The sequence below is a fragment of the Silene latifolia genome, unplaced genomic scaffold (genome assembly GCF_048544455.1).
Source record: "Silene latifolia isolate original U9 population unplaced genomic scaffold, ASM4854445v1 scaffold_20.1, whole genome shotgun sequence".
Classification (NCBI taxonomy): Eukaryota; Viridiplantae; Streptophyta; class Magnoliopsida; order Caryophyllales; family Caryophyllaceae; genus Silene; species Silene latifolia.
Window position 1 is genome coordinate 785606 of NW_027413163.1, and position 122502 is coordinate 908107.

The 122502-nt window shown below is 39.3% G+C and overlaps 5 protein-coding genes, 2 long non-coding RNA genes and 1 pseudogene across 8 annotated transcripts; 5 read left to right on the plus strand and 3 right to left on the minus strand.

Moving 5' to 3' along the window:
* The first annotated feature begins 34915 nt into the window (after window positions 1-34915).
* On the plus strand, window positions 34916-41535 carry LOC141638444 (uncharacterized). Of its 2 annotated transcripts, none has more exons than XM_074447860.1 (9): window positions 34916-35131; window positions 37231-37447; window positions 37577-38423; window positions 38747-38808; window positions 38916-38974; window positions 39822-39928; window positions 40634-40706; window positions 40801-40981; window positions 41072-41535. In XM_074447860.1, the coding sequence occupies exons 2-9, from the start codon at window positions 37258-37260 to the stop codon at window positions 41155-41157; spliced, it is 1605 nt and encodes a 534-aa protein (XP_074303961.1). In that variant the 5' UTR covers window positions 34916-35131; window positions 37231-37257; the 3' UTR covers window positions 41158-41535. The 2 variants fall into 2 exon arrangements, with proteins under 2 accessions (XP_074303961.1, XP_074303962.1); XM_074447861.1 differs by lacking the exon at window positions 34916-35131 and adding an exon at window positions 35604-35702.
* Window positions 41536-65338: 23803 nt separating this feature from the next.
* Window positions 65339-89364, plus strand: LOC141638457 (uncharacterized). The gene is made up of 2 exons (XM_074447871.1): window positions 65339-65787; window positions 88548-89364. Exons 1-2 carry the CDS (start codon window positions 65339-65341, stop codon window positions 89362-89364), a joined length of 1266 nt encoding a protein of 421 aa, XP_074303972.1.
* Window positions 86214-86314, plus strand: LOC141638603 (small nucleolar RNA R71; annotated as a pseudogene).
* A 2343-nt stretch (window positions 89365-91707) lies between the features above and the next one.
* On the minus strand, window positions 91708-93274 carry LOC141638384 (nicotinamide/nicotinic acid mononucleotide adenylyltransferase-like). The gene is made up of 4 exons (XM_074447796.1): window positions 93192-93274; window positions 92992-93076; window positions 92810-92886; window positions 91708-92677 (listed from the first exon to the last, which is right to left on the minus strand). Exons 1-4 carry the CDS (start codon window positions 93243-93245, stop codon window positions 92393-92395), a joined length of 501 nt encoding a protein of 166 aa, XP_074303897.1. The 5' UTR covers window positions 93246-93274; the 3' UTR covers window positions 91708-92392.
* An 841-nt stretch (window positions 93275-94115) lies between these two features.
* On the minus strand, window positions 94116-96004 carry LOC141638343 (uncharacterized). The gene is made up of 4 exons (XR_012542065.1): window positions 95976-96004; window positions 95694-95874; window positions 95485-95513; window positions 94116-95366 (listed from the first exon to the last, which is right to left on the minus strand). It is a non-coding gene; the product is annotated as an uncharacterized LOC141638343 (long non-coding RNA).
* A 101-nt stretch (window positions 96005-96105) lies between these two features.
* LOC141638373 (uncharacterized) lies at window positions 96106-98130 on the minus strand. The gene is made up of 5 exons (XR_012542073.1): window positions 98016-98130; window positions 97676-97709; window positions 97463-97490; window positions 96450-96492; window positions 96106-96349 (listed from the first exon to the last, which is right to left on the minus strand). It is a non-coding gene; the product is annotated as an uncharacterized LOC141638373 (long non-coding RNA).
* A 120-nt stretch (window positions 98131-98250) lies between these two features.
* On the plus strand, window positions 98251-102159 carry LOC141638505 (pentatricopeptide repeat-containing protein At1g32415, mitochondrial-like). Its single transcript, XM_074447915.1, has 2 exons — window positions 98251-98340; window positions 99458-102159. Exon 2 carries the CDS (start codon window positions 99554-99556, stop codon window positions 101780-101782), a length of 2229 nt encoding a protein of 742 aa, XP_074304016.1. The 5' UTR covers window positions 98251-98340; window positions 99458-99553; the 3' UTR covers window positions 101783-102159.
* A 662-nt stretch (window positions 102160-102821) lies between these two features.
* Window positions 102822-105200, plus strand: LOC141638255 (pentatricopeptide repeat-containing protein At4g18840-like). Its single transcript, XM_074447662.1, has 2 exons — window positions 102822-104807; window positions 104911-105200. Exon 1 carries the CDS (start codon window positions 102839-102841, stop codon window positions 104720-104722), a length of 1884 nt encoding a protein of 627 aa, XP_074303763.1. The 5' UTR covers window positions 102822-102838; the 3' UTR covers window positions 104723-104807; window positions 104911-105200.
* The last annotated feature ends 17302 nt before the right edge of the window (window positions 105201-122502 follow it).

Genomic DNA, 122502 nt, shown 5'->3' on the forward strand with positions numbered 1-122502 from the left:
CAGGAGTTTGCCAGATGTTACTCCGAATGTGCATTTCTGAGGATTGAGCCTCATGTTGTACTTTCGTAGCCTTGTGAAAAATTTGCGAAGGTTCGCAATATGCCCTTCTCTATCCTTGGATTTGACAATCATGTCGTCTACGTATACCTCAACTTCTTTGTGCATCATGTCATGTAAGAGTGTAGTTGCGGTGCGTTGATATGTAGCTCCGGCGTTGATCAATCCAAATGGCATGACCGTATAGCAATAGGTTCCCCATTGAGTGACAAAGGCGGTCTTATGCATGTCTTCTATGGCCATCTTAATTTGATTATAACCCGCGTACCCATCCATGATGGATAGTAATGCGTGGTCTGCAGTATTGTCCACTAATATATCGATGTGTGGTAGAGGGAAGTCATCTTTAGGACTTGGTTTGTTTAAGTCCCTAAAATCAACACAAACACGGATTCTCCCATCCTTTTTGGGTACGAGTACTATGTTGGCTACCCAGTCAGAATACTCGAAAACTTTGATAAACCCGGCTTTGAATTGTTTATCAACTTCTTCCTTAATCTTGAGAGCCCATTCCGTTCTCATGCGATTTAAGCTTCGCTTTTTTCTGTGTTTGAAACCTGGCTTAATCGGAATTCTATGTTCGGCGATATCCCTGTCGATCCCCGGCATGTCTTTGTAGGACCAAGCGAAAAAATCTTTGAACTCGTTTAGGAGGTCTATGAAATCGGCCCTTTCGGTAGAGCTCAAGGTAGTCCCTATCCTAAGTTCTTGGGGTTCTAGTTCGGTTCCTACGTTGATGGGTTCAGTGTCCTCTATTACTGGTCCCCCTTACCCTTCCTGTAGTATTTCTTTGGCTACGTAGGGAGGTATTTCGATCGAGTCTGGGTCTTGGTCATCCTCAGTATCATCGTAAACAGAATTGCACTCAAGATAACACAAAGAGTAAGCAGAACCTGATTTGTTCATATTAAAATTTGAGTAGAGTTGAAACAAAGAAGCCAACTGATCCATGGTCAGTGGCGGCAAAGGGACAGTGGTTGGGGCATTTCCGAACTCGTGACTACTCGAGGCTAAGCTAGGAGAAACAAAGGGAGTGGGGATGACGACAGGAGGAGATTCTCTAAAGACTTCTCTAGACTCCGACTCCGACTCGAACTCATCGTCTTCTGGTTCTCCTTTGAACATCTCTCCTTCTCTAGTGGTGAGCTTGAAGAGTCTTCCTTGATTGTTGGTCCACTTGATTGATTTTCTCCATCCTTTCTGCTGACTTGCGTTAGTTTTTGTTGTCTCCAGCGTGGCAATGATCTCATCTATGATGCTTTCGGCGCTTTTGATTAAGGGAAGATCTTGAAGATAGACATCTTCCTCGCTATCTGGCCATATCCCGTTGATTACCTCTTCTTTTGGGGAGAAAAGATGTGAGCAATCTAAGGTAGATTCGTCACTTGTAATCACTAGAACTCCAAGAGGATTCTGAGTGTTGTTGGGTTTACCTCCCGGCGGTATTGGCAATAGACCATCTTCAATCATGTCTTGAAGCACATTTTTCAATTTGTAGCATTTTTCTGTGTCGTGCCCCTTGCCCCTATGGTATTCACTGTACGAGTTCTCGTCCCAGAATTTGGATTTCCTTTCGGGCTCGGGAGTAGGTCCAATGGGTTGGAGTTTGTCTTGCTTCATTAACCTTTTTAGAGCGTTGGAGTAAGTGTCCCCAAGATTTATGAATTTCCTTGGTGGGGTAGTTTTCTTGGATGGCTCAAGAAGGTTAACTTCATCTGTCTTGCTAGTGGAGCCGTATGAACGACTTGTTGAGCCTTGATATCCTCGACCTACCGTTTTGGACAAGAGTCCTTTACGGATGTCATCTTCAATCCTTGTCCCTAGTACGGTTAAGTCCTTGAAAGTTTTGATATTTTGGTATCTCAAATGATTGGCATAGATGGGTTTGAGATTGTCCACAAACTTCTCCACAAGGGTAGCCTCATCCGGGCGTTCAACTAGTTGGGTACTAGTCTTCCTCCACCTACTTAGGAAGTCGGTGAATCCTTCTTTGTCATTTTGGGTAAGAACCTCTAGAGTGCGCATGTTAACTTGGATCTCGGCATTATCCGCATATTGTTTAGAAAACTCGATTGCGGCATCTTCCCAAGTAGCGACCTTCTTGTGTTCTAAGGAGTAGAACCATTGCTTCGGGATGGTGTCAAGAGATGAAGGAAAGATCCTTAAGAACATCTCGGGTTTGATGCCTTTGATAGACATGTAATCCTTGAAGGCACGGATGTGGTTCAAAGGGTTCTCGTGCCCTTTGAATTTAGGGATATCCGTAATATTAAAGTTGGTTGGCAATTTGGAATTGACGGCCTCATACTTGCGATTATTCTCCTTATAAATGCCATCCCCTTTAAGGTACGTCAATTGCTCCTCTAAGTATTGGAGTCTTTTCTCGACTACAGTTAGTCCCATGGGAGGATTTTCATCCCTGGATTCATCCGCGGAGTCACCTATTACTTCACTTTCATGGGGAGGCAACCTTCCCTCTACGGCATAGATACGTCCCTCGATGGTCTCAAGGCGATCATGGACTTGGTCTTGGGTAATTTGGATTTGGGCTAGCGCGGCTAGGATTCGATCATTACCATCTTGAAGTTGGTGGAGGTTTGTTTCGCTGGATCCAGGCATCTTGAAAACTGGATAAGAGATCGATGACGAATCAAAACACGATCGACCATTCTAACACACTTGCTAAAAGAAGAAATGTTTTGACTCGTGAAGTGGGTGTGTGCCACTTGTGTTGAGTGAGCTTTGAAGAAAAGACAAGGTTTTTGAAAATGTGTATCCTAGTCAACTATAGTGTAGTTGTAGGAGTGGACTCGAAGTGAGGGTTTGAAATGGGCTTGTGACCCGGATTTTGACTCAATAAACGGACAGAGTTTTGACTGGGTTTTGCGCTAATCAAAGGCCTTTTCTCGAAATTTTGATTAAAAGAGGGTTTTGACTTTTGAAAATCGTCATGGTTTTCTTTAGAAATGGTGATCACGTAAGGTACAAACATTCATACAAGCATTATAACGGGATGCTGAGTGCATTTAAAAGGGTTTTGGTTTAAAGGGTGGGTTGCCATACCGAACCATCAAATCCGAAGTCTGTGGAGAGGCTCGTACCAAACAAGAGTAAGGCCGATTCCTAGTCCATTTCCTCAAGTAGTGAAGGCCCTTGATACAAACAAGAGTAAGCACCATGGTATGGATGACGTCAATCGCTATCCATCCTTAGGCCCAAATAAGAATTAGGATCGTTTAGACGGGACGATTGGTCGAATGGGTTGGGTTGGGCCTAGAAAGGCCGAATAAAACGGTCTAGGAAGACCGAGTTATGAAAACCGACAATTGTCTTGTACAAATTATTCCCTAACCTTGTTCAAGTTTCACCCTTGGCTACACGTAAGTGTATTATCCCCAGCGGAGTCGCCAAACTGTGGACAGCGGGGTGCCCACGGGGGCGCTTGGGAGGAAGAGAACAAGCGTTTGCATTTTTGTTGGGGTCGCCACCAATTTTTATGGGAAATTGGAACCGTTCGAATACCTCGTGTCATGTCAAGACACAAAGTAGAGACATGAACACTAAGCAATCGTTACCCTTAGCATTCTGTGTCTAGAATGACTCTCGTGGATGCCAATGAACACGGATGTTCACAGAGATCTGGAGTAAGGGGTGAGGGTACGTATTAAGAAGCTCTTTTGATCGAACACCTAATCCCGCCCGCCTCGATAGCGGCCTCGACTAATGATTAGGAAAATTATTCGTACTCGATATATCGTCGGTTATATGCATGCAATGCAACATCCAAGTTTTAATCCTAACATGTGAGAATTAGGCTAAGTCGGTGAACAAGTAATTAGCATACAATTGGGTCGAAGTAGGATTTAATGTTCAATTACATGTGAAAACATACAAATGATACAAGGAATAGTGATAAATACAATAGGAAAATTAGAATAATGAAAATTACATTGGGATAGGCGATTTATGTCGAAAATACCTTTAAAACGGATAATTTGAGAAAACGAATAAAAGAAAGAATTAACGAACAAGTCAGAAGGTGATAATATGAATAATAGTCAATTATACGTAAGCTAATTAAACTAGGTCAAGCAACAACGGAGTTTGAGGCGTAAATCAACCGAATAAAAGCAGCAGAGCCGCGCCCTTTGGAATAGGGCGCAGCGATTCTTGCGTCTGTTTCTCGACCGAATTCTGGCTGTGAAGCCGGAATTGCGTGTTGTTAATACTCATTGGTAAATTTAATGATTGATTAAATTATTTACTCGGATGAAAGTGATTAATAGGTTATTTTACATGTGATTGAGGGGTCATAAAACAATAAAACATAGATGAAACGGATTTAAACGGATTATTTACATGAATGAACGATTGATTAGTGACATGGGTGAACGAAATAAACTAAACATGATGGATTAACGACAAATTAATGACGAATATGACAATAGACAGATGAAAATTTATCAAAGATCGAATTCCAGAAACTCAATATGAACAAATCGAATTTCTACAACCCGGATTGATTTTAATGATGAAAACCCGCAAATATTGGATTATAAGGGATTTAAATCGGGTTTAATGACGAATTATACGTGTTAATGATGATGAATAATATACATGTTAGATGATTATGTGATTGTAACAAAGAATTAACGAAAGCAAACGAAAACAAATAAAAGACGAACGAATTTACAGAGGACGAAGGAAGAAGAAAGGAAGCAGGAACTGCGGCAGCCTCACGAAGAGGCGCAGCAGAATCGCGCTCCTTCAAGAGGCGCAGCGATTCTGCGTCCTTTCTCGACGGTTTGTCTTCTGGAAATCCGTAAAAAGGGGTTTTAAAGCACGGTTTTAGAAATCGGTTTTAATTGGTATTTTCGACATAAACCTTACAATAATGATACAAAAAGTAAATAACAATAAATAATGAGAGATTATACACCCTCAGACTTACATGTTTGACGAAACGAGATGAACTAAGTTATCGATTAGTGATGCTCGACGCGAATGTAAAGAAAGTGCCCTCGTAAGAGGAAAACGATTAAGATTAATTAAGTTGATTGATTGTGGAGTTGGTCAAATTGGTCGGTCATGCAAACGAGGCTGGTACTCAGAAGGATCCGAGCTTACGTGGTCGAATGTTCAAGCACGTAGACGCCAAAAAGTAAGAACAAAGGTCTAGAATGCAAAGGGAGAAGAGAAGGGCGGACACTCGCGTGAGAAATATGAGGAGCGAAGGCTCCTATTTATTCTAATCACGTGAAGGAATTAGGGTTTCGGAGAGTCTTTGGAAGTGAATCTCGGAAAGATATAAAAAAGATACGAAAATTACGCAGGAAAGGACCTGGGAAGAGGCGCAGCAGCCACTGCGTCTCTTGGAAGAGGCACAAGACCTGCCGCGTCCTGTTCCCAGTGGTTTCCTCCGCGGAAGAAAGATTTCCGTGTTTAAGTTATGGTAGGACGGAATAATTTGGTTTTCCTTAATATTTTATGTGAATATTACGGGAAATTGTTTACCAAAGGATAAAGATTATGAAATATTTATAAAATATGGAATAGAAATATCCCGGAACATTCCAACATTCGACTCGGGATTTAACGGTTATCAGAAAATGAAGACGGTTTTAGGCCCGGACTCCAAATGTACTCTAATTACTGTCAAAACGACCGTATCGGCACGTAAATGACAACTAAGAGGTAGACATTAGTGTTTGAGCAATCACTTGACGATAAACTTACGAACTGTCACAAATCGTTCCGCGTAGCAAACATGCGGCCCAATCATCACCGGGTGGTTTGTGAGAGGTGCAGAAATGAGGTATCTACACCGAGACATGAGGATATTGAAGACCGCATGGTATGATCTTTCCAATCTCCTTTTTCCTCTTTATGTTAATGACTATGTGGCTTTATTTTGATTGATGCGGTATAACAATGTGAATTTAGGACTTGCATTTAGATTATATGGCATATTAGTTGGTAGAATCATTTGCATTAGGATGTTTATATGTTAGTTGCATCATGGCATGTAGTTTGCATGTTAGAAAAATTTTGCGAAACCGTCTACTTGGGAAGCTTGACAAGTGTATATAGGCCCTAGTAGATGCTTTTTCTTCTTAAGACTTTGCTTGTTAGAATACTTTTAAAACACCCTAGGATGTGTCATGCTAGTATCCTTTGACCCATGGATTAAGGCCTAGTCAAGAGTACCTTGTGGTGTGATAACTCATTGGCTACCGTTTATTCCAAGGTGACCCTTGAAACCATGCATGCATCCATCATCCATGTTCTACCACATTTTTGTCATCAAAGGGAATGGGCACAAAAAGAAATTGATTTGAGTTCAATGAAATGAAAAGTGAAAGAAAGTTTGCAAAATGCATCAAATGAAAAGAGGAGCAAAAATAGACTCCTAATGCTTCAAATATAAGGCACCCTCACTACATATGGGGTGACTTTGAAAATGTTCAAAAAGAAATGCAAAAAGTTGTCAAGTATTGAAAAGCCAAAAATCAAAAGAAATGGCAAAAGAAAGTGTTCTCAAATGTCAAATGCCACAAGAAATTGGGGGGAAAACAAAAACAAAAGCAAACTCCCAAAATGAAACTCAAATATCTATCAATCCCTTTATCCATCGTATCCATTTTTGTGCATGGTAGAGAGGGAACGACCCTTCTTCTTGTCTAGGCAAGAGGGGGAATTCCGCGATCCTCCAGTGTTTCTAACACCATAGGGAGTCTACTCTTGACAAAAGCATTTAACGATTGAGGACAAAGGTACCCTAGCTTGACACAATTTGGAGGTGATTTATTGGTATCCTTCTAGGCTTAGTAGTTTGAAGAAATTGCATCTATGAAGAAGTGTGTACCCTTGAATTGCTTCCCTTGTAGATAATTTCCGCCACTTAGATGAGGAAAGTGGCTATTCTTTTTGTAGATGCATCCATTACTTGATTTTGTGTGCTTTAATGTTTGGATGTGTCGCCATTTTGGCAAGACCCACCTTGCCTTGCAAGAAGGCATCCTACCTCATGGTTGTCTTGTTGTGAGTTGAAGGGGCGGAGTGAGACCCGCTAATTGTTTCATATCGGCTATGTTATTAGGTTAGTTTAAATAACGGTCCTAGTCTTTGTCACCTCTTTACTCGGGACGAGCAAAGGTTCGGTTTGGGGATATTTGATGTGACCATAATTAGAGCTTATTTAGTCCCCGAATTAGCCTTGTTCCCATACTTTTTAGTGCATATTTGGGTCATTTATTGTCTTTAGTCTTTTGTTTTGCATATTCTTTGAGGTTTTGTTTCCTTGGTAGGAAAGGAGTGCAAACCTTGCATTTTCATGGCAAAATGAAGCTAAATTGATTGAATTCAATGACCAAGCATCAAAGAGAAGACAAGACTATAAGGCCTTTGTACATACTATAGTAGATGGGCAATGATGAGAAAAGATCCATACATCCCCGAGGAAATTCTCAAGGATTTTATGAATAAAAAGGAAGAAAAGAAGAAGAAAGTAGCTGTAAGACAATCCGAGCGGATTGTCCACAAGACGCCCGTCCAAGAGGGGCAATCCGAGCGTCTTCCCCCAGTGGACGCCCGTCCAAAACACCCCCAATCCGCCCGTCTTCCCCAGCTGGACGCCCTTCCAGAATCATCACAATCCGCCCGTCCCGTGCCCTGGACGCTCGGATTGTATGTCAGCCATTTCGTCTTCTACAAGTTTCAAGGAAGGATGCGCATATTTTTCTAAGACCGGCAAAAAGGAGACCGGAGTCTCCCTTGAGACCGGCGATTCCTCAAGGACTTAATCGTCATTTAAGCCCTTAGTAAACCCTAATTTATGTAACTAATCCCCACTATAAATACCCCATTAGGCTAATTAGAAGAGCATGTTCTTCTTAGCAATCTTTAGGGTAGTTAATATCAATCAAATCTCTCTTTAATCTTGTAATCAACATTTAATCAAGTTTTAATACAAGTTTCATTTCCTTAATCTCTCTCTTGTTCATCCTTTGTTTTGGGTAATTGAAGATTATTTGGGTTATTATTGGGAGATTGACAACCTTCCAATCAATCATCAAGTACTTCTATTATTCTTTGCTTTATTATTGGAATCATTAGTAGGTATAATTCTCTTAATCCCTTTTTAATTATTGTTAATTATCTTCATTTATTCATCATGTTTCACTTTGTTGGTATGATTGACAACCTTGCTAGCATGTTCAACATGATAATGAGTGAGAAGTTTCCTTAGCTAGGGTTAATGGGTAATTAGGGGAAACCAACATGGGGGATGATTCATGCTTAAATTAATATGTTTTAATAGTTTATTTTCTTGCTTGTTGTGATCTCAACTTATGCACATGTTATGTTTGATGAAATGCGAGCCTATGAATCCTTGCATTTTTTTACCCATCACCTATCTTTTCAATGAGACTTGTAAGACATAAACAAACTCGAGTCTCATTAGACCATGCATATAGTTGAGTAGGGAAGATTAAGTCGACTTGTAGGTGTTGTACAATCTAATCGATTCGGCTCCGGGACCCAAACTTTCCTAGGATTGTAAGATATAAACCAACTCGATCCATCACAACAATAATTGCTTGCTTATAATTTGAGAATATGTTTGTATGATCAATTCCCATGAATCCCCTATGACCCCATGACACCGTAGTGCCTTTTATCAATTGTTTACATCCCTTTTTAATCATCTTGCTTGTTTACTTTTTCTTGCTATTTAGTTTAGTGATCTTCTACTTCAAACCCCAAATTTTGACACCCTTAGACACCACTAGTTGCAATTGAAAATCTCATCTCAATTCCCGTCCCTTGGGATCCGACCTTTACTTGCCTCTTTACTAATTGTAGAGTTGTTTGTGAAGTTATAAATTGTGTTTTGGTCTAGGTGCTCCTAACGACAAGTACCGAAAACTAAACCTCCAAGTGAGTCCGACCAGCTAGATATTTGTTTAGTAGTTTACCTTAAATTTGATTATTAATACTCATATATTACACTAATAATATTAGTAATCTCATTGAACAAATTAGATCATCATTTCTCAAGTTTTTAGAGAAAAATGAATTATGGAAGAGAGATGTGTATGAATGATAAGATGAGATAATGAAATGAATACTACACTAGTAAACATAGAGCACACCCACTCCATATGTAAAGGAGGGTCACGGTTTTGGGTGTGTGGGAGGACCAATATATGGTCTTTCACTTTTCCCTTTTGTTCTTATCAAAACCTTAGGCATGTAAGGCTAGGTAAGTAGTGTCATGATGATGTTATTTTAGCTTATTAAAATAAATCACCACCATCCACTAAACCCTCTACATTTCGGTCCACTTATATAAAATGGACTACCATTTTATTTTGTCAATTGTCACACAATATGTCACATGTAGTATGTTATATTTTATTAATTAATATAATGCATATTTATCACATAAATATCATTTTATAAATTAATTAAATTACATACAACAAATTGACTAGTGATACTTGATCACATAAATAAAATGGGTCATATAATTATAATTCACGACATCTTGTAATTATAATTAACCATTCATTCTCATCTCTATTATTTCACAAACAATAAACAATTTTAGTAATAAAGTATTTCAATTACTAAAATAAATCTTATTTAATCCCATTACAATAAGATATCAATATTCTCTCTCACAAGTGAATTGTTCAATTTTAAGGAATTGATTAACTTGTATCATCATACAATTAATCAACTTTACAGATAAGGGTATCATCCTTTAGGTGTGACTTTAAGGGATCAACTTACCACCACCGTCCCACGACAGTAACGTCAAACTCTAGCAAGCCAATCGTTACCGATTAATGTTGATTAGTTGACTACATAATTGAATCATCTCTTACGTATTCTTTATATGAGATTTAATTATGATATTAAATCATGTGATCGCACTATTGTTGAGGACACATTTTCCAACAAAACGATCCCAACACTATCAATTTCACAGATAATAGAATTAGTTTCATAATTCTTACGACTCCATTAATAAGACCCCCTAAGCTATAGAAACCTTCCAAGCCCCTCTCCCAAAACCCGATCCCCTCACTCGAATCCCGACTCCGGCGTCGGAAGCCAATATCATCTCCCCCATCAACAACTTCAATCCTAGTCAATCCACTTCTGGCGGCCATAACCATAACCTCACGATAGAGCTGAGGGGTCTTAGACAAATCCGCAGTGACTAAGTTTCCCCCATTTGTTGATCTATCCCTAACCATTGGCGATCTTACCCTATTAATTATCAATCATCATAGTTGATTAATAAACTAAGAATCTTTATCTTTTTTTTTTTGTTCTAATTGTAACTAGATAATAGGTATTTGTCAAATTAGAGTTTGATGCTTGAAATTAATCCAAATTTGTTGTACTTAGTTGAATTGAATCAATGGGTTTTTTTAGGTACTGATTTGTTTTGTATAGATTGAATTTTTAGTTTTAAATTTGTGGGTATTTGTCAAATTAAGGTTTGATGCTTGAAATTGATCCCAATTTTTTGTAATTAGCTGAATCGAATTGATGAGATTTATGAGTATTGAACTATTGTTTTGCTCTCTGTAAGGACTGAAGGAGACTTGTGATGATGGAGAAAGGGTGTTGAAGGAAATGAAGTTAAACGGTGTAACGATCTTCAGGGATTAATTCGGAAAGAAAGCTCCACGAGGCAGATCCATCACTAGAACTCAAACTAGAGAAAGAGTTCGGATGAAGATCGAATGATTTGTATTAGCTTGAGAATGATTACAATTGCAAGATTACAACGTAACAGAATTCTACAGCTAAATGATTACAACGAATCTAGAGAGATTTAGTGAGAGAAGTTGTTATGAAAATTAATGAATTTGTAGAAATGAATGTTGACTTCTATTTATAATTGTCAATACCCTTATTAACAAACTAACTGATTATTGTAACAAACTTTCTACAGCTTGTGGACTTCATTTGCTTATTTGGATAGTTTGACTAAATCAGGTTCATTACAGTCCATTCCCCTTAACAAAAACTTGTCCTCAAGCGCCATTTAAGCTGAAATCAGGAAACCTTTTCTCCATATCTTCATAGGATTCCCATGTGGCATCAGCTACTAATCCATTGGACCAGTGTATGAGTACATATACTACTGCCTTGTTCCCTTTCTTAACCATCTTCCTTTCTAACACAACAATAGGTTCTGCTTGTATTTGCATGTTCCCATCAATTGTCGGCACTGAAACTGTAACAGGAGGAGGCACTACAAAATAAACGCGGAAAGCTGACGGTAGATGTGATGGAATTTGAAGTTCGTCAGATATTTAAACATATTGACGGATTTATGACGTAAAATCCGTCAGCAGTCTCCTACTGACGGAATATCCGTCACACTGCGTCAGAAAATACTGGCGCGTTAAAAATCCAAAGGCGCCATTATTTTTTGACGGAAAAGCCGTCAGTAGTTATACAACTTATGACGGATAATCCGTCGGATGTCTTCAAAAATAAGAGGAACTGACGGATATTCCGTCAGATGTGTCCCTCAATTATTTGCCCAACCAGCAATAATTTGAAGTGACCATGTGACGGATATACCGTCAGGAGTTCTAAATACTAACAGAATTTCCGTCGGGAATGTCAAACAGTGTTCGATATTCCTGACGGAAATTCCGTCAGTATTTCCAAAAACACGGAATCCTGACGGAATTTCCGTCAGGACTTAAATAAATACCGCAGCACCTTGTTCATATCGTCATTTGTTTTTTCTCCCCCAAATCAATTTTTTTCCTATTTTCTCCCCAAATCCGACACCACCACACCACCACCACCACCCTCTCCTTCCGCCGACCACCACCACCACTCAAGGTTTGTCATTTATCTCTTCCTTTTCCTTTTTCCTTTTCCTTTTTCCTTTTCTTGTCTTTATTTTTGTTGTTTGTATAGGTTGTTGCCACCACCACCGCCGCCGTCGACCGCCACCACTGCCGCCGTCGACCCCTGCCGCCGTCGACCCCTGCCACCGTCGTCAAACAGTCCGACACCTTCTTTCTCATCCTTCCTTTTTACTTATTAGTAAAATTAATTAGGTATTTTTAATCTCTTTTTAATTAATTTTTTTGTTTAACTAGTCTAATTAGTAGTAGTTAGTGTTGATGCACGTTGAATTAGGATAGAAGCCATTTTTTTTAAGTGTTAATATTTGTGTAATAGTTAGTAGTACTTAGTAGGTTAATTAGTAGTAGTTAGTGTTGATGCATGTTGAATTAGGATAGAAGATATTTTTTTTAAGTGTTAAAATTCGTGTTAAAATTAATGTTAATTAGATTAGATATTTAAAATGAAAAATTAGTAAGGTTACTTAGTTTTGTTTTAAATATTATTGAAACTAATGTTCACATTGACTTAGTACCCGTTCAAAAATTACTCATTAGGAGTAATTTTTGAATAGTCCCCGTTTTGGGACTGTCTTTGTACGTTTCAAGTCACTTAGGTAGTAAACATGTATTTGTGATTTGTTAATGAGGAAAGAGCTCGTTGACAATTCCTTTAATGTTCTCTGAATGCATATGTGGAGTAATTATTTATTCTACATTATGTATTTGGAGAACTAAGGGGAATTGCTGCCGAATTTTTTCCTCATTAATAAATCACAAGTGTATGTTTGCTAGTGACTTGAAACGTACATTGATGGGTTTAGGTTGAAGTGATAAGGACCCAATTTAAAAAAAAAAAAAAAAAAAAAAAAAAAAAAAAGACTTCTTGTTGACAATAGTTATTTGTTGGTGATAATGTTTATTGAGTATTATTTTTGGTTGTTATTGTGTTTTTATGACATATATACAAACAAATTGAATTGTAGATATATATAAACATGAAAAGATTAGAACGACAATGGATGTATGAAAGATTAGACGAAAAAAAGAAACTGAAGCGTGAATTTGCAAAGGGGGTGAAAGAGTTTATTAATTTCGTGGAACAAAGTAGTATGTATAAGAATTTTGGTGAAATAAGATGTCCGTGTAAGAAATGCAATAACAGAGCTTTTAAAGGGAAAAAAGTAGTTGAAGATCATCTTTGGTCGAATGGTTTTGCCGATAATTACTATGTATGGACGTATCACGGTGAGGAAATGCCTACCGAAGGAAGTTCAAGTAGTATCGTAGTTAGTGAAAATCCTTACCGTGAGCTCGTGGAAAATGCATTACGTGATAATGTTGAACAAATATTGGAGGAGCAACTGAATCCCGACGACCTTAGCGATGAAGAAGTGCGTTATGAAACCCCAAACCCTCAAGTTTCTTCCTTCTATAAAATGCTAGAAAAAGCCAAACAACCAGTGTATGAGGGAAGTAATATGAGTTTGTTGCAAGCGGCAGCTAGGTTGGTAACACTCAGATGTGAGAATAACATATCTCTTAGAAGCGCGAATGGGTTTGTGTCGTTCGTAGGTGACATTATTCCAAAGAATAATGACATGGCACGCAATTTTAATGAGATTAAGAATGTGCTTAAGGGACTCCAACTACCCCACCAGAAGATTGATGCATGTCCTACTGGTTGCATGCTTTTCTGGGAGGAAAATGCTAATCTTGAGGAATGTTCAAAGTGTCATGCATCTCGGTATAAAAGTACAAAAAATTCAAGTGGGAGGCGAATTCCTTGTACACCGTTAACTTATTTTCCGATTGTGCCAAGGTTACAACGATTATATGCAACCAAGCAGATAGCAGGTGAGATGAGTTGGCATCATAGAAACTCTCGATTAAGAGAAAGGGGGACAATGGCACACCCAAGTGATGGAGAAGCGTGGAAACATTTTGATAGAGAGCATCCAGAATTTGCAAGTGAGCCTCGTAATGTTCGGCTTGGTTTGTGTACAGATGGATTTAATCCTTATGGGCAATTTGGGAGGAATTACTCATGTTTGCATGTGATTGTCACTCCATACAACTTACCTCCTTGGTTATGTATGAAGCGACAATTTATGTTCTTATCTCTGCTCGTTCCAGGTCCTAAGAACCCTAAGACAAATTTGGATGTGTACCTGCAACCGTTGATTAAAGAGTTGAAAGAACTTTGGGAAACCGGCGTGTATACTTACGATGTTTCTAAGAAACAAAATTTCCAATTAAAGGCTGCATTAATGTGGACGATCAATGATTTCCCGGCATATGGCATGCTTTCCGGTTGGTCCACAAGTGGGTACCGTGCTTGTCCTTATTGTCAAGAAAAAGAACATAGATCTTTTTGGCTTAAAAATAGCAAAAAGGTTTGTTGGTTCGATTGTCACCGTGAGTTCTTAAGACCTGATCATCCTTTCCGCAACAATTGTAAGCATTTTCTAAAGAACAGAAAAACTGAGAATCGCATAGCCGCGTCGAAATTAACAGGTGATGAAGTGTGGGATTCCGTTAAGGATTTGCCAAAAATAGTTGATGCTTCTGATCAAGAATTGAAAAGATTGAAAGACAAGAATGAAGGTTGGTGGAAACAAAGCATACTTTGGGAACTTCCTTACTGGAAAACGTTGTTAATTCGACACAACCTAGACGTTATGCACATTGAGAAAAACTTTTTCGAACAACTTATCAACACGATGATGGATGTACCAGGTAAAACTAAATTTAGCCCTAAGGAAAAACTAGACTTTAATTAACTTTGTTATAAACGGCAAATATCATCTAGGTTTGTTTTAGAAACTGCGGAGAAAAAGGCTCTATGTGAATGAGTTGCTAAATTGAAATTCCCGGATGGTTATGCTTCAGATTTGAGTCGGTGTGTTGACCATAAAAATAAGGTGTTGCATTCCATGAAAAGTCATGACTGTCATGTCTTTATGGAACGGCTACTCCTTGTTGCCTTGAGAGAGTTGCTCCCAACTAATTCTTGGAATGCAATAACTGAGATCAGCCAATTTTTTAGAGACCTGTGTACTTCTACGATTAGAGTTGATTCTATGGAACGTCTAGAGAATAACATTGCGGAGATAATATGCAAGTTAGAGATGATATTTCCCCCATCTTTCTTCAATTCCATGGAGCATTTGCCAATTCACTTACCTTATGAAGCGAAGGTTGGAGGACCTGTTCAATATCGATGGATGTATCCATTTGAGAGATTTTTTAATCATATAAAAAGAAAGATTGGCAACAAAGCTCGGGTGGAGAGTTCCATATGCAATTCTTTTTTGTTAGAGGAAATTGCAAATTTCTGTTCCTTATATTTTGAAAGTCACATTGACACAACAGCGAAAGATTTAGATGTTGGTGTGAATTCCGATGACGACATAGATTCAATGAAATTACCCGAGTTATTTAATGCTGACATGGGAACTACAACTGGGAAATGTATTCAGAGGCACTTGAGTCAGAAAGAGTATGAAGATTCTCATTTTTATGTGCTAAGGAATTGTGGGAAATTGTTAGAGCCTTATGAAAATAAGTTATTATTTCGTCATTACTCAATACATTTTTAATTATCAAATAAGATCAAAATTATAGGTAATACATAATTAAAACATTTTCTTGCTATATATAGGGAATTTGAGACACATATCAAACTCACATTTCCTGATGTCATGTCCTCTGATGATGTTTGGAGCAAACATGACAAAATTTATCCGAAATGGTTCCGAAATGAAGTAAGTAACACGTTTGACTCATACTATCATATACCAATCCATTTATTTTGTTTGTCCATATCATTAGTTATGGACATTTAATCCGGAAACGGATAATATACAGATAATTCTATCACAAAACAAACCAGATGGTAAATGGTAAGTGTTCTAAAATTTATTTTTAGCTTTATGAAATATATATCATTCAAATCATTTTATTTAAATTTTAAATATATGTTTGTTTTAATTTTCAGGTGGAGTGACAAGTGCATAAAAAAATATGTCAGTTGGTCGTTCACAAATAACATTTCAGATGAAGAGTACTTCACCAAATGGAGTGAGGCGAGCCAAGCGCAGCGTTTGAAGATGTGGAATTGGTTTAGGGTAATTTAAAAGTTACCTATTATTTACTTTACGTTAATAAATTTTATTTTATTTTTATTAATTAAAGTCATCTTCTATTACTAATTAAATACTTGTTTTTGAAATAGAAACATGTGAAGTCCGTCGATAAAGAGTATAACCTAAGCGCGATTGGCAAAAGGAGGTCACGAGGCGGATTACGAAGCTTATTAATGGACTCAAGTATCTAAAGAACAAACCCGATTGGGTACCGCTCTCTTGGTGGGTGAATCTGAAGGAAAGAGAAGAAAAAGACCCTGAATTTGCCAAAAGTTCTAAGACAAATAAGGCAAATAGAATGTCGGGTGCTAAGGACGGGAAAGCACTAGGCACTCATACTCTAGGCCGTAAGAGTTGCTCCGATGCTTTCAAGGAATTGGTAAGTATTATACTCCCTCCAAATTTATTATTTTTCACAAATTGGTTACAAGTATTGATTGCCGAATATAATCAATTTACGTTTTTATGCTACTTTCAGGGTGAGTCGGCCACACCATACAGGTTGTTTACAAAGACCAAGAAAAACAAGAAGGGGGAGTGGGTTAATCCTCGAGCCGCTAAGACCGACGTAAGTTAATATTTATTGTATTTCTCTAATTCATAATGTTAATATTTATTATATTTTCCTCATTTTTAAATATAACATCATTTTTTCCTTATTTGTTTTTCTTTTAGGCCATTTATCAAGAAGAGATGAGTCGACCAACGCCCCCCCGGAGAGGCTCCAGATGAGTACCGTTCGTTCTACAAAGCGGTCGATGGTTTTGACAATCGTGGAAGATTTTTCGGGAATGGTGATGTAGCGGCCGAACAATGGTATGAACGTCCGTGTAACAAAGGTACTCGTCGATCATTCTCTTACACTCCTACCCAGTATACTCAATTTGCCACCCAAATAAACAATGAGCGAGCCGTGCGACAAAGTCTTGAGGAAGAAATGCGCGCCACTCAAGAAACAGTCCGTCTCCAAGCTCAACAAATGGCAGAAATGAAACAAGCAATGGTTGAGATGCGCCCATCTCAACCCCCTCCCTCGTGCTCCGGTTTCGCCCGCCCTTTCCGTAGAGAAGACAATGAGGATGGCGGGCATGGCTTTGGTAGTGACTTTATTGAGCCTCTAGGTAATTATTAGTACCGTCGTCTATGTTCTTATGTTGGTAGTTTAGTTAAGGCTACCTTAGGACACTTATGATTATGGATTTTAGTAGTTTAGTTGGTATGTAAAAGACATTATTTTATGAGACATGTAAAAATTTGACCTTTAGCTTTTATGTAATAACTTCGGTCTTCCAATCATGTTTGGTTTTCTTTCGATGCTTTCGTTGTCTACTCTTGATTCCCGCTCATGCGGTCGACATGATAATGGATTCCCGCTTGGCGGTCGACGGTTGTATTTGGTTTTTGCAGGTTTGGTGCGTAAAAACAATGCAAAATCCGCATTGTGGCTAGGCAGCAAGCTGCTGTTTCCAACTACTGCCCAGATATGTCTTGACGGAAAAACCGTCAGTAGCGAGCAATATCTGACGGAAAAACCGTCACAGAAGTCAACAATTTGTTAACTTTTATGACAGAAATTCCGTCAAATAAGTCAACAATTTGTTGACTTATCTGACGGAAATTCCGTCAGGATTGGCCACATCTGACGGTTTTTCCGTCACTTTGGTCAACAAAATGTTGACTTGCTACGTCACCCCTAAATGTTCTGTTTTGATGGAATAACCGTCAGGAGTGCACTCTGTGACGGAAATGCCGTCAGAATTCTGTTTTCTGTGACCATTTGTAGTGACGCTTGAATCCTGACGGAAAAACCGTCAGGAATGGCTATTCCTGACGGAAAAGAGGCTGCACTGACGGTTTTTTTCCGTCAGCTTTCCGCGTTTATTTTGTAGTGAGGGCCATGGTGTCTTTTTAATTGGGATACATGAAACACTGGATGTATTTTAGCATGAGTAGGCAGTTGCAGCACATATGCCACATTTCCTTTCTTAGCTTTCACATGAAATGGGCCAAAATACTTAGGAGCCAGTTTGTGATAAGGTCTATAAACTAAGGATTGTTGCCTATAGGGTTGCAACTTCACAAGAACCCAATCACCATTGATAAATTCTTTATCAGTTCTATGTTTATCACTTTGATGTTTCATTCTGTCTTAAGCTCTCTTCATATGAAATTTCAACATTGATATACACTCTTCCCTTGCAGCTAGGCTTCTGTCCACAGTAGCTACTGGACTGTCTCCGCTGAAATAAGGAATGTGCAGGTGAGGGGGTTGGCCATATACCACCTCATATGGAGTGGTTTCAATGGCAGAGTGAAAATTGTTATTATACCACCATTCTGCTAGAGGAATCCAGGCTGCCCAATCTTTAGATCTCTCCCCAGTCATACATCTCAAGTAGTGTTGGGGTTAGTGTCCTTAACAGTTAGTGCAAGGACTTATAAACCTCTAAAAGGATCAAAGGGTATACTTTGTATCATAATCAGTTGATCCACGTTTATCAATAACGGTTGGCTTGCTAGATAAGTTTGACGTTATTGTCATACAGATGGCGGTGATCAACTGGTCCCTAAAAGTCACACCTATAGGATACGTCTTGAGTGATGTGACGGTATGAAAATACAGTCATATAGATGCCAAATTTGACTAACCAGTTAGTCTGAGTTATTTGACTAATAATTAGTCTAAATGTGATGTTGAGATATTATATTTAATACGGATTAAATATCATGAGCTAAAGGCGAATTAACCAGTTAATTCGTAAAATTAAATATAAGCGTTTTATATTTAATTAAATGTATATTGAATATAATTATACAATACTGTTGTGTCGGACACGTATTAAGAATTCAACTAACCCGTATTATTAGTTGATGCCTTAAATTCCGATAACCGATAATGATTTATAATGAAACCGCGTCGTATACACTTAGCAAGTTTTGGACCGGACCATGAGTTTAACTTAAGGAGAAAATGGAAGCCCATTTCCCCCTAAGTCCATTCGGCCAAACCGAATTAGAGGAACAAAAGGAGAGCTCTCTCCTCCCTTCTAACCTAATTCATTTTGCAAAATAATTAGGGTTTTTGGGAATTGTGCCTCCTAAATTCCGGATCTCTCATCCAACACAAATTCACAAAAACTAATCCCCTCGATATTGCAAGCCAATTAGGGGATTGTCTCTAGCACAAGGGCATTACTCGGACATCTTGGGTGCATCGTTTAGGAGGAGATTTGCTTTAATCTCTCATTGCCTCATTGCACTAGGACCGAAGGTTATTTCTACATCTTTATCGTCTTCATCATGTTTTTGTTTTATGACTATAAACTACATATAAATTTTACGTTATAATCCTATAAAGAAAGGGTTTTATACGGATCTAACCCTACAAGTGGTATCAGAGCGAGGCCACGCAAATTTTTCTATGTGATTTTCATTAAACGATTTTTGAAATCGATGGATTTTGTCTAAAATTTGGTGCGGCTGAAATTTTTTTTTCCCCACGGCACAAATTTTTTTTTGTCTCGGCAATTTTGTGTTGCTGCGTTTTTTTTGTGTTGGGATCCGTGTCTAGTTTACACGGTGATGATTGTTTTGTTTTAATTTTGATTGCATATTGTTTTGAAATCGATATTCATTTCAATATGTTTAAGATGCATCAAAATGATTGCATAAAATTTCGTGTGGCACAAATTTTTGTCTCGAAAATTTCTGAAAACCGTGCCTCATGTATCACGGCCTGTTTTTTTTGTTTTTGCATTGATTTGCGTGCCACACATTTTGTTAGATCGTTCGATCTCTTGTTTTCGTGTTGTTCTTAGCGATTTGTTGTTTTAATCGATAATTACAACAAAATATGTAAAGAACATGTCAATTGTATTTTTTTAATCCGGATTAGAGTAAATTGCAATTGTGTTTTAATCAAACCGTTTTGTTTTGATCTTTAGTTGCTCACGATTTGAGCCGTGTAAAAATTTGTTTTTGGCCTTAAAGGCTCTCGGCATTTCTGCTAATAAAAAAAAAAAATTTTGGCCCCTGGTACTGTTCACGTCAACAGTACAGAAGAAAAAAAAAAAATTTCTGTTTTTTTTTTCCGGCCTTTTTAATGCATAAAATGTTTTTTATGCTCTCGCTTGATTAGTGAAACGGTTCACCCACGTAAAATAAAGTTACATTAACATGATTTATTGTAACGGATTATCTCGGATTAAAATTAACTTGACTGAAGCGGTTTTGTCATGTAATTTTAACTATCTTTGGTGGTTTGGATAAAAATTAAACATAATTACGGAATTATGTCACGAATAATGTTTTTTTAGTTGATGCATTTTTTTTATCGTTCTTGTTTATATTTTGAATGTTTTGAATGCCTTTTAATTACGCATTTAATTATTTTGCAAACGGTTGTAACTTAGTGTGGCCTTAGTAGAACGTGTTACCGTAATGATGGAACACGGTCTTGGTTGTATTTTGAGATCTCGTATCTCCATTTTATTTCTTTTAATTACAGTTTTTATTTAGAATGTAAATAGGTTTATATTTGTAAATTTTAAATTGTAATTTTTGAGAAGACTAAAGATGGAGACCGGAGCTCACTCCCGCTACATGGACAAAGATGGAACACCAAGACAAGCTTTCGGGTCCAACGGTGGATTCCAAAGTTGTATTTTGTTCTTTTTACTAGGATAGGCCACACTAGGAATTTTTATTTACGTATCGCATTCATTTTATTTATTTTATTGTAACGATAGTATGCATCATATTCCGCCTAAAAACCAAACCACCTAATTATTGCATGAAAACTGACACATATAGAGGTCACGAGTTAGTTTTCATTGACATTCTCATGTCACACGATTTGAAGCCATCACCTAAATTGATTCATTCACGCAGACGCTAGTTATTCGTTCACTTAAAATGAATTATAATTAAGATGATGGGATCTTCCTCGTATAAACAAAAATTGAGAACGGTCTTTATAGGTCAAACTCCAATGAGTCCCTTCTTCGTCGGTAGGCATACTATGACCCCTTCTACGTCGGGTAAGTTGGAACTGATTGACCTATTTTATCTCAACACTATGGTCACGTGCACGATCCCGTGACTATGGTGGACTATAGATAGGATTTACGGAAATCTATCGACCAAGAGTTCTTCCGGAAGAATTAGCTAAACAGTTGGCTTATCAATTTACAGAAATTGAGTCTTGGGATCACTTGTATCATTCTTGAGGGAGATCAATTATGCAAGTGCTTTGAGTCTACATGTTAAAATGAATTTTAAATAGACTTAAATCACCTCGATGAGTTGCTTATTTCGTTTCGTTTTTCTTTCTTTTTCAGTGTAGATCACGATTTTAAACTGCTAAACAACAAATGGCTGGTTCAAGTGATAACCCAATGCCAAGTGCCACATTGGACCGTGAGTCCTGGCTTCGGATCTTCATGAGTCAGATGAATCAGTCTACTCGACTGAAGAATGATGGATCCAACTTCGCGGGATCGGGAGGCAAAGATTACGGAATGCTGCCGCTGCTGACGGGAAGCTCAAATATCTGCTTGAGCCCATGCCGTTAAACCCAGGCCCCACGGCTGGAATTAACGAAATCAACAAGTATAACGATTTCGCTTTAGAAGCGGGTGCGGTAAAGAACGTACTTATTTTTGCAATGGAACCCAATTTGCAGAAACGCTTCATAGCCCAAGGTGCAAACAAGATTTTCACCACGCTCACTAAGGAATTCTCAAAAGCACCGAGAATCGTGACCTATGAGCATACCACTCGCTTCTTTGATGCGAGACTCCAGAAGGGCCAACCGGTTAGCCCACACATTCTCAGCATGATTGAGAATGTCGAGAAGCTGGAGACCTTTAACTGTAACATCAGCGAGAACATTGTTATCGATCGCATGCTTCATTCACTCCACGATGGTTTTTCGCAATTCAGAGCGAATTACTATATGAATGATTTGAAGAAAACTCCCCATGAACTGCACTCCCTTCTCGTACAGACCGAGAAGGACATGAAGTTCAGTGGGAGCTCGAAACAGGATGTTCTCGTTGTGTCAAACAAAGGGAAAGGTAAGGGCAAAGCTCCGGCAAACCTAACAGTAGGTAAGGCGAAGTTCAAGAAGTCGGGCTCAGGTAAGAGTGGTCCTGGTGAGTCGAGTAACTCATCAGGCGCGACAAAGAGCAAGAAAGATAACATGGAATGCCATCACTGCCACATGACTGGGCATTGGAGACGCACATGTCCTGTTTATCATGAGGACTTAAAAGCAGGTCGTGTTAAACCTGTTGGTATGTCTTCTTCTTCTACTTTTATTCATATGATTGAGATTAACCATGCAAGTTACGGAACTTGGGTACTAGATACTGGTTGTGGTTCTCATCTGTGTAATCATGTGCAGGGGCTCCGAAACATCGAACCCCTCGTAAAGGGTGAGGTGGACCTGCGTGTTGGGAATGGAGCAAGAGTGGCTGCCATCTCAAAGGGGACATATGTGATCCAGCTTCCTAGCGGATTTGAGTTATCATTATATGATTGCTATTATGTTCCTAGTCTTTCAAAAAAACATTATTTCAGTTTCTGCACTTGACAAACTTGGTTTTTCATTTGTAATAGAAAATAATGCTTGCATTTTCTCTTTACACGATATGATTTATGGCAAGGCAGTCTCCATGAACGGAATTTATGTTTTAGATCAGACCACGGAAGTATTACACGTAATGAATAAAAAGTTAAAGGTTGGTGACAAAGATCAAACGTATCTATGGCACTGCCGTATGGGACACATTAATGAGAAACGCGTAAAACAGCTCATCAAACATGGAGCTATCTCGGCCTTTGATTTTCAATCATTTGGCACGTGTGAATCATGTCTCATCGGTAAAATGACTCGTATTTCTTTCAAAGGTGTTGGAATGCGCGCTGCTGACCTATTAGGACTCATACACACGGATGTATGTGGACCTATGTCAATCACCGCACGAGAAGGCTATAGGTATTTCATCACTTTCACGGACGATTTAAGTAGATATGGCTATGTCTACTTAATGAAGCATAAAAGTGAATCCTTTGAGAAATTCAAAGAATACCAGAATAGGGTGCAGAACCTATTGGGTAGAAAGATTAAAACACTACGTTCAGATCGTGGTGGCGAGTATCTTTCTCACGAGTTTGATCATCACCTCAAAGACTGTGGGATTGCCCTACAGTTAACTCCACCTGGAACACCTCAATTGAATGGTGTGTCCGAACGGAGAAATCGAACACTACTTGATATGGTTCGATCCATGATGAGTCACACGGTTTTACCTGATTCATTATGGGGTTATGCTCTTATGTCAGCCGCTCTAATACTTAACCGAAGTCCGTCTAAAGCTGTTGACAAGACTCCATATGAACTATGGAAGGGAACGGTCCCCAACTTGTCCTTTATACGGGTTTGGGGCTGCGAGGCTTATGTCAAGTGGAGACACGAAGATAAGCTCGGCCCGCGATCGGTCAAGACATACTTTATAGGTTATCCTAAAGGATCACGTGGTCATTACTTCTATTCGCCAACCGAACAACGTGTTTTTGTTGCGGCTAGTGCGACATTCTTAGAGAAGGAATTTCTCGAGAATGCAAAGAGTGATAGAACCTTCGACCTGTCGGAGATTCCAGAACCAAATACCGAGCAACTATTGGAGGAACCTATTCCTTCAATCCCGGCTGCGGTTAACATTCCTGAGGAACCTAGGAGGTCGGGAAGAGTCTCTATTCCTCCAGACAGATACATTGGTATGGTCGAGGAACATGACATAGATGACGTTCTACTCTTAACGAGTAGTGAACCCGCAACCTATAAAGGTGCCATGACCAGTTCTGACTCAAAGCTATGGCTTGAGGCCATGCAATCCGAGATGGACTCCATGTATGAGAACAACGTGTGGGATCTTGTTGACTTACCTGCTAAGGTTCGTCCCCTTCAATGCAAATGGCTTTACAAGATAAAGCATTCTGTGGAAGGTCAACAAGATATCTACAAAGCACGACTAGTTGCTAAAGGTTTCACCCAAGTGCCAGGTTTGCACTACGATGAGATTTTTGCACCCGTAGTCATGCTGCGTTCCATTCGGATTATCTTAGCGATTGCCGCTTTTCATGACTATGAAATTTGGCAAATGGACGTGAAAACCGCCTTCTTAAACGGCTTTTTGGAGGAAGAGTTGTACATGGTACAACCCGAAGGTTTCATCGATCCAGTACATCCTAAGAAAGTGTGCAAGCTCAAGCGTTCCATTTATGGACTTAAGCAAGCATCAAGGAGTTGGAATCATCGCTTCGACCAAGTGATAAAAGAAAATGGATTCACTCGATCAGTCGAGGAACCATGTTTATATATCAAGTCGAGTGGGAGCAAGATTGTCTTCCTAATATTGTATGTTGACGACATACTCCTGATTGGGAATGACATACCTCTCTTAACTTCGGTGAAAGTATGGTTGAAAAACCATTTCCGGATGAAAGATCCGGGAGAGGCACGAGAGAATTCTAGGCATCGGTATCTATCGAGATAGATCACGACGGATGTTATCTCTCGTCAGAGTCTTACATAGACAAAGTCCTAGAGAGATTCAAGTATGACTAACTCCAAGAAGGGTTCCTTCCCATGTCTCCAGGGGTGCATTTGAGCAAGTCTCAGGCACCAGAGACACCGGAAGAGAAAGAGCGCATGGCACGGATACCTTATGCCTCGGCAATAGGATCTATCATGTATGCCATGATATGCACACGTCCGGACGTGGCATATGCATTGAGTATGACAAGTCGATTCCAACAAAGAACCAGGTGAATCACATTGGTTGTTGTCAAGAACATTCTTAAGTACCTACGGAGGACTAAAGATTGGGCTTTGACTTATGGAGGCGAACAAAGGCTACGCGAACCGACACGCAGATGCTAGCTTCCAAACGGATCGTGATGACTCGAAATCTCGGTCGGGATTCGTTTTTACTCTTAATGCTGCTATGATCAGTGGAAGAGTTCAAACAAACTGTTAAAGAGATTCTACGACCGAGTCCGAGTACTATGCCGCGTCGAAGCAACAAAGGAAGCGATATGGATGCGTCAATTCTTACATGGGCTCTCTGTAGTGCCTAGTTCGAATGACCCGATCACCATCTATTGCGACAATAGTGGTGCCATCTTCCAAGCTAAGGAGCCAAAGTCTAGCAACAAGTCTAGACATGTACAACGGAAAGCTCATCTAATCCGGGATTACGTGGAGCAAAAAGAGATGAGTGATAGAAAAGATTGCTACGAGATGACAACATAGCAGATCCTCTCACTAAAGCATTACGACAAGATAAGCATGAAGGGCACGTTAATTCCATGGGAATTAAACGTGTTCCTAAGTTGTAGTACTCTTTTATGGATTAGATTCATTCGCTTTTGTACTCTATACAACATCATCGTTTTGATATTTTATATATATTTTGTTTTTCATGTGGATTTGTACGACAAATTTTGAACACCACAAAGTGAACTGCAAGAACATTATATTTTTAGTCCTTAATTGCCCACATGAGCTGATAACTCTGGCAATTATTTTGTGACGTTGGTTGATGGTGGGTTCAACTAGCCATAAGTCAACAAAGTTGGTGACCAATCACGGAGGCGTTTTATACGGATATTTCGTAGGACACAATTGTGACATCGACGTGGAGTCCTAAATGTTTTATAACATTCGATGCCCGGTCGTGGATAGGACCTCCATGGTGATCCTAAGAGTCGATTCTTTTGACTATCGACTGTCTCTTGAGACTAAGGCAGATTTTGGGTGACTTTGGTTTCTTTCTCACGGTCATCCGTAACAGGGGGCCAAGTAGATTGTTTCTGGGTCATTTCATGCTGTGCTTAGATCGGAAGGAGTTCGAGTTGAAGGAAATATTCAGCCTTTATCAGGTACTCGATATTTCTCAGGGCCACTCGAGGAGCTGTAACTGAAATGCATGGCCATGCTCGGATACGGATTCGCTTTTATCAGTTAAGTTACTCTCTAGTCGGGGAAACCACTCTAGATACAGATCGATTGTAAAATACGACCTTTGTGGATCCAGATCTGCAAATTGTTTTACATTGAGTGGGAGAAATTTTAAATGAATATGAGAATCGGTTATCGCACATACACTTGTACGGACAAGTGGGAGTTTGTTGGAGCTTGTGTCCTCCAGTTAGTGCGGATAACGTCATTGCACATACACTTGTACGGACAAGTGGGAGCTTGTTGGGGTTAGTGTCCTTAACAGATTAGTGCAGGACTTATAAACCTCTAAAAGGATCAAAGGGTATACTTTGTATCATAATCAGTTGATCCACGTTTATCAATAACGGTTGGCTTGCTAGATAAGTTTGACGTTATTGTCATACAGATGGCGGTGATCAACTGGTCCCTAAAAGTCACACCTATAGGATACGTCTTGAGTGATGTGACGGTATGAAAATACAGTCATATAGATGCCAAATTTGACTAACCAGTTAGTCTGAGTTATTTGACTAATAATTAGTCTAAATGTGATGTTGAGATATTATATTTAATACGGATTAAATATCATGAGCTAAAGGCGAATTAACGATTAATTCGTAGAAATTAAATATAAGCGTTTTATATTTAATTAAATGTATATTGAATATAATTATACAATCTTTTGTTGTGTCGGACACGTATTAAGAATTCAACTAACCCGTATTATTAGTTGATGCCTTAAATTCCGATAACCGATAACAGTTTATAATGAAACCGCGTCGTATACACTTAGCAAGTTTTGGACCGGACCATGAGTTTAACTTAAGGAGAAAATGGAAGCCCATTTCCCCCTAAGTCCATTCGGCCAAACCGAATTAGAGGAACAAAAGGAGAGCTCTCTCCTCCCTTCTAACCTAATTCATTTTGCAAAATAATTAGGGTTTTTGGGAATTGTGCCTCCTAAATTCCGGATCTCTCATCCAACACAAATTCACAAAAACTAATCCCCTCGATATTGCAAGCCAATTAGGGGATTGTCTCTAGCACAAGGGCATTACTCGGACATCTTGGGTGCATCGTTTAGGAGGAGATTTGCTTTAATCTCTCATTGCCTCATTGCACTAGGACCGAAGGTTATTTCTACATCTTTATCGTCTTCATCATGTTTTTGTTTTATGACTATAAACTACATATAAATTTTACGTTATAATCCTATAAAGAAAGGGTTTTATACGGATCTAACCCTACAAGTAGGTCTCCAAACATTTATTTACAATCTCTGTTTGCCCATCCGTCTGTGGGTGGTAAATCGTAGATAGTAACAGCTCCACTTGCAACATTCTAAATAGCTCTTGCCAGAACTTACTCAAGAAGACTTTATCCCTGTCATTGGTAATGGTCTTAGGCACCCCATGTAATCTAAAAACTTGTTCCAGGTAAACCTTGGCAACAGCAACTGCATCAAATGGGTGAGACAATAGTAAAAAATGAGCATATTTGCTAAGTCTGTCTACCACCACCAGGATAGTGTCTTTTCCCTGTGATTTGGGTAATCCTTCTATAAAATCCATGGAAATATTTACCCATATTGCATCTGGAATTGGTAATGGTTGGAGTAACCCAGCAAGGGCTTGTAATATAGGCTTATTTTGTTGAAAAACCTGCATTGTCTGATTAGGTTCCTTATTTCTTTTTTCATACCTTTCCAATAAAATACTGCAGAAGCTCGCATGTAAGTTCCATGAATGCCCGAATGACCCCCTACAGCTGACCCATGCATCCATGTTAATAGCTCATGCCTTAGGCCTACATATGGACCCACCACCAGCTTTCCTTTCCTTGTGAACTGGTTGTCCTGCCATTTAAACTTACTCTGGGCAGAAGGATCATTTGCAAGAGCCTGAATCATTTGCTCACAGTCTGGTAGTGTCTAGCTTTGTTGAATCCTTTGCATCAAATCTGATCTGACCTGAGTTAGAACCATGCTCATCAATTCTCCTCCAGTTACTCTTGAAAGAGAATCTGCCACTATATTTTCTTTTCCCTTTCTGTACAATATTTCATAGTCAAGTCCCAGCAGTTTAGGTAAGCACTTTGCCTGAAATGAGCTTGTAATCTTTTGCTCCAATAAATACTTTAGACTGAAATGATCAGTCCTAATAATAAAATGCCTCCCAGTCAGATATAGTCTCCATTTGTCTACTGCCATCACCAAAGCCAGCAATTCTTTTTCATATGTGGATAAACCCTTGTGTTTCATTGCAAGGGCCTTGCTAAGGAATGCTATGGGATGACCTTGCTGAGTTAGCACAACACCAATGCCCAAGTCAGAGGCATCTGTTTCTACCGCAAAGATTTATGCAAAATTTGATAGTGCCAAGACTGGAGCTTGACACATTGTTTTTTTGAGGTTCTCAAAATGCCACAGTGGCCTCTTCAGTCCATGAAAAACCATTTTTTTCAATAAATTGCTCAATGGTTTGCTTATTATGCTATAATGTCTTACAAATTTCCTATAATACCCTGTCAATCCCAAAAAAACCTTTTAAATCCTTGATAGTTTTTGGAACAGGCCACTCCATCACGCTCTTCACTTTGGAAGGGTCAGTAGCAACCCCTTGTTCTGAAATAACATGTCCTAGGTAATCTACCTTAGGCATCCCAAAAGTGCATTTACTCTCTTTTGCATATAAGGTGTGGCTTCTCAACACACTCAAGGCAATTCTCACATGTTCCATGTGTGTTTAAATGGTTGGACTGTATATCAAAATATCATTAAAGATCACAAGAATAAATTTCCTCAGGTGTGGTTTAAAGATTTCATTCATCAAACTTTGAAAAGTGGAAGGTGCATTAGTAAGGCCAAAAGGCATTACTAGAAATTCATAGTGACCCTCATGAGTTCTGAAAGCTATTTTTTGGACATCCTCACTGTGCATTCTGATCTGTCAATATCCAGCTCTCAGGTCTATTTTAGAAAAAATAGTAAACCCATGCAATTCATCCAAAAGCTCATCAATAACAGGAATTGGAAACTTATCTTTCACCGTGCTTTTGTTTAACTCTCTATAATCCACACACAGTCTCCAAGGCCCATATTATTTTTTCTTTACCAAGACCACTGGAGATGAATATGGGCTCTGGCTATGCCTTACAACTCTACTATTCAACATTTCTTTGGTTATTTGTTCAATTGCATTTTTTTGAATGATGGGATATCTATAAGGCCTGACATTAATTGGTAGTATTCCTGGAGTGAGGTGTATTTTATGATCATGACCTCTATGTGGTGGTAGAGAATCTAGTTCAGCAAACATGTCATAAAATTCTTTCAAGACTGCCTTAATACATTCTGGAGTGTTGTGCTTTTCTACTTCAACTTTCTGCCCCTCTACCAACTTGCATTGTACATCTAAGGCAAATAATTATCCTCCCTTGCATGCTTGTGAAATTTTTTTCTCACACACCCACTGTAATTCTCCTCTTGTGATCCCTCTCAACACCACCCTTTTTTCCTTTATAAACAAACTCCATTCTTAATTTGTCAAAATCCCAACTGACTGGCCCTAGAGAAGCCAACCATTGCACACGCAACACCATCTCACACCCTCCTAATGGCACAATCATGACATCTGCAAGGAACTCCACACCATGAAGCTGCCAGTTAAACTTTTTGCACATTTTTGTGGTGACGATGGTATCTCCATTGGCCACACTCACCTCTAATGGACAAGTATTGACAAGCCTACACCCCAACTTTCTTGCCACTGCCTCGTCCAAGAAGTTATGTGTACTTCCTGAGTCCACCAAGATATGAACTGATTGAGACCTCACTTTCCCTGTCACCCTCATTGTCTGAAATGAGTTGTTTCCAGAAATGGCATTAAGGGATATTAAGGGTTGTTCCTCTAAGCTCTCTTCTAAGACTTCATGTGGTTCACTGTCCTCAGTTTCCATCAAATTATCATCACACCAAGCATTTCCATCATCCTCACTGTCTATGGGTACAATTTGAATCTTATACATTTGACCCTTATATTTATGACTTGGTGTAAACTGCTCATCACAATAAAAACACAGGTTTTTCCTTCTCCTTTCCTCCACATCAACAGGTAAAGGTGGTCTAGTTCTGGTATTTGATCTAAAAGGAACAGCATTTGTATTATTTCTTTGGAAATTCTGGGTTGGTGGGATGGTTTTATTGTCATATCTCTGGAATGTTGAAGAACTAGGCCTGTATTGAGACTGAAAAGATGTGTAATTTGGTCTCATTTGGGGTGGTTTTTCGAGCAATGGTTTGTTTATATTTTTAGTTGCAGAAATCGTCTCTTCCTGTAACCTAGCATACTCCACTGCTTCAGTTAATGAACCAGGCTTGAATGCCTTAACAAATGGTTTAATTGCAGGTTTCAATCCTCCCACAAAGCTATCCAAGAAATACTGATAAGGTAAGAGTCTTTTCCTCTGTAACATCAATCCTTTAAGGTGTTCAAAAGCACTTGAGAGAGCTTATTAAATTCCTCAACAACATTACTATCAATTGCTTCTTTGAATCTAACACACAAATCCATAGCAAAATCATTCCAATCAATATTTGCCCTAACTGTCATGTAGCTATGAACCCAAGATTCTGTCTTTCCAACCACATACAAAGAGGCCAAATCTGCTTTCTGATTGTTAGGGATTTTACACAATTCAAAGTATCGATTGCATTTCTTGACCCATAACCTAGCATTACTATCATCAAATTGGGGAAATTCAATTTTAGGGCTAAAACCTAAATTGCGAGGATTTTGAGGAATTATACCTTCCCAATTTCCAGGTTCTTCATTGATTCGGTTATGTTGGAGCCCCTAAAGTAATGTCTCAATCCTTTGATTTTGTTCCCTCATCAACCCCATGGAATCTTCAATTACCTTCATGCGCTCCTCCATTTGTGCTTGTAGTTGAGCAATCGTAAGTTTCGCCAGCTTAAAACTGTACTTTAATGGTGGAATTCTGCAAGCTCGAAGCTAAATGTAACAATGGCGGAAGCTTCTGAGTAGTAATGCAATGGCGCACGATATTCAGAGCCCAGAAAAGAGTATCTGATACCAGATGTAACGATCTTCAGGGATTAATCCGGAAAGAAAGCTACACGAGGCAGATCAATCACTGGAACTCAAAACAAAGAAAGAGTTCGGATGAAGATCGAAAGATTTGTATTAGCTTGAAGAATGATTACAATTGCAAGATTACAATATAACCGAATTCTACAGCTAAATGACTACAAAGAATCTAGAAAGATTTAGTGAGAGAAGTTATTATGAAAATTAATGAATTTGTAGAAATGATGTTGACTTCTATTTATAATTGTCAACACCCTTATTAACAAACTAACTAATTATTGTAACAAACTTTCTACAGCTTGTGGACTTCATATGCTGATGTGGATAGTTTGACTAAATCAGGTTCATTACAAAGGGCTGAATTGATTTGTTCTCTGTAAATACCGGTGATGAAGGAGATTAGGAGTAATATTGTTTTTAGTGATTTTTTTTTTGGGAAAAGGTTGACCTAACTAATCGGGAGTCAGTTACTTGGTGCGTTTTGAGAAGAGGAGGGTATTAGTGCGGTTTATTTTGGGTTAAACTGAAGTTCGGGTTTTTAATGAGAAGATGTCCAATAGTTTGTTAAAGAAGCATTGTGTGGGAACGACTATGACAATCATTGACTATTTAGTATTTGTAATGGCATCAATAATGAATTTAATGTCTAATGGGAGTTTGTCTTCGAAGCAAACTATTGGAAAAATATAGAGTTTATGTTATACTCCCTCCGATCCAGACAAATGGTAACACTGGCTTTTTTGCACTATTCATGGTCATAGGAAATCTTTGATATCATTCTTAATCTATAAGACAAAATATAGTCATGTGAGATTTTGTTTGATTTATCGTCATGAATGTTATAAGAATATCAAATTTTTATAATTTTTAATAATGTGTAAATATAGATATTCACGTTGCAAAACGTGTCTCGGCAAGTGTGATAAAGCAAGTGTTACCGTTTATCTGGATCGGAGGAGTACTCAACTTTGTTTTATATGTTATGTAAGATGAATGTTTATATTCTATAATTTATTTTAATGTAATTAGATAGTTTGCAAAAATTGGATTTTCTAAAATCGCTCGAAAAAAAACTTTCTTTAATAAGATAGATAAATAGAGATACATAATAATCCGTATCTATATATATATATAAAAGAGAGTTTTTTCGAGCGATCTGAGAGCGTCCACATCATCAAAAATCAATTTAGGAAAGTATAATTTTTGATGTAAAAAATAAAGTGGAAATCTTTTAATTATTATAATATGTATATTTCTTAAATTATATTCAAGTGATATTTCCAATGTTTATATCAAACTTTTACATTTCATTTGGCAAAAAAATATCGTTAAAAAAATTATGAAAATAATATAATTAGCTTTGTGTTAAAAAATGCTATCATTAGAGTATAAATTTCATATTATTTGCACATGTTAAAGATGGTGTACTTCTTAATACGTAAAATTGTATAATTTTTAGTATGTTTTGTCCCACATTGGAAAATAAGTAGGTGTGGTGAATATATTACATATAAATAGTAGAATTGTCCCACATCGAAAGATTAGTATAAGGTGATGTGATCCTATGATTATAAATAGGATGCATATTTGGAACTTATGTATCCACCAAAATTTTTTGAGTCTCATAAATATTGTGGAAATCGTTGGAAATTACTCGAGAAAGAGTTAAGAATATGAACAAGAAAATCAAAAAATAACTAAAGGTTGAACAAGAAAATCAAAAAATAAAAGGTTTTACTAATGGTAGTCTCCTGACACAATACAAAATTAAAGATTTTAATAATGGTTGTCTTCTGAATGCAGTAATAGAGCTTTAATGAGTCGTTATATGTACGATGTAGAGATCCATATCTAATGATCGAGACTAAGTGGTTTTTACCTTCAAAGAAAAATAATATGTATACAATAGTGGTTTTTTAAGAAGAGACATGTATTTCTTGGTATGTTATATCTTTCACATTGAAAAATAATGTAGGCATTATGAACATACTACGTCTAAATAATTAAATTATGTATCTCACATTGAAATAATAGTATACGGTAGGGTGACTCTATAAATATAAATAGGAGGCATCCTTGAAACTTAGGTATTAATCCAAAATTTTTTTGATATAAAAGATATAGACTTTTTAGTATGTTATATGTCTCACATTGAAAAATAATGTAGGTGTTGTGAATATATTATGTATAAATAATAGAAATGTCCCATATATATACATTTTCTATATTATATTAAAGTGATGTTTATTATTTTGATATACAAACTTTATATTTCATTTGAAAAAAAATATCGTATGAAAATTATATAATTAGATTGTGATAAAAAAATGCTATCATTAGAGTGCATATTGTATTGTATTGTATTTTCTCATTATTAAATCGGGTTGATCTCAAAGTAGGTACAAAAAAAATGGTGTACTTAGTAGTTAGTATGTTATTTGTCCTACATTGAAAAGTAATGTAAGTGTGGTGAATATACTATGTATAAATATTAAAATTGTCCCACATCGGAAGATTACTGTAAGGCATGATGATCTTATGATTATAAATAGAAGTCATAACCCAAAATCTTTTGATTCCCTTAAGTATTGTCAGAGATAACTCTTAAAAGAGTTTATATTACTATTTCTACAATAATGATTTCTAACCTAAGTTAATGTTTGGAAAATCTTTTAGTTATTATAATATATACTATGTATTTCTTATTTTATATTCAAGTGATGTTTCTATTTTTCATATAAAAACTTTTAAATTTCATTTAACAAAATAATGTCGGTAAAAAAATTATGAAAATAATATTATTAGATTTATGGTAAGAAATGCTATCATTAGAGTATATATAGATTTCATATAATTTGCACATATTAAAGATGGTGTATTTCATAGTATGTTATATCTTCCACATTGAAAAATAATATAGGTGTGATAAATATACTACAATAAAAAATAGAATTTTCCCACATCAAAATATAGCATAAGGTGGGTGATTCTATGAGCATCCTTGGAACTTAGGCATCAACCCAAAATCTTTTGAGTCGCTTAAAATGGAACCTCAAGGGTACCATAGGCAGATTCTTAAAAGTAGGGGTAACATGGAAAATCTGACAAAATTAAGAGGTACCACGGGAAATTTCCGTATCTCAATTATGATAAAATTTTTTTGAAGAAAAACAAAATACAAATATTAATGGAGAGTACTTGATCATATTATTAAATTTAAATATAACTATTAGATATAATGGGTAGCAATTGTCCGTATTCGGTATTCGGGATCTGTTGGATGTCGAACTAAGTGCCAAAAAATGGTGTAATTTAAAGTATGATATTTGTCCCACATTGAAAAACAATGCAGGTTTGATGAATATATACTACGTATAAATAGTAGAATTGTCCCACATCAGAAAAATAATCCAAGTTTGGTGAATATATTATTTATAAATAGTATAATTGTCCCACACCAAAAGATTAGTATAAGACAGAGTGATTATATGATTATAAATAAGTTAACCCACGTATATATTAATCTTTTTTTTTGAAAGAGATATTTTAATAATATGTAAGCAAATCATTAGACATATAATGTAAACATTAAACGCTTATAACGTTTTTTTTTTTGCATTATAAATAAGTTAATTACCCCGCACGGGCATTCAAACTAGTAATTGTATAAGAGAGAAATTAAAAATAGAACTCGAAAATCGCAAGCACAAATTAGACGGAGTAAACTGTAATACGTCCCGACTCTCAAGTGTTGATCCTTCTCCATTGGCGCTGCTCCCCTCTCCCTTCTCCAAAAAAATCCCTAATTTGATTTCTAAATTAATTTGAAACGACAACAGCTCCAACACTTGTTCGTTGATCGGTTATCGCTTTTTCGGCGTTAATTACTTCCACAACTACTAACACAAATCTCTTCTGGTAATTTTTCCGTTTTTTTTTTTTTTTTTTGATTTTATTTATACTTGTAATTTCTATATTATCATTTGATGTTTGATTAGTAATTGATTAATATTCATTCAAATTTGAACTGAATTTGTATCGGGTTCGGTGAATTTAGCTGAGCAATGCGTTAAGTGTTGCCTTTCACATGTTTGTCGAAAGTCCTCAATGGATTTGGTAGCCTTGTTTTGGTTTTGTATGATTTTTAGTCTTGATTCCGTAGGCCGTGATAACTTATAAGTATTCACTATTCTGATGATAAGTTATCAAGTTGTATACAATGATCGCATTTCCGAAATTTGGTTTATAATGTTTGTGTTTTAGGGGCGTTGGATGGATGGGGGGAAGAAAGACGGGCGACAAACTGAAAGACAAACAATTCAAACATTGTACACAAAATAAAACAAAACAAAACTTACATCCCAAATTCAACCACCACCTGCCGTCGACTTACCACCTCACCGCCGGCCTCCTCCTTACCTCCGCCCATCCACACTCCACGGTCCACCACTCCATCTATCGTCTGCCGCTTACTCGAGTACTTGCCTAGGTCTTTGTTCTTATTAGTTTGTTTAATTCGATTAATTTGTTGTTGATTGTTTGATTAATTCGATTAATTTGTTCTTATTAGTTTGTTTAATTTGTTCTTACTACTGTTATTAGTTTGATCAATTCGATTAATTTGTTCCCCAAAACCTAGATCCCAAATTTGTTCTTATTAATTTGTTAATTTATTTATCTATTTGTGTAATTGTAAATTTGTGTTAGTTTAGATTGATTAGTTGGTTAATTATCCCATTTCTCTCAAACCCTAAATCACTCACTAGTCTCACTTAGCAATTAATTTCGATTTTAATATTGTTTGATTGTATATTGAATGATTGATGATGAAAAAGAATACCTTAGCATATCTTTGGAGTCAGAAGTCATTAAACACGTCAATACATAGAAAGTTATAGCGACCACCTACTAATTTGTGCAAACATTCAAATTTACTCGATCAAATTTACTCGTCTGTGATCATCAGTTTAGAGTAGCAGCCTAGTGCTGTGAGGTTATGTTGAATAATTTCAGAGATTTGATGCAGCCTCAATCAAATTTACTCGTCTGTGATCATCTCAAGTTTTCTTAGGATGATGTTATTCTTAATCGACCAACGGCTTTTTCAGGGGAATTAGTTTGCGCGATCTAAGTGACATGAGGAATGAAGGCTGGTTTGTATTTTAAGTTCTCTTCAAGTTATGAATTCATTAGTCCAATGCGCCAAGCTCTTGCAGCTTATAAATTACTACATATAGTTGCCATTAAGATTGTGAGTTGGATGAAGATGAGTGTCATTTGCGAGTTGCGACCGTGTACCATCTTTAACTTAGAACTTAGGATACTTATGTGGTTGGCATCTACCTTTGTTAGCCTTGTTTAATCAGAAAAATAAGGACCTATTCTGTTACGAGGAAGGTTTCTGTGTAATTTCTACGCCTCTATTGTATTGAACTTAGGATACTTATCTTAGGATACTTATATTACTATGTATTGACGATATAAGAATTTAATGTACAAATGTTGTCTGCAATTTTTTTTTCTTAATGTACCACCCCTTTACTCAAATCCTGGATCCGCCCCTGGTTTGTGTACATTGTTAATTTGTTACTCCCTCCGTCCCGCTCATTTGTTTACCTTTGGTTTTGGCACAATGACCAAGGAAAGAGGAGGGAGGTCAATTACTAGATGAGAAGTTGAGAAAATTGAGTGCGGAGGATCAAATTGCCCATCAAAGGCATTCATAAAGTAGAAAGGTAAACTATTGACTCGGGCACCCCAAAATGGAATAGGTAAACAAATGACCGGGACATAGGGAGTATGTATTACTGGCTTCACGCAGTTTTTGTTTTTTGTCTAGCTAGTTTGCTAACTAGTGGTCGTTAAGTTGAGCTTTAGAGTGGATCCAAACTTTGGTGTTCATTGTTTTGGCTTCTGAACTGTGATCTTGATTAGCATGTGTAACAATGAATACGCTATCAGTTAAGTATTTCGTTTCAGCAATAAATTGACTCTGTGTGTACACTTTTTTTTCTTAGGTTTGATTGCAACACTTGATCTTTACTATGGTGACAAAAGCGTCTGGTTCTACTTCATTGAAAGAATACCTGAAGAAATATGAAAACAATGAGAATGAGGAGAGAAAAAGAAAGAAAAAGAAGCCCAAAACTGTTGCTACTGGGGTACTTGTTGTGGATGAAGATCCGGTATGGCAAAAGCCCGTCAACCTTGAGGAGGAGGAGGAAGATGAGCCTGGTAAAATTTTAGAATTTACTGAATTAATGATTTTATGACTATTTTCTCCGGCCTGTGAAGTACGGAGTACTTCGTATGTGACTATGTCTGATATATATTTATGTTGCTCATTTGATTTTTCTTTTCCAGATGGGGAGCCACAAGTTGATGAAGACATCAATGTCAAGTTCATGAAGAAGATGGAACTACTTAAAGCCAAGGGATTTCATAATCAAATTTCTGAAGATGGTAGTGGTTGGGTTTCGGTCGCCGATACAGCAAAGTATTCAGACTCTGTTAATGCAAGGTCTGATAGCTCACCGCCCCGCAACAAGAAAGCTAGGTTTGACACGCCTTCTCCAGAGGCTAGAAGGAACCCTTCAGATTCTATTAAAGGGGATAGTGACTTGTCACCACCACGGCAAGGTCGGCGACGTAATGACTCCCCTTCACCATCGCCTAGCGGTGGGAAAGATGTCTCTAATTTATCACCACCACGACAACGTCGAAGGGCAAATCGTTCTCCATCACCTCAACTTAAGTCAAAGTCCTTGAAAAACAGTATAGTGGATTTATCACCACCACGAAAGCATGGCAGACGTTATGATTCACCCTCCCCTGAGCCCAATAATAATGCTTTAGATGCTGGATACAACAGTGACTTATCCCCTCCCCGTCGCCAGGGACGGAGTCAGACCTCTCCTCCAACTGTAATTGCAAGGAAGAGGTCGGTTTCTGATGCAAATGACCTTTCCCCTCCCCGACGAGCGCATCCTTTTAAGTCAAGTGATTCAAGAGGGTCAGAAGATCTTTCTCCTCCAAGGAAAGGCCGGAAGGGCATTGATACAATTAATACACAGGATAATAGGTCACAGCATATTTCTAAAGAAGATCTTTCTCCACCGAGAAAAAAGACTCTGGAGAAAAAAACAGGTTTAATCACAGGAAAAGACGTCAGTGAAGAGATTGCTAAAATAAAGAAGGATGAATGGTCGAGGTAAATGTAATTAGTAGATTATGCTTTTATATTTGTTCTTATTGTTTTGTTGCCTTATTCGTCCTTATTCTCTTTAAGATAGAATTAGGATTTCTAGTAACATTCCTTAAAATGTTAGATAATCTTACTAGGAATAGCCACTCGTGGTTTTTCAAAAAGTCTGTTGAAAGTCCGTGAGTAATGGTGTAGTGTATGTTTGCGTAATTGTTCAGCATTTTCGTTTTGGCTTGATCTAGATAAAAGAGGATTTACAGCCTAGAAACATAACTTAAGTATCATATCTAGTCGATTTGCTAATATCTTTCAATTCGTCAACGTCTCAGATTCAAAGAAATGGATGCTTCTGCTAGTGGGCAGGGTGCTGAACCAGTATATAGGGTCAAGGGTTAGTTATTCTTTCTGGCCTTGTTTCCGTCAATTGTAGCATAGATCTCAATCTTGATCATTTTTTCAATGTATTTTTTGTTAACAACAATAAACACTTGATTGCAGGCAAACGTGTATCTAAGGATGAATATGTAAAGTTGACCAAGAAACAAGAAAAACCCAAGGTAGTCAAATTTATTTTGTGGCTCATCTGTTAGTATATGCTTTTGAGAAAGGTTGCCATTGTAGCATAATGTTCTGACTGTCGACATTAGAGTAGCAATACGAGACGATGAGATGTTATCTTGCGCTAAATGTTCAGTTGGGTGATTCTGAATTTGTTGAGCAAAAGCAGTCTCTTGCAACGTTCTCTACTTCTTTCTTACTTGCATGATTTATGTGCATACTTTCAAATGCAAGTCTTCTTTCTGCATGTTCTCTCATCTGTTATGTGCTCTCCCCATCTTTTGTTATTTTTGATTCGTTGACTCCCTTCCTCTCTTTTTCCTATGTTACTTTAACACTTTACTTTGACTGCGCTTTGCTTGTCGACAAGAAACTCGTTTTGGCATGACACAACTCTTGAACACTTTCATTGCAGACCAAAACACGAAATTTTGTCACAAGATAGGTGTGCCCGATGCGCACCTCGTTCTGTCACTGGAAGCCGAGTTTGAGTAATTAGTCTCCTTTTGAGATTGTTGGATGGATATTTTGTTTGATATCATGTTTAATGTTTATATAATATCCTGTGCACGGGAGGCTGGTATATACCTACGTCTTAATTTTAGTAAACCACTGCAGTCAAATTGCTCACATTTATAGGATTTCCAGTTTCTCTGGGTGTCGAGGTTCCATGACTCTTCCACGCTACATTTTAGACCTGAATCATATAATTTTTTATTTATTTTTAAAATAGCCTTGTCCCCTGTTCCAGAGCAACATTGAGGGTCATTTGAGACCTATATCGTAATTTGATTTTTTTTTATCAGGGTGATTAATATTCACACATACCTGTCTTTTGTTGACTAGGTGGACAAGAAGTTGGAATGGGGTAAGGGCTTGGCTCAGAAACGTGAAGCTGAAGCAGAGCTGCATGAACTGGAACTTGAGAAGGCTAAACCATTTGCACGGTCCAGGTATATCCTATATTTCTTATGAATTATTGACTCTTAACATAGAATTCAAGATTTTTGCACGGATCATGCTTAATTGTCTACAAGCAGCTAGTTCAAATTTAGGTTTATAAAAAAAGTTCTAATCCATGTAAATTATTTTTATTTCTTAGTTTGGGTAATTGCAGCCCTTTCTGGACTTCCATGCTGGTCCATGCTCACTGTATATAGATGCACAACAGCTGATGCTTTTGTGGAAAAGTATATTTTGAAGTAAAAACAACAAGAAAATATTCAAAGTATGGAAGCATGGACTTTTAAGCTTTGATGCGTATGCTTTAGAATATCTGATGGTAAATGTTTTAATTCATGATAGAGAGCTATATTATGCGTCTCTATTTGGCTTTGAAATTTATAAGAGAGGATATATATGACGTGTAAAATTGTCACGGTTGCTATTTCATTGTGCTAATTGAACATCCATTGCTGGTCATTGTGCTGTATTTTTTCTTAGACAACAAAACTACAATAACATTACCTCAGTTACTCAGTATGCGTCTCGCCTATGGCAGTGGAGGAGGGTCAAATATCGGCAGCATTTCCTTTGTGCTTTCAGCATAGCTGAGATGGCTTCGGTGATATTCATAGATTACTAATAGTATTAGTTGGTATATTGTTTATTTTTTTAAATCTAATAGTAAGCCTGTGATGCAAATGTCGTGTTTTCAGAGATGATCCAGATTTTGACAGGATGATGAAGGATAGACTTAGATGGGGGGATCCAATGGCACATCTTGTAAAGGTAACGTTCTACAACAAAGACACCTCTAACTTAACCATTACATGTATATACATTGCTACTGAAAATTCCTAACATTGCTTTAAACAAATTCCAGAGAAAACAGTCAGACTTGATGCTCCCAGACTTTGGAGACAGTGAGAAGATGAAAGAATCAGGATTTATCGTGCCTCAGGAAATCCCAAGTCACAGTTGGCTTAAAAGGAGGCTCGACTTTGAGCCGAATAGATATGGCATAAAGCCTGGAAGACACTGGGATGGAGTTAATCGTAGTAATGGTGAGTCTTCTTACCTAAGTTCTGCTTTATTTTGTCAAGTAAAATGGTTGTTGAACACAGTTTTTCATAAAACTTGATTATACTATGTAGGTTATGAAAAGCAGCTCTTTAAAAGGACAAGTGAGAAGAAAGCTACCGAGTTAGAAGCCTATCTTTGGTCGGTCTCAGATATGTAAAGCGTCGTGATATACGAGATGATGGACGCCATCATCATGTGAACTTCCCATCCCAGAACTGAGAGTGACATGTGAGAAGAGAGCTAACGAGCTAGAAGCCTATCTTTGGCCGGTCTCAGATAAGTGTGGTGATATGCAAGATGTTCGACTCCATTGTCATGCAAACTCCTCAACAGACAAAAGAAACGGAGAGTGAGTGCAGTATCAGTTTTTGTTTACACCGATTTTGTACTGTAATGTCTCAACTTCTGCACTAAGGTGCTTTCAGCTTCATGTATTTGGTATGGAATAAGTTGTATGAAATGTCCTGTAGATTTGATTATTTTCAGTTTTCATCTGAGTACTAACCAAAAAAAAAAAAAAATGGAACGTTGATACTTATATAAAGTTATACTTATGTCTCGGTTGCAATTTCTTTCATGCGATGCTGACTAGCCAAATGAAACATTAGTAAGTTGTATGAAATGTCGTCGTTGGGAAGTTGTATGGTGCCATGAAAGCTCACAATTAATTTACCTACAAAGCTCACAATTAATTTACCTACAAAGTTTATTTTAGAGCGCCAAAACTTTTTCACACTTTCTGGTAAATTTATGAATTTAGGTAAACGCGTGAACCTTGTTGTATAGCGAATATGAATTTTTTCACACTTTTCGGAAAGCGCTAGGGCGCCACCGAGTGTTACCGAAACTCGGTAACACCATAATTTTTTCACACTTCACGGCCCAAATGTTGCGCTCGATAGGGCTATTCGGGTTCGTGTTTTATATGATATTCATGTACCCCTTAAAGCTTCGATCCCTGTTCGAATGAAGAATGGACATACCGTTAATTTCTCAGTTAAGTATGAAAGACTTCCGACGTATTGTTATGGATGCGAACTTATAGGGCATGGAGAGAAAGACTGTGAGGAGGGGCCTTATGAAGATGATGACATAAAGTTCGGGGAATGGTTACGAGCGTCGCCTTGGAAAGTGATTAAGACTGTTAAGGAGGGAGTGGGGAAAGCGGCACGAGATTTAAGACCAAGCTATGAGGCACAGGCAGAAAGTACGGTGGATTCGGAGGGAGAGATCGTAGCTATGATCAATAAGCTACAAGCTATCTCTATCGATCTTAAGCAGAGGAAAGCAGAGGCAAAAAAACAGATGGAGATGGAGGGAGAAGGGGTGTTGGGGCAGTAGTCAGGAGGGGGAAGGGGAAGACGTGGTACAACGGGTTCTTCAGAAGGAAGGGGGTGGTCTTTATGAGGAGGGGGAAATAAGGGAGAGGAGGAGCAGCTGGGCACAAAATATGGAGCTCGATAAAGAGGGGGAGGGAAGTGTGATCAGGGAGGAAGACGGGGGAGAGGGGAGAGAAGGAGTGGCTGGAGGTGGAGAGGGTAGTGGCAGCTGGAGGCGTCTGCTGAAGGAAAAGTAGATCTATATAATTAACATACTCATATATGTTTTATTTTAATTTGTTATAAAATTAATGAGTGATCTTATGCATGCAAACTAATAAACAATATAAAGAAGAAACCATCATCTTACATTGTGATTTTCGGATTTATGGGCACAAGTGAGTTCACCTACTCACTTTTTCTTGAGCTCTCCAAATGGAAGAACAAGGATTCAAGTATAGAATCCCTCCCAAAAGCATATACCCAAGGAAATCTCTTAATAACTAATATTATTTAGATCTAGTAATAATATTAGTTTTACTATAAAATTGACACAGATAAATTGCATTTTACTCTTGAAAATCTCGGTCAAGAGGGAGTATATGTGAGTTTATTTCTCTAGAATTATCATAAATTGTAGAGAGTTTTTTATTGCATTTTCTTACTCTAGAAAATTAGATGGGAAGAATGAATAATCATGTTGAAAGAGAAAAGCTCTTCTCTCTTTCTTGTGGGTGGCCGAAAAGAGCATTGGGTAGTATGCCCAATGCCTTTTGTTTTTGCTCTTCTCAAAAGCTTAGGCTTGCAAGGCTAGTAGGTAGTCTTTAATAATTGGGTGGTGCTCATTCATGTACGTGTTTTACTCAATCATGAACATACATGACCATAATACCCCTTATATTTTACTGAATTTATTTTTAATACCATTACACACACACACTCTCTCTCTTCTTCATTTATTTTTATCGTACTCTAACTAAGAGCATCCAACCACCACCCGTCCGCCACCATCCACCACCCTCACCGCCGCCTCCCTTGCACCACCGGCCATAAGTAGAACTCACAAATCCGCTATCACTTCATCGTGACTTGAAATTTTTTCCGAAAATAAAAATGTGTCCGGTATCTATCACTTTTACAGGAAATTTCTCATACTCATCCGACTCTGAGCCTCTAAGTCCTAAAATAAAAATTACTAAAATTTTATAAAAAAAAAAAGAAAAAAAAAAGAAAAAATTGTACCGTGAAACCCAACATGTGCAAACTATTCAGAGTAACATGAGATTTCAGCGTAAGTAGCGATTTGGTGGTATGATGTTCATGCATAACGATTGTGAACTGAGTTGGTTTCGCGATTGAACTGCGAGTTTAATTAGTTGATGGATACAAACCCTAATTTAATTATTCCTAATTTTATTAGTCTAAGCAAACCTTAATATAATTAATAAAATTAAGAATTAGAATTATTACCTGATCAATATGAGAATTAGCAACCATGATTGTGTAATTTGACGGAGTAATTTTGTTGATTTGATTAATTTTGTGAGGGAGAGAACTAGGGAGAATTAGAGAGACAAGTAATGAGAATTAGGTAAAGGGCATTCTACGGAAAAATAATGTAAAAAAGTCCATGAAAGAGTAAAATCCGTCCATGAATGAGCAACTACGTAATAATTATGTTTTCCACTAATATGAAAACACAATATTAACCCAACACTCCCTCTAATTTCGGCACTTTCATAATAAAATGGATGGTCCATTTTATTTTGTCATTTGTCAATTTTGTCACATATAACATGTTACATGACATGTCACAATGTAATGTATTTTTAACATATTAAAAATCAACATACTCATAAAATATGTCATTTACAAAATTGACTAGTAATTCGTAATTACTCGTGCCAAAATGTTTCCAAATTATAAATTACAACATTCTGTATTTATAATAATTTATTCATTCCGTTTCAATTGTTTCTGTAAACAATGATTTCATCTAAGTAATAAAACAATTCGATTACCTAGACCGTGTCTCATTTAATCATATTTACAATAAGATACGTAAATTATACTCATAAAATCATCCGTCAATTTTAAGCAATTTAATTAACTCGTATCGGTATACGATTAATTAAATAATCAATTAAGAGTATTTCCCTATAGGTATAACCTAAGGGGATCAACTGATCACCACCGTCGCACGACAGTAATGTCAAACTCTAGTCAGCCAATCATTACCGATATGTGTGGACCAGTTGACTGTAAAATATTACATCCCACATGTATTCTTAAAATGAGATTTAATAATGATATTTAAATCATGTAATCGCACTATTGTTGAGTACACATTTCCCAACAATCTCCCACTTGTCCTCGACAAGTGTGCGTCACCAATTCTCTTGTCCTATTACTATCTCCCACTCAGTGCAAGGTGTCTTTCAGGTCGTACTTGCAAGTGATCATATCGAGAGTGGTTTCCTCGATCTGGAGAATAACTGATTGACCGGATTTATCTATCATAGATACCTTCCGAGCGTGGCCACGCATTTCCAGTTCATTACTCCTCGAGTGGCCCTGAGATATTGTTTTAACCCTGACAAGGGGGTGGACAATTTCTATCGCACTTATTCCCTTCGACTAGCCACAGCATCATAACCCAAAATATGCCCATTTGACCCCATTTACGAAGGTCGTAGTAACACATATCAAAGTTAATCAAACGTGCCATCTTAGGCGAACAGTCTTTAGTCAAAAGAATCGACTCATTAGAATACTATAGCGGCTCTCGCCACGACCAGGCTATATAAATTTGCCAGAACTCTATAAGCGGTCATAAGGCCCGACAAAGTGTTCCTAACTTGATCCGCCTATGTGATCGACTAGTCATCTTACATGACTCTATGGCACTTGAACTTGCCATCAATCGCATCACACTCTAGTCACTTCGAGACATCACCTCATACAAGCGACTATGAGCTAATACTATGTTAATCCGGGTTCACTTTAACGGGGTTCAACGTTGTCTCTACAACCCGTTTGGATGTAACAAAGTATAATAAAAGAGTTTTAAAGTAAAACTCGAACGACAAATGCGATTATCTCATATGAATAGTCAATGCCTGATTACTATTCATGTTCTATAATCTAATTTGATCTTGTATGTAGTTGTTCATTTCAATTCAATTGAAATGACATGACTCATCATGTTTAGCCTTTGAGAAGGCTTTGGTTAGTAGGTTTTATCAACTTCTTGTACCTTACTCAACCTTACTACATACTCGTTTTCCTTTGTAATGTATACATTTGCATTACAAAACTTTCTGAGTACGTGTCGAGATCCAATCAAGACATAGGCCCTCTAGCCTTAGAATAGCTCCCACTTTGTTTTCACGATTGTGCGGGACTCATCCTTTTGCACATCTCATGATTGCAAGTGTACTCAATTTCCGTTATAAATATCTCTCATTGTTCTTTATTGCCTAGAACGATTCTAGAAAATCTACTTCTTAATTAACATAGCCACAATGGTATCTTAACCATCTTAATGTGTTTTGATTATGGTTTTGTCGGAAACCATGTGCAATCTCAATTGTCAATTGTCACTTGTGTAACACACTTACACAAAATTGCATCATAAACACTTTGCATCATAGCCTTAATGCTTCTGCAAGCACTTAAGGGTAATCTTTATGGCTTACTTGGTAAAGATTACTTAAATTCGATTTTTGAAAACAATTCATCATACTCAAACCATATGAAGTGTTATACATCATTTCTTTTTAATTGATTCGGCAGCGGAAGCAAATGAAATCAATCAAATATGTTCAATTTAATTGAACTAGTCATGAATCTTATCACATAAGACTTCTTACTGACGCTAATATCATGTGGATTTATCTTCATAAATCCGGATATTAAAGATGTATTATATTACTCCAAAAGTCTTAAATCATTCTCAATGATTAAAATGTCATCCACATATCGGACTAAATAAAATTTCCGTAACTCCCACTAAACTCCATGTATAAACACAACTTCTCGACTTATCGAGAAAAGTTTTATAACATGATAAAAACATTGATTCCAACTCATTGATGTCCTACTTAAGACCATCTCTTAAGTTGCACATTATCTTAGGATTGCAAGAATCTATAAAACTCATGACATGTATTGAATACATTCCTTCTATTGAAGAAGTGGGTTTTAGATTCACTTGCTATGTATTTCATAATAATGAAACACAATCCTTAAGAAGATCCAAATAGGCTTAAGCATTTCAACTAGCGCAAAACCCTTTGCAACCAATCTTGTTTTGAAAACTGTCTTTATTAGTGCAAAACCCTTTGTCACTAATCAAGCCCTTTTGTTTCGGATTTTCATGGCTCTAAGCCTTGTATTGAGTTGTGACTTAAACACTCTTATGTAAGTCATATGTTCATTACTTTCTAGAAGTAATCAACTTGAATCAAACAATTTCTTTTGTAAGTTATAAGCTCTTTACTTTCTTAAAAGTAGCATGAATTCATCATTTTTAACAAGTGACGAATTTAACCTCCTAGGTTTTGAAGAAACAATGTCTTACACAAAACGTCTCATGTAGCCAAGAAAGACCAGTTTCTTGCGACATAACATACTTTGTGGCTCTTGAATAATTTCTCCCACTCTGTCTTCTAGAAATAAACTTGTATTTTAGAAAGACAGCTTCATGAGCCGCAAACCCGTCGTGCTCGTGATAATTGAAAAAGGGAAAAATGAGCATTTGTTTCTTGTGAAAACTTACAACCATGGTACCCTTACCATTTCATATCTCATATGATTCGATTTAGTGGAAAAATAATTTAGACAAAAATGATAAAATCCCCAAAAGGATCAAGTAACTCAAAGTAACTTGATTGAAGTCCAAACCATATCGAATAGCGTTTGATTTCTTATCCAATCACACATTATTTCATAATGCGTGCTAAGAGAGATTAACTAGTGATATTAGATCACATTTCCATTGGCTTATATCAAAGTCTTCACTTTGATAATCCCATCACGACTAAATCGTGATTTCTTTAACTCTTTAAACTTCTTTAAAGATTTTTCTATTTACCTTATTAAGTTAACACATTAGCGTCAACTTAAATCTTTGGTAAAAGAGAATGATCAACCTATTATGGATCAATGATTTATAACCTCGATCTCCTTTTCAACCAAAAGGCACGAGACATCTTGCTTTGAATACAAGATACGCATATACCATTAACAATCTAATGGTTTCAAGAGTACTCGTTAACTCTTTGCGTTCATCATTCCAAAATTTTAAGGTTTAATCTTGGTTTACCAATTTGAGTCTTGCATCATCTTCATGATATATTATTCTAGTTTGGTTTAGAATATAATCACCTTGATGATGGGCTAGCCATACATCAAATCATGGTGTATAGGGTCACAAAAGTGAAACCTCTTTTGTATCTTTAACAAATTGTATTCTTATTTAGAGTTTATGTACTTAATAGTCACAATTAAGTACAACTCCAAACCCGAAAACTAGATTTAGTACACAATGACTCTATCTCTTGACTTCATTGTTGCTAGTCGTCATATTCTAATCATCCTATGTATCAAACATAATGATGAAAACCACCACCGGTTTCTAATATTAACGAAGTAATACTAGCAAAATTTATGTTTAATCAAATAAACATTTAACGAAGAAGGTTCCATTAGATGTCCCACAACTAACTTGTTGATTCTTCAATAATTTGGGGTAGTTTCCTTTCTCGTGTCCAACATTTAAGACAATGGAAACTTTATCGGTCGGGATTGATAGGTTTAGTATCGTCATTCTCAACAACTTTACCTTTAACATAACCTTGTATCAATTCCATTATAATCTTTACTTCTTGAACCTCGTCCTCATCTTAACGGTTTAAGAGAATGCTCCCACTTATTTCAATGAGTCTTTGCTTTGAGAAGCAAAATTGAATTCATGAAGATTACTCTTCATTTGTTCGTTTTAGTCTTAAAACTTTCATTGAAGTGGTTGCGTTATTTTGGTCAATTACGAATTCTGACAAATCTAATTACCAAAATATTTTATCGCTTTAAGGCACTTAATTCAATTAAGTATATGAATAACAATCCATTGTAAGTAGATGTGTTAGTCAAGAATCAAAACCCTGTTTGATAATGAATAACTTTAATCTATACTCTTTACAAGAGATCCTTAGCAATGGTTCTTTTGAGATTTTAGAAGCAAATTCATATTTGTCTTTAGTTACGATGTTTTAAAGGAGATTTCAAAAATCGAAATGATATCGTATATTAATTGTGGTAAAGAAATAGAACAGTATGATAACAGAATAGTGGAAAACTTAACATTTATCGTTTTAATAATACTTGTAAATAATTTAACAAGTATAGCATTTACATAGTGACCTCTACCCAACTATGATAAATGATTCCAAGATCCAAATTCATATTAACTTGGGCACGGTAGGGCCGATTCATCCCTTATCAATATAACTCGGTGGATTAACTCTTTAATCGATTCTACTTTTAGAACTCTTGGTCGATAAAATTACATTAACAATTATCTTTAGCCCAAAACACATTCGACAAGGGCACGGTAGGGCCGATACATCCCTTATCAAAAACTTTTGTTGAGTTCAATCCAAATTTCGAATAAATGTGTCCATGATCCAAATCCATATCAACTTGGGCACGGTAGGGTCGATTCATCCCTTATCAACATGAATTCGGTGGATTAACATTCATCACCCACTTCCCCTACGTAACAAGTTTTGTACCCCGGTAGGGCCGAGTGCACTCTCTCGCGAAATAGGTTTTCATGGTTTCTACTATTTGGTAAGGCTATGTCTCAATTGATTGTTTTAGCGAGAGGTCATGTCAATTTATTATCTATCACGTTTTAAGTGAACTAAAGCAGTGAACTACGATAATTCTAATTGACACGGTCGATAAACTCGATTAAAGAAGATGATGCATGTTTTAGTTATGGCGATTTAGCGATGCATGCGACATAAAATAAAATGCAAGCATAAAAATAAATAAATCCTAGTATGGCCTTCCTAAAATAGAAAATCTAATTAACTATTACATATTCGGAAACCAACTCCATTGGTCCCTTGTACTTCGGTTGTGGCACGCATCTCTAGGTAACACCGTCTTTATGTATCGCCATCTTGAAGAAATCCGTCTTTGGGAACTCCGAAATGAATAAAATTACATAATAAATTACATAATTTCCTATTATACATTTGTAACTAAAATAAAATAAATCTATTAAATTACAAAACGGTAATACGAGATCACAATAAAATTACAACCGAATCGATATTCCCATACATTTCGGGAAATACCAATTAAAATCTAAGGCCATACTAAGCAAAATTACATAATTCAAAAATTACATAAATTAAAATTATGACAATCATAAAGAAAATGCAGCATTATAATATGTATGAACATGCCCAATTTTATGCTAAATCGCCTTTAATTAGCCAATATCGTATATTACTTGGTTTTTACGGATTTGCGTGATTTCAACATTTTACAATCACAAAAATACATAAATTCATATTTATGCATAAGTTAATTACCCTAATCTCTTAGGACTCAAAATTTAGTCTTCACTAATTATTTGACCATAATTAACTCATATTAATAAAATTGTTCATTAATGGACTAAAATTACCAAAAATAAGCTATAAACTTCAAATAAATCACAAAATTTCAAATAAATTCAAAATTTGAAATTTAAACTCATGAACATTCTGTAAAAATACCATGACACTCATAATGTTCAAAACCTTAGGTCAAAAATTTCGAAATTTTTCCGGAAAAACAATGTTGCGGTTTATCGGTTTTTAACAAAATAATCATAAAAACATGTGAAAAATTATTCTCATCAACTTTTCAATTTTAGATCTGAAAAAGATAATAAAATGCAACATTTGATGTTTTTCTTTAGTCATAGATTATGTTTTATTAATTTTTCACTAATAAAGTCACTATTCATGCAATTTTTCTTCAAAAATCCATAAATCATGCAAAAAGACTTAACTATAGCCCATTATTTTAAACACATCTTGTAAAATTGCATGTGACAACATATTAAATTTCTAGGACCAGATTCTAAATTTATCTCATATTAACCTATTTTTCATTTAAATCCGATTTTTATCATGGAAAATCCCTTTTTCGAGCATAAGAACTCATAAAATTATGAAAATTTCCAGATCATCTAAAAATAATATATGTGAAAACATATCCAAAAACCACTGGAAAATTCGAAGTTTAGCTAATTTTAGACCGAAAATAACATTTTTACTCATAAAATCATATTTAAATGCCATTATTGTATAATATGAACAATAAAAATCCGTAAAATAACCAAAATATCCTAAAAACATTTTAGGACTAGAAATTTTAACATACATGAATTAATTTCGTGATATATCATAATAACACAAATTATACAAGTTTTATATGTTAATCTTTATAACTCGGAAAAACTTTTAACCGATTTGCATGCAAACAACCATGGCTCTGATACCAATTGAAGGAAAAGTATATCTATATATTTAACATACTCATATATGTTTTATTTTAATTTGTCATAAAATTAATGAGTGATCTTATGCATGCAAACTAATAAACAATATAAAGAAGAAACCATCATCTTACATTGTGATTTTCGGATTTATGGGCACAAGTGAGTTCACCTACTCACTTGTTCTTGAGCTCTCCAAATGGAAGAACAAGGATTCAAGTATAGAATCCCTCCCAAAAGCATATACCCAAGGAAATCTCTTAATAACTAATATTATTTAGATCTAGTAATAATATTAGTTTTACTATAAAATTGACACAAATAAATTGCATTTTACTCTTGAAAATCTCGGTCAAGAGGGAGTATATGTGAGTTTATTTCTCTAGAATTATCATAAATTGTAGAGAGTTTTTTATTGCATTTTCTTACTCTAGAAAATTAGATGGGAAGAATGAATAATCATGTTGAAAGAGAAAAGCTCTTCTCTCTTTCTTGTGGGTGGCCGAAAAGAGCATTGGGTAGTATGCCCAATGCCTTTTGTTTTTGCTCTTCTCAAAAGCTTAGGCTTGCAAGGCTAGTAGGTAGTCTTTAATAATTATGTTTTCCACTAATATGAAAACACAATATTAACCCAACACTCCCTCTAATTTCGGCACTTTCATAATAAAATGGATGGTCCATTTTATTTTGTCATTTGTCAATTTTGTCACATGTAACATGTTACATGACATGTCACAATGTAATGTATTTTTAACATATTAAAAATCAACATACTCATAAAATATGTCATTTACAAAATTGACTAGTAATTCGTAATTACTCGTGCTAAAATGTTTCCAAATTATAAATTACAACATTCTGTATTTATAATAATTTATTCATTCCGTTTCAATTGTTTCTGTAAACAATGATTTCATCTAAGTAATAAAACAATTCGATTACTTAGACCGTGTCTCATTTAATCATATTTACAATAAGATACGTAAATTATACTCATAAAATCATCCGTCAATTTTAAGCAATTTAATTAACTCGTATCGGTATACGATTAATTAAATAATTAATTAAGAGTATTTCCTTATAGGTATGACCTAAGGGGATCAACTGATCACCACCGTCGCACGACAGTAATGTCAAACTCTAGTCAGCCAATCATTACCGATATGTGTGGACCAGTTGACTGTAAAATATTACATCCCACATATATTCTTAAAATGAGATTTAATAATGATATTTAAATCATGTAATCGCACTATTGTTGAGGACACATTTCCCAACATCTGCTGCGTGCAGATGTGGGTGTGTCTGATCGATCAGGAGAGCAACGTGGGAAGGGGCTAGGGGAGAAGCGTGGAAGGGAGGAGGCAGCTATAGTCGAGGGGCAAAAGAGGTCAAGAGTAATGTCAGACGGGAGCGGCTTAGTATCTGAGGCGGAGGTTGACGAAGGTCAACCCCGCCGAGCCCAATGAATATCCTTAGTATCAACTGTCGGGGCTTGGGCAACCCCGACACGGTTCTTGCGCTCCGTGCTTTTGTACGGAGGGAGGCCCCGGCCATTTTGTTTTTTGTGCGAAACAAAGCTTAGTGGCCGTGATATGCGGAGGGTGAGGGAGAGGTTGGATGGGTGTTACGGGTTGGAAGTGAATAGTGCGGGTAGAGCGGGTGGTTTAGCGTTGTTGTGGAAAAAAGATGTTGACTGCACTTTTAGGTCATCGTCTCTACACCACATGGACTGTGTTATTCGAAGGGGGGGGGGGGATGGAGACTTACGGGGTTCTATGGTTGGCTTAATGTGGCTGACCGTCATCTGTCATGGGAGCTTCTTCGGTTACTTGGCAATCAATCTTCGATGTCGTGGGTGTGTATTGGGGATTTCAACGAGGTTCTTTTCTCCACCTAAATGAAAGGAGGACATAGACAACAATAGCAAATGAATAATTTCCGGGATGCTATTGATGAGTGTGGGCTTCGAGATGTGTCGTGGTAGGGTTATAACTTTTCATGGGATAATGGACAAGCGAGCGAGGCCAACAGACAAAGTATGATTGACAGGGCGATGTGCTTGGCTCAGTGGATTGACATGTTCCCTTTTGCAAGACTTATCTACTTGGATAGAGAGTGGTCGGACCATGCTCCGATTAAGCTCTATTTAAACAAGAGAGAGGCACAAGGGGCTTCCCCACGGAAGTTCAGGTTCGAACAAGCTTGGGTGGGCGAAGAGGGGTGTAGGGAGGCCATTGATCGCGGGATGGAGAAAGGGGGGCAGGATGCACCAAGGGTGTTAGCTGAATGTGCGCGGGAGTTGGGGAAGTGAAAGGGGGTGAGGATTTCTGATATTGGAAGAGATATAGGTCGGAAATGCAAACAATTAGCTAGATTGAATGAGGGTGAGAGGACGGAAGAGAATCGGTGATAGCGGGTAGAGGTCGTCGTACCCGATCAAACAATTTAACTTAACTAGTAAGGGTAGTCCAGGTCGAACCACAAGGAGATCAAGTTTGAGTATTAGTTTTGTCTTAGATTATAAGTTAGCTACGCGAATCATGAAATTAATTAATATTAAACTAATTGCTAAACTAAAAATAAATTAAACTACGACTACTAAACTAAGTAAACAAGTAATGAAAAGTGATTTAAACAATAAAGGAAAGCCTAGGGTCCGATCTCACATCCGACATGTTCATTTACTATTATAATCCCGTTATTTAGTTATTGAGGTAATCTGTAAGGAGGAGACGTCTCTAATTCGCCAAGCACCCCCCTCTCGGGTTTACACTTGGACACTAGCTATCCCTACCAACCCCCCTCTCGGGTTCGAAGGTCGGTATCCTTAGTTTAACACCCGACTACCCCAAAAACATGCATATTCCCAAGGTAGCCTAACATTAACTAAGGTCATTAAGCCCACATCAAATTCCGGGTCATCCCACTCCCTCTCTCGAGGGTCGATTTCAAACCCAAGACTAAAGGTGCCCTCCTTTGGCTCTCCCTCTCGGTCTCAGCCAAAGTTGACAATTAGGCTTAAACAAGGTAACCAAATCCTCAACCTAATTGGTTCTCACCAATGGACAAGGGTTAAGAATTAACATTACCCACAAATAAACCATCAAAAATAGTCAATCTTCTAGTCAACCCTTACATATTTCCTCAACAACTAATTAAAATAGGATTTAATTAAGTAACTTACACATGTCGGGGTTAAATCGAATCCTAGTGAAAATACTACTCACTAATCATTACTAATCTAACACTAAACACATTTATAATTACTTTAATCATGAAATTAAACAAAATAAAGTAATAAAGATTGAAACTTTAACTAATCTAATGACTAAACATGAATAAATTAACACTAAACATGTTAAGAGTAATATAGACTAAAACTTTAACTAATTAAAGAGACTAAACTAAGTAAAACATAACAATAATTAAATAACAATAAGAGAAAGAGCGAGAGAAAATTTATACCAACTTGTAATTAAATGGAAATGAGATGATAAATCTTCACACAATAATTATAAATTGGGAAATTAGAGAAGATCTAAACTAAAACAAATGAGTTTTTTGGTAATTTTTGGGACAAAAATAAATTACCCTAAACTAATCTACTCCATGCTCTTTCCCGTCTTCTGCCCAGATCCCCCCCTCTAAAGAGTTGCGCCCTTTTCTTCCCTTTTTGTGTGTAGCTGCTCTCCTCCAAGATATCCTCACATTCCTTTATCAACACAAAACCCACAAACTCCTCACCAACATCCTCAATAGTATTCTCCTCAATACTCGACAAAGAAAAATTAGGCTTTCGGCTTTCACAGTTCAACCAATCAAAAAGATTATATGCTTCATCATCCGATTTGGAAGATAAATCACCATCACATAAGGAATCAAGAAAAGATTTAACTTGACTATTCATGCCCTTCTCAATTGTAAGACGCAATTCTTTCTCACTAAAATCATGACCATCTAGTGAGTCAAGAAATTGCACAAGTCTATCAAGATAAGCCCAAAATTCTTCATTTTCATATTGAGGAAAACCAAGATAAAACAACATTTTGAAAATGGCAACAAAAAACGTAGTCTAACAAATCTAAGACTCAACAAATATCAATCCGTTGATCTCCCCGGCAATGGCGCCATTTTGATAGTGATTTATGGAGCCCAAGTCTTACTTTTCAATGAAAATAAGAGCATGGTGGAAAATTGATGGCCCTCGACTTCATTTCTTTACGTCCTTAGTTGATCCGTCTTGACCACTTCTCTTACTCGGACTTGGTACCTATAAGAGTGAAAGCCGAAATCAGTATCAAAATACTAACAAATAATATAAAATAATCTTATTTAAAACTAATCAGCTAATGTACGATATAAGACTAAAATGGGTCCATAAAGCTAACTCGAGTTATTAATTTGATAAAATAAGATATAAAATGTGGGTCAAAAACACGTAAAATATCGTCTTATCATTCGGCATAGGAGGAAGCTTATAGCGGAGTTGGCTGAGTTGCGAAGAAAAGAAGAACAATATTGGCGACAGAGATCCCGTGCTCTTTGGCTCAAGGACGGGGATCGTAATACGAATTTCTTTCATACTCGAGCTGGAGAACGGAAGAGGAAAAACTTTATACATAAGCTAGTGGATGATGAAGGGAATACTCACACGGGGGAGGAGGGGATTGATAATGTGGCTATGGCATACTTTCAGTCACTTTTTGAGTCCTCGAATCCGGGGAATTTCGATGTGCTAGAGGGCTTGGGGCAGCGGGTTTCAAATGACATGAATAGATTCCTGGCGAGGGACTATAGTGAGGACGAGGTGATAGAGGCTTTGAACCAGATGCACCCTTTAAAAGCCCCTGGTCCGGACGGGATGAATGGTTTATTTTTTCAAACTTATTGGGGTTCGATGGGTTCGGTGGTGGTGAGTACTGTCCTTGATATTTTGCGAGGGAATAGGATGCCAACGGAATTTAATAAAACCAACATCGTATTAATTCCCAAGAAGAAAGCTCCGGACAAAGTGAGTGATTTTCGATTGATAAGCCTATGTAACGTGATATATAAGTTGGTCTTTAAAGTGCTGGCAAATCGATTGAAACTGTTTCTTGGTGATATTGTCTCGGAAAATCAGAGTGTTTTTACTCCAGGGAGGCTCATTTCGGATAATGTGCTTATCGCTTTTGAGCTTTTCCATTTCATGAAAAATTCGAAACACAGGGAAGGGTTCATGGCTATCAAACTCGATATGGCTAAGGCGTATGATAGGATAAAGTGGGTTTTATTGGAGAGGGTCTTAACTACGATGGGCTTCGATAGACACTGGGTTGATTGAGTTATGGTTTGCGTTACGACAGTGTCCTTCTCAGTCCTTATCAATGGCAGTCCTTCTCGCAGTTTTCGACCCTCCAGAGGCTTAAGGAAAGGTGACCCTCTTTCACCATATCTTTTTATCCTTTGTGCGGACGTTTTATCCGGTCTTATGAGGAGAGCGGTGGAGAATGGGAGCTTACATGGTGTTCCCATTGCTAATGGTGCGCCATCTATTTCACACCTCCTTTTCGCAGACGATAGTATTTTCTTTACTCGAGCGAATTTGGAGGAGGCAGACGCCATTAACTCTATATTACGGCGATATGAAGCTGCGTCGGGTCAGTTGGTTAGTCTTGACAAGACTACTGTGTCTTTTAGTAAAGGTGTGCCGATTCAGCAAAGGAGTAATTTAGCGGCTCGTTTGTGCATCACTGAGGTGGATGAACATGCCCGTTACTTGGGTCTTCCCACGGTGGTCGGGAGATAAAAAAAGTGCTTAACGGACATTCTTCGGGATAAGCTTAGTAAGAGGCTTAACGGTTGGCGTGGGAAAACTTTGTCTAGGGCTGGTAAGGAGGTTCTCATAAAGGCAGTTGCCAATTCACTCCCTACCTATGTGATGAGTATTTTTAAAATTCCAGTCAACTTTTGCGATGAGCTTCGATCCTTGTTTTCTCGGTTTTGGTGGGGGCACGAGGAAGGAAAGAGGGGCATCAGTCGGGTTTCTTGGAGACGTATGTGCCTGCCGAAGGGTATGAGGGGTTTGGGTTTCCGGGATTTTCATTTGTTCATGTAGGGAAATATCCGTATAAGACCCTTTAAATTTAGGACTATAACGTAAATTTAACATGCGATTATCGTCATAAAACATAAATACAATAGAGAAACGATAAGAAACAAGAAACAACCTCGGGTCCTTTAAAATGCGGCGTAATGAACAGAAATCAAAGTAGATTTCCTCCTAATCGTTGCACCCAAGACCGTCTGAGACTATGCCCCTTGTGCTAGAAAGTGCTCTCTAATTGACTTGCAATATTGAGAGAGTTTATGTGAGTTTTCTGATGAGAGATCTAGGTTTCAGAGAGAATTCTTCTCCAAAACCCTAGTTTTTGTGCAAATGATTATCCTTAGGTCAAAAGGAGAGAGGCTCTCTCCTTTTGTCTTGTTCGGCCAAACCGAGAGCCCAAGGGGAGGGAGTGGGCTTTCACTTCCTCCTTATTCTAACTCGTAGTTCATCTCGAAATTACTAAAATGTATATGACGGGTTTTCAATTATAAATCGTCATTGGTTATCGGTTATTAACGTATCAACTAGTGACATGACTCAGTCGATATATTAATACATGTCCGACAAAGACAATATTGTATAATTAAATAAATTCAATATACATTAATTAAATATAAATCGTTTATATTTAATTTACGAATTAACTGCTTAATTCGCCTTAGCCATTTTTATTTAATCCGTATTAAATAATTATCTCAACATCGCGTTTGACTAATTACTAGTCAATAACTCTGACTAACTGGTTAGTCATATTAGGCATCAACATGACTGTATTTTCATACCGTCACATCTCTCAAACGTATCCTATAGGTGTGACTTTTAGGGACCAGTTGATCACCGCCATCTGTATGACAATAACGTCAAACTTATCTAGCAAGCCAACCGTTATTGATAAACGTGGATCAACTGATAATAATACCAAAAAGTATGCCCTTTGATCCTTTTAGAGATTTATAAGTCCTTGCACTAACTGTTAAGGACACCAGCCCCAACAAGCTCCCACTTGTCCGTACAAGTGTATGTGCAATGACGTTATCCGCACTAACTGGAGGACACAGCTCCAACAAACTCCCACTTGTCCGTACAAGTGTATGTGCGATAACCGATTCTCATATTCATTTAAAAATTTCTCCCACTCAATGTAAAACAATTTGCAGATCCGGATCCGCAAAGGTCGTATTTTACAATCGATCTCGTATCTTGAGTGGTTTCCCCGACTAGAGAGTAACTTAACCGATAAAACGAATCCGTATCCGAGCATGGCCATGCATTTCGATTCTGACTCCTCGAGTGGCCCCGAGAAATATCGAGTACCCGATAAAGGCTGAATATTTCCTTCAACTCGACTCCTTCCGATCTAAGCACGCATGAAATGACCAGAAAAAATCTACTTGGCCCCCTGTTACGGATGACCGTGAGAAAGAAACCAAAGTCACCCAAAATCGCCTAGTCTCAAGAGACAGTCGATAGTCAAAAGAATCGACTCTTAGGATCACCATGGAGGTCCTATCCACGACCGGGCACCGAATGTTATAAAACATTTAGGACTCCACGTCGATGTCACAATTGTGTCCTACGAGATTTCCGTATAAATCGCCTCGTGATTGGTCACCAACTGGTTGACTTATGGCTCGTTGAACCCACCATCAACCAACGTCACAAAATAATTGCCGAGTTATCAGCTCATGTGGGCAATTAAGGACTAAAAATATAATGTTTGTTCAGTTCACTTTGTGGTGTTCAAAATTGTCGTACAATTCCACATGAAAAACAAAATATATAAATATCAAAACGATGATGTCGTATAGAGTACACAAGAAAATGAATCTAATCCATAAAAGAGTACTACAACTCAGGAACACGTTTAATTCCCATGGAATTAACATGCCCTTCATGCTTATCTTGTCGTAAAGGTTTAGTGAGAGGATATGCTATATTATCATGTGTAGCAATCTTTTCCATCACTACTTCCTTTTGCTCCACGTAATCTCGGATTAGATGAGCTTTCCGTTGTACATGTCTAGACGCGACATAGTACTCGGACTCAGTCGTAGAATCTGCTGTAACACTTTGTTTGGAACTCTTCCAGCTGACTGTAGCGCCATTAAGAGTAAAAAACGAATCCAGATTGAGATTTCGAGTCATCTCGATCCGTTTGGAAGCTAGCATCTGCGTAACCGATTGCGCATAGCTTTTGAGGGCCTCCATAAGTCAATGCCCAATCTTTAGTCCTCCGTAGGTACTTAAGAATGTTCTTGACAGCCAGCCAATGTGATTCACCTGGATGCTGTTGGAATCGACTTGTCATACTCAATGCATATGCCACGTCCGGACGTGTGCATATCATGGCATACATGATTGATCCTATAGCCGAAGCATAAGGAATCCGTGTCATGCGCGCTTTCTCTTCCGGTGTCTCGGTGCACGAGACTTGCTCAAATGCACCGGAGCCATAGGAAGAAATCCCCTCTTGGAGTTAGTCATGCTGAATCTCTCTAGAATCTTGTCTATGTAAGACTCCTGACTGAGAGATAACATCCGACGTGATCTATCTCGATAGATACGGATGCCCAAAATTCTTTGTGCCTCACCCAGATCTTTCATCTGGAAATGGTTCTTCAACCATACTTTTACCGAAGTTAAGAGAGGTATGTCATTCCCAATCAGGAGTATGTCATCAACATACAATATTAGGAAGACAATCTTTCTCCCACTCGACTTGATATATAGACATGGTTCCTCGACTGATCGAGTAAATCCATTGTCTTTTATCACTTGGTCGAAACGATGATTCCAACTCCTAGAAGCTTGCTTAAGTCCATTAATGGAGTCCACCTCGGATTTCATGGCCTCAAGCCATAGCTTTGAGTCGGAACTAGTCATGGCATCTTTATAGGTTGCGGGTTCACTACTCGTTAAGAGTAGAATGTCATCTATGTCATGTTCCTCGACCATACCAATGTATCTATCCGGAGGAATAGAGACTCTACCCGACCTCCTAGGTTCCTCAGAATATTAACCATGAGTAGGGATTGAAGGAACTGGTTCCTCCAATGGTTGCTCGGTATTTGGTTATGGAATCTCCGACAGGTCGAAGGTTCTATCACTCTTTGCATTCTCGAGAAATTCCTTCTCTAAGAATGTCGCACTAGCCGCAACAAGAACACGTTGTTCGGTTGGCGAATAGAAGTGATGACCAAGTGTTCCTTTAGGATAACCTATAAAGTATGTCTTGACCGATCACGGGCCGAGCTTATCCTCGTGTCTCCACTTGACATAAGCCTTACAGCCCCAAACCCGTATAAAGGACAAGTTAGGGACCGTTCCCTTCCATAGTTCATATGGAGTCTTGTCAACAGCTTTAGACGGACTTCGGTTAAGTATTAGAGCGGCTGACAAAAGAGCATAACCCCATAATGGATCAGGTAATACCGTGTGACTCATCATGGATCGAACCATATCAAGAAGTGTTCGATTTCTCCGTTCGAACACACCATTCAACTGAGGTGTTCCAGGTGGAGTTAACTGTAAGGCAATCCCACAGTCTTTGAGGTGTTGATCAAACTCGTGAGAAAGATACTCGCCACCACGATCTGAACGCAGTGTTTTAATCTTTCTACCCAACGGGTTGTTCAGACTGTTCGGTATTCTTTGAATTTCTCAAAGGATTCACTTTTGTGCTTCATTAAGTAGACATAGCCATATCTACTTAAATCGTCCGTGAAAGTGATGAAATACCTATAGCCTTCTCGTGCGGTGATTGACATAGGTCCACATACATCCGTGTGTATGAGCCCTAATAGGTCAGCAGCGCGCATTCCAACACCTTTGAAGAAAATCCGAGTCATCTTACCGATGAGATATGATTCACACGTGCCAAATGATTGAAAATCAAAGGCCGAGATAGCTCCATTCTTTATGAGCTGTTTTACGCGTTTCTCATTAATGTGTCCCATGCGGCAGTGCCATAGATACGTTTGATCTTTGTCACCAACCTTTAACTTTTTATTCATTACGTGTAATATTTCGCTGGTCTGATCTAAAACATAAATTCCATTCATGGAGACTGCCTTGCCATAAATCATATTGTGTAATGAGAAAATGTAAGAATTATTCTCTATTACAAATGAAAAACCAAGTTTGTCAAGTGCAGAAACAGAAATAATGTTTTTAGAAAGACTGGGTACATAATAGCAGTTATATAAAAATAACTCAAATCCGCTAGGAAGCTGGATCACATATGTTCCCCTCGAGACGGCAGCCACTCGTGCTCCATTCCCGATACGCAAGTCCACCTCACCCTTTACGAGGGGTTCGATGTTCTGGAGCCCCTGCACATGATTACACAGATGAGGACCACAACCAGTATCTAGTACCCAAGTTCCGTAACTTGCGTGGTTTACTCAATCATATGAATAAAAGTAGAAAAAGATGAAGACATACCAACAGGTTTAACGCGACCTGCCTTTATGTCCTCATGGTATACGGGACATGTACGCCTCCAATGCCCAGTCTTGTGGCAATGGTGACACTCCATGTTACCATCCTTGCTCTTTGTCGCGCCTGATGAGTTGCTCGACTCACCAGGACCACTCTTACCTGAACCCGACTTCTTGAACTTCGGTTTACCTACTGATAGGTCTGCTTTAGCTTTGCCCTTACCCTTGCCCTTGTTTGACACAACGAGAACATCTTGTTTCATGCTCCCACTGAACTTCATGTCCTTCTCGGTCTGTACGAGGAGGGAGTGCAGTTCATGGGGAGTTTTCTTCAAATCATTCATATAGTAATTCGCTCTAAAGAGCGCAAAACCATCGTGGAGTGAATGAAGCATGCGGTCAATGACGATGTTCTCGCTGATCTTACAATCAAGCGTCTCCAGCTTCTCGACATTCTCAATCATGCTGAGAATGTGTGGGCTAACTGGTTGGCCCTTCTGGAGTCTCGCATCAAAGAAGCGAGTAGTATGCTCATAGGTCACGATTCTCGGTGCTTTCGAGAATTCCTTAGTGAGCGTGGTGAAAATCTTGTTTGCACCATGGGCTATGAAGCGTTTCTGCAAATTGGGTTCCATGCAAAAATGAGTACGTTTTTAATCGCACCCGCTTCCATACAGAAATCGTTAAACTTGACGATTTCATTAGCTCTAGCCGTGGGACCTGGGTTTGGCGGGATGGGCTCTATTAGATATTTGAGCTTCCGTCGCCGGCGGCAGCATTCCGTAATGCCGCCTCCCAGTCCGCGAAGTTTGATCCATCATTCTTCAGTCGAGTAGACTGATTCATCTGATTCATGAAGATCCGAAGCCAGGACTCACGGTCCAATGTGGCACTTGGCATTGGGCCGTTAGTTGGACCAGCCATTTCGTTATAGCAGTTTAAAAATTCGTGTTCTACACTGAAAAAGAAAGAAAAACAAAAACGAAATAAGCAACTCATCGAGGTGATTTAAGTCTATTTAAAATGTATTTTAACGTGTAGACTCAAGCACTTGCATAATTGATCTTCCTCAAGAATGATACAAGTGATCCCAAGACTCAATTTCCGTAAATTGATAAGCCAACTGTTTAGCTAATTCTTCCGTAAGAACTCTTGGTCGATAGATTTCTGTAAATCCTATCTATAGTCCACCATGATCACAGGATCGTACGAGTGACCATAGTGTTGAGATAAAATAGGTCAATCGGTTCCAACTTACCCGACGTAGAAGGGGTCATATTATGCCTACCGACGAAGAAGGGACTCATTGGAGTTTGACCTATAAAGACCGTTCTCAATTTTTGTTTATACGAGGAAGATCCCATCAGCTTAATTTTAATTCATTTTAAGTGAACGAATAACTAGCGTCTGCGTGAATGAATTAATTTAGGTGATGGCTTAGCATTGATCGTGTGACATGAGAATGTCAAAGAAAACTAACTCGTGACCTCTATATGTGTCAGTTTTCATGCAATAAATAGGTGGTTTGGTTTTAGGCGGAATATGATGCAAATTATCGTTACGAAAAATAAATAAAAGAATGCAATACGTAAATAAAATTCCTAGTGTGGCCTATCCTAGTAAAAAGAACATAATACAACTTTGGAATCCACCGTTGGACCCGAAAGGCTTGTCTTGATGTTCCATCTTTGACCTTGCAGCGGGAGTGAGCATCCGATCTCCATCTTTGGTCTTCTCAAAATTACAATTAAAATTTACAAAATATAAACCTATTTACATTCTAAATAAAAACTGTAATTACAAATGAAAAATCCCAAAACGGAGATACGAGATCTCAAAATACAACCAAGACCGTGTTCCATCATTACGGTAACACGTTCTACTAAGGCCACACTAAGTTACAACCGTTTGTAAAATAAATAAATACGTAATAAAAGCATTCAAAAGCATTCAAAATTAACGATAAATAAAATGCATCAACTAAAACAAATTTATTCGTGACATAATTCCGTAATTATGTTAAATTTATCCAAACCACCTTTTAATGATTAAAATTTATGTGATAAAACCGCTTCTATCAGTTGAATTTTAATCTATTACAATCCGTTACTTTAAATACGCTTTAAAATAACTCAATGGTACGTGTGTGTGAACCGTTTCACAATCATAGCGAGTGTACAATATCCGTATAAAGTACATATTAAGGCCAAAAGAAAATTTAAAACAAAAAGGATAAATTTTCAAAGCTGCCAGAACAAAAATCCCTCGATCCAGGGACAAAAGTGCTCGATCGAGGAACAAAAGGGCTCGATCGACTGAACTGCTAGTCGATCGAGAGGTATGCTAATCAGAAAGTACTCGATCGACAATACTGGAGGTCGATCGAGGGCTTTATCGGCCAAATCGCTCGATCGAGTACGAGGACTTCTCGATCGAGCAGTGGGGTTTTGAAAGTGGTCGATCGAGTACAGCAAGGACTCGATCGAGTAAAAACAAGACAGAAAAACCTCTCGATCGATTAAAAACAAGCTCGATCGAGAACAAAAGGTTCTAAAAAAAAAACCCTCGTGGAAACAGTTTTGTTGAAACAAAACAAACGCAATTTTGATCAAAACCGCATCAAAACAATTTTACAATCTAACAAAACTTGACATATTGTTATAATCTCCGTATAAAATAACAATGTGCAAAAGAACAAAACGAAAAAAAGATAAATCAACCGTGTAAAAACATGTCACGGTTTCAACAAAAACAAAACAGCCGTGTAATACAAGTGACGGCACGGTATTCGAGACAAAAACAATCGTTTCAAAACGATTTATGAAAAACACAATGAAAAATTTACGTGGCCTCGCTCTGATACCACTTGTAGGGAAATATCCGTATAAGACCCTTTAAATTTAGGACTATAACGTAAATTTAACATGCGATTATCGACATAAAACATAAATACAATAGAGAAACGATAAGAAACAAGAAACAACCTCGGGTCCTTTAAAATGCGGCGTAATGAACAGAAATCAAAGTAGATTTCCTCCTAATCGTTGCACCCAAGACCGTCTGAGACTATGCCCCTTGTGCTAGAAAGTGCTCTCTAATTGACTTGCAATATTGAGAGAGTTTATGTGAGTTTTCTGATGAGAGATCTAGGTTTCAGAGAGAATTCTTCTACAAAACCCTAGTTTTTGTGCAAATGATTATCCTTAGGTCAAAAGGAGAGAGGCTCTCTCCTTTTGTCTTGTTCGGCCAAACCGAGAGCCCAAGGGGAGGGAGTGGGCTTTCACTTCCTCCTTATTCTAACTCGTAGTTCAGCTCGAAATTACTAAAATGTATATGACGGGTTTTCAATTATAAATCGTCATCGGTTATCGGTTATTAACGTATCAACTAGTGACATGACTCAGTCGATATATTAATACATGTCCGACAAAGACAATATTGTATAATTAAATAAATTCAATATACATTAATTAAATATAAATCATTTATATTTAATTTACGAATTAACTGCTTAATTCGCCTTAGCCATTTTTATTTAATCCGTATTAAATAATTATCTCAACATCGCGTTTGACTAATTACTAGTCAATAACTCTGACTAACTGGTTAGTCATATTAGGCATCAACATGACTGTATTTTCATACCGTCACATCTCTCAAACGTATCCTATAGGTGTGACTTTTAGGGACCGTTGATCACCGCCATCAGAATGACAATAACGTCAAACTTATCTAGCAAGCCAACCGTTATTGATAAACGTGGATCAACTGATAATAATACCAAAAAGTATGCCCTTTGATCCTTTTAGAGATTTATAAGTCCTTGCACTAACTGTTAAGGACACCATCCCCAACAGTTCAACCTTGCCTTACTTGGAAAACAAGTATGGCGACTAACCACGGATACGGAAGGGTTGTGGGCTAGGATTATGCGCGCACGCTATTATCCTAATGGTGTTTTCTCGACTGCTAACTTGGGGTATAATCCGAGTTACACTTGGAGAGGCATTATAGAGGCACGGGGTGCTATTGGGGGTCGGCTTCGGAGGAGAATTGGGGATGGGCTCTCAACAGGCATATGGGCAGATGCTTGGATACCGGGGTCTCAATCCGGGCGGGTGCTATCGCCATGTAGTCCTGGACGCGAAAATTTGGTTGTCGCTGATTTGTTAGACGGTAATAGGTGGAGGGAGGACATGTTAGCTGCATTTTTCCTGCCATTTGAAAGGGAAAGGATTCGAAATATACGGCGCAATGCGAATAGGCCAGGGGATGTTTGGTATGGCGTGTATTCGGTGAAATCGGCCTATAGGGTGTTGGCAGGGGAGAAGGATATCTTAGAATGGGGAGGGGCGTCAGATTGGGAGAGGGAGAAATGGTTATGCACTACTACAGATACAAGCAATAACAACGGGTAAAAACCGTTGTTAAAACAAAAAGCGGACATTGTTATAAAGCGGCCGTTGTAACAGGTATTTACAACGGTTAGGTTATTTACTAAAACCGTTGTGGAAATTATTCACAACGGTTAAAAGCCGTTGTTGTTGCGAGTAAGTCGTTGTCGAAAGTTTGACAAAATTTTGGTGGGAAAGATATAACAACGGTTATAATATAAAAAACCGTTGTTGTATCTTTCCCCCAAAATTGTGAAGACTTTTTAACAAGGGTTATATTTAAAAAAACCGTTGTTAAAAGTAATAACAACGGTTATATGTTAAAAAAAACCGTTGTTAAAATTGACTATTAACAACGGTTTTTTGGCATATAACCGTTGTTATTGATGTTTATTATTTTATTTTTTAAAAATTTACAAAATTAGTGCATTAAAAATCCTGTATCAACAACAACAGCAGTATCAACATACAACAAAAGCTCACTTTAAGTTGATTAACCCAAAATTAAACACCTGCAAAGTTTTATGCACTAGCACAACGATTTTCTCAAAATATTAATACCACAATTCAAACATCCATTTACATCCGAGAGTTACGACTCCACTACTACGCATGCACATTTTGGTGAACAAAATATTCAACAATACAACTCCAACAAACTTACATCAATCTCGCATCACATCCAACATAACAATAACATCTTAGTGAATAGACTATTCAATATTACGTATTCCCCAGATAGTTGGTAATCCTACACCTCATTAACATCCCTCATCTCCTCAATTGACACTCTCAAATTTAAATATGCAATGATACATTTAAGTTAAGATGATGGAAATAAAAAAGGAAAACCTACGTAGATATGAGAAGTGGATGGAAGCAATAAGTTGAGGAAAAACAAAGAAGGAAGATACCTGAGGAAAATATATGAAAATCACCAAAAGTCTAACCTACAAACAGCATAAAATGAATGTTTACTAGCAAAAATCAAGGAATAAAAGCAGAAATTAAAAATGAAGGAGAAATCAAAAAGAAGAAAGTGAGGTAGCACAACATAGAAATTTCACAAGTTTAGCCAAAAATGAGCATATATTGCATCTTTAGCCATAAAACTAAAAGTCGTGAACCCAAACACTTGAAACTGAAGTAACACAAACAACATTGATCCATCTTAACTTCATAAAATTTGGAAGAAGATTCAAACCATAATGGATATTGTGGGTGGACTAAATTACCGTGTCAAATTAGTTATAGTTGAAAGACTTGTTGATATGCAGCAAGTAAATTAAACAGTTCTATAACATTCCAAAGACAAAATATTCTGAGTCTTGCGAATCCTTAGCAATTAAACACTTTGCACTATATGTAAACTATATATGAACAACATAATTTCTAGTGAAAAAAGTAGTGATAATTACCAAATGAAGTGGCTTTCGTCCTGCTTTGTCAGTCATCAGAGTTGCTCCGGCAGCAGTGATTACTACCTGCAGGATCAATTTCTCTAAAGAAGAGGTCAATTTAAGATGTTAACCTGAATAAGAACATATATTACAATCCCAATGCTAGGTAATACCACTGAAATGGGGAAAATGAAGAGGTCACAAGTTAGTATCTTCGTGAAAAGGAAGGAATACATACCCTTTCACGCACCTCTGAAATTAATCATCTATAATCGAACAATAGTATACAAAGAAGCATCATGTCCACCAAATAATATGTTCATTAAATAAGGAGCCCATATATTGAGCGAGATTACCTGACAAGAAAGACGGTAAAAGACTACAATGTACAAACTTCCACCATGTTTGACCTTCTAAATCAGCTGAGCATATTAGCAATACTATCTCCAAGACTACAACGTAAAAATTTCCAAGTATAAGAATAATGCGAGACGGTAAAAAAGTACAAATATCAAATGAAACCTAAAATTCAACAAGGCACCAGAGATTTTAAAATCAAAATAGGCGAAGCAATTATGGTTAGAAAGAATACATATAGATCTGAATCCCTTCATGGATACTCTGAAATATGAGATCCTTATGAAATCAAACAAAACCCTAAAATTTAATAGGGTAATTGATAGTGTAAAATGAATAATTGATAAAAGGGAGAGTGATGTCGATGGTGAGATAAAGAAGGGTTAGTCAAACAACAGTAAAATGGGAAATATACTAGATGTGCAATTATTAAGATTTTTTGTTGACAAATAAATCGAGTAGGTTAGTATTTCATACCTAACAATCGAAGTAATAAGGCGAAAATCAAACCAAAAAATCAATTTCTTGCTCTCGTATTTTTAAAACCCTAGGTATCTAAAAGTCGATTTTGAGTGATTTTGGTAGTTTTGAAGGTTGGAAAATGGGTTATAAGTATGTAAATTGAGTTAGGGAGAATTTTTCAGTGTTTTGGGGGTGATTTGGTGGGTTTTGAGTGAGTATTGTGTGAGAGGTTTTGTTTTCGAGTGTGAGAGAGATGAAGATGCGAAGGTTGAAGATGAATAAAGAATAGAAAGGGAAAGAAACATAAGGGATCCGGTTTGTCCCACAATGAAAATATTTTGGTGCGAAGGTAATAACAAGGGTTATATGTCGGGTAATAACAAGGGTTATTTTGGTGCGAAGGTAATAACAAGGTAATAACAAATATTTTGTTTTCGAGTGTGAGAGGTTTTGTTTTCGTCTGTCGTGTACCTGTCAAAAATAAACTAACTAAACTAACTATATAGCTAGGGAAGTCAGGTCGATCTCCACAGGGAGGGAAGATATTTGTAGTAGTCCGTCTATTTGGTCACAAATGAGGGGGGTTGTTTGATTTGTTATCTAAACTACGAGTTTTAAAGGAAGGAGAGATAAAGGGCAAGAGCAATGAAGACAGAGAAATAAGATTAAACTATAAGATAGAGAGAGACATGTCAGGATTTCGGTTCACTACGGTAGTCCAGTGATTCAGCTGTAAATGACTCAGACGAATTAATGTAAGACGGATGCTGAAAGGTCCTTTCGGTCCACTTTCTATCCTAAAATACCACTAACTTAACTTTCATTCTCGTCAGGGTAGTCTACTGTTCATAGCAGGCCTATTTAGTCCAATCTTTCGATCTAGGATTAATTTTAGCCAGATTAAAGGTTAACTCAGAAGTGTGCACTCAACTAAGCCGAATAAATACAATTAAATTGCTATGGTGACAGAGTCTTGTAATCAATTCATCTGTTTCATTTACTACTTCATCACATTCCTACCACAGATCCCCTAATCCCAACATGAAAGGGGTTTAGCTACTCATATCACTAATTAAACTAACAGCAGATAAATTCCCAGCAGTAAACATTATGAAATAACAATAAAATTGCATAAAAGAGAAATTAAGGCAGAAGAATAAATGGAGTAAACAAGAAATTAAAGCAACAAAAGATTAATTATTATTAAGAAAAGAGTAGAGGATTACAATCTTGCGAATCCGGCGTAAAGAACAATCGAATCCGAGCAAAATAACCCAAGAAATAAAGTAACAGTGAAGAAGAATGTTTTACGCAGTAAAGTTTTGATAAAGGCTAAGTAGTGAATAAAAACTCCTCCTAATGACCTAACTAAAGCTTGCTTACATAGCAAAGTAATTAAGTTTAGCGAAATAAACATAACACGAGCTGTTCAGAAGCCCATAATAGCAAAACCACTCGATCGAGTAGAAAGTTACTCGATCGAGTAACCCATCTTTCTGCAGCTTAAGGATCGAGTGGAAAACCACTCGATCGACCACCTTGGGACATAGAAACCACTCGATCGAGTGGTGAAACTGCTCGATCGAGTTCTTTGACTTCAATTCAGCTCAAGTCCGCGCCTAAATACCTCGTAATCCGTGCCATGACACTTCCAACGTAGTATCTCACTCTGGAAAAAAATCCCGTCTCCTCTAAATGCATGCAGAAAGGACGAAAAAGAGTACGATTCCACTACTTTCGCGTTCATTTCTACAAAATGGACAAAACGAACCAAAGTAGCCAATTCGGGGCAAAATACTATAAAAACAGTATAAAAATGCATAGAAATACGTGCTGAAATAGACTAAAAAGACTATATAAAAAGCACGTATCAAATCTCCCCAAACCGAACCTTTACTCGTCCTCGAGTAAACTAAAATGCAACTAATGGAACGGAAATGATAACTCAGAGCTAGCTTAACTTGTCTACTTGAACCAATTTAATGCAACAAAAACTAACAGTTAAAGCTAAGCAGTCAATACGCAAACGAATTATAAGCTGTTCAGAAATATAGCCAACTTATCGACCTTGCAAGACCAACAAAATCGGACTCTCTCGTGGTCACTCTTCTCTCATGAAGCAAAGGGTGAATAATATGTAAAAGAGAGAAGAAAAGGCAGTCACTCACCTAACTGCGACCTACATAGCATGCTTGCAACAAAAATGAAAGACAATTCAAGTACTAATGCACACACTCCAACCAATAATGTCCGTCACAGCCGAGGGCTTACAAATAAATTGTTAATAGTGAGGTTCAGGTGAGAAAGGGCAAAACATGTTATGGAAATGTGGAGGTAAAAGCGTCAAGCTAGTTCCTAACAGGACCATAATAAAAACCATCCGAATCTCAACTGACTGAAAAACTAAGTACAAGTGCCCTTCATTTGGCACAAAGCTCACTAAACTCAAACACAAACTCCTCAAAAAATATAGAATAAGAATAGAGGAGTCAGACGGTCACAAACTTCCCTTTTTTTAAACACCGTCTGAAATAACTAACTGAGACAAATCAATGATTTTTTTTTCAAACTTTCTCTTTCTTTTTCTCCTGTTCACGTTCAACTTTTCTTTTCTTTTTTTTCATTTTTTTTCTTCTTTTTCTTTTTCTCACGTTTTCTTTTTTTTTTCTTTTTCAATTCTCTTTTTTTTTTTTTTTTTTTTTTTTTTCTTTTTCCTCCTTCCTTAATTTTCCAACAACTCCCAACAAAGAAAAACGGGCCAAAATGCAGATGAAAACTCATACCCAAAAGATCATACTAACTAGCTTGACTAGGCAGGCTTAATTTGGAATGTAGCTAATGGGTCAAGGAGGCAAATTTGGCTAATGTGGAGCTAAATGAGTGAAAAATATAAGGAAAGAGAAATTTGCAAGCACCGCCCTGCATGTGACACCAACCACAAACCCGAATATGTGCATTTGACGAGAAATTGAATATCATAAAAGTGCAAAAAAAAAAAAGATGAACATGCTATGCAAGGAGTACTACTCTCAATTCCTAATGAACTGGTCATGAATGTCACCAGTTATAAGGCTCTAAAACTCAGAATTTTCAAGTAGTTTGCCAATTTATCAGGTTAAGTCTAAACAGTCAGCTATATTTGAACGAAAACTCATATACTATGCGTATGACAAAGCTAATAACTATCAATAAAGTGCAAGGCTCAAGCAAAAAGACAAGTTATAGTGCATTATCATCACGGAAATCTACCGTTCCGACTCAACCTATATGCAAAAGTAAACGTGAATTTTTTTTATTTTTTTTATTTTCTAATTTTTTTTGGATTTTGATTTTTTTAATGAAAGAAACAACAATGCAAAGCTGAAAATTAAACGTGAATGCAAAAATAAATGCAAATGCAGACTCAAAAGGATGCAATACCCTCCCCAAACCAAAACGGACAACGCCCTCGTTGTCCTCCAGCATACACCAGCAGATATATACGGGGAAATGGGAATATACAACCAAAAGAAAATAAAAACAATAAAAATAAAGGAGACAAAATAAAAGAGTAAGAAATACATACAAAATACGAACTTCCCCAAACCAGCCAGAAAACTGGGGAAGTGAGTAGACAAGTAGCTATTCGTCGTCGTCGTCACTGTCACGGACGTCCTCCACCCTGAACTGAGGGTCTCTCTCCTCCTCTCTCCTCCTCCGCTCCTCAGCTCGAGCTCTCTCCACTGCCACCTCCGGGTCCTCGTCCTCCTCCTCCTCAGACACTGGGTACCCCTCAGGTGGGTACCGGAAGAAGGAAGGGTGTGGCCAACCCTCTGGGATCGGTCGGTGCCGCCGCAAGTGGTACTCGTACAGAGGGTGCAAGGCAAGAGCCAAGTCCCTCTCCATACGAGCGTGACGCTCTGCAACCTCAAGCAACAAACCGTAAACGGCGCCCCCTTGGTCTAAGATCGTGGGCGCCACAAAGGGAGGAGGCGGTACGAAAGTAGCCGGTAGGTCCGGCTGAGTCTGTGTCTGGTCAGTGGGAGTGGGAGTGGGAGTAGGAGTGGTAGTATTAGTGGGAGTAGGGGTCGAAGCGGGAGCAGCCGTGGAAGGCTGAGTGCTCCCTGAAGGTGTAGACCCCTCTCCGGTCTCAAGACGCCGCTTCTTGGCGGCGGGTGCAGCAGGAGGTGGTCGGCGGGGAAGGTGAAGGTCAGGCAGTGGTGGCAGACGGGTGCCCCTAGCAACAGTATGAAGGGGCTCTAGATGGGGGAGAGTCTCACAAGGTAAGTCATCAGACAGGAAGCCGTCAATCTTCCATGTCTGGTAGTCTGGGGTAAGCCAATGCTGAGAAAGCATGGCGTCCAGACTCAGTAGCCTCTCTCCCTGGAGGTACTGCAAGTCACGAGGCCAAACGGGGATGAGGGAACGGGCAAGAATGGTGGCTATGCCATCGCAGGCAATGGTTCCCGTCTCCTTCTTCCCCTGGCTCTGAAGGTACTGGGCGGTCAAGTAGGCTATATTGAGGGTAAAAGGACCCTCGCAGTCGATGTTCAGGTAACCGCCCAGGATGGAGAGCTCGGTGTTTGTGATGTTGTTCGGCTCCTTTCGGCCGAAAATAGTGCTCCCCATCAATCTAAGAAAACAACGGGCAGCGGGGAGGTGGACCTGTTGGAGCTTTCGCTTCTGAAAAGCTGTGTGGGCCAGGGTCCTCCAAAGCTGACGTAAGACCCTCCTAGGGGCGGCAACCGCGCCCGTAGAGGTAAGGCCAAGTAACCTATCAAACTCCCCTAAGGTCATCGGAAAGGTCCGGTTAAACAACCGGAAGGACACTGAAGAACTAGAGGGGTCAGCATCGTGTGCCCCTGAGGAGAAGGTAAAGGAGCTGAGAAACTCGAGGCTCAGCTCCAGAAAAGTGCGGCCGCTCATAGTGATGAGTCCGGCCATCCCTGTGGCACGTAGTAGGTCACAAACCGACTCGTAAATGCCGAGTCTCACAAGTGCCGTTTTCTCTAGAAAACGGGAAGGAACGTGCACACAGCTTAGCAGGTTATAAAATTTCGTACGATGTAAAGCGTTAACAAAATGTACCTGCGGGTAGTCTGGGTGAGAGTCGAGGGAAGTGTCCCCTCGGACTGTGACTGTGCCAGAAGTAGAAGCAGCAGCAGAAGTAGAAGCAGTAGAAGTAGAGGTGGCTGGGGCTGGCGCAGAACGAGACTGTCTACGACCCCGGCCTCTGGAACCCGAAGTAGTAGCCCGTGCAGTGACGGAGTGAGGGACCAGGGCTGCTCTGAAAGCAGCTGCGGCTGCTGGCGAGTCCACCACAGGAGTAAAAGCAGTGGCTGGTGTAGGAGTAGGGGCTGCTATGGCCACCACTGAAGAAGAACTAGCAGCAGTGCTAGCAGTGGTGGTGACCGTAGAGGAAGTGGCAGCCTGAACTGAGCTAGCAGCAGAGCTAGCTGGGGCAAAGACTGTACCTGCAGCTGAAACTAGGAACACTGGGGCTGCAGTAGTCACTAAAGTGGAGACAGTGGCAACAGCAGGGGCCACTGTCTCAGACAGAGACGGACTAGAGGCGGAGCTGGTAGAAGGTAACTGAACTAGACTCCATCCTGTAACAAGGGTAGGGGCATGATAAGATAAATGGCGTCTAAGAGTGGCTTAGACAGAAGGAAAAGCCAGCAGAAAACATCATGTAAATCCCCTACTAGTCGAAAATTTCGACTTACAGCATATAATTCCCAACAATTCCCCAAAAAAATTTCGAATAGCAGCGTGTAAATGGCGATAAGGCGGGCATAACAGTCAACAACAACAGCATGTAAGAAACAACTGAAGTTAATTAGGTCATGAAAGCATATAAAACCCGTCTGACAGTCGAAAAAAAATTCGACTGAAACAGCCCTAATCGTAAAATTTCGCACAAAATTCGAATTGAAGCATGTTAAGCATGGACAGGGGTGTGATAACAGTCTAAAACAGCAGCAATTAAGCAACAAGGAGGCTAATTAGACAAATTACAGCAGCAGAACCAAATTGTTTTCGACTGTCCTGAACCCATATCGCATAAATCGTATAAAATTCTAATTAAGCATGCAACATCAGTGAGGAAGGGAAATTGATCATCAGGCAAGACAAGTGAGGGCAAACAAAGGCAATTAAAGTTGAAAAAATTCGACCAAACCAAATTTCGAACCCTAATTCCAATTTTTCCTCATAAATTTCAAAATGAACGAAATTAAGAAGCATAGAGGATGAAGGAATCACTTACTTGATGATAGAAATCCTACAAAAGCAATTAATCTTCAAATAAACAAGCAAAAGAGGCGATTTTTCGATCGAACAAATCGCAACCCCTAAACCCTTTCGAAAACCGTGAAAACGAGCACAAAACAAGGGAAAATTAAGGGGCTTTGAGAGATTAATTAGCTAGCAACAGATTGTAGGAGGCGGATTTGGTATTTGAGCAATTAAAATGGGGATTGGGGTTGATTTTGATCGCAAATAGGGGTTGAGGGACGAAAAATTAGGGAAGAATGAAATAAGAAACAAAAGAAAGAGTTAAAGGAGAAAAACTCCCTGCGTCCTTCCCATTTTACTCGATCGAGTGGTTTAAAACCACTCGATCGAACACTTTGATGCTTCATCTGCTCGATCGAGTAGAAATCTACTCGATCGAGAAGTCCCCTTTATTGCTTCACTCGATCGATTAAAAGAAGCACTCGATCGACCAATTTTCCACTCGATCGAGTACAAAAAGTACCCGATCGAGCTCTTTTCTCGCGTAAGCTCTTGAATTTCATCAATCCTTCCCTTGGAATGCGTAAAACTTCCCCAAACCTGCATAAAAACACGTGCAAAAATATCCCAACATACCAAATACGCATATAAACAGTCTATAGTCTTAAATCTACGCTAAAATAGTCTATAAACTAATTAACCTAATTAAAAGCAATAAATAAATTCAGCGGAAAATTCCAAAATTATCTATTACAAGGTGTTACACGGGGCATTTCCCCGCTCAATTCCCATTGCAATTCAGTAGCCCCTTGGTGGGCTCCTGACTGGAGGAAGTCGTCTCAGCAACGTTGACTGTCCTCTTCAACTTCCATGAGCTTGAATATTCATTTGAAACAGTAAGAGGGGAGTAGTTCACATCCACATAAGCGCGAACTTTCCTCGTCCTTGCTCCTCTATCACCATCTTTAGCATCCTTATCACCAATTTGATTGACAGTGATTGCACCACACCCTTTGACAGCTCCTTCATTGCTTTCATCTGTGCCTGCAGCAAGGAAAACAGACGAACTTTCCTCCTTTTTGCTCTCAGTCTGAGGCGGAGGTGTGGGGTAATATCCGTATAAGACCCTCTAAATTTAGGACTATAACGTAAATTTAACATGTGAAATATAGTCATAAACGAAATACAATAGAAAACGATAAAGATAAAGAATCAACCTCGGGTCCTATGATGCGCGGCGTAAAGAACAGAAATCAACAGAGATTTCCTCCTAATCGTTGCACCCAAGACCGTCTGAGACTATGCCCTTGTGCTAGAAATGCTCTCTAATTGACTTGCAATATCGAGAGAGCTATTGTGAGGTTTTACCGATGTGAGATCTAGGTTTCAGAGAGAAAATGATCTCCAAAACCCTAGTTTTTCTGTAAATGAAAATGTCTAGGTCAAAAGGAGAGGGAGCCTCTCCTTTTGTTGCCTCGGTCCGCGGGTCATGAGAGGAGGGAGTGGGCTTTCCACTTTCTCCTCATTTAACTCGTGATCCGACTGATCCGACTCGTCTCGCTAAAATGTATATGACGCGGTTTTTATTATAAATCGTCATCGGTTATCGGCTATTAAAACATCAACTAATAACACGGGTTAGTTGAAGTATTAATACATGTCCGACAAAAACGATATTGTATAATTTATTCAATATACATTAATTAAATATAATCGTTTATATTTAATTTACGAATTAACTGTTTAATTCGCCTTAGCCCATATTATTTAATCCGTATTAAATATAATATCTCAACATCACATTTTGACTAATTACTAGTCAAATAACTCGGACTAACTGGTTAGTCAAATTTGGCATCAACATGACTGTATTTTCATACTGTCACATCTCTCAAACGTATCCTATAGGTGTGACTTTTAGGGACCAGTTGATCACCGCCATCTGTATGACAATAACGGCAAACTTATCTAGCAAGCCAACCGTTATTGATAAACGTGGATCAACTGATAATAATACCAAAAGTATGCCCTTTGATCCTTTTAGAGATTTATAAGTCGTTGCACTAACTGTTAAGGACACCAACCCCAACAAGCTCCCACTTGTCCGTACAAGTGTATGTGCAATGACGTTATCCGCACTAACTGGAGGACACAGCTCCAACAAACTCCCACTTGTCCGTACAAGTGTATGTGCGATAACCGATTCTCATATTCATTTAAAAATTTCTCCCACTCAATGTAAAACAATTTGTAGATCCGGATCCGCAAAGGTCGTATTTTACAATCGATCTGTATCTAGAGTGGTTTCCCCGACTAGAGAGTAACTTAACTGATAAAACGAATCCGTATCCGAGCATGGCCATGCATTTCGATTCTGACTCCTCGAGTGGCCCCGAGAAATATCGAGTACTGATAAAGGCTGAATATTTCCTTCAACTCGACTCCTTCCGATCTAAGCACGGCATGAAATGACCCAGAAAAAATCTACTTGGCCCCCTGTTACGGATGACCGTGAGAAAGAAACCAAAGTCACCCAAAATGCCTTAGTCTCAAGAGACAGTCGATAGTCAAAAGAATCGACTCTTAGGATCACCATGGAGGTCCTATCCACGCCAAGGCGCGAATGTTATAAAACATTTAGGACTCCACGTCGATGTCACAATGGTGTCCTACGAGATATCCGTATAACTCGCCTCTGTGATTGGTCAGTCAACGTTTGACTTATGGCTCGTTGAACCCACCATCAACCAACGTCACAAAATAATTGCCGAGTTATCAGCTCATGTGGGCAATCAAGGACTGAAAAGATATAATGTTTGTTCAGTTCACTTTGTGGTGTTCAAAATTGTCGTACAATTCCACATGAAAAACAAAATATATAAATATCAAAACGATGATGTCGTATAGAGTACATAAGGGAATGAATCTAATCCATAACAGAGTACTACAACTTAGGAACACGTTTAATTCCCATGGAATTAACGTGCCCTTCATGCTTATCTTGTCGTAATGGTTTAGTGAGAGGATCTGCTATGTTATCATCTGTAGCAATCTTTTCTATCACTACTTCCTTTTGCTCCACGTAATCTCGGATTAGATGAGCTTTCCGTTGTACATGTCTAGACTTGTTGCTAGACTTTGGCTTCTTAGCTTGGAAGATGGCACCACTATTGTCGCAATAGATGGTGATCGGGTCATTCGAACTAGGCACTACAGATAGTCCATATAAGAATTGACGCATCCATATCGCTTCCTTTGTAGCTTCAGACGCGGCATAGTACTCGGACTCGTCGTAGAATCTCTTGAACAGTGATTTGTTTGGAACTCTTCCACCGATTGCGGCGCCATTAAGAGTAAATACGAATCAGATCGAGATTTCGAGTCATCTCGATCCGTTTGGAAGCTAGCATCTGCGAAACCGGTTGCGCATAGCTTTTGTTCGCCTCCATAAGTCAATGCCCAATCTTTAGTCCTCCGTAGGTACTTAAGAATGTTCTTGACAGCCAGCCAATGTGATTCACCTGGATGTTGTTGGAATCGACTTGTCATACACAATGCATATGCCACGTCCGGACGTGTGCATATCATGGCATACATGATTGATCCTATAGCCGAAGCATAAGGAATCCGTGTCATGCGCTCTTTCTCTTCCGGTGTCTCTGGTGCCTGAGACTTGCTCAGGTGCACCCCTGGAGCCATAGGAAGAAACCCCTTTTTGGAGTTAGTCATGCTGAATCTCTCTAGGACTTTGTCTATGTAAGACTCCTGACTGAGAGATAACATCCGACGTGATCTATCTTGATAGATACGGATGCCCAAAATTCTTTGTGCCTCACCCAGATCTTTCATCTGGAAATGGTTCTTCAACCATACTTTCACCGAAGATAAGAGAGGTATGTCATTCCCAATCAGGAGTATGTCATCGACATACAATATTAGGAAGACAATCTTGCTCCCACTCGACTTGATATAAAGACATGGTTCCTCGACTGATCGAGTGAATCCATTTTCTTTTATCACTTGGTCGAAGCGATGATTCCAACTCCGAGATGCTTGCTTAAGTCCATAAATGGAACGCTTAAGCTTGCACACTTTCTTAGGATGTTCTGGATCGATGAAACCTTCGGGTTGTACCATGTACAACTCTTCCTCCAAAAAGCCGTTTAAGAAGGCGGTTTTCACGTCCATTTGCCAAATTTCATAGTCATGAAAGGCGGCAATCGCTAAGATAATCCGAATGGAACGCAGCATGACTACGGGTGCAAAAATCTCATCGTAGTGCAAACCTGGCACTTGGGTGAAACCTTTAGCAACTAGTCGTGCTTTGTAGATATCTTGTTGACCTTCCACAGAATGCTTTATCTTGTAAAGCCATTTGCATTGAAGGGGACGAACCTTAGCAGGTAAGTCAACAAGATCCCACACGTTGTTCTCATACATAGAGTCCATCTCGGATTGCATGGCCTCAAGCCATAGCTTTGAGTCGGAACTAGTCATGGCACCTTTATAGGTTGCGGGTTCACTACTCGTTAAGAGTAGAACGTCATCTATGTCATGTTCTCGACTATACCAATGTATCGTCCAGGAGGAATAGAGACTCTTCCCGACCTCCTAGGTTCCTCAGGAATATTCACCGCAGCCGGGATTGTAGGAATTGATTCCTCCAATGGTTGCTCGGTATTTGGTTCTGGAACCTCCGACAGGTCGAAGGTTCTATCACTCTTTGCATTCTCGAGAAATTCCTTCTCTAAGAATGTCGCACTAGCCGCAACAAAAACACGTTGTTCGGTTGGCGAATAGAAGTAATGACCTAGTGTTCCTTTAGGATAACCTATAAAGTATGTCTTGACCGATCGCGGGCCGAGCTTATCCTCGTGTCTCCACTTGACATAAGCCTCGCAGCCCCAAACCCGTATAAAGGACAAGTTAGGGACCGTTCCCTTCCATAGTTCATATGGAGTCTTGTCAACAGCTTTAGACGGACTTCGGTTAAGTATTAGAGCGGCTGACATAAGAGCATAACCCCATAATTAATCAGGTAATACCGTGTGACTCATCATGGATCGAACCATATCAAGTAGAGTTCGATTTCTCCGTTCGGACACACCATTCAACTGAGGTGTTCCAGGTGGAGTTAACTGTAGGGCAATCCCACAGTCTTTAAGGTGTTGATCAAACTCGTGAGAAAGATACTCGCCACCACGATCTGAACGTAGTGTTTTAATCTTTCTACCCGGTGAGGTTCGTACCCTGTTCGGTATTCTTTGAATTTCTCAAAGGATTCACTTTTGTGCTTCATTAAGTAGACATAGCCATATCTACTTAAATCGTCCGTGAAAGTGATGAAATACCTAAAGCCTTCTCGTGCGGTGATTGACATAGGTCCACATACATCCATGTGTATGAGCCCTAATAGGTCAGCAGCGCGCATTCCAACACCTTTGAAGGAAATCCGAGTCATCTTACCGATGAGACATGATTCACACGTGCCAAATGATTGAAAATCAAAGGCCGAGATAGCTCCATTCTTTATGAGCTGTTTTACGCGTTTCTCATTAATGTGTCCCATGCGGCAGTGCCATAGATACGTTTGATCTTTGTCACCAACCTTTAACTTTTTATTCATTACGTGTAATATTTTTTGTCGATCTAAAACATAAATTCCATTCATGGAGACTGCCTTGCCGTAAATCATATCGTGTAATGAGAAAATGCAAGAATTATTCTCTATTACAAATGAAAATCTAAGTTTGTCAAGTGCAGAAACAGAAATAATGTTTTTAGAAAGACTGGGTACATAATAGCAGTTATATAAAAATAACTCAAATCCGCTAGGAAGCTGGATCACATATGTTCCCCTCGAGAGCGGACCACTCGTGCTCCATTCCCGACACGCAGTCCACCTCACCCTTTACGAGGGGTTCGATGTTTCGGAGCCCCTGCACATGATTACACAGATGAGAACCACAGCCAGTATCAAGTACCCAAGTTCCGTAACTTGCGTGGTTAATCTCAATCATATGAATAAAAGTAGAAGAAGAAGAAGACATACCAACAGGTTTAACACGACCTGCCTTTAAGTCCTCATGATAAACAGGACATGTACGCCTCCAATGCCCAGTCTTGTGGCAATGATGGCATTCCATGTTTTCATTCTTGCTCTTTGTCGCGCCTGATGAGTTACTCGACTCACCAGGACCACTCTTACCTGAACCCGACTTCTTAAACTTCGCCTTACCTACTGCTAGGTCTCGCTTTAGCTTTGCCCTTACCCTTGCCTTTGTTTGACACAACGAGAACATCCTGTTTCATGCTCCCACTGAACTTCATGTCCTTCTCGGTCTGTACGAGAAGGGAGTGCAGTTCATGGGGAGTTTTCTTCAAATCATTCATATAGTAATTCGCTCTAAAGAGCGCAAAACCATCGTGGAGTGAATGAAGCATGCGGTCGATCACAATGTTCTCGCTGATCTTACAATTAAAGGTCTCCAGCTTCTCGACATTCTCAATCATCTTTGAGAATGTGTGGGCTAACGGTTGGCCCTTCGGAGTCTCGCATCAAAGAAGCGAGTGGTATGCTCATAGGTCACGATTCTCGGTGCTTTCGAGAATTCCTTAGTGAGCGTGGTGAAAATCTTGTTTACACCATGGGCTATGAAGCGTTTCTGCAAATTGGGTTCCATTGCAAAAATGAGCACGTTTTTAATCGCACCCGCTTCCATACAGAAATCGTTAAACTTGGCGATTTCATTAGCTCTAGCCGTGGGACCTGGGTTTGCCGGGATGGGCTCTAATAGATATTTGAGCTTCCCGTCGACCAGCGCGCATTCCGTAATGCCGCCTCCCAATCCGCGTAGTTTGATCCATCATTCTTCAGTCGAGTTGACTGATTCATCTGATTCATGAAGATCCGAAGCCAGGACTCACGGTCCAATGTGGCACTTGGCATTGGGTTGTCAGTAGAACCAGCCATTTGTTATTAGCAGTTTAAAAGTTCGTGATCTACACTGAAAAAGAAAGAAAAACAAGAACGAAATAAGCAACTCATCGAGGTGATTTAAGTCTATTTTAAAATTCATTTTAACGTGTAGACTCTCGCACTTGCATAATTGATCTCCCTCAAGAATGATACAAGTGATCCCAAGACTCAATTTCTGTAAATTGATAAGCCAACTGTTTAGCTAATTCTTCCGTAAGAACTCTTGGTCGATAGATTTCCGTAAATCCTATCTATAGTCCACCATGATCACAGGATCGTACGAGTGACCATAGTGTTGAGATAAAATGGGTCAATCGGTTCCAACTCACCCGACGTAGAAGGGGTCATATTATGCCTACCGACGAAGAAGGGACTCATTGGAGTTTGACCTATAAAGACCGTTCTCAATTTTGGTTTATACGAGGAAGATCCCATCAACTTAATTATAATTCATATTAAGTGAACGAATAACTAGCGTCTGCGTGAATGAATTAATTTAGGTGATGGCTTAGCATAGATCGTGTGACATGAGAATGTCAAAGAAAACTAACTCGTGACCTCTATATGTGTCAGTTTTCATGCAGTAAATAGGTGGTTTGGTTTTTAGGCGGAATATGATGCATATTATCGTTGCGAAAAATAAATAAAAGAATGCAATACGTAAATAAAAATTCCTAGTGTGGCCTATCCTAATAAAAAGAACATAAAACAACTTTGGAATCCACCGTTGGACCCGAGAAGCTTGTCTTGATGTTCCATCTTGATCCATGTAGCGGGAGTGAGCATCCGGTCTCCATCTTTGGTCTTCTCAAAAATTACAATTAAAATTACAAAATATAAACCTATTTACATTCTAATTAAAAACTGTAATTACAAGTGAAAAATCCAAAACGGAGATACGAGATCTCAAAATACAACCAAGACCGTGTTCCATCATTACGGTAACACGTTCTACTAAGGCCACACTAAGTTACAACCGTTTGTAAAATAAATAAATACGTAATATAAAGCATTCACGGCATTCAAATCAACGATAAAAGAAAATGCATCAACTAAAACAAATTCATTCGTGACATAATTCCGTAATTATGTTAAATTTATCCAAACCACCTTTTAATGATTAAAATTCATGTGATAAAACCGATTCTATCAATTTAATTTTAATCTAATACAATCCGTTACTTTAAATACGCTTTAAAATAACTTAATAGTACGTGTGTGAACCGTTTCACAATCATAGCGAGTGTACAATATCCGTATAAAGTACATATTAAGGCCAAAAGAAAATTTAAAACAAAAAGAATAAACTTTCAAAGTTGCCAGAACAAAAATCCCTCGCTCCAGGGACACAAGTGCTCGATCGAGGAACAAAAGGGCTCGATCGACTGAACTGCTAGTCGATCGAGAGGATTGCCAAACAGAAAGTGCTCGATCGACTAAACTGGTGGTCGGTCGAGTACTTTTATTAGCAAAACTGCTCGATCAAGTACGAGGACATCACGATCGAGCAGTCAGGGTTTGAAAAGTGGTCGATCGAGTGCAGCAAGGACTCGATCGAGTAAAAACAAGACAGAAAAACCACTCGATCGATTAAAAACTTGTCGATCGAGTACAAAAGTTTCTGAAAATCAAAACCCTTGTGAAACAGTTTGTCAAAACAAAACTTATTGCAATTTTGATCAAAACCTTGTAAAATTAAATCAACAAATTGCAAAACATTAACATATTGCTATAATTATCGTGTAAAATAACAATATGCAACGGACAAAAACCGTATCAGCCGTGTAAACACAAGACACGGTTTCAAAACCGCAACAGCCAAAAACAAAAAAAATTCTGCCAAGTAATCTCACTTGCTGCCGCACGGATTTTTAGACAAAACAAAAATCGTTTCAAAATCGTTTGATGAAAAATCACAATGAAAATTTACATGGCCTCGCTCTGATACCACTTGTGGGGTAATATCCGTATAAGACCCTCTAAATTTAGGACTATAACGTAAATTTAACATGTGAAATATAGTCATAAACGAAATACAATAGAAAACGATAAAGATAAAGAATCAACCTCGGGTCCTATGATGCGCGGCGTAAAGAACAGAAATCAACAGAGATTTCCTCCTAATCGTTGCACCCAAGACCGTCTGAGACTATGCCCTTGTGCTAGAAATGCTCTCTAATTGACTTGCAATATCGAGAGAGCTATTGTGAGGTTTTACCGATGTGAGATCTAGGTTTCAGAGAGAAAATGATCTCCAAAACCCTAGTTTTTCTGTAAATGAAAATGTCTAGGTCAAAAGGAGAGGGAGCCTCTCCTTTTGTTGCCTCGGTCCGCGGGTCATGAGAGGAGGGAGTGGGCTTTCCACTTTCTCCTCATTTAACTCGTGATCCGACTGATCCGACTCGTCTCGCTAAAATGTATATGACGCGGTTTTTATTATAAATCGTCATCGGTTATCGGCTATTAAAACATCAACTAATAACACGGGTTAGTTGAAGTATTAATACATGTCCGACAAAAACGATATTGTATAATTTATTCAATATACATTAAATATAATCGTTTATATTTAATTTACGAATTAACTGTTTAATTCGCCTTAGCCCATATTATTTAATCCGTATTAAATATAATATCTCAACATCACATTTTGACTAATTACTAGTCAAATAACTCGGACTAACTGGTTAGTCAAATTTGGCATCAACATGACTGTATTTTCATCATTTGTCACATCTCTCAAACGTATCCTATAGGTGTGACTTTTAGGGACCAGTTGATCACCGCCATCTGTATGACAATAACGTCAAACTTATCTAGCAAGCCAACCGTTATTGATAAACGTGGATCAACTGATAAAAATACCAAAAGTATGCCCTTTGATCCTTTTAGAGATTTATAAGTCCTTGCACTAACTGTTAAGGACACCAACCCCAACAGGAGGGGTAACAATTGCAGCACAATACTCCAAATTTTCAACTAGAGTGTCAATAATAGGGTCAATAGAAGAGAGAGCATTGCAAGGTTGAGCTTGCATGGGAGCCCTCCGGGACTTAGACTGATGAAAAATCAGCTCCTCGTCCCCTACTTGAAAGGTCAGAGTCTTTCCCCCGACGTCGATAACTGCACGAGCAGTGGACAAAAATGGTCTCCCTAAAATAATAGGGGTGTGTGCATCTTCGGGGATGTCTAAGACAACGAAATCAACGGGGATAAAGAACCTCCCGATCCTCACAGGTACGTCTTCTACTATACCTAGTGGCCGTGATATACTACGGTCGGCCATCTGGACTGTCATGTTAGTGCAACTCAGCTTTGTCAAACCAAGTCTCTTAGCCAGAGACAGTGGTAAGACACTTACGCTAGCGCCTAAATCGCATAGCGCATTATCAATCAAATAGTTGCCGATATGACACGGAATTGAAAAACTACCCGGGTCCGACTGCTTAGGAGGTAACTTATTTTGAAATAGGGCTGACCCCACCTCAGTCAAAGCTACGGTCTCACTATCACTAATACTCCTCTTACGCGATAAAATTTCTTTCATGAACTTGAGATAAGAGGGTACCTTTGTCGCAACAACTCGGTGAACAAGCCACGAGTGACTTCCAAGCTTTTCAGAAGTTCGACAAATTTGCCGAATTGTTGATTGGCCTTAGTATTCTACAACCGCCTCGGGAAGGGAACCGTGATAGGTATCTCGAGTCCCTTGTTTCTCTCTTCCAATGTATCTTCCGGAGCAAGTTCTGTATCCTTTGGACGCTTCTTACCTCTCGAACGAGGTCTTTCCGGTGATTTATCGCTTAAACGAGCACTAGCAGGCTCTCGAATAAGCTTCCCGTCATCAAAACTACTCGATCGACCAATATACCCATTCGATCGAGTAGAATCTTCAATAATATCACTCGATCGAACGAAATTTTCACTCGATCGAGCAACTCCATTTTGCTCTTCACTCGATCGAGTAGAAAAACTACTCGATCGACCAGTCTGCTCTTCCTGTTCACTCGATCGAGTGGAAAAACCACTTGATCGAGCACTTTCCTGCCCAAATCTGCTCGATCGACCACCTGAAACCAGTCGATCGAGCATTTGCTTTGCCGTGAGCTCACTTTCTTCGACAGAACACTTTTCATCATCAGTTACAGCTCTCCTCGGGTCTGATTTTTGCATTTCCGGTCCCTCATAAGAACGACCGCTTCTCAGATTTATCAAGTTTACCATCTCGTGTGGATTCTTCTCATTTTGAGTCGGTAATTGACCCTGCTTTCTTGAGGATTGATTCATGGCTAGTTGGGCAACTTGAGTTTCAAGTGCCTTTATGGACGTATCTTTCGTTGATCACTCACCAAAGCGCTTTGTAGCTTGCAACATAGACTTAAGCTCACCAATTTCACTCACCCCACCGGAAGAGGATGCACTATGGTTAGGAGGAGTAAAGGAAGGAGGTTTTTGAAAGCCTTGTTGATTCTTATGTGGAGGAACATAAGGCTGCTGGTGGTGCGGAGGAGGAGTAGGATTAAGCACATTTTGACTAGTCCACCTCAATTTGGGATGGACTGCCCCTTGATTATTGTAATAGGAACCTCCTCCTTGCCTATATTGCTGAAAGGCAAGGACTTGTTCCTTCTCTACAAGACAGCCAACAGCAGTGTGGCCATCATTACTCCCACATCTCTCACAAGAAATGGTCTCTCCTCTAGTAAGAACATGGACCGTCTGAGGCTCCCCAGCAGCTTGTAACTCCAACTTGTCAAATCTAGCATTTATGGTCTCCAGCTGAGCCAAAACCTGCTTATCAACTGCATGAACTGTTTTAATCCCATCCCTCGGGTTACCATACTCAGCACTGTGATTAGCCATCTCTTCAATAAGAGACCACTCCTTATCATCATCGGTGTTCTCCTGAAATCTCCCACTAGATGCCGCATCAAGTATGGCTCTTTGGTCGTCATACAACCCATTGTAGAACTGATTAGCTAGAAACCATGGGTCAAAACCATGGTGAGGGATATACCTCACCAACTTCTTGAATCGCGACCATGCCTCATAGAAACTTTCATCGGGAGCTTGTCTGAAACTAGTAATCTTGGCTCTCGGCAGATTGGTGCGTTGTGGAGGGAAGTATCTCTTGTAAAATGCAAGAGCAAGAGACTCCCAATCTGTAACCCTAGTAGTTGTGCGGTTCAAGTCAGTCAGCCACTCCCTGGCTGAATCAGCTAAAGAGAAAGGAAATAGAACTTCCTTAATCTTGTCCTGAGTTACCCCCTTAGTGGCGGGGATAGTAGAACAGTAATCGGTAAAGGTCTCCATGTGCTTCCTCGGATCTTCACCTGCCACACCTCTATAGATATTCCTCTCCACCAGATTGATATAAGAAGGACGGATGTCGAATGTATTCCCATCATCAGTCTGGAGATTGAAACCCTTCGGAATAGAGGATGTTTTAGGCACTGAATGACTGGAAAGCTTAGGCATCTTTACTGTAGAAATTGGACTGTCTTCGAAAAGAGAGTGATGTAGCTCTGGCTCGAAAGTACTCAAGTCTTCCTTTCGTGATTTCCTTTGCAGACGGAGTCTATGCCTGAATAATCTATCTGGCTCTGAATCAGCTGAAACTAATTCAAACCTGTCTGACCTGGGCATAAACAACACTGAAAGAAAATAATAAGAACGGCCTCAAGGAATAAAAATTCCCTGAGACGGATAAAATAAACGGAACGAAAACAAATAGGGCAATTGTCTCCCCGGCAACGGCGCCAAAATTTGACACGTCTGTCGTGTACCTGTCAAAAATAAACTAACTAAACTAACTATATAGCTAGGGAAGTCAGGTCGATCTCCACGGGGAGGCAAGATATTTGTAGTAGTCCGTCTATTTGGTCACAAATGAGGGGGGTTGTTTGATTTGTTATCTAAACTACGAGTTTTAAAGGAAGAAGAGATAAAGGGCAAGAGCAATGAAGACAGAGAAATAAGATTAAACTATCAGATAGAGAGAGACATGTCAGGATTTCGGTTCACTACGGTAGTCCAGTGATTCAGTTGTAAATGACTCAGACGAATTAATGTAAGACGGATGCTGAAAGGTCCTTTCGGTCCACTTTCTATCCTAAAATACCACTAACTTAACTTTCATTCTCGTCAGGGTAGTCTACTATTCATAGCAGGCCTATTTAGTCCAATCTTTCGATCTAGGATTAATTTTAGCCAGATTAAAGGTTAACTCAGAAGTGTGCACTCAACTAAGCCGAATAAATACAATTAAATTTTTATGGTGACAGAGTCTTGTAATCAATTCATCTGTTTCATTTACTACTTCGTCACATTCCTACCGCAGATCCCCTAATCCCAACATGAAAGGGGTTTAGCTACTCATATCACTAATTAAACTAACAGCAGATAAATTTCCAGCAATAAACATTATGAAATAACAATAAAATTGCATAAAAGAGAAATTAGGGCAGAAGAATAAATGGAGTAAACAAGAAATTAAAGCAACAGAAGATTAATTATTATTAAGAAAAGAGTAGAGGATTACAATCTTGCGAATCTGGCGTAAAGAACAATCGAATCCGAGCAAAATAACCCAAGAAATAAAGTAACAGTGAAGAAGAATGTTTTACGCAGTAAAGTTTTGATAAAGGCTAAGTAGTGAATAAAAACTCCTCCTAATGACCTAACTAAAGCTTGCTTAAATAGCAAAGTAATTAAGTTTAGCGAAATAAACATAACACGGGCTGTTCAGAAGCCCATAATAGCAAAACCACTCGATCGAGTGGATTAAAACCACTCGATCGAGCAAATCTTCGACAACATCTACTCGATTGAGTAGAAAGTTACTCGATCGAGTAACCCATCTTTCTGCAGCTTAAGGATCGAGTGGAAAACCACTCGATTGACCACCTTGGGACGTAGAAACCACTCGATCGAGTGGTGAAACTGCTCGATCGTGTTCTTTGACTTCAATTCAGCACAAGTCCGCGCCTAAATACCTCGTAATCCGTGCCATGACACTTCCAACGTAGTATCTCACTCTGGAAAAAAATCCCGTCTCCTCTAAATGCATGCAGAAAGGACGAAAAAGAGTACGATTCCACTACTTTCGCGTTCATTTCTACAAAATGGACAAAACGAACCAAAGTAGCCAATTCGGGGAAAAATACTATAAAAACAGTATAAAAATGCATAGAAATACGTGCTGAAATAGGCTAAAAAGACTATATAAAAAGCACGTATCAGAAGCTTTGGCGACTAGAGCGAATATCGCTTCTCGAGTACGAGGTGAGGTCCTTCTCTATTCTTTATGTACTTTTTCTTATGAAACTAGCATTCATTTGTTTAGAGATTGCCATATTGATAAACGGGTGTGGGAGGGTCTTGGGCTCGATATCGAGGAGGACGAAGGAGGGGGAATTAGGGATTGGGTGGAAGCGAGGTGGAGGGAGTACGGGCTGCGGGAACATGCTAAGTTTATGGTGGGTTGCTGGGCGTTGTGGGAGCATTGGAATAAGGTCATCTTTGACCTGCGAGAGGTGGATCCGCAGGGCGTCAGTAAGCGTGCGTTGGATGTTTTAGATGAGATAGATGGAGGTGGGTTGGCTAACGGGAAAGGGCGAGAAGGAGGAGAAAGTGGGGAGGTCCGGAACAAGAGAGCAGTATGGATGGCGCCATGGGAGGGTTATGTGAAGGTGAATGTCGATGCCGGTGTTAAGGAGGGAGAGGGTGTGAGTTTGGGGGTGGTGTGTAGGGATGGAAGTGGTCGTGTCTTGTGGGGTGTCTCTTGCGTGCAGGAACAAGTGTGGGAGCCACAGGTTGCGGAAGCGGTGGCGGTGTTAGAAGGTGTCAAGGAAGCGTCAAGGAAAGGGCACTCGAGGATAATTATGGAGAGTGACCGCTTACAAGTAATTGAGGTGCTTAAACGGAAGTCGAAAGGGAGAAGTGTGTTGTCGCTAGTTTTGGACGATATTTTATATGCTTGTAGTTCTTTTGATTATGTTGTTTGGTCATATACAAGTCGCGTAAACAATAGTGTAGCCCATGCTTTAGCTCATGTTTGTTCTAGGGTTGTTGGAAGAGTCATGTGGTCGGATGTTCTACCACCGATCGCGAACAATGCTGTTTCTCTTGATTTATCGTTAATATAGTAAAGCCTACGGGTTTTCACCTCAAAAAAAAAAAATAAACAAAAAATGAAAACTTTACAAGAATGTTTTACTTTACCACCAAAATGTGACGGATACAAAGGTAATTTTCGGATTGAGAATATTGAAATTCCAACGGCAAGAAAATCCAATCTTGGGCCATGATAAACCGATTGAGTAATACCCCGGGTGTTACTCAAATCGCGTAACACTCGGCGTCGTCATCTCATTTTCCTTGTCCTCATACACCCTTTTTTTTGCCAAACGAATTGGTATTTTTCTGCAACAATAATCTTTTTTCTTTTATGTAGGAGAGTTATTAGTTAACAGGTAACGAAGTGCTCCATGGACAGCTTTGCTAATTGTTAGCTGCACTCCTAAGGAGACCCAAGTGTTTTTGGCTAGGGTTTCACATAGCCTTAGGTTCGGCAAGTACCTATCAAAGTTTTTATAAGTAAGGGTGTTTGGGCCATGTTTGAAAATTAGGTTGATACTTTTCGTATAGTCAGATACGTTTTAGTTTGAAGGTCGCCTATACGAGATATTCTGGTATGTATTAAGCAAATTAAAAAATGAAAAAAAAATGGGCCAAAACGACCGATCTATAAAGCGTATCGGAGAATTTGCCCTTATACGAGATGCGAAGAACATGAATGACTGGGTTATAACTTGTATCGGCCAACTTTGAAATGAAGCGTATAGAGGTGGTATACTATAAAATGTAGTATTAATAAAAATGGTTATAATTATGATAAAATAGATATGATTGTCATGAAATTATGAACCAAATAAAATAGACATTTTAAGCCACAATTAACAATAAAATAAATGCGAAAATATACATAAAAGGGAGCGATAAAGGTCTCCCAATAACTTCAAAATTTTTGCAGTTACTAGTTGTTGCCCCGCGCCCTACCGGGCGCGGGACCCCAATTTAGGAACCGTTTGGATGAACGTATACGTAAGTATCGCAATGCAAATGAATATTGTTTGGTCTATGGATGTATGTAAATATGTAATAACCATACTTGTTATGATGTATATGGTGTAATGGTGAGCTTTCCGCATGCTTACTTTTGGGCGTACAGTTTTGTGTTACTGAACTTCTAACGGAGGGTACGGTCAGGAGGTGACTATTAATAGGATTCTGGCTGCCACAACCTGGGCCGATTTCTAAACCCGAATTCTAGTGGGTGGCACAACCGCCACATGGTAGTCTAATGCATTGGTAATAACGACGACATTACAACATGATCCATTATAGGCATGTTTTTAATAAGTCGGCGTGACAGAATACAGGAGAAACTCACCCCCTACAGAGAAGATCATTTTCAACGAGATCTAACCTAGTCTTTGGATCTTTCACTGGATCAAAATACGTGGTGCCCTAATTTGGCTAATCGTTTGGTTAGCCGCAAGAGGATGCATTCGAATAGAAAAGAATGTTGCCCATCATTGACGCCTTTTCTGACTATCTAAGTTTGATCCTCCAAGTCAGTGGACATGCTACTATGGACCAGGCTGCTAAAGCTACTTTATTATCCTTGCAATCTATGTTTTCGCAACTTCATTGTATTTCAATAAGTCACTGTCCTAGGAATCTTAATAGGATCGCTCACTCCATTGCTAAATCATCTAAGGTCTGACTCTATTTTCTCTCACTGTCAAAAAAAAAAAAATCATTTGGCCCCATCATTTGGCCGAAAACGTCAATGGAACATAGAAAGCACTATAAGTGATAGGCATTCGCGAAAAAAGAAAAAAAAAAGACAGTAATGCAAAATACCTATGGCACAACAATCCTAAAAAATAAAGCGAAAACGCATGTGCGAGTAAGACTTTTATTTTACAAGAAAAGTATCTGTGCAAATTGAAATAAATAACGAGAAAATGGATCGTTCAACACAATTAGCGATATTGCTGAAAAAAAGCTGTGACGGTCAAGGTGCTCCTCCAATCCACTAAATAGTATTGTGAAGCAGTAGGGATGTATTTATTGAAAAGAATCATCTTTTCTAAACAACGTAATCTGAGTGGAATAGCTTACATAATCCGACTCCTTTCAAACTTATTCTAATACCTTACAAAATACGGATTACCGAATATCCAGAGTAGCTAAAGCATCAAAGTGCCTTATAAAATTCAATATGTCTGTACAGAAGAACGTAAAATCTACAACGAAACAGTCAAGGGTTATAAACTTGGGCAGCTAGAAAAAGCCTACCCAAAAAAATGTAATGTAATAAAATAATAACTACAATCTCACAACCAGCATTTTATGATTGAGAGTGATTATTCAATCGTTTGAGCAACACTATATCTTGCATAGAAGATGCCATCCTGCGCAAGAATAAATAGCAACAATCAACATCCCGCGTACATATTAGCAGTTTATGGTGGATTGAAATCAAATAATTAAGTGGCTGAATATCGTACTCCATTTGCTAACCTGCAAGTTTGTGACAAGAACTCTAAGTCTCTAACTACTAACTGTTTTTTCGTATTTCTTGACTGTAATGGTTTCCCCTAATTCAAATGATTATTGTGACACATGGACACTGAGAACCTATGACTTATTAAATTTCAATCAATGAAAACTCAACAGAAACAAGTAGCATGACATTAAACCAATCGACCTCACATGAAAGGGATTAAATTTGAAGAAAATTGCCAGTGAACAATATTTTTAATTCTGTTTCCTCTCTAACCCGACCAATGATACGAGCTGAACACAAAAACAAAGAGAATAAATCTCTACAAATAAGAAAGTTCAATGCATCTATACTATAATTTCAGTTCGAACTTGGCAAAGTAGGAAGAACTACCTGAGCTCCTGACTTTGTTTCATAAAAAGTTCACAAATATGCTGAGTAGAAACTCTCTATAAACGATCGAACATCAAACTTACCTGGTTCGACAGCTGAAAAATGTACTTTAGTGTGACATCCAGCTCATCTCCACTTTTAGTTACATCTTGGTCTTGGAGCTTTCTATGAAATTTTAGTAGAGCACGACAATAATCAGAAAAGTTTTAAGAAGACTTTCGTGGGAGAACAGCAAAGTAAAAGAAAGAGGTAAAAGTGAAGGAAAATAAGAGGTAGTAGAACAACAATACAAAGGGAAGAAGCAGTAGTAACATTTTACTCACTAAATGATAAACTAAAATATGTAAACTTCCTTTTTTTTCTTTATCTAAGTAATAGGCTTCATAAGCATCCATTTCACGCAGAATAGAATAGTATGAAAGCATTTTTTCAACATCTTTCCCCTCCATACGTATACAAGCCACACCAAAGTCTCTGACTATTGCTTGAACCTGGATATACATTTTTTTTTTTAAGTAAAGCATATGTAGTGGTAGCAAGGCCACCACGTCTAGAGCAAGGTGGCTGGAAAGTTAACATCATTTAGGAAAATTATCTAGTGAGTAATGGGCGCCGGAATATACCTGCTCAGGAATCCAAAAACTTTTACGAAATGATTCCAATAAATCGGAACCACTGACAAGCATGACCTCAAGGGATCCTGGGAATAAAAGAAAAAGAGTCAACTTTGTGCTCAAGGAGCTATAATTTATGATCAACCTCAAATTCCTGAAACTATCGTCTATGTCATCAAACTCATTATTACCAGCAGGAACAAGAGTATTCTCGCATAAGTAGTTCTTCACTCTACATAAAACAGTTAAGGTCCGTTGGTAGGCACTTTGCTTAGCCTATAATGGCATCAACACTTCAAGATTAATTGATAATCTCTGATAAATTTATTTGCTTACCCCAAATTCGGAGTAAACGGAAAAGTAGCCACAATGTAAATGGCGGTTTTATTACCTCCCATGGATCTACCATCACAAAGACTGAACTCCTGCAAGCCAGTTGACACATTTGTATACGGTGTTCAGTAGATAAAAGGCCCCTGAGAAACGAAATATCGCTCACATACAGTCTTACACCACCATTATATTGGCTGAAATGATTTCGGTTTGATTTACTCACCCGATATTGTAATAATTCAGATACAAACACAGCCTGAAACTCAAATAGTCTTAAACATTCGGGTATAAGTTATAACAGCACCAAGCCTCCAACAAGGTAGGGTGTGAACTCTTATAGTTTGCAAAACATGTAGTTATCCTAGGGGACTCCTACCATTTCAAGTTAATTCTTATTTATGAGCTTTACATGCTACCAAGCATAGCGTATTTCTGAACTTAAAATTGTACAAAATTTGATTGAGAAATTTGTGTCCATCAATCTACAAATTTTAAGCTCAATAATGATGATTGGTCATTGGTTAAGCCATATTGCATCTAACAGATTGCCACTCTTTGTTGAACAAGATGACCATCAATTTTTGGTGAAAGATTTTAAAGACGATAGCAAATAAATAGCTCCTTCACATTGCTAGGAAATAAGGTGAAGATTGACTATATACCTTCTTTACATATCCACCATTCACTGGTGACATATAGGCTCCAATAACATGGTAACCTTCTGAACGGAGATCAAATAAAAATGCCTTAACTGGACAAACTAATTGTTCATCGTCTGAGGTAAAAGTTGAGATAATGAGTAGGATTTGGTTATGGAACTGAAACGAACCGTGAATAAATGAAAGCCAAAACCGCCTAGACAAAGAAGAAAACACCTTCAAGGAAACCCACCCTCAGAACTACTAACCCAAAGACGAGAACTCAGTAAATAACAATAAGACAATGAGATCTTGAAATAACAATAAACCCAAAAATCGCATTATTAAAAATCTTAAACAAGCATATGACTAACAACCAAGCCAAGAGCTCTTCGTTAATGGTAATAATGAGACAAAATCAGCCCATGATCAGCACACATAAAATCTGAAAGCAGCAATAAATGGTCCTCTACATAGTTCACCTTTTGGAATCACAATGGTTGTTCTGTCGTATGATCCTAACTATGCCTTAGTGGGTAAAGCAACTGAAGTACAAATAGGAAAAGGAGGAATGGGCAGTGTTTAGCGATATCTCGTTCTAGCATATATCAGTCTCGTTAGCGAGTACTGCAGCAGCATAATTAGCACTGCCATAACTAAACATAAGTTCTCTCACGATTTTTGTCAGGCTATCATAACAATCTAGGCTACCAAAGGATTCCATTCCATTCACAACTTTTACGAATTCATATCTGTCATCAAGGCATATGGCACGATTTAGACGATCGTAAAAATGATCGCCCCAGTCTTGCTCCATATCTCTTTCAGAGTACCACGGGCAATAGTAAATAAGCCGTTCCAATATGAGAGAGAGAGAGAGAGAGAGAGAGAGAGAGAGAGAGAGAGAGAGAAGAGAGAGGCATTAATATACGTGACCTCACAAACATTTCATCAAGATCAAGCAATAGAGCAATGGGAGTATAACAACAAACCACCAAATGAGAGACATAAAGTCATAACACTATCCGGACATCAGCTTTCATGTACAATTAATAACCCAAGAGAAGAAGGCAAAATCTTAAAACCTGAGTCCAGACAACATTAATCAGGCATGTCTCACTACAAGGTCAGTGCATGACGGACTTGCAAAAATACTTCAATTGGACTATAAAAGAGACTGTAGAGTGCAACCCTCATTGTATATTTTTTGGATTAGTACTACCTTCAGCTCAAAATTTCCCTTAAATATTTAGCATCAATGTTTCCCCAAACTACCCAAAATAGTGACCGGGAAAGGGGTGCGTAGGTACACTCGTTTTCATGCTATATCTGGCACGCCCTTTCCCAGAAATAAAATTAACCTAAACATATCAAATTGAAGCGCAATCAGCAGACAATATGTAAACATTGCAAAATGCAAGCAGGTTTTATTGCTTACCGTGAGTTAGATGCTTACCTCGGTATTCATCAATTTTGAACTCATTTTCTTCATAATACGTGTTTCCAGTAGAACAATTTGTACAAGAGAGGTTAAGAGATTTCTATGATTGGTTATTCACTTAAATGTTTTGTCGAAAAGGAGCTGTGGTGCCCACCTGCCCAATTGCAATTTCCTCATCAGTTTAAGAAATAACATTTATAAACCAAAAAGTAAAACAAAAATAGTGATAACATCAGCCAAAATTCTCAAGCCAAATTCACAAGTATTTTTACCAATCTATGTTAGCTGAGAACACGCGCTTCTGCTCCACATATAGTTTCGCATAAGTGAAAAAGACAAAAGTTAGTATTTATTTTAAAAGAAGAAAAGAATCCCACATACCAAAAACAAAATTGAAAATCAATGAGAGAAAGTGTCCTTCGGATATTTGCACTTGATAATGAAAATAAGGAAAAACCCAAATATCAAAGAGTAAACTAACCAACAATGGAAGAAGAAAATCGATAATGGTTTACTCCCAAAGTACGCAATAATAGACTAAACCTAGCCAATTTAGGTAACCGCAACAATGATAAAAGGGAGGCAATAGCTTGCATTAGCAGACAAATTCCTCGTGCTTTGAGCTCAATATCTCACTCGTCAGTCTAGATCACTAACACATCCTACAACAACGCATATAACAATCTCAACTTTAATTAAACACAAAAACCCCTGGTGTTCAGTATTATTTAGTATGCTATAGTTCTGATTAGCAGTCAAGTACCTCGTGTTCTGAGCTAAAGATCTCACCCCATGACTCGAGAAAATTGGAACCACAACAAAGATTAAATCAGCGTACATAGCCGAAAAAATTAAACCATAAAACAAAAAAACGTAAAAAGGATTACCCAAAACAAAAGTAATTAAAGTAAGACCAATACTTCTCATTTTAAACTCGAGCCCTCACCCAGCAGCTCGAGTCAACTACAACCACAACAAGGACAACCTACATAAGGGGCCATTTGATAATGCAACTAATTACAGTACTACTTACCACCGCAACAATGATAAAAGGGGGGCAATTGCTCGGATTAGTAGCCAAGCCGCCCGTGCTTTGATCTCAGGAGCTCACTCGTCATTCCAGATCACAACCATATCCTACAACAACACATATAATTACAAACTCAACTTTAAACGCAAAAAACTCCGTAACACAGTACGACATAGTATGCTATAGTTACGATTAGCATTCAAATACCTCGTGTTCTGAGCTAAAGACCTCACTTCACAGCCTGATAAAACTGGATCCATAACAAAGACAAGATGAGCAAACAAAGGCCAAGGAAAACATAAAACACAAAATCGCAAAAACGATAACCAAACACAAAAGAAATTAGAGAACAAAACAACATCTCTCATTCCGAACTCAACCTATAGGTTAAATTAAGAATGGCTGACCGACACTTTAGATGGACAAGGGAGAAATCTATAGCAATAATCGATTACTACTTTGTTAATTCCCGACAACCGGCTACGACACGTAATCCTCATCTTATAATTAATTATCAATGTCTGAGCATGAGTAAGCAAGAGAAGTCTACATTGCTTGCCATAGCACTTTGGTTATTTATGGCAGGAAAGCCCGCCATAGCACTTTGCTCCGTTCTAAAAACATTGACAATAGAACTTTGCTTATTTATTGCAGAAAAGCGTGGAGGAAACTGCTGAAGTCTCGACGACTTTGAACGAGAAGATCAGGAAGCACTGTGATATGACCCTGATTTCTTGTGCTTATGCTGGGACTGGAAATGTTCTTAAGGTTTGTTCCTACTCATTGGTAAGAGTTGTCTCCAAAAAAAGACAGATAAACAGCTAACCCCTGGCTGTGGCCAGCACATAGATTTCCGAGAACTGGAAAAAATTTTAAAACTTGTAAATCCAAAGAACCACATCTAGCACAGGTTAGGAAATGCTCTAAAGTTTTGTTTGCTTAAAACGAAAAAACAAAAAAAGTAATCCAGCCACATCCAAATGTGGCATCATGTATAGACGCCACCAAACAGTCTCATCCCTCAATAGGCAAACATAATAACCCAAGCGTTTTGCACGCTCAAAGTACCCAAATTAGTAATACACATGATAACGGCAAGATCAGTAATAGCAATAATAGCGTAAAAAATGGTTAAAATAATTGTACGCGTTCAATACCCAAAGGGCAAACTGATCATATACCAAAATGGTTTACACCAAAAAGAAAAATAAGAGGCACACCTTGAAAGATGTTCCGAGCTCCTAAGCCCTATACGCAAAACAACGAGGAAATCAGTGAAATTAATCACAACAGAAATAACAATAACAATAGAAACACCACCACCACCAACAACAACAACACTGACCACAACAACACTGTCAGTCATTAGGAGTAAAGAACCAATACTTCGGTTAATAAAATGTTTTAGACCAAAACTTAATTAGAAGCCACACCTTTGAAGACACAGGTGCATCGAGCTCCTAAAGCCTATACGAAAAACAATGAACAATTCAGTGATAATAACAACAGAAATAACAACAATAGTTGCAAGAACAACCCTAACACTGTCGGGATGAAGGAGTAAAGAACTGTTAATTCATAAACCCAGATCTAACACAGAAACAACATTAACATTTGAATAATCTAACAATAATCACACGGAAATCAAATAACTACACGATTTAAGACAACACCAACAACAATCAATACCCAATAAAGGAACCATTATAACACACCGGCCGGAACAGAATAAATACTAAACTAAACGAAATCAAAGAAATTTCGGGTAAATACCTGGAATAGGATGGACGATTTTTGGATTTGGGGCAAGATCTTCTAGGGTTTGATGAGAGAGCGGTACAGCGAGAGGTGGATGAGTGCTGTGTTTTAGAGTGTGGATGTGAGTTAAAGAAAATTGGAGGGAGGAGATTCAAAAGGAGGATCCAACGGATGAGGATGGTATTAGTTGGATACTATTCATAGCTACAGTAGAGGGAAGTTTAGGCTTTTTAAGGGTTATAGATTATAGATACCGTATGCATAAAACTAAAAACCTTGTTGTATAAACTCCTCTTCAACTCCACCGTGTCTCTTCTCTCTTCCATTGTTGTGCTTCTTGGTAACTACCCTACATTCCTTCCCATAAACTATCCATATTTTTCTATCTACTCTTAACTACCCTTCCCTGGTCTGACATTTATTTATTTATGTTGTGTTGTGTTGTGTTGTGTTGTTTTCTCAGTTTTCATTCTAATCATTCTTACCTTTTGTTTTCGTGAATGTGGGATTGGTGTGTTTACTATTCATTGAGTATTCCCCGTCTCAATCGTTTGTTTACCTTTGATTAAAATACATGTTACAAAGAATATAAAAGTTAAACAAATGATTAGGGCGTAGGGAGTCATGTATACTATTCCGCCTTCCATTTGTTTGTCGAAATTCCTCAATGAATCTAGCTAAACTGGTTTTCTTTTATTTGCTGCTTCTTGGGTAATGCCTGAAATTTTGTTACTCACTCCATTCACTTGGATTCCTTACATTGTTGTCCATTTATTTAGATTCCATACATTTAATTTCCACCATGTCTAGGAAAGAAATGACCCCTAAAAAGTCCCAAACACCCCGAGGGCTTGCTTGACATGTGAGTAATTATTAAGGGAGTAATGCGAACTAAAATAAGAAGAAATGGAAGGAGATTGGTGCTTTGTGGTGGTTGTGGAGGGTGGAAAGAGGAGGTGAGGGAGGAACTATTACCTCTATATGGAGGTAATGATTCCTTGGAAGGGTAACTATTACTCTCTTAATGGAGGGACTATTACACTATATTTCCCCATTTCTATCTCCAAACCCCATCCCTTCCCTCCATTTTTTAGTTTATTTTAGCTCTATTACTCCTATAATAATTACTCCTATCCCAAGCAAGCCCTGAAAATGAACATCTTGCTTATGACTGTCACACATTATTTAGGTCGGGTGTGAGTCAAGCTTGTGACTGTGTGACAGTCATAAGTAAGAATTTGTGTAAAACAAATGGCTTTCACCGTGTTTAGAATCATCCACTTGCAAGCTGTATTTTTCTCTATATATGTCCTTATACATTTGCCCGATCTTAAAACTTGTGCTGTTATGCAATTCACATGACCGGAGGGAATACAAATTGGAATCTTGATTTGTAATGATCTTTTTTGATGATAAGCTGTATTTGATGGATTATGGCTCTTCTGAAATTTTTGTAGCTGAAATTTATTATGATTGCGGATTTGGAACAAGTTGACATGAATAGAATAAATTTAAGGAGATAAAGTTATCTCCTGGCACTTTCCCTGTTGTAGATGCCCGCGATTCAAAGTGTAAGACACTTGGCACGCAAAATTCCCATAAAATTGTCCCGCCATGCTTTTTATCATTCGACGCCATTAAAATCTCATCCCAAGCTTTCCGTGGCGCACCGTTTGAATCTCAGCAGCAACGACTCAAAGCTGTTGTACTGCTTGGTCAGCGGCGACTTACATTATGCACGCCGACTGCTCTATGAAATGCCTCAAAGAGGGCATCTGTCTAAAGTTGTTACATGGACGTCTCTTCTCTCTAAATTCGCAAAGGAAGGCCTTGTTGATGAGGCGCAAGCATTGTTTGACATTTTGCCAGAGAGAAATGTTGTTACTTGCAATGCTATGCTCTCTGGGTATGTACAGTCTGGTAGATTGATTGAGGCTTGTGGGTTTTTTGAGGCAATGAGAGAGAAAAATGTGGTGTCTTGGACGTCAATGCTTCGTGGGTTGATGAACTCTGGCGAGCTTGAGGAAGCGAAAGCGCTGTTTGAGAAAATGCCGGAGAGGAATGTTGTTAGCTGGAATACTATGATTGTTGGGTTGGTTAAGAATGGTGATTTGGTGGGTGCGAGATCAGTTTTTAATTCAATGCCGATTCGTGATTTGGTTTCATGGAACACTATGATTGATGGGTATGTTGAATGTGGTATGATGGAGGAAGCCAAGGCATTGTTTGATCAAATGGAGGACACAAATGTAATTACATGTACTACATTGATTTCTGGGTATTGTAGGGATGAAGACGTCTGGAGTGCATATGAATTATTTCAACGTATGCCAGCAAAAAATGTTGTTTCTTGGACTGCCATGATTGGAGGGTTTTCTTGGAATGGTTATTTTGAAGAAGCTATATCTTTGTTCCAAGAGATGAAGGCTGAAAGTGATGTGAAACCAAATGTAGAGACCTTTATTTCACTAGCTTATGCATGTGCCGGAGTGGGGTTTACTCGCCTTTGTATGCAGCTACATGCTCATGTGGTTACCAATTGCTCGAGCTACCATGATCATGATGGTCGACTTTCTCTGGGTCTAATTTTCATGTATGCAAAGTGTGGTTTGATGGAATATGCTGAATCCGTTTTTCTGAAGAATTCAATGACTCGGATAAGTCAACATGGTAACATTATGATCAATGGTTATGTTCAGAAAGGTCAGTTGGAGAAAGCAAAGCATATATTTGACATCATGGCTGTCCGTGATAAGATTTCATGGACTTCAATGATCACTGGGTATTTTAATGTCAGTAAAGTAGCTGAGGCGTGTAAATTGTTCAATGACATGCCCGAGACAGAGAGAGATGCCATTGCATGGACAGCTATGATATCAGGATTTGTGCAAAATGAGCAGTTTCAAGAGGCTATGCATTTGTTCTCGGAAATGCTGATGCAAGGTATAATGCCTCTTAAGGCCGCATGTTCCACTCTCCTAGGAGCAGCTGGTGCAACTGCTCAACTTGATATAGGAAGGCACTTGCATAGCCTAGTGATTAAAACACATACAAATTTTGACCCGGTTCTTGAGAATTCACTTATCTCAATGTACGCAAAATGTGGCCAAATAAGTGAAGCTTTTCAAATCTTCTCAAACATGACTGGGAAAGATTCAATTTCTTGGAACTCCATAATCATGGGGTTCTCACATCATGGACTAGCAAGAGAAGCGTTATCTCTATTTGGCGATATGATAAAGTCAAGGGTAAAACCGGATTCCGTCACTTTCCTTGGTATACTGTCAGCGTGTAGTCATGCAGGTTTGATAGATGAGGGCTGGGCTGTATATCGAGCCATGAGTAACACGTATGGGATTCTTCCAGATGTTGAACACAATATTTGCATGATCAATGTCCTTGGACGTGCAGGAAAAGTGAAAGAAGCTGAAAATTTTGTATTGAGTTTACCTTTTAATCAAGACATTGCTATATGGGGAGCATTACTGGGTGTATGTGGAGTCGGTGAGGGAAATTATGAAGTCGCTAGTCGTACATCCCAACGGCTATTTGAATTAGATCCTGTTAATGCACAGGGTCATGTTGTACTATGCAATATGAGTGCTTCAGTGGGTCAATATGGAGAAGAAGGGATGTTAAGAAAGGAGATGAGATCAAAGGGAGTGAGAAAGGCAGCTGGCTTTAGTTGGGTATCTAGTGGGGAAAGAACCCGTATGTTTCTTTCAGGCGGTGTTACACAAATTCAAGGTGACGCCTTTGCCTCTGGTATTCCTTATAAATGATATTGTAAATCTCTCTTTCCTTGGCCATGTCACGTCTACACATCCCCTCTTTGCCCTGCCTCCCTTAACCATTTGAAATTTTGGTCCCCCATTTCAGCGTATAGAATCAGCTAGCATGAGGGTACGTCACGTCTATGAATGATGATTGGGGTCTGTTGATATTATTGTGCTCAGAAGGTGCAAGTTACAGAAACTGTCAATTGCACAGTTATGGACTACAGTATAAGACTGATTTTCGTAGAAAGTACTGGTAGGACTGTTGGAGTCAACTTTTTGAGACACTCATCTGTGTTATTTCTGGTAAAAAATGTAATTTCGGATAATACGAATTGGATGTAACTAGATGTTTACAAAAACTGCTTGCAAAAGTTTGATGCTTCCCAGTACACGCACTACTACGGTTCATAGATTAACCTCTTGGTCTTCATACAAGGCTTTGTTGAGTTTGATGCCACCTCTTGGTCTTCATCCAATGCCACGCTTGTAAACAGAGGCAGTATGCACGGAGTGATGATATGTCGTACCATATGTGAATTTAGGCTCTTTAGATAAGTACTCCGTAATTTAGTAAAGCCTTCAACAATAGCCTTCTCATATACTTCCTCTTTTCAGTAATAGCTTACATTTGTTTTATTTTCCTCAAAATAAAGTAAACATAGACTATTCATTGTAACACGTGTATAAATTATGGAGTTATAAGTTATGATGCCCAGTGCCTGACACATTTCTCTCTCCATTGTCTCGGGTCTCTCTGTCTCACGCATTACCAACCCGACCGAAAAAGTGACCGAAACACGAAATTGGCACGAACTACAACTCTCAAATGTGACCCCAAACCCGAATTGACGACTCGGCCGAACATGACCGAGCTTTGTTGATCCGGGCGACATACCCGAAATACGAAACGACCCGAACTAACCCGATAATATGACAAACCCGAACTGACCAAACCCAAATTGAGCCGACCCAGTTGGCCCGTTTGCCTGGTCTAACTTGGGTATCTCCCTATATATATATTTGTAATGTGTTACCGCCAAAGTTTGTTAAGATGGCAAAATGACCGTTACTCAAAATCTCTTCAAAAAATCAGCTTCATTTACACCTTCGTCTCTTCAAAAACTTCTCAAATCCTACAAAACCCTAACTAAATCGCAACCAAAACATTGGTCCAATATTCAATTTAGATCAAACCCAGATGTTGAATTCAATTTCGAGATAAAAAATGACCTAAACTTAAACCACCCAATTCTTCGGAAACTAGAATCATGCTCAAATGTAGCTCAATTCAACCAAGTTCAAGCTCAATTGATCATCTTCGGCATCTTCCAACACTCCCTTTCGGCAAGCCGGGTAATAAAGAAGTTATGTTCTCTTCCACGCGGGTTAAAACTCGCTGTTTCGCTCCTCAAAAATATCGAAAACCCTGATGCTTTTATGTGTAATACAGTTATTAGAAGCTATTGGGATAAGGGTTACTCAAAAGATGCTTTGAATTTTTATTATTCTTATGTTGTTTTTGGGTGTGTTGTCCATAACCATTATACTTTTCCTTTGATAATCAAGCTGTGTATTGATCTTGGGTCGATATTAGAAGGTGAAAAGACGCACTGTCGGGTTTTGAAATGCGGGTTTCCTGCTGATTTGTTTGTTAAAAACTCGTTGATACTTATGTATTCCGCGCTAGGTAAAGTTGGGAGTGCAGAGAAGGTGTTTGGTGAAAGTTCTGAATCAGATTTGGTGACTTGGAATACTATGATTGATGGGTATGTGAAGAATGGGCAGGTTGTTCTTGCACGCAATTTGTTTGATGAAATGCGTGTCAGAGATGAATTCACTTGGAACTCGATGATTGCGGGATATGTTGGCGTTAGGGATATGGAGGCTGCAATAGAGTTATTCGGGACTATGCCTCATCGAGATATCGTTTCTTGGAATTCTTTGCTTGATGGATGTGCTAAAATCGGGGACAAATTGGCTGCTCGTGAGTGTTTTAATCGGATGCCTAAGCGTAATGTGGTCTCATGGAACATCATGTTGGCCCTTTATGTCCGATGTAAGGACTATGATGAGTGTCTGAGATTGTTTGATCGTATGATCGAGGACGAAGATATTCAGCCTAATGAGGCTACACTTGTTAGTGTTTTAACAGCATGTGGGTATCTCGGAATGCTAGATAAGGGTAAGTGGGTTCATAGTTATATAGTCAGTAAAAAACGGATGAAACCTGATGTATTGCTTTATACAGCTCTTCTAACCATGTATACAAAGTGTGGGGACATGGATACAGCTAGAAGTACTTTCGACATCATGCCTAAGAAGAGCGTTGTTTCGTGGAACTCTATGATCATGGGGTATGGCTCACATGGACTCATAGATAATGCCCTCGATTTATTTTCGAAGATGGAAAGAAGCGGTCAAGAGCCTAATGATGCCACTTTCACATGTGTTTTAGCTGCTTGCGCTCATTCAAGTAGGGTTTTAGAGGGTTGGTGGTATTTTCATGTCATGCATAGAGTTTACCAGAATGACCCTAAAGTTGAGCACTATGGTTGTATGGCGGATCTCCTTAGCAAGTCTAATTTGGTAAAAGACTTTGAAAGGTTAGAGAAGGAAATCCCCAAGGAAGAGGGCTCTGTTTCATGGAGAGCGGTGCTTTTTGCTTGTCAAGTCCACTCAAATTCACAACTTGGTGAGGTTGTCGGAAAGTGGTTGATTGAGAAGGACCCTGAAGATATTGCGCCTTATTTGCTATTATCGAACATTTTTGCATCAGAAAGGAGATGGGAAGATGTAGATGGAGTTAGGAGACTAATGAAGGAGAAGGGTTTGCACAAATATGCACCAGCAAACTCTTTGACAGACTGTCAAATCCACAGGAAAGGCATGATTGCTTCCATGTTGCTTAGACTGGGTTCGGAACTAAAGATGTCAAGAAGTTAACACTTTGATGGGTAACATTATTATTGACATTGAAAGAAGGCAAACTTCGGGGAGAAGATTGAGTGAGTTAATGAGTTAATCACAGGTATCTTTTGGCATCTCAATCTTGAATCATATTAAACTGTTATTGAACTGAATGTTCGACCATTGTATGATGTTTGTGTCTTGTAACTTAACTCTGTTTGCAGATGCCGGCTTAGTGTTCGTAAAAATACAAGGGGGGTGAGATTGAGAAGGTTTGAATCCCGTTTGCATAAAATCTATCCTTTTACACAATTTAAATCTTGTTCTAGCTAAGATAGTTCACTTGCCATGAGGCCCATGACATTATATACTCTGTAGTCCGTACATCATTACATTGATGCCGGATTGCCATCTATCTTACATCTATCTCAGTTGGAGCTGTGGAGGGTTGGATGTAGGCAAAATAGTGTCGAAAATATCGTCTGATGAAATTAATTGGGATTTTCTCAATTCAGTTAAGAGGGCCATTTCCTATCAACGGATCGGATTGCATCTTATTAATATCGAACGGTTCACGATTTATGCAAGGAAATAAAGGTTTAATAGGACGTAGAGGGGAAAATATTATTAAATGGGTTTGTGAGAGGAAATGAAGAGAAAGAAATGGAGAGGATCTCAATTGGTTATAATTGTTAGCCACGAGTTCAGAAAACTTTATTTTTATTTTTTATTTTTTTCTTTCCGAATCAAAGAACTCGTAAAAACAGCTAAACAAGGGGAAAAAAATCATTACTTCTAGAACTTGTACCCGGGAATTCTAATAGTCAAAGTTTATTCATAAAAATCCTTGCCTCGCCGTAACTCCCGACTGCGAACTTGAAAAACAATGTTTTTTTTTCTCCAGATCGAAGATCTCGTTAAATTACCATTTCGTTAAGTCTTATCCAAGAATTATTGCTAGTAAGATTTTTCTTTTTTTTTTAAAAAAAAAAAAAAAAAAAAAGAAAAAAAAAAATTAAAGGGCACGATTGAGAAAATGAGAAGGCTGAAGGGTGCAAGTTAGAAAAATCCATTAACTTTTTAACATATTCCAATTTCTTTTTAGAGTAAAATCATCACGCTATCCTAACAAGTGGCAATGCAGTAACTCGTAAATCAAGTTTGTAGAACCATTTTATACATAAGACCAGTCCGTCCAATAACACAAAGTCCAAGTAAATTAGTGAATATAGTTACAAATATATTATTTTGAGAACCCAGTCATTTATTTTGATAACTTGTACATTTAAATATGTCGGTATTCGTCATAAGATATCGGATTGTCAAGAAAAAGATCAAATATACATAAAATTAAATGTTATTTATGGGCTAATCTCTTTTTGGGTCAGTCTTATGTTATAGGACGGTCCTATAGAAGAGGAGTTGTTAGTGAAGTTATCTAACATAGAAATTTAGTGAAACTTCAATTGAGAGTGATACTTGGATGGGTCAAGCCACCGTCAAGGCTAGCATAAATTTTCATTTGTGACGGGCAATATCCGTTCGAGCTTTTCATTTTGTTGCAAATTGCTTCTTTGATATTATACATTCCAATTAGTAAGGCTTTTTATGAATGTTTTATTATGTTTATTTTTTTCTTAAATACCTCATATAGTTGTTGTTTAGGTCTTTTTTACCTAAGTCGATTAATTAGGGTCAATGTAGTCTATATTCGTTGGTTGAATGTATGTTGATTCGTATGTCAATAAGTAAACGGAAAAAATAAGGTACGTAATGTAAATTGACACGTAAGATTTTGGTGACGCGGAAAACCCAATGTGGGAACAACCGCGGGAGGGATGGTACCCTGCCAAGTATTGCACTATATGAATAGGAGGATGATTACAATGACAACGTTTATGCTAATCTTGCTGGCGTTAGGTGTCAGGCCTGCAAGATCTCAGACGGGTGTATTTTTGTAAGTGATATGCCGTGATGTGGTTGTCTTGAATATAATCTTGAATGAATATATGGATTATTGAATGCCCTTCTTGATTTCCTTCCTTGGCTATTTATAGGGTAAGAACCCTAGATATGTCCTACCTCGAATATGGAAAGGGAATATTATTTCCACAAGGACTTCTTTCCAAACCCGGACTCCCTTACCAATTCTCCCCGATCTCCCTAACTTCTCCCTAACACTCTTTTCCTTAACGCGGGCATCTTCTATGACGGGCTCTTGATCCTTCTCAAGCCCGCCTCCCCTTTTCCTGACCGCGGGCTTCTTTCCTTCTCACCTCTTCTTTCATAATCTTTATTTTATCAAATGGGCATTCTTTATTATGCTATTTTTAGCCCAAACAGTTTGCCCCAAATTTCTTGCGAAGTGCGCTTTCAAGTATCGAGCAAGGAATTTACGTAACCAAATGCTAAAAACCCTACGCCGTCTTTTTACTCCTTCCCATGCAATCTATCATTTCCAGCCGCCCTTCTCCTCTTTCTCCGCACCCAACTCCCTCTCTCTTCTTTATAACTCCAACGTCCCTCTCCACTCTCATTAACCACTTCAAATTATTTCAAAAACTCATCTCTCTTAAACCCTCAATCCTCCTTCCCCTTTATTCTCCACCGGCTTCACTGTTTCCCTTCTCCATCTTCATCATCAGGTAATCCATCTTCCCTTGCCTTTTTAATCTTCATTTTCTCTTTCCACCATGGGCAAAACTCGGCAGTCTTCGTCAACCCCTACACCCTCCGATCGTAATCTTGACCCTACTTTCCCTTCTCGGGGACTTTTCAAACACCCACATGATTGTGACTCCGTCCTAACTCCGGCCGACATTCCGACGATCAAGAACCTGCTTGGTCTTGGTGATGGGGTGGATATTGCCATCCCTGAACCGGGACAGAAAGCTGACGCCCTCTGTCAAGGGTGGGTTTGCTTCTACTTATATCCGTTTAGATATGGCCTCCGTTTCCCTTTCCCGAAACTCGTTCAAGATTTTATCTTCACCAACAATTTCGCCATGGCACAAATCTCTGCCGCCATTTGGAGAGTTCTTCTCTACTCTCTCGCCGGTCGAGAAATCTTGCAAATTGTCACTCGGGCGATCCGGCCCGTATATGTACAACATCGGGTCGGGCGGGGGTCAATTCTCCTTCGGGGCCGTGGAGAGGCTCCCTTCAAACATGTGTCAAAATCTCGCGATGAGAAATGGTTCGAGGACTTCTTCTATGTGAGGAAGGACTCCATCCGCCTCCGCCGATTATATTTTCGAGAAATGGGTTCGACTTCGAGTAAGTAGCTTTCTGTTACCCGATTTGCTTTATCTCGCCGCTTACTAGCTTACTTCATCGCCTTCGTGCGAGCCCTGCGACCTCACCCGTATCGGCGCCAAGATCCTTGCCTGCAGCAAGCTGTTCAGTATTTCTGAGTCTGAGAGAAAGTTCTCAGACCTGCTTCCTGGTTTCTCACCCGCTTCTTCCTCCAATCCTCCTCAATCAGCCCACAGTATGTCTTCTGGTAAGGTTTCTGTAACCACTTCTGTTTGCATGCTGTTGCTGCTGATGTTTTAAGCATTCTTGCCGTCTGAGACTATACGTGCTTGCAGGTTCAAAAGTCGATCAACTGGAACTCATCCTTCAAAGTGCTAAAAGAAAGAGACCTTCGCCACCTCGACGTGGCCTCGCCTCCAAGAGGAGTGCTCATTGCCTCTTTTCGAGACTCCTCCCACGTTTCCGATTCGCTCGCGTGCCCCTGGAGGTTAATCCGTTATCTCGCCATCCGCCTACTTCTCCTGCTAGTCCTCGTGCTTCGTCTAGTGGAGGCATCATTGCTCATTTCCCAGAAGGTTTTGGGAATGTGGACAAGGTGCCGTACTGGCCGGAGATTGATCACCGCTCTTTCCTCTGTTGAGGAAACGTTTTTGAGTTCACTCCGGAGGAGATGGCCGAGAACGATGTGCACAATGCCTTCATGGTAAATATTCTTCGTCTTCTACCTGTCTGTCCATCTGCTTCTTGCTTAAATTCTGCCTCCCAACTCTTTTGATGACTTCTGATTATTTATGCCCCAGACTCTTCAGTCTGCACTCTACAACAGGAAGATGATAAACATAGTGCAGACGACCGGTAGTGCCACCGGTGCAAGAATCGGAGAGTCAAGGAAATCATGGATCGCGCAAAGCAAAGCGGAGTTGATCTCGAAGGAGCGTGTGGTGGAGCTGAAGACTGAGCTTGATGTCACCAAGAAGAAGTTGAAGGAGGGGGCTGATCAGCTGGCTCGAACCCAGGCGGTGTGCAGCACTTTTTCTGACTCTCTAAAGCAGTCTGAGGAGAAGATCACTGAGCTGATCTCCCTGGCTACTAACGTCGTTGCATATGCTACCCGGCGGGGAAAGATCGGTGGGATGCGTCTTTGCACTCAAGGAGGCTCCCACCCAAAGAAGCCATAGGGGAAGAGGAGAAGCGGTTTGGAGATGCTCTACCCCACTCAACCCGATCTCGAGTATCCGATGCCCGAGGTTGGTGAGGTGAATTCTTCTGCCGGTTGAGCAGTCTTTGGGGTGAGGCCGGAATGTCCCGGGATCTTCGCGACGGAGCTCAGGGAGCTATGGCGGCTGAGGATGCTCAGACTGATGCGGTACCTGAAACGAGAGGTCAGCAGGCAGAGGAGATGCCAGAGGTGGAGGTCATTAATGTGACCGATAATTAAATTTTTATGTTTTGATAAACTTTTTTTTGGCCCGCCCGTGAGGTGGCGGACTTTGTAAGTTTTAAACTTGTTCTTGTGTTTGCTCGCCTGTGGTGGCGGTTAAACTTGGGGCCGTATTTTGGCCATATTTTGAAATGCCCCTTGTCATAGTTTGGCAAGGTTTTAGCTTACATATGGTGTGTTTGTTGTTTATTTTCCCTGTTTTAGGAAGTTTATGCCGTGTTAGTCTGTTTGACTGATTTAGGCGAGTCCCGTTACCCCGAAAAGGATAACGTTATGACTCATTAGGTTTGTCGTGTCACTGACGGGCCGATTTAGGCGTATGCCGCAATGTAAGGAGGAGGGCCGTGTCAACCTTGGAGGCCGATTTAGGACCGCCCGGTCACTGAAAAAGACCGACTCGGACAAGCTAGCCGTGTCGTTAGGATGGCTAATTTAGGCGTATCGCGATTTGTGGACTACTTAACCTTGTTCATGACACAAGGTGTGTTCGTCTCGTTTATGCCGATAGGGGCGTCATTGAGGCAAGTTTATCGTCATTCTAGGACCGGATGGAGACGCCTGCAGGATTCTCGGTAGCGCGAGATATCCCTACGTTCCATGTTCGTTTTTGCATGCATGTCGGGGCCTAGATTAAGTGCGATTAGTGCGAGCTACGTCCAGGGGGTGGTATCGGGGGTAGGCTGGATAAGCGTATTCAAATTGTCAACCAGGCTCCCTTTCGTATGTTCCACGGTCACTTTGGTGAGGGTGCTCCTTGTGGAGAAAATAGGTTAGGCATGTTGGAGTGTCATGTGCCTTGTCACCTCACGTTGGCAGTTGACAGTCCTGCTAGACATCCTTTCAAAGTACCATAAATACCATAATTCAAAGTGATGTACTTAGAGAAGCCTGAAAATAAGAAAATCTATCAGAATGATGTGAAGTACATGTCGCCATCTCATGGGGTACCAGAGCAATTGTGGTCCCGGTGACGCCGAGACCACACCATCCAATAGTAGTTTAAAGTTTTAAAAACAACTAAAGACACCAGAAATAAGAGTGAAACTGGCAGTATGCCTACTACCGAATTTGCCTGCTTTTCGATTCTTGGTGTTTTGGAACACCTCTCGGAGAACCAGATCTCCTATCTCCAGGAGCCTGATTTTTACGTTCTTGTTATAACTCCTGGCCCTTTGGCATTTGTTTTAGGCGACAGACGGATTTTTGCGCTTGCTCGCGGCTCAATCGGTGTGTCCAGGCTTCGGTCATCTCTCGCAATGTTCGGTTCCTTGTCATATTTTCATACCTGTGGGTGGGAACTAGAACTTCGATGGAATGATCGCTTCGCGCCAAACACCAGTGAAGGGTGTTTGACTGTTCTATATTTGGCGTCGTTCGTCCGACCACAACACTAGTGGCAATTCATCCGCCCACTTTCCTCCTAACTCCTGTAACCTCCTTCTCAGATTGTCCATAATGATTTTATTCTTTGGATTCGACTTGTCCATTGGACTTGGAGTCCTGGTCCGACTTTTTTAAGGTGATATTCCACCGGCACAAGTATCCTCGGTATCGTTGGAGATGAATTGTGAGCCATTGTCTCATATGATTTACGATGGGATACCAAATCTGCAAACGATGTTTCGTTTTATGAATGAAATGACTTGCTTGTCTTTTACCTCTGTGAATGCTTCTGCCTCTATCCACTTGGAGAAGTAATCTGTCATTGCTAGCATCCAGGTTCTGTTTCCTGTGGCCCGTGGTAGAGGGCCTACTATGTTCATGCTCCATGCCATGAATGACCAGGGAGAAATAATAGGGTGCAGGGGCTCTGCTGGCTGGTGAATCATTGGTGTTGAGCGCTGGCAGGCGTCACATTTTCGTGCATACTCTGCTGCATCTGTCTTCATTGTAGGCCAATAGTATCTCTGTCTGAGGGCTTTATTTGCGGACTTACGCCCCTGCATGGTTTCCACATTCGCCACCGTGGAGAGCATGTAACACGATATGTGCTTCTTCCTTGTCCGGCACCGTAGGTAGGGACTGCTAGCGATTTTCGAATAATATATCATCAATAAGTATGAATCGGGAGGCCTTTATTCTAAAAGCTCTTACTTCCTTCTTATCATCCGGTAGCTTGTTATGGCGCGCCCGATCTAGGTAAGGTGTGCGCCGTCGTCTCTTTGGATCGGCTACGGTCGAGGCGTCGCCCGTTTGACCGAGAGCTCTCACCTTCCTCTCAGAATCGCTTGGGTTTCCTTTTCGCTTTGTGGATCCTCCAATTCACCCCTATCTATTTAAATGCGCCTACGGATAGAAGGTTCAGCATATGTGCTATTGGAATCTTTGGATAGCTCGTTGGCTTGAATGTTGCCCCCTGGGGTTGCTAGGGCGTCGCTTTCACGTTCGATCTCGGGGATCTGTTTAAGCTTGCAAGTTTCGAATTTTTGTTTTAACTCATTTGCTACTTTTAGGTATGCTATCATCTTCGAATATCTGGCTATAAACTCATCATTCACGTGGTTGACTATTAATAGAGATTCATTTGAATATGAGCGGTGTCCGACCCCTAACTCCCGAGCTAGCTTCATTCCCAATATCAAGGCCTCGTATTCTGTTTCATTGTTGGTTGCCTTGAATTCACATCTTACGACTTGGCTATCGATCTCCTGTGGTGATCGCAAAATTAATCCTACACACCGCCCCCTTTGGTTGGAGGCTCGTCGATATGCATCGCCGGACTTCATCCGCTTGCTTCCTTCTAAAGTGAGGATCTCGGTATCCGCGGATTCTGGATGGCCGGATCAAGTCGACACGAAGTCGGCCATGCTCTGTGATTTGATTGTTGTTCTAGGGTCGCATTGGATGTCGTATCCACCGAGGTGTACTGAGACCATTTAGACATTCTTCCTGACAGTTCATGCTTCCTCATGATAGCTTTTAGCGGGTAGTTTGTCACAACATGTATGATGTGTGACTCAAAATAGGGACGCAGTTTGCGAGATGCTACTACCAATGCTAGTACTAACTTTTCAAGAGATGTGTACTGGTCTCCCCAGCAGCAGAGACTTGCTTACGTAGTACATCGGCTTTTGCTCCTTTTCTTGCTCTCGACCGGGATAGCACTCATCGCTACCTCTCGTGATGACTAGGTATAGGAATAATGGTTCACCTGGCTTTGGTTTTTTGGCCAGTGGCAATTTCTTGAGATAGTGCTTGGTCTCGAAGGCTTGCTCGTGTTCGGCGGTCCACTCAAACTCTCGGCTTTTCCTTAGCACGTCGTAAAATAGCCTCGCATTTGTTTGAAGATCTTGAAATGAAACTTTGTGGTCGCTACCTTTCCACTAGTCTTTGAACATCCTTAGGTTTCTCAGGTGATTCCAGTGTAAGACGACTTTGATCCGCTCGATGTTGGCTTCTATTCTCTCTCGAGTTACAATATAGCCCAAGAATTTGCCGAAGATACCCCGAAGGTGCATTTAGATGGGTTTAATTTCATCTTGTATTCCCCGAGGGTCTTGAATGTTTCTACCAGATCGCGATATGATCTTTGGCTTTTTCTTATTTCACCACCATGTCATCAATGTACACCTCCATGGTTCTTCCTATTTGCTCTTTGAACATGCGATTAACCAACCTTTGATATGTGGAGCCTGCGTTTTTTAGGCCGAACGGCATGACATTGTAGCAATATATTCCTCTTTCGGACATAAATGATGTCTTCTCCTGGTCTGCAGGATCCATCTTGACCGATTGTATCCACTCCATGCATCCGAAATGTTAACATCTCGTGTCCAGTGTTGCATCTACCATTGCATCAATATGAGGCACCAGGAATGGATCTTTAGGACATGCTTTGTTGAGATCGAGTGAAGTCCACACATACTCTCCACTTCCCATTCTTTTTAGGCACCACCACTACATTAGACAACCATTCAGGGTATTTCACTTCTCTTATCTTCTTTTTGTCGCCAAAGCATGTCTACTTCCCGGTTGATTACCTTATTTCTCTCTACCGCAAACTTTCTCCTTCTCTGCTGGATGGGTTTACACTTTGGGTCCACGCTAAGCTTGTGTGTTATGATGGATGGGTCTATGCCTATCATATCATCGTGTGACCATGCAAAGCAATCCATGTTATCTTGTAAGAACTTGACTAGCTGCTGTCGTAAGCTTCTGTACATCCCGCTCCAATGAGCACGGTTCTCTCTGGGTGTAGCTTGTCCAGGTTAATCTGATCCAGCTCTTCTGCTGGGGGCTCGATGTATTCGTCCTGGATAGGCTGCTTTTGTAATTGCTATGCGGGAGGGCTGGCAGTGCATTTGAGTGCCTTCTTGTAACAACCTCTAGCTTCCTCCTGATCTCCTCTTATCGTTTCTACTCCCCATGGGGTGGGGAACTTTATGCACTGGTGATATGTTGAAGGGACCGCTTTCAAATGCAGTGCGACCATGGTCTTCCTAGGATGACGTTGTAAGTAGAGGGCCATCTATAACCAGTGCACTGACTTGCTTGTTGACTCCTCCCACATAGGTTGGGATGACTATCTCACCTAGCGAGAAATTTGGTTGTTTCTCCGCCAAGCCTACTAGCGGAATAGTCTTCTTCGTAAATCCTTCTCATTTGAATCCTATGTTCTCTATGGTTTTCAAAGCATGATTAAGTTGACCGAGCTTCCCGTATCTACCAAGACCTTTCTTCTTGTGCAATTGGCCATTGTGACAAGGTGATAATAAGTGCATCATGGTGTTCTCGTTCATCGTATGTATCTCCTCCATCAAAGCTCACTGGTGGCGTCGCCTGTGAGAAATTCTACAAGAGTTGGTGGCTGTCTCCTTTGGTCTCGGTGGCATGTCTCTTGGCCGCTTTGAGTATGTCGAGCCGCTTAAGTCCGAGCTTTGTTATCACGTTTATAATTTTAGTGCATGTGGGTGGATGCGGCAGCGGAACCTACCTTATCCCGCCGCTTGCCCCCACGTGGTAACAGGTGGCTCGCCTTTCCTTGTTCATACAGCGCTTGATCTCTCTTCTCAATGTGTAGCAATCCTCGGTGTTGTGTCCGATATCACGATGGAATTCACACTTCTTCTTGCTATCCTTTCTCCAAGCTTGCTCTCCCTCGGTGGGTTGGGCCACCGACTCCATCTCCCATTTCTCTCGAGCGCCTTCAAGATTCCTCCGATACTGTAGTGAATCCATACTCGCGGGGTGGGGAGTAGCGGTTTTCCTCGATTCGTTGATTCCCCTCCCATACTGGGTCAGTATCTCTCGTCCTTCTTGTTGGTGGTTTGCTTTCTTCCGATTTCTCCACTACCAAGTACTAGAAATACTTGGGCGCGCTCTCGTAAGCCGGCTCGCTAGGATATCTTCCTCCGATCGATCGCAGTTTGCCTTTCTCCCAGATCGCTTCGAAACTATGGCAAGGATGCATAGTCAGTCGGTGCTTGTATAGGTCGAGTCGTGGTGGAGGCCTCTTCAAGGCCTACCTGCATTGTTGAGATATCACACTCTCGTCATCGCTACCTTCTCATTGTTAAAACGGTATTGTATTCTCCGATGCTCTCTCCGCCCCCGGACGATTCTCGCATGGGTCTCCCGTGCTTCGTGGCTTTCTGCCGCTTGCATGAATCGCTGAGTAAATGCGTTTACCAATTAGCAAATGTAGATATCGATCCGTTGGGCGGGCTTACAAACCATCGGAGTAGGTCTGTTAGGGTGGACCGAATCCTTTGCACATACGCAGCTTCCTTAACTTGTCCTGTGGCGTTATCGTCATCATTTTCTCGTTTATCTTGGCCGATATGATCAAAGGGGTCCTGTCTTGTGCGTCGAAGAGAGGCATATTTGGGTTTGTGAATCCCTTTGGCATGGTTGTGATGGATATGGTGTCCACGAATGGCGAGTCGGCATAACCTTGTCAGAGCCGCTTTCTCGAGTGGGGTGGTAGCCCGGAACCTCGCTCAACATCTCCTTTAGTTCCAATCTTGATTAGTTATATTGGTCAAACGGGGTCCTTTGTCATTTGTCTCGCATAATTCCTCCCGATCCTGGCTCTTGAAGATTCGATAAGTTCCGCCGCTGGGGTTGTGGTAACGATTGTCCCCTGCCGCGTTCACTTGTTGGTTTGACTCGGATCTCGCTACGGGTGTACGATCGATTCGCAGAAGCTGGCGGGGGAGGCCACCTGTTTGTATCCTACGCAGTGGCCGGGCGCCCTACTATCGGTGTGAGGTATCCTAACCTCGTGGAGTTATCCTTCCATCGACGGGGTCGTAGCCAAATCCAATCTTGTAATTATTTGTTGGTATTCGCCGCCTCGTCCTCCTTGTGTCGATCTACCAAAGGAAATCTTCCTTCGCATGTCCCTGTTCCGGAGTCCGGATTTTCGCTTTAGGAGATCAATTTGTGCCCAGAGCTCTCTGTCTCTCCTTCTTACCTTGGCATCTGCTCTCCTTTGATCTTCTCTCATGTTTTCCATAGCTTTCTGAAGATTTTCCACGCCGGCGAGCAGGATTTGCGTGGGACTGGGCGGCGGAGTGACGCCTGAGCTTGATGTTCCTTTGTCTGATCTGGTCTGGGCTGAGACAACAGGGGTCCTGGGAGGTAGAGAGGCTTTTGTTGTTGGTATGATTCTTGGGGTTTGTCCGGGAGCCTGCGTGGCCACTGTCAATGTTGAACTTTGGGTCGACGATGGTGGCGGTGGCGATGGCTGCCTGCTCCCTGACATGGCTTCAGATACTTGCTTTTCCATTAGAATATCAACGATTGACGACCACAATGCCCCACGGTGGGCGCCAAACTGTTTAGGTCTTTTTTACCTAAGTCGATTAATTAGGGTCAATGTAGTCTATATTCGTTGGTTGAATGTATGTTGATTCGTATGTCAATAAGTAAACGGAAAAAATAAGGTACGTAATGTAAATTGACACGTAAGATTTTGGTGACGCGGAAAACCCAATGTGGGAACAACCGCGGGAGGGACGGTACCCTGCCAAGTATTGCACTATATGAATAGGAGGATGATTACAATGACAACGTTTATGCTAATCTTGCTGGCGTTAGGTGTCAGGCCTGCAAGATCTCAGACGGGTGTATTTTTGTAAGTGATATGCCGTGATGTGGTTGTCTTGAATATAATCTTGAATGAATATATGGATGATTGAATGCCCTTCTTGATTTCCTTCCTTGGCTATTTATAGGGTAAGAACCCTAGATATGTCCTACCTCGAATATGGAAAGGGAATATTATTTCCATAAGGATTTCTTTCCAAACCCGGACTCCCTTACCAATTCTCCCCGATCTCCCTAACTTCTCCCTAACACTCTTTTCCTTAACGCGGGCATCTTCTATGACGGGCTCTTGATCCTTCTCAAGCCCGTCTCCCCTTTTCCTGACCGCGGGCTCCTTTCCTTCTCACCTCTTCTTTCATAATCTTTATTTTATCAAATGGGCCTTCTTTATTATGCTATTTTTAGCCCAAACAGTTGTTATAAAAAATAAAAAACTATAAATAAATAATTAGAACAGGGTGAATATTACACGTAAAAAGAAGAACATTAAAATTCATTACCGTTTATATTGATCTTTCTGAGGCATACTCCATTCTTCTTTTGGAAATTCGGGTCGGATTTGGGTCGGGTCAAGATGAGTCGGGTCGTATATTAGCGGGTTTGAATTAGCATACCATTGCCGATCGAGTCAAGTTCAAGTTATTATTGGGTCAGGTTATTTCGGGTCAATTCATTTTGGGTCAATTGATACTTCGGTAGGGTACGAATTTAGGGCACTCATTAGCAGGTCGTATCATGTGTCCGGTCGCAAATGGGTCATGTTGGTTTTTGGTTGCTAAATTTTCAAGTTCGCTTGGGTGGCTTTCGATCGGGTCGGGTATTAACAAAATTTTCGGGTTCGATAGTAATCAGTTTGCAACAATAACATTCAAGTCAGGTCAATTTGAGTTCGGGTCTTTAATTAGTTCGAGTGTCGGGTGTTATGCAGTCAGGTTAACTTAGCCGGGTCTAAAACCTAAGAGTTTTATTCCAATTTCCAAGGAGGCAACATCTATTTCGAATGCTAGGTAGTGCTTTTCATTATCAGAAAACCAAAAAATATTTGTTTTTTTCTCTCTTTTTTTTTTTTTGTAGTGAACAAGAATGTTTTTCAAGCTTTCACATGCTTCTAACTAGACCCGATGAAGCAATCCGATCCAAAAATCGACCCAGGACCCGAAATTAACCCGAATTACATCATCCAAATGTGACTGAAACCCGAATTGACTCGATCTAGCCCAAATATGACCCGAGTTTTCTTGACCCATAATCGACCCGACTAAAAATGACACGAGAAAACATAGCTCTAATTGAACCGAAAAGACTTGAAATGCCTTTTTCTCTCTTGTTCGCTGACTCGAAAATCACCCGACCCGAAACAATCCGACCCATTTGGCCCAAAACAGACCTGACCAACAAACCTGAAACCCGACTTAACCCAAAATCAGTGAAATTAATAATCAAACGGACCCGACCTTCAGAGGAAAGTTAATCGGTCCTTTCATTGAATTATGAGCGGTATAAATACATGGGGATGCAATATTATTTCCTAATTACATGAGTTTCTAGTTGACTAAATCATATACAAACTAGGAAGCAAATAAGCTACAAATAAGGCATGATATGTACACTTATTCTAACACACCCCTCAGTCGTATGGGGAGGTTGACGGACATTAAGAATGGCACGAAAATCATCAAAGAGGACGGACGACAGTCCCTTGGTGAAGATGTCAGCCAGTTGATGACGTGATGGAACGTGATGGACACGAACATCACCACGCGTGACTTTCTCTCGTACAAAATGAATGTCCAACTCTATATGTTTAGTGCGTTGATGTTGTACGGGATTTTCGGCAAGATAAATCGCACTGATGTTGTCACGATAAACGAAAGTTGTTTTTGACAGGGGATAATGGAGTTCGAGCAAAAGATTGCGAAGCCAACAAGATTCGGAGACGACATTAGCGACACCCCTGTATTCGGTTTCAGCGCTTGAACAAGATATGCTTAGGTTGACGCTTGGATGCCCATGAGATTAGATTATCCCCCAGAAAAATGCAATAACCACTGGTAGAGCATCGTGTATCTAAGCAACCAGCCCAATCTGCGTCAGTGTATGACGTAAGAGACAACTTGGGCGATGCAGTAAGCCAAAGACCATACTGGTGAGTACCCTTGACATATCGAAGCACACGTTTTAGAGCAGTCGTATGAATATCCAATGGGTTGTGCATAAACAAACACACCTGCTGGACCGCATAAGATAGGTTTGGACGTGTCAGCGTAAGATATTGTAAAGCCCCTGCCAATCGGCGGTATAAGGAAGGATCGGTGCAAGGAGAATTGGCTGTCGCACTAAGCTTAGGTTTCGTGTCCACAGGTGTTGAACACGGTTTGCACGAGGACATACAAGCCCGCTCCAATATTTCCAACGCATATTTTGACTGGGAAAGAAATAAACCAGTAGCGTGACGATGAACTGCTATTCCCAAGAAATAGCTTAAAGGACCGAGGTCCTTCATGGCAAACTCCTCACCAAGACGTTTCATGATAAAGCGACGCAAGGTGTCGGAGGAAGCAATGAGTATTATATCATCAACATAAAGAAGCAAATAAGCGAGATGATTACCGTCTTTGTAAATGAATAATGAATGATCACATTTGCTGTGAACGAAGCCCATGCCTTGAACAAAATCAGCAAATCGCTCGTACCAAGCTCGAGGAGCTTGTTTGAGCCCGTATAGGGATTTGAGAAGAAGGTAGATCTAGACATGGGACGGATAGCGTGAGTCCTTATTGCCGAGAGGCTGATGCATATAAACAGTCTCGTTCAAGTTGCCGTGTAAGAACGCATTTTTCACATCCAATTGATGAATAGACCATTTGTTAGCAAGAGCCAAGCTCAAGGCCACACGAACAGAATGAATAAAGGCATTTCTAACATGTCGTCTGGTATGTTAATCATTGATGCAAGTTTTGCAAGAGCGTCTGCAAACTGATTTTCTTCTCGAGGTAGATGTAGGTAGGTCACTTGATCGAATAATTGGGCAACTTGATCTATTCTGGCCTGATAGGGCGCTAGACTTTCACTTCGAATTTTCCAAGATCCCGTAATTTGGTTGATGATCAAGGATGAATATTCGTGCACTCGAAGATTCTTGATGCCTAAACTTACTGCTGGTTGTAGCCCAATGAGGCAAGCTTCATATTCTGCTGCGTTATGTGTCACCTCGAAGTCGAGTTTGACAGAAAGTGGTGTATGCTCACCTTCAGGAGAAATGAGCAATACCCCTATTCCAAATCCTCTTAAGTTCGATGCTCCATCAAAATAAAGGTCCCAAGAGTCTACATTGGTTTGTAGTATGTCCTCGTCTGGGAATGACCATGTGTCTACTTCCTGGGTATCGTTGATGGGATTTTCTGCGAAGAACTCGGCAACGGCGCTCCCCTTTATAACCTTCAAGAGGTACGTATTTAAGATCGAATTCTGAGAGCATTAATGTCAATCTTGCCAAGCGTCCATTGAGAACGGGTTTTTCGAAGAGGTATTTGACAGGATCCATTTTGGAGTACACCTTGACGGAGTTGTTAAGCATGTAATGGCGTAGCTTCTTCGTTGCCCACACAAGAGCGAGGCATGTCTTTTTAAGAGGTGTGTACTTGAATTCGTAGCCCAAGAACTTCTTACTAAGGTAGTAGATGACTCTTCTTCTTTTCCAACGGTTTGTGCTAGCATAGCCCCCATGGTCATTTTTTTTGGTCCATGTGAGATATAAACCAAGAGGTTGGTCTCGTTAAGGAGGCATGAGCACTGGTGGTTTGGCTAGTATCTCCTTAATTTTGTCAAACGCCTTTTGACAATCGTCATCCCATATGGTATGATCTGTTTTCTTTAGCTTTTTGAAGATGGGTTTACAAATCATGGTAAGTTTCGATAAGAATCGACTTATGTATTGCACCTTGCCTAAAAATCCCCTAACCTCCTTCTCTGTCTGAGGTTCTGGCATATCGATTAGAGCTTTGATTTTGGAAGGGTTGATCTCTATTCCCGTTGATCGACGACATATTCCAGAAGCTTGCCTGACGTTACTCCGAATGCACATTTCTGAGGATTAAGCCTCATGTTGTACTTCCGTAGTCTTAGGAAGAACTTGCGAAGATTATTAATGTGCCCCTTCCTATCTTTGGATTTGACAATCATATCATCCACGTACACCTCTACTTCTTTATGCATCATGTCATGTAGGAGTGTGGTCGCAGTGCGTTGATACGTAGCTCCAGCATTGATTAACCCGAATGGCATAACAGTATAACAATAGGTGCCCCATTGAGTAACAAAGGCAGTCTTATGCATGTCTTCTATGTCCATCTTGACCTGATTATATCCTGCATATCCATCCATGAAGGACAATAATGCGTGATCTGCTATATTGTCTATCAATATGTCGATATGTGGTAGAGGAAAGTCGTCCTTGGGAGTCGCTTTGTTTAAGTCTCTGAAATCAACACAAACTCGGATTCTCCCATCCTTTTTGGGTACAGGTACTATGTTGGCCACCCAGTCTGAATACTCGGAAACTTTAATGAACCCGGCTTTGAATTGCTTATCGACTTCTTCTTTGATCTTAAGAGCCCATTCTGTCCTCATCCGACGAAGCTTCTGCTTTACAGGTTTGAAACCTGATTTGATTGGAATTCTATGTTCTGCAATATCCTTGGCGATCCCTGGCATGTCTTTGTAGGACCAAGCAAAAACGTTTTTGAACTCGTGTAGGAGGTCTATGAAACTGGCCCTTTCGGTTGGGCTTAAGGTTGTCCCTATCCTAAGTTCTTGGGGTTTTAGTTCGGTTCCTACGTTGATGGGTTCAGTGTTCTCTATAACTGGTGCCCCTTCCCCCTCTTGTAATATTTATTTAGCTATGTAGGGAGGTAGTTCAATTGAGTCTGGGTCTGGATCATCCTCATTATCATCGTAAAATAGAATTGTATTCAGAATAACACAAAGAGTAAGCAGAATCTGATTTATTCATATTAAATTTTGAAAATAGTTGAAACAAAGAAGCCATTTGTTCAGTAGTCAGTGGCGGTAAAGAGACAGCTGTTGGGACATTTCCCAAGCTACTGTTACTACTTGATACTATGCTAGGAGAAACAAGGGGATTTCGAGTGACGACAGGGAGAGACTCTCTAAGGACTTCTCTAGACTCCGACTCTGATTCTGACTCCGACTCTGATTCGAATTCGTTATCTTCGGCTTCTCCTTTGAACATCTCTCCTTCTCCAGTGGTGAGTTTGAAGAGTCTTCCTTGGTTGTTTGTCCATTTGATCGACTTTCTCCATCCTTTTTGCTGATTCGAAATGGTTTTGGTGATTAACGTTGCAGGGTTGAAATGGTCATCCTGAAGTATCATGGTAATGATCTCGTTCTCGCAGACTCTAACGAATTGGTCTTTCAAAAGGCTAACACTGTTCGTCTAAGCAAGGTGCTTGACGAGTCTTGACGGTAGGAATCGCTTTTCGAAGGAATGAAGTAGCAATCGTGAAAGATCTCGATTCCAGTTAGTTGCCTTCCTTTATAGTGCCAAGGTTCGGGAAACCCATGAAAGTATTCGTGATTCCCTTCTCTACCAAAGTATCCATTTATGGTAGGGAGGTAGGGTCGCATTTGGATTCCCACGTTCTTGCGGTTTTGAAACTGTGTGAGCATCTCCAGAGCTTCTTCTTTCGTGGGTTTGTATCCCAATCCTAATGGTATCCTTTGAGAGTTTTCTTCTTTGTAAGGTGCAAAGGTATTTCTTGGACAGATTGGTGGCATTCCGGGAAGTATCCCTGAGACTTGAGTATGTGGTTGACCACTAAATTGGAATATGGATTGAAGTATAAGGGTGCCAGTTCACTTTCTACAAGGTTTATGCTATGGAAGCCCCCAAGCTCGTATACTGGATTTGCAACCACTTGGTTGCTTGACATCTTTTCTATCACTACCTTGATAGGTGACGAAGTGATCGTCACTACTTTGCCATCTAGTGGGATCTTGATTTTCTGGTGGAGTGTGGATGTTACTGCTTTGGAAGCGTGAATCCAAGGCC

Coding starts and splice junctions, on each gene's coding strand:
- LOC141638505 (XM_074447915.1), top strand. CDS start 99,554: ATGCCCGCGATTCAAAGTGTAAGACACTTGGCACGCAAAATTCCCATA.
- LOC141638255 (XM_074447662.1), top strand. CDS start 102,839: ATGACCGTTACTCAAAATCTCTTCAAAAAATCAGCTTCATTTACACCT.
- LOC141638444 (XM_074447860.1), top strand. CDS start 37,258: ATGGTGACAAAAGCGTCTGGTTCTACTTCATTGAAAGAATACCTGAAG. Junction 37,448..37,576: donor GGAGGAGGAAGATGAGCCTG/GTAAAATTTTAG, acceptor TTTCTTTTCCAG/ATGGGGAGCCACAAGTTGAT. Junction 40,707..40,800: donor CAATGGCACATCTTGTAAAG/GTAACGTTCTAC, acceptor AACAAATTCCAG/AGAAAACAGTCAGACTTGAT.
- LOC141638457 (XM_074447871.1), top strand. CDS start 65,339: ATGCGCGCACGCTATTATCCTAATGGTGTTTTCTCGACTGCTAACTTG. Junction 65,788..88,547: donor GATTGGGAGAGGGAGAAATG/GTTATGCACTAC, acceptor TTATGAAACTAG/CATTCATTTGTTTAGAGATT.
- LOC141638384 (XM_074447796.1), bottom strand. CDS start 93,245: ATGTGTCAACTGGCTTGCAGGAGTTCAGTCTTTGTGATGGTAGATCCA. Junction 93,077..93,191: donor TGATGGTAGATCCATGGGAG/GTAATAAAACCG, acceptor ATGCCATTATAG/GCTAAGCAAAGTGCCTACCA. Junction 92,887..92,991: donor GAATACTCTTGTTCCTGCTG/GTAATAATGAGT, acceptor TTTTATTCCCAG/GATCCCTTGAGGTCATGCTT.